Here is a 135,610-nt window from a genome sequence, read left to right on the forward strand (position 1 = left end):
CACCCCTGACTGATCATTGTGTAATATCTTTGACCCTCTCTCCAGGCGGAAATGAGACTAACATAAGTCCCATATGGAAATTTAACAATACCCTATTGGAAGATACAGAGTTTTGTAATGAAGTTAAACAACTGATTAAAGAAGTAGGTGAACTTGAAATGTCTTTTTTGAGCAAATGGGAATGGTTCAAATTCAAAGTTAAACAATTAGCAATTAAGACAAGCAAGCAAGCATCCAAACTTAAAAAGATAAGACAAAGGGTCATCATTAGCGACATTAACAAGTTGTGTTGTAAAGCTGATCTGTCACTGGAAGAGCAAAATGAACTAAACAACCTTCAGTGCCAACTTGACAATATATATTTGGAAAAAGCCAAGGGAGCATTTATTCGTTCAAGGGCTCGTTGGATGGAAGAAGGGGGAAAAAACTCTTATTTCTTTAGTCTGGAAAAACAAAGACAGACAAAAAAGAAAATTAGGAAGCTTAATATTAATGACACTATTATTGAAAATCAAGACGAAGTGAATGAGAAAATCAAAGCTTTTTATAGCAATTTATATAAATCCAATTTTTCTAAGGCAGATTGCTGTTTTTTCTTTGATAAAATCCAGGGCTTTAAAAAGACATTGGATGATCATTTTGAACAACTTATGGAAGATGAGCAAAGAACTGAGGAGTTAGACATAGCAGTTCAACAGATATCTAAGGGGAAGTTACCTGAAACAGATGGGATAACCATAGAATCTTTTTCTTTCTTCTGGAGCGTTATCAGGAACTGCTCTATACGCTTCTTAGACTGTATTTCAAACGGAAGTCTTTCTCCTACTATGAAACATGGTCTCATCACTAATTCCCAAGCCTAATAAAGATAATCTTGTATTAGATAATAGGAGACCGATTACTTTATTATGTAACGACTATAAATTGCTGGCACTTGTTTGTGCTAATCATCTGAATGAGGGATTATCACATATCATTGATGAGTGTCGATCAGCTTTCATAAAGGGCAGAAGTATACATAATCACATCAGGTTGTTACTAGACATGCTTGATTATCGAGACCTTATTGATACTGATGCTTTTATTTTATTTCTTGATTTTTAAAAGGCATTTGATACCGTTGAACATGCCTTTTTATTTGAAGTGCTACAATTTTTAGGTTTTGGAAATAACTTTTGTAAAATAATTAAGATGTTATATACTGACATATTGTAACGTATGCTGGCTGCTGACAATGATGGCAATGACGAAGACGTGAAGATGAAGAACCCAAGTGCAGTTTACTTACAAAGTGATCTAACAAAAACAGACTAGACTTGACTATGACTACAAAACAACATTCTCATTCATCACATTCAATACTAGACAACTAGACAATGCAAACATGAGGGCTTAAATACAAGACATGGGAGAACATAAACCAATGAACAAACAGAACTCATAACAAGCAAATTAAACAATAAACCAATGAAAACATGACACATGAACATGGAGGGAAAACAGAAATCACATGACTAGGGAACAGGAACTAAACTTTTCAAAATAAAAGACGCGAATCAACAAAATACACCTGACATATCCCCCCCACTAAGGGGTGGCTCCTGACACCCCAACACATAAACAAAACACGTAAAACATGACATAAATTCAAAGTTCTGTAGGGAGCGGGGGGGGGGGAGGGGGGGTGTCTTGAGGCGTGGGGCGTGGCGTGGCGAGAAAGGGCGAGGGGCATGGGACCAGGGCAAAGTCCGTGGGGGGTGAAGCCATGAGAGGCTCGAGGGGCGGAGCCATGGAAGGTGGAGCCGTGAGAGGCTCGAGGGGTGGAGCCATGGAACTTGGTGCCCGGAGAGTAGCCGAAGACTCAAAGGGCCAGGGTGGAGCCGATGGCAGGGAGGACCAAGGCGATGCTGGAGGCTCGGAGGAGCAAGGCGGAGCTGAGGGATCGGAAGACTGAGGTGGAGCCGGTGGGACTGAGGACCAAGGTGGAGCCGTAGGGAAGGAGGTCCCCAGTGAAGCTGACAGATCAGAGGGACGAGGCGCAGCCAGAGGATCGGAGAGCCAAAGCAGAGCCAGGTGACCAACATACCAAGGAGGAGCCGGAGGGACGAGGGACCCCGGCACAGCCGACAGGCTGAAGGACCGTAGTGGAGCCGAGGGAACGCCGAGCTGAGGCAATGTCGAGGGACCGACAGGCCAAGGCGAAGTCCAGGGCTCAGAGGGTCCAGGCGGGATCGGAGGGCCGAAAGTTCCCCTTGCCTGCTCAGGAGAACTAAGGGTGGGTATAAGGGTGGGAACCATCTCCAGGTCCCACTGCTCAGGTGTGGCTGTGACATGGCATGGAGCAGGCTGAGGTGTTGCGGTGACGTGGCATGGAGCAGGCCGAGGCGTTGCGGTGACGTGGCATGGAGCAGGCCGAGGCGTTGCGGTGACGTGGCATGGAGCAGGCCGAGGCGTTGCGGTGACGTGGACCTCTGGCTCGGCGGCGGCCATGTCGTGGACCTCTGGCTCGGCGGCGGCCATGTCGTGGACCTCTGGCTTGGCGGCGGCCATGACGTGGACCTCTGGCTCGGCATCCGCCTCCCCCACAGTGAACGGGGAACCAATGAACCCTAGGGCGAGGTCGATATATTGAGCCAGGCTGAGGGAACTGCGACCGCCAGGCATCAAAAAAGAAATGGACTCATTCAGTCCAAATCTAAAACAGTCTTTGAGGGCAACCTCATTAAAGTCCACCTGGCAGGCTAGACTGCAGAAGTCCTCAACATAGTCCTCCAGGGGACGATTCCCCTGACGTAGGCGCAAGAAGCCGAACTGCTGGGTTCATGGTGGGTCTAGTATTCTGTAACGTATGCTAGCTGCTGACAATGATGGCAATGACGAAGACGTGAAGATGAAGAACCCAAGTGCAGTTTATTTACAAAGTACGTGAAATCCAAAAACCCTAACCATAAACGTGATCTAACAAAAACATAGACTTGACTATGACTATGACTATGACTACAAAAAACATTCTCATTCATCACATTCAATACTAGACAACTAGACAATGCAAACATGAGGGCTTAAATACAAGACATGGGAGAACATAAACCAATGAACAAACAGAACTCATAACAAGCTAATTAAACAATAAACCAATGAAAACATGACACATGAACATGGAGGGAAAACAGAAATCACATGACAAGGGAACAGGAACTAAACTTTTCAAAATAAAAGACATAAATCAACAAAATACACCTGACACATATATAGTTCTGTGTCCCTAAATCCTGGTATAACCCCAAGATTTTAGGTATTAGACAAGGATTTCTCCAAAAAAAATTATTTTAGCCACCCAGTCATTTATGCTCATAAATAACAACCCAGTTTTGAATGATATCTCAATCTTCGATAAGGAATTTAAAATTAGTCAATTTGCCGATTTAAAGAATACATTTATGGTGGATGTTGCCCTTAGTACAATCTCAATTTTCTCTAAAGCATCTGGATTATCCCTTAATATTCAAAAATGTGAGTTACTTCCTATTCATTCATCTAATGATTCCAGTATAGCTTTAATCAAGGTTAAATCTGAAGTGAAGTATCTAGGAATAGTTTTATCTAAAAATGCTATCAGAAGGGAAGATATCAATTTTTCTAACCGTTTAATAGATATGAAAAAATCTTTTAGTCGCTGGCTAACCAGAGACCTCACCATATTTGGTAGAGTTACGCTATCTAAAACAGAAGGTATTTCCAAAGTAATATATCCATGTCACTCCCTCTATGTCTCCGCTAATATTGTTAAAAAACAACTCAATTATTTTCCAGTTCCTTTGGAAAAATAAAACCCATTATATTAGGAAATCACAGCTTGTTAAAGAGTATGATAAGGGTGGTGTCAAAGCTTTGGACTTTGAATCAATGTTTGGGGATTAAATGGTTGAAATCATACTTATCACAACCTTACTCTATGTGGTTTCACATACCTAGATCTCTATTTAATAAAATAGGTGGGCTTGAATTTCTTTTAAAATGTGATTTTGAGGTAAATAAGATTCCTATTAAATGATCAAACTTCCACAAACAACTTCTCCAATACTGGAAAATTATATTTACCCACAACTTTTCTCCCCATGGATCCACCCTATGGAATAACAGGGTCATTACAATTAATAGGAAATAGCTGTTTAAAAGTGATTGGTATGAGAAGGGTATTGTGTTTGTGAATGTTATATTAGATGATAATGATAACTTCTTGGAATATACTGCCTTCTTGCTCAAGTATAATCTTAACTGCACTCATAGAGAATATAATAAGATGTGTAAAGCAATACCGTTACCATTATTACAGTCAATCTAAAACACATTGATATATGCAAGAATAAGACTTTCACCAACCTTACCAAATCTAGTAATTAATGAATGTAATTTGTATGACAGTAAATGCAATAACAAATGTATTAATGTTTTTTTTTTTCAAATCTAGAATGTTTTTGGATTATAATAGAGGATTGTGTGTACAAGTTCCAAATATGAATGCCTTGTCCATAGATAAACCACATTTCAAATTCATCAAATGGCCCATCTCCCCAAAAGTCAAAGAGACTCACTTTAAAATAATTTATAAAATATATCCAGTTGTTGACTTTCTTAGAAAAAGTTTCAAATTTGAAGTAGATCCCTGTGTATTTTGTGAGGCAGCTGATGAGACTCTGGAACGTTCTTTTTATGTCCAATGGCCAAAAGCTTCTGGTCTGATTTACATAATTGGCTGTCATTTAAGATTGATGACATCCCGACGTTTGACTTATCACACTTTCTCTTTTATATGGATAATGTAGATTCATCCCTATCTGATTTGGTTAATATGATTGTTCTCATGGGTAAATATCATATTCACTGTAGTAAGTGGAGATATTCTAAGCCTTCTTTTCATGGTTTATAAATGATTTAAAATAGTTTTTTCTTCACTGGAAAGAGTAAAATCTAGTAAAATTGCAAAGAAGATGTGTAGTGATATATCCAGACAATTGTTGTTTTGATAAATATCCCCTTGTATGATACACCTAAAGGATGTTTTTTGTTTTCCTTCTCTCTAGCCTTTTGCTCTCGACTTGTCTTAGGTGTTTCCGGTGTTTGGCCCGTATGCAAGTAGACGTGAAGACGTGAAAACCGTGAGTGTGTGGATGACTTAAATATGTTGGTGCAGGTTATGACAGCTGTTTCTGTCTTTTCACTGAAAACTGATTGTTTTTGGTAGTGGTGATTGTTATAGCCTACTTAAAATAATAAATAACTGAAAATTTTACCCATCTTTTCATTTATTAATACACTACTGGTTTTTGGAAGTGTATTGTGCTGTAGAAAATAAGTAAAAAATGTGTAATGTTTTTATTGTGTGAAAATAATTGTAAAAGTGAATTATTTTTACTCATTTTGATTTTCAATACTTTGCACATTAAAAAAAATGATTAACTGTAAAATTGCGTCATCCATAACTGCTGTAAAATATGAAATATAAGCAATTTCTTTCTATGTTGTTTCTCAATGCACTGCATAAAACTTAAAACTGTAACTATAAACCTGTGTGATCCATTAATAGCTAATAATACAAACCATATAAATAATATGCTTTGGTTTGTCATTTATATAAGACGACCACAGACTGTTTTACACAACTTATTAGTATGTGGTTTCATACAACAAATAAAAAGCATTAAAACTTATATTTTAAATACATAAAGATGAGAAAGAATCTGTGGTAGTAGTTGATCCATTTTTAATTTACTAGACAGCATACTGAATGCCACACCGGCTGATAAATGACCAAAATCACCAGTATTAGGCAAGAACAAAAAAAATTAAGGTGATTACTGGGCGAGAACAATAAAAAAGAGGTATATAAATATACGCATAAATAATATTTTGTAATAACGATGCTGAAATTAGGCATTTATTATAACATTTATATATTTAAAAATGTATAATATTTTTATACATTTGAAATGTGTAAATCTTTAAAAAATTATAGATATATTAAAAAAAAAAACAAATGTAGACGCTTGTTTCACCCCTCACATGGCCTGATCTGTGTTTTGTTTTTGTATTTTCTGATTTGTTTTTTTTTTTTAGCATTGAAGCATCAGCTTTACAGGTCAAGTACAGAGGTTGCACTACAAATATCAGAGGAAGGGGTTGTAAAATTTTCATCATGTGATTTTCATCATATCTGTCCTATTAGTTTACTGGCTGGCTGAGGAGCCCAGCGATGTCGGGGGTGTCATCAATCTTGTGGTACTGGAACAATTCATCACCAAACTACCGAAAGGAACTATGAAGTGGGACCAGTGCCACGACCAGCGTCGCTGGATGAAGCAGTGCAGTAGGCGGAGGACCATTTAAAGGCGTACCCGGGTCCAGCAAGCCTCTCTCTCTCTCCCTGTCGTCCCTCCCCCTCCCCTCCTACTTTCCGACCTATCCCAAGTGTGCTAACACTCCTGTCTCTCTCTCCCCTGGCTCTACCCATTCTTCCTCTCAGATGGGGGAAGCTGCCACCACTGGTGTGGGCATGAGGTTTGGGCCGGTCTGTTGGAGTTGTGGGTGGTGATCCGGGTCCCCGACGCTCCACAGGCTGCCCCCGATCGAGCTGGGATGTACCAAATACCCGTGAGTATTGGGAGGGTACATACCAAGCCTTGGAGGAATCAGGTTGTAACCAAACCTCTATTCATCACAACTTGGTTCAAAATGGGGCACTGGATTCAAATAATCGGGTGAAGGTGAGGTGTGTTCACGGGAATATTTACAATTATCCTGCAGTGACTGTCACTATTCTATTTCGGGGTCAAAAATATAACATTGAGGCCAGGGTTATTTCCCGCCTCACCCATCCACTAATTCTGGGTACTAATTGACCAGCTTTTCCCGAATTGTTAAAGGGGCTGTGTGTGAATGGGTCACATAATACAGTGGGATGGTGTGGAGTGTGCAATGAGCTGACGGGGAAGGCGGAGCCGGGGCCGGGAGCTGGGGCCGTTTATGTCAGCTCCGCGTCAGGATGATGTAAGGGAGGGGGAAGCCTCAGCTTCCCCAGCCCTTAAGGGAATTCCCACTGGGGATTTTCCTCTGGAGCAGACACCAGGTGAGACTCATAAGCACGTGTTTGACCAGTTGAAAGTAATTGATGGTCACATATCCGTATTTCTCAATTATAAACGATTGGTTGTATTGAGTGATGCAGGATGCTCAGACAAAAGAAGATACAATCCAGTTGTTAGTATCAAGGAGCCGTCGGGAAATGTTGTTCCAGGCAGCTCATCATAGTCTGATGGCAGATCACTTGGGACGGGGAAAACACTAAGCCGTCTCATGGCCCATTTCTATTGGCCAGGCATTTGCGGGGATGTTAGCCGGTGGTGTGCGACATGCCGCAAATGTCAGCTGGTGAATCCTCCGTCCACTCCAAAAGCACCATTGCACCCTCTTCCACTGATAGAGGTTCCCTTTGACAGAGTTGGTATGGACCTCGTTGGGCCATTAGAATGGACAGCACGCAGGCATCGCTTTGTGTTGTTTCTGGTGGACTATGCAACACGTTACCTGGAAGCAGTGCCTCTTCGCAACATCTCAGCAAGTAGTGTTGCGGAGGCACTCTTCAGAATAATCTCCCGAGTGGGGATTCCGAAAGAAATCCTTACTGACCAGGGCACTACTTTCATGTCACGTACACAAATTATTAGGTATTAAATCAATTCGGACAAGCGTGTACCATCCACAAACAGACGGCTTGGTCAAACAATTTAATAAGACCTTAAAAAAAATATAATTCGTTAGTTTGTGCATGAAGATGCTCAGAATTGGGATGGGCGGCTCGAACCCCTGATATTTGCAGTACGAGAATTCCCGCAAGCCTCAACAGGGTTTTCCCCATTTTAATTATTATATGGGCATAAGACCCGTGGCGTGTTAGACGTCATGAAGGAAAATTGGGAGGAGGGAACAACGTTGCCGTCACAGCGTACTGAGGTTGCCAGGTTGCAAAATAATTTCTCTGACGTGTTCTTGCATCTCCCCGGCCGCACTAATCTCATAAAACACCACATCGAGACAAACCCAGGGGTAGTGGTAAGTAGTCGTCCCTACCGCTTACCCGAACACAAGAAACAAGTAGTATGGGAAGAATTAAAGGCCATGCTCGATATGGGCTTAATAGAAGAATCCCACAGTGATTTAGACCCGGTGGTTCTGGTACCTAAGATCGATGGCTCTGTCCGGTTCTGTGTGGATTATAGAATGTTCAACGTGGTGTCTAAATTTGACGCGTATCCAATGCCTCGTATTGATGAACTGCTCGACTGGTTGAGCTTGGCTCGCTTTTATTCGACACTGGATTTGACAAAGGGATACTGGCAGATCCTCTTAATGCTGATGTCTCGTGAAAAAACAGCCTGCTCCACACCCTTCCGTTCGGTTGGTTTGGGGCCCCAGCTGCATTTCAGCGTCTTATGGACAGAGTCCTCAGACCGCATGCTGCGTATGCATCTAGGGGTGGTTTTGAGGTCGCTGCGACGAGCGGGGCTCACAGCAAACCCAAAGAAGTGCGCAAATGGATGGGTGGAGGTACGGTATCTGGGGTTCCACTTGGGTCACGGGCAGGTGTGACCTCAAATTGATAAAACTGCAGTGATCGAAGCACAGCACCATAGAGGAGGAACGTTTGGCCATTTTGGCCTATTTGTTGAGACGAGCATTCACCCTCTGTTCGGACCACACCCTGCTCCAATGGCTACACCGCATGAAGGATGCCAACGCCTGGATCACCCATTGGTATCTGGCACTCCAGCCATTTAAGTTCGAGGTGGTCCACAGAAAGGGGGCACAGATGGCTATTGCGGACTTCCTCTCCAGGAAAGGGGGGGGGGGGTTCAGTTCGGAAGGTTCCCCCGGCCTGAGTCGGGCAGTGGGGTTATGTGGAGGTGAGGGCATGGTTTAGGGCCCGTCTGGGATAAAAAAAAGCGGTAAAGACATCCACCTGAGATGATTTGTGACTAATTACCATCTCTATGTTCACAGTGAGAGTCAGGGGAGATAAAAAGATGGCCAGTTCACAGAAAGAGGAGAGAGATAGACAGACCAGAGTCTTCGTGTCTGACTCCTGAGAGAGTCTTGTGTTGTGTGAAGCTGAAAAGCCGTCTTATGTTTTAAGTGAATCTGTACAGCAATTGCTGGTTATTTGTGAATAAAACGGACTCACGTGAACTGTGGAAACTGGTTCCTCCTTTATCTGCCCAACCTAAACCTTTGTAACAATGAACAATTTCAATCAGGATTTAGGCCACACCACAGTACAGAGGCTTCACTTATCAGAGTTAAAAATGACTTGCTCTTATCATCTTATTATCTTTTAGATCTTTGTGCTGCCTTCGACACGACATTATCTTGAATAATCTGTAGAATTATGTTGGCATTTGTGGACTACAACTTTGTATGTGTAAACGAAGAATTGTCAAATCAAACAAAAGTTAAGTATGGAGTGCCACAGGGATCAGTTTTAGGGCCTCTGCTTTTCTCCTTGTATATGCTTCCCCTGGTAGATATTATTAGGAATCATGGAATAAGTTTCCACTGTTATGCCAACAATACCCAACTTTATATTTCTTCTAAACCCGACGAAATTTCACAGAAGTTTAGCAGAGTGTATCAATGAAATCAAAACAAAAGTACTAATTATTAGACTAAAAACCTCTAAAAATAAGCTGCTAAAATATCATTTGACTCTCAATGGATGTACATTTATGTCATATTCTACAGCGAAAAACTTAGGTGTTATATTTGATACCAATCTGCCCTTTGAAAATAAAATTTCTAATGTTTGCAGAACAGCATTCTCTTAGAAATATTGCTAAGTTAAGACACATGCTCTCTGTTGCTGATGCTGAAAAACGAATTCATGCATTCATGACCTCAAGACTAGATTATTTTAATGCGTTACTGGGAGGATGTCCTGCAACTTCAATACATAAACTTCGAGCGAGCGAGCGAGACCGACCGACCGACCGACCGACCGAACCAGCGTCTCCGGCTCCCCCTTTATCTCGCTCTCCCACTGATCAGTTGATTCAGCGCCGGCCGTGCTCCATCATCACGGCACGGCTACGCCTTCCTCCTCCTCACACATATAACAAAAAACTATAAATCCATCTCCGAAGGACAATTAGAAGGGCTAACGATCGTGGCCGCCATTTTGAAGGGTCATTCCAAACCGAAGGGCACTTCAAAAGGGGTGTTTCCGTAGAGTTCAACTGATGGACACTTCGCTGCCAAGCGGACCGGAACCGGACCATACGTCATAAATCTGCAGGTTTGTTGTAAATCCAGCTGCCCCACTATACACACTCTGGTTCTATAAACAAAATCTGTGATTTATAAAAGGCTTTTAACTATTATAATGAACATAATATATATATATATATATATATATATATATATATATATATATATATATATATATATATATATATACATATCTGGCTTTCTGTTTTTTGCTTGTGTTATTTTCCTGTAAATTTACTGATTTCTTTATTCTAATAAAGGAGTTTATTAATTTTATTTATACACAGTGGCATTTTATTTATTTATTAATCATATACTGTACTTGTATACTAGTTATTTTTTTGGGTTATTTTTTTAAATAAAACATTTAAACCTGAAGCTTAAATTTCTTCATAGTCTTTTTCGTATTTAGTTTCGGGTTGCATTCTGAAAATAGTTAATAGTAAGGTAAAAATCATGTGTAAATATTTCTGATTAGGTGCAGGTGAAGTTCATTAGCATCAGCCTTTGTGCGACGGCAGCGGCTCCTTTGGATTGCATAGATGACGCTGAAGGGCATTCCGAATGACTGATATTTTTGAGCCCTACACCCTCCAACACTCTGAAGGGCAAACCCTCTGAAGGGATTAGGGCATAGGGATGAGCCCTTCAGAATGGAACACACCCGATGTTTGATTAAACATGGTTTACCTATGTTAAGACAAAGATGTGTAATATTAGTGGTGTGATGGGAGCTCAAATGACAACACCAGGTATATCAAATACATTTTATTGGTCTGTAACCAAATATAGCACGAACCAGATCACAAGTGAACCCACATCATCACAACAAACTGTCAAACATGGAACAATAAAATGTGCAGAGAGACATAACAACCTAATGTAAACATTATAACGAGCAGTCATTTAACTTTCACACAGTCACGCATGAACTTGTAGGAACGCCCTGAGCTGTGTGACCCATATTCAGCAGTGTATGTAAGGCAACAGAATGCTGCCGTTATTCAGCATCTTCTGCACAAAGGCCATTTTAAATGAGATGAGAGTAGGGCTGGGTTTTGTTAAATCAGCCCACTTTATAACACAGGAACGTGAATGTTTGTGCATGGGTCAACTGCACTTTGTAAGAAAATGTGGAAAATTCCAAAGCATTAAAACAATTTGTTTGCCTCACAAATCCCTTCTGAATGAGACAAAATGTTTTTTAGGCTAAACACATGGAAATTCACAGATGTTGCACTTTAAACATTTAATAGCGAAATACAAAATTTATTTAAATGAAAATATGTGTTGGACTAATGCACACATATACAGACAATTACCTTTAGTGGTTATTTTACATTATTAAAACATATTTAATCTTGCACATCCCACCACAGTTAATCAGAATAAATTTATGAACCAGTATGTAATCATTGCTTTAGACATGCAATATTCTTTGACCAGTTTCAGCAAGTATTTGTCATATCTGATCTGGTCTGTTTTTACAGTGTAACCCTCTAAAGACATTTGGATACAAGAAGAAAAAGAAAAAACCCAACAGTGAAAGATCACATACACTTTGGTACTCTGGACATAATCCTAAAATTTCAGAAAATGAAACATGACAAAATTAGCTCCAATTTTCTAAGCCAAAATAAGTGACATGACGCCTGAGCAATGAAAAACAAGAAAACAAATATATTCATGAAAAATCATTCACTTTCTACAACAATTCCTGTGGCTACAGTAAATCATGATTAATTGAGAAAAACACAATGATGGACAAAGATTGTGGTTTGCTACAATAATTACACAAAGTTCTGTTACACAGGACTGTAAGAGACACAAAATACATTCTTTGCTTTGTCAAGAAAATGATGGAATGTGAAATCATAGAATTTAACTCAAAAGAGCTCAATAAAGATGGCGACATTCAGTTAAGCAATATAATAAAACATGCGGCTTTTCAGTTTATTTGGTAGAGGTAAAACAATCCTGGGTCAGGGGTTTCTGCTCCGATTCTGCTGACTGGATGAGAGCATCTCTCTGCATCTGTTTTGCTTTGTTATAAAGCAGAACGCCCGCAAACACCATGACCGTCCCCACCGTAGACACGACCGTGATGGAGTTACTGAACACAATGATGCTCAGCCAGATGGACAGAGCGTGTTTCACTGTGCTCGCAACACTAGCCACAGAAGAGAAAATCAGTTCTCATCATTCATTCATAGTACAATAAAGAACAATATGTTCATTTTTGGTAAGTTTAATCTCAAGAGACCTACCAAGAACATGTCCGTGTCATGTTTCACCCTAAGATTTTTAAATAACGTTTTGCAGAATGAAAGTGGAAGTGGATTATTTTTTGTATTGTGACAATATTTTCATTATTATTCATATATTCATTAACATAATGCAAAACAATATTGTCACATTATTTAAATCAAGTATTTAAACATCATGGTAGTATTTGTAGTACTGTCTTTAATTTATGCAAATTTGAATTAGAGCTGTCAACGACATTTTTTTAATCAAATTAATTATATCACACGCCTATTGATTAATCAAATGAATTGCAATTAACAGCATATCAGTATTTGCTGCAATAGCTGTTATGTTATTGATAATATAACATCTAATAAAGATAATAATTGTGATAATTAAAATACATTACATTATTGTGGCAGACTGTTAAACCATTGATAATACAATACAAAAAGTGTCTTTAGAAGTCAGTACATTGTTTATTCCCATATCACTGAACATAAGCATACAGTCCACAATGATCCATTTTGCAATTAAGTTCGTCAATCTGTTCTGTTCTCACAGGACATGTTCTTGCATTCTGTCTGCACTATTTTTAATTACATTGTCTGTCAATGGACATATGAGTCAGACGGGCGCTGCCCACTGCTGACATGGCTCGTAAAAACACAAGGTTACATATATTTCAAGTGGGAATTGCTCTGATGGTAGGAAAATAGGTACTTTTATTACGGAATATATGTACGGGTTATGAGGCATGTTTAATTGTGTTTTTTAGATAATAAATCACACTAAGTGTGTTGAAACAACTGCCATAATATAAAATTCTGTCCAGAGAGGATGATCTCCATTGCTGTTTTACAGTAAAGAGAATCATCATTGACAATAATGAGAATTACAACCAAACTTGAATTACAGTTAATGGCTTTATTTACTTAATGTAAAACATAAGGTTTTCTGACCCAGGGACCCCATCTATATAAAAGAATGCTATAGTTTATGCCAACACTATATACTAACTTTCATAATATAATAACAAACCATATATTTATGAAGCTATACAACACATTAACCAATATAAAGTATTGTGTTATATTTTTACAGAATTTTCAATTTATTTATGACCAAGGTCCCCTTGCAGAAAGTTCATGGACCCCCGTTTGAAAATGTTGGTAATCGGGATGAAGTTCTCACCTGAAAGTGACCGGGGAGATGCGGCCCATGAGTGCATATGCAGTGACGCTCTGTAAGTGGAACAGGGTGCCATCAAACAACAGTAGCAACACAACATCCTGAGACATCCTGAAGTTTTGCTCACTCTTCCTAAGCCCAGGAATGTCCTATAAAACAGTGACATCAACACTCAGGGTGACTTCATCAGCATTCACTGACATCATCAGTATGGCTGCACATTCAGTTCATTCAGATTACAATTACAGCTGCCTCAATTAATCAAACATAAAAATTGTCATTTACACACTCAAAAAAATGAAAAATGTTTAATGAAAATTGAGGAAAACTTTTCCACTCAATTCAATTACATTTGTCCAAGTCATCATATTAATTATGTTGAGCTGACTACATTTGTACAGTTTTTGACTTTTTGCCAAACATTTCATATTGCAAGAGTAACAGTCTTTTGTGCTTGCAGTCTCTGCAATAGGAGATTATTTCTTGTAGATAAGTTTTAAAGGTAGCATTTCAACCAGGCATGCGGAGTCCTTAAAATCCAAAACACAAACCACAGTGACAATTATCAATGCTTTATTCTGCAGCTATAATGCAATGTATTTTATTTGGGGGCCTCTCTCCGCAAATACTGATATATGCTATTAATTGCGGTTATACCATTGCTTATTTGATTACTCGATTCTGATTGGCTGGAATGCGTGCGTTAAAACTGTTTAATGCACAGGTAGTTCCAGTCAGTTTTAATCACCATTCTACATTAATGCGTCTACTCTACTGTCCTCCATAATGAGACATTGTGAGAGTTTTATGCCTCTGTTCAAACTACCTCCGAACGAGAATATAGTCTCAGATCTGGGATTAACACATCACAAAACAACATCAAGTCATGCAGTGCCGTCTTTAAATCAACTGTAAAGCACAACAGGAAACACAGAAGAGACACCAGTGTTCATCAGCCCTGTATTACGGAGAACGACCTGGGGATAATTAGGAATGCACCTGCACTTTCTTCTTACACACCCATAAGACTTGTAAGGAAAGTATGGTTTGACATTCAGCTGTTTTACACTGAGGGGAGAGAAGGAAACCAGGACCTTCAAAATGTGTCAGTGGTATGAATCTTCACTGGCCTCACGATTCGAATACAATTCAAAGGGTAACGATTCGATTATAAAACGATTCTTGATGCATCACGATGCATCTTGTCCTTTTGTCCTTGTCCTATTTTGTTTTGTTTAAAGTGTTGTTAATCATTTGATAGTATTTAATTTTTTTTTTTTTAAAGTTGCTGGTCCAGAAAGAGAGAAATATCTGCCTCTATGAGAGTGCAGTTGTCAGCTTGTCCTCTCCTCACCTGCACAGGTCAAAGTAAAGCGATTTAAATAGCACGGTTGTTGCTTCAGAAATGTATCAAGCATCTCGTATGCACTGTTCCAGCTGTTTGCTCTGAGAGCAGAAGATTGCACGACCCCGTCGCAAATGCTATGATGGATTTCAAACCCTTATTATCAGGTGTGTGAACTGCCAAGTGAGTGACCGTCAATAAGCACAATGCAATGGAATGGAGTGCACAAGATGAGAGAAAGGCATTGGGAAAAAGAAAAAGAAATGAAAACATCATCCACGTCACCCGAAACGCTGCCTCATCATTATATTCTGCTGTTCACGATGCATCACTGAATCGATTTCCCACCTCACCCCTAGTGATAAACATCATCTAATATTGCTGCGCTGCTCAGCACACATGCGCTAGAGGCCACTGCTTGATCATGCATCGCTGACTGAAGCGCTGAATGAACACTGTTTTATATAATGCAGCCTTTTGCAGTTTAGTAATCACACAAGGCCACATTGTGATTTCATTCTTCATTTAATTAATAGTGCAGCCTTAATGGATGGAAGTCTGCAGGTTTAGTGTGGTTTGGATGGTTTTCCCCTCATCATGTATAGTAACACTTTTACAACGGTCATGTCAGCGACGCCAGTTTTTCCTCAGTGTGACAATGACAAAGAATATGAATTAAATATGACATGTTCTTAGAGGTACCAACCCTTCTACATTATGTGACTTATTTCTGGAGTGTGTGGACCTAAAAATACTCATGTCCATTTTTCTAATTATTCATACAGATTTTTATTTAATTATTTCAAATAAATGTAAATTTATCGCACTATATCTGTGTCTGATTTAGAATGGGCAGAACTCTAGATCTAAAGACCAGTAGATATAAAGTTAACCGTTACTGTTATTCTTCCAGACGTAATTTGCACAGCAAAAATCAATGACAGGTGTATCTAATTAATGCTGGCATGTGACCATGGTATAAGTGTTCAAATGTTAATCCACTTCGTGTCAGGTGGTTTAAAATCTTTTGGATTATAAATTTTAATCTATTTACAGCCCTAATATTTACAGTATGTGAAAAGATGCACTAACATGACACATAACTCAAAGGAGCAACAAACAACATCATCAGTGCATTTACAGTTTTTACTCGTGCAGCTTGCAAGTTGGAAACCTGATATCACATGTACATCTGGTTCCAATAAATAAAGTCAATAAATCTGAACAACTAACCTCGCACACCTGTGAAGTAATTGATAGGTGCATCGAACACAAGCTTTAGCAAAGTTAATGAAATTTGCCTGACAAAGGTCGAGTGGCCGAAACATTGCTTAATACATTTTGATACTCTTTGCAAGCCAGGATAGTGTGCAGGATTTTTTCCATTTCAAGTAACAAAATTTAACAGAGCAAAGACTATATATATATCTATAGATATATAACTTCCTTTAAAAGTGAAGAGTGTAATGAAAGGTTATGAAGAAACTTTTTAAGAAAAGCAAATCAGGCACTTGAGGCCGTGCTTATTATTAATACAGTGAATATACGGCACAGTGTACATATGAAATCTCAGACATTGTGCTCAAGTGGATTTGTTTGTAAATGTAAAATGTGATGCAGTGACTGACCATGGGGAAGACCCAGGTGGGAATGAGCATGACGACAGCAGCAGCACTGGTGTAGAACTGAAGCTCTGGAGGACTAAAACACATGCAGGACTGTGATATCCCTGTGACATGCCCATTTATACATTACAGATTATTTGAATTTAAAATACACCAACTTGTAATACTTCTAAAAGAATGTCTCGTGTTCAATACATGTTAAAGTGATAGTTCACCCAAAAATAAAAATTCTGCCATCATTTACTTCCAAAGCTGCACAACTTCCTTTTCTTCCGTGGAACACAAAAAGAGATATTCGGTAGACTGAACTATACCTTTAAGGTCTATAGACAGTGTGGTTTGAGTGATCTGATCACAAACTTTAAGTGTTCATGCCATGGTTCAGGACAATATTGTAACACTTGTTCAATGTGTCACTGATATCACAAGAGCTCTTTTAGTCTCACCAAGTGCTTTTTCTTTGTCTTCTGCTCTCACTATGTGAAAAAGACAATTGTCATCCGGTAACACGATCGATTTTGAAACGTTCTCCCCTTTTCTTTATTTCTTATCCCTATTAACATCCTTTAATCTGGGAAAGTTTCAAATGTACGGAAACATACTAGATCAAATGTACAGCACTCACCTGAATTTATATTTGTCCCCACTCAACAGTTTCTTAGAAAACACATTCTGTAAGCTAAAACATAAGGTTATTGTTTCTTTTGAAGTAATCATTGTAAAAAAAGCTCTACGAATGATGTTTATTATTGAGGTTTATTATTGAGGTGTAAAAGCATTACCAGTCCATAATGTTGGTGGAGAGGGCTGCGGAGAAGCCCAGCATGTTGAAACTGATTTCAGTGGCTGTACAGAGAGCCAGACCTGCCATTACAGGAAGCAGAGACAAATTCACCCAGAAACCTGCAACACAACACACACCATTAATAGAAAAGCACTTATACTAATCTCAAAGGCAAAATAGTACATATAGACTCAGGTCTCTTCTTCAATTTTTTGCTCCTTTTATTGTCTGTCAGGTGAAAATGTTAAGTCTGAGTGCTTAGAAAAGTAATAGCACACCTCTCCTCAAAAAACTGTATGATTTGAAGTTTCATTCATGTCTCTGGCTACAGTGTTGTGGAGTAGTTATCTGAAAGAAGTGATTAGATATTTAGATATTTTCACAATAGTGTTGTATTTTTAGTAAAAAGCTTCATTTTCCGGCGAGTAGCACTGTAGCGTCGCAAAACGCTTCATTTGTCACATTGTATTGTGAACGCAGTAATAGAGTCGAGGAAGAAATCAAACACACTAGTGCCCGACCAATATATCGGTATCGGCGTATATTTTACCGATATGAAAACTTTTTTTCAGAACATATAATGCAGAAAACAATGCTTTAGAATTGGTGTCATAGCGGAGTTTTTCCAGCAGAGTGCGATCCAACTCCATTGTTTACAGAGCTGAGCTGACTGGTGGCTCTGCAGACAGGGCGGAGTTAAATGGTGCGGATTTGAGGAGATCTCTTCTCGTTAAATTGCTAACTAGTTTGTGAAATACATACTGGAAAGTTAATAAAAAATGACCCCATCATTTTATATAACTAATATAACGTTAACCCTGTCCCTGTCAGCCATGTCTGTTTGCTGTTAACCAGCTATAGTTTGTCAGTGCAGTCAGTAATGTAGCAGATTGAAAGGTAAAAATCAGAGCATCTTTTTGCAGCTCAGCACACAACGGTGTGGTGGTGGATTGTGTCTGTTGAGTGTTGATTTCACGCTACGCTGTTGCCTAGTTGGTGAGACACAATGCTGGAGTAAATAAAGTCCATCTTTTACTCTCCGTGACAACGAGCTTATAGCTAACCACATAGCTACTTTCATACCTTGTCAGCGTGTAAACATGTATTCATCAAACTGTTTTGTTCAGGATTCAGTTTGGTACCCCCTTCAACCGAACAATTCCAGTCGTTGCATTTATAAAATGTAATATTTAAAAGTCTGTTTTTCCAGACATTAAAATAGGATACATATTAAAAGTAGATTTAATAAATAGTATATTTGCCCTGTGTAAACAATAATATATAGGAATTGTGTCTAAAATAAATGAGGGGTGATAAATAAATACTAATACAACAGGCTGGAAAAACAGACATTTATTCATTTTAATATCCTTTGTATATATATTATGAATGTGTTGAAACTTGACACTGGGCGACGCACCTTGAAAACTGCACCGTTAGATCGGTTTCATACTGAAGAGCCGCTTAAAAGTAAGTTTTTTTCTCTCTCTCGTAAATGTAAATGAGTGTAAATGTCAACATCCTACTGTATGTTGAAAGGATTGAAGCCGGTCAACCAAAACATGAGCTCATTGATGTCATTAAATATCAGTCTGCTTTTTTATTCCATCAGTTACTCCTGGTCGGAGGCTTCTGTGAATATTTAGTTTATACGTAGGGTTACGTTCTACCTAAGTTTGATGGTGCAACGGTCAAATATTTAGTAGTGCATAAATTTTGACTTAGTGCCCATTTATGCCACAACTAGACTAAGTTCGTATAGCTGGTGCAACCGGCCCCTGATGTTTATTTAGTTATTTTATTTATTCTTTATTTAAATGGTCAGCCATTGACTGATACTAAACAGTACTGGTGTTTATTTAGCTATTTATTGTATTTTTATTTATTCTTTATTTAAATGGTCAGCATTTGACTGGTACTAAACATACAGTACTGATGTTTACTAAGCTATTTATTTTATTTTTATTTATTCTTTTATTTTAATAGTCAGCATTTGACTGATAGTAAACAGTACTAATGTTTATTTAACTATTTATTGTATTTTTATTTATTCTTTATTTTAATGGTCAGCATTTGACTGATAGTAAACTGTACTGAAGTTAATTTAACTATTTATTTTATTTTTATTTATTCTTTATTTTAATGGTCTGCATTTGACTGATACTAAACATACAGTTTTGATGTTTATTAAGCTATTTATTTTTATTTATTCTTTATTTTAATGGTCAGCATCTGACTGATAGTAAACAGTACGGATGTTTATTTAACTATTTATTGGATTTGTATTTATTCTTTCTTTTAATGGTCAGCATTTGACTGATAGTAAACAGTACTGATGTTTATTTAGCTCTTTATTTTATTTTTATTTATTCTTTATTTTAATGGTCAGCATTTGACTGATAATAAACAGTACTGATGTTTATGTAGCTATTTATTTTAATTTATTCTTTATTTTAATGGTCAGCATTTGACTGATACTAAACATACAGTACTGATGTTTATTTAGCTATTTATTGTATTTTATTTATTCTTCATTTTAATGGTCAGCATTTGACTGATACTAAACATGCAGTACTGATGTTTATTAAGCTATTTATTTTATTTTTATTTATTCTTTATTTTAATGGTCAGCATTTGACTGATAGTAAACAGTACTGATGTTTATTTAACTATTTATTTTATTTTTATTTATTCTTTATTTTAATGGTCAGCATTTGACTGATACTAAACATACAGTACTGATGTTTATGAAGCTATTTTTTCATTTTATTTTTATTTATTCTTTATTTTAATGGTCAGCAATTGACTGATACTAAACATACAGTACTGATGTTTATTTAGCTATTTATTGTATTTATTCTTCATTTTAATGGTCAGCATTTGACTGATACTAAACATGCAGTACTGATGTTTATTAAGCTATTTATTTTATTTTTATTTATTCTTTATTTTAATGGTCAACATTTGACTGATACTAAACATACAGTACTGATGTTTATTAAGCTATTTATTTCATTTTATTTTTATTTATTCTTTATTTTAATGGTCAGCATTTGACTGATAGTAAACAGTACTGATGTTTATTTAACTATTTATTTTATTTTTATTTATTCTTTATTTTAATGGTCAGCATTTGACTGATACTAAACATACAGTACTGATGTTTATGAAGCTATTTTTTTCATTTTATTTTTATTTATTCTTTATTTTAATGGTCAGCAATTGACTGATACTAAACATACAGCACTGATGTTTATTTAGCTACTTATTTTATTTGAATTTATTCTTTATTTAAAAGGTCAGCATTTGACTGATACTAAACATACAGTACTGATGTTTATTAAGCTATTTATTTTATTTATTTATTCTTTATTTTAATGGTCAGCATTTGACTGATACTAAACAGTACTGATGTTTATTTAACTATTTATTGTATTTTTTTATTCTTTATTTTAATGGTCAGCATTTGACATACTGAACATACAGTACTAATGTTTATTAAGCTATTTATTTTATTTTAATTTATTCTTTATTTTAATGGTCAGCATTTGACTGATAGTAAACAGTACTGATGTTTATTAAGCTATTTATTTTATTCTTCATTTTAATGGTCAGCATTTGACTGATACTAAACATACAGACTGATGTTTATTAAGCCATTTATATTATTTTTATTTATTCTTTATTTTAATGGTCAGCATTTGACTGATACTAAACATACAGTTCTGATGTTAAGCTATTTTATTTTAATTTATTCTTTATTTAATGGTCAGCATTTGACTGATAGTAAACAATACTGATGTTTATAAAGCTATTTATTTTATTTGTATTTATTCTTTATTTTAATGGTCAGCATTTGACTGATACTAAACATACAGTACTGATGTTTATTAAGCTATTTATTTTATTTTTATTTATTCTTTATTTAAATGGTCAGCATTTGACTGATAGTAAACAGTACTGATGTTTAAGCTATTTATTTTATTCTTCATTTTACTGGTCAGCATTTGACTGATACTAAACAGTACTGATGTTTATTTAGCTATTTATTTTATTTTTATTTATTCTTTATTTTACTGGTCAGCATTTGACTGATACTAAACAAACAGTACTGATGTTTATTAAGCTATTTATTTTATTTTATTTTTATTTATTCTTTATTTTAATGGTCAGCATTTGACTGATAGTAAACAGTACTGATGTTTATTAAGCTATTTATAGTATTTTTATTTATTCTTTATTTTCTTAGTATTCATTTCTAGAATTTGTTGACAATGTATAATAATAATGTCAAATATTCTTTATAAAAATATTTGTTTAAGAAAGCAGCCTTCTGAGTACCTTTGCATAGTCTTATCGGTGCAAAATCAGTGAACAATCCACATAGAAAGGTCTGTTTTCATTCCAGCTCAAAAATTCGCTATATCAGTCACCATATCGGTAATCTGTGAATTTTCCCACTCTAAAATCGGTATCGGTCTCAAAAATCCCATATCGGTCGGGCTCTAAAACACACTCAACTAAACCATCCTCTATCATGTAGCACTGAGAAGATGGAATCATTTAAGTGAGTCGGTTCTTTCGGACGGTTCATGTAAATGAACTAAATAATATAATTGATTCACTGATTTACTTAAACCCCGCACAGCCTTTTTTTCTCTCCCCTTTTTCTCCCCAATTTGGAATGCCCAATTCCCAGTGCACTCTAAGTCCTCGTGGTGGCGTAGTGACTTACCTCAATCGGGTGGTGGAGGACGAATCTCAGTTGCCTCCGCATCTGAGACAGTCAATCCGCACATCTTATCACGTGGCTTGTTGAGCGCGTTACCATGGAGACGTAGCGCGTGTGGAGGCTTCACGCTATTCTCCGCGGCATCCACGCGCAACTTACCATGCGCCCCACCGAGAGTGAGAACAACATTATAGCAACCACGAGGAGGTTACCCCATGAGACTCTACCCTCCCTAGCAACCGGGCCAATTTGGTTGCTTTGGAGACCTGGCTGGAGTCACTCAGCATACCCTGGATTCGAACTCGCAACTCCAGGTGTGGTAGTCAGCGTCAATACTTGCTGAGCTACCCAAACCCCCCCCCAACCCCGCACAGCCTTAAAGGGACTTTGTCTTCTTTTCTGAAGCAAAATATTTACTGTATTGCTGCCGTTTATCACTACATTTAAATTCAGTTATATAAAATAGGGTGTTTTCTAGTTTATTAGTGTATATTAAGTATAGATTTATGTTCAATTTAATGTTGTCACACTATTTTTGTAACCCTTTACAAACACCACTACAAAGAATAAACATTGTGAATGTGCACCTGTATATTCTCCCAGTATGAGTCGTGACATGATTACAGTGAAGATGGGCGCAGAACTCTTCACCGTCTCAGCGAAAGATACTGCTATATTCTTCAGGCTGACTAAACCCAACACCACAGTCGTAAACCTGACAATAAACACAACAAACAGTCAAATAAAGCTGCCATGCCCTATTCCAGTCAGTTAAGCTGCTTTGTTGGCTCTAGTTTAGAAGAGTAAGCAAATACAAAGTTGTTTTAGTTCCTGTTGTTGTTGTACTTACTTTCCCTTCTAGTAATAGGTGAATCTGGGTCATATTTCACCCCAAAATCAAAAGAAACAATGGGGGCCTGGGTAGCTCAGCGAGTATTGACGCTGACTACCACCCCTGGAGTCACAAGTTTGAATCCAGGGTGTGCTGAGTGACTCCAGCCAGGTCTCCTAAGCAACCAAATTGGCCCGGTTGCTAGGGAGGGTAGAGTCACATGGGGTAACCTCCTCGTGGTTACGATTAGTGGTTCTCGCTCTCAATGGGGCATGTGGTAAGTTGTGCGTGTATCGCGGAGAGTAGCATGAGCCTCCACATGCTGTGAGTCTCCGCGGAGTCATGCACAACGAGTCACATGATAAGATGTGTGGACTGACTGTCTCAGAAGCGGAGGCAACTGAGACTTGTCCTCCGCCACTCGGATTGAGGCGAGTAACCACACCACCACGAGGACCTACTACGTAGTGGGAATTGGGCATTCCAAATTGGGATAAAAGGGCATAAAAAAAAGAAAAGAAAAAGAAACATTGAAAAAAAACAACAACAACAAAAAACACTTTATTCTGCTAGAAGGTACACTCAATAATAATATTATTTTTATTAATATAAAATAATAGAAATAAATGTGCATTCACATCACCTTCTCATTACTGTAGTGTGAAAAAAAACACTATTTAGATTGTGTAGAAATGACTGAAAACTATTTTTACTGTATTACAGTAAAAATAGCTATTACAGTAATGAAAATCTCATGAGAATCAATGTTGAAAAGGAACTCAAAAGCAAAGTGAGATGCACTCACATCTTATTACTCTTCAATTATTAAAACATGGGATATCACACCATTTCATTTAGAGAAATCTTTTTTTCCTACACTAAATGCCCATCTGAACAAATAATGCATCAATGCAAACACACCTCATCAGTCCCACGAACAGCATGATCATAAGGAAGTTGGGGGGATATTCAGCACGGGATTTGTGCTGGAACAGCGGGCAAGGCACACACATTTTAACAGAGCCGATGACAGTAGTGGTCAGCATCTGAATGGCACCTGCGTGAGAGAATTGAATGAGTTAATGTCCACAGAATATTTGCAAACAAACATGTGAATTTTAAAGGCACAATGTGGTTCTAAAAAAGGGCAAAAAATGATACTTTATCCAGATGCCAACCTGGTAAATTCCACAAAAAACATGTCCAGCTCACATTTCACCCCAAAATAATATATATATATATACGTACATCTTTTTTAAATCTTATAGTATACAATATATTATATATACAAATGGTATATTAAAGTACATTTTCCAATAAGACAAAGAAGCCTATTTTCAGGCATTTTATACACTGCCTGGCCAAAAAAAAAAAAATCACATACTCTTTGATTACGGCGCGTATTCATCGTATCATTGTTTGGACAACCTTACGCAACATCACAACATTTATTTCCGTCCAGAGTTGCATTAATTTTTGGCTGAGGATGGGAGAGCTGAACCTTATCCAGCACATCCCAAAGACTTTCAATGGGTTTAAGGTCAGGACTCTGTGGTGACCAATTCATGTGTGAAAATGATTCCTCATGCTCCCTGAACCACTCTTTCACAATTTGAGCCTGACGAATCTTGGCATTGTCATCCTGGAATATGCCCATGCCATCAGGGAAGAAAAAATCCATTGATGGGATAACCTGGTCATTCAGTACATTCAGGTAGTCAGCTGACTTCATTTTATTGCCTCATAACGTTGCTGAGCCTAGACCTGACCAATTGAAGCAACCCCAGATCATAACACTGCCTCCAGAGGCTTGTACAGTGGGCACTACGCATGACGGGTGCATCGCTTCATGTGCTTCCCTTTAGAGGTCTTCACGGGTCAAAATATTTGTGCCCGAACACAAAGAGACCCGAAAATGTACTACCCGAAGCTGAACCGGACCCTTCTATTATTTGAAAGCTTGGACCCATACCCATGCAGAACCGAGAAATGTCAAACCCGGACCCGAACCAGACCCGTCTATTATTTAAAAGCTGGGACCCGGACCTGGCCGGGAGACACAGACTCGATCGACACCGATTTCACAGCTGATTGCTATTAATAAGTTAATTTAAAAGTTGTGATAACAAAACTTTGTGTCTTACCTAATGTAACGTTAGTATCCTTCTCCCCTGTGCCTGGCTGTGATGCATATAATCCATCCTCCTTGCCAAGAAAGTTGGTCAAATACATCCAGATTTTCTGTGATTCCTCTCTTGCTGATTGAAACAGCATAGCTAATCCACTTATTATTTCAGCTTCAAAAGTCCACTTGCCGTCACAGTGACTGATGACAAACGCGAATTGTTTAGAATCAGCTTTGCAGTTTTTTTGTATCTCGCATAATACGATAATTTTGACTGTTTGCCCTTTTGAACTATAATAACGATTGCTTGTTCATTGCCATGGCTGCTAACGTTAGCATTGCTATTTTGCTATCGTGTGCCTTAACTCCGCTCTGCCTCTGATGTCACTCAGCTCATTGTGGCTCCTCTCCGTTTTTCACCTTTTTTCCCGCCCGCACTTTCTCATCCTAATTTTACAACGTTGCAACTTAATTACAACACACACACACACAGCACCATCATCATCAGCGCTGTCTGATCACGGCTGGGTGTTCTCGGATCGACTCGGGTATTACACAATTTTAAACAGACCCGGGACCCGCAGCAACAGAATGGGACCTGACCCAGACGACCGTATAAAACATGGATCCGAACCCGTAAGGGTCCCGGGTCAGGTCTCGGGTCTTCGGGTTAGGGTGGACCCGTGAAGACCTCTACTTCCCTTCTTACCCTGAACTCGCCCATCGCTTTGGAATAGGGTAAATCTGGACTCATCAGACCACATGAACTTTTTCCATTGCTCCACAGTCCAATCTTTATGCTCAAGCAAATTGAAGTTGTTTTTAGCCACACTAACAAGTGCCTTTCTCGTGGCCACACAGCTGTTTAGTCCCAGTCCTGTAAGTTCTCGCTGCATTATGCGTGTGGAAATGCTCTTACTTTCACTATTAAAGAGCACCTATTATGGTTTCTCAAATATTACCTTTCATGTAGTTATATAGCTGTTTGTGAATGTAAAAAAAGTCTGCAAAGTTTCAAAAATCAAAGTGCACGAAATATGGAGACTCCCAAAAGAAAGAACCGATTCTGAACACCTGAAACGAGTCGTTAGTAATTCCAGACTTACTTCCTGTACTAACCTATGTAATTTGTTTTAAAAAAAAAAAAAAAAACCCGCCTCTGGTCTGTTTACATGTACAGCCAGTGTACGCTGTTAGCCTGTTTGATGTTAGCTTCTGCTAACCAGCTAACTCACATTATTGTCAAACTACATATAAACTTACCACAGAGAAATGTCCTGTTCTCGTCGCGATGGTGGTTCGGGTTTATCTTCCGATGCATCATTGTCAGACTTGGGCTCAAATCGGTAAGGTAAAACAGACATTTTTTCAGACGGAGCTGAAACTCGGATATGGTAGTGGGCGTTTCCTTTAAGCGGTAGACCAATCACAACAGACTGGGACATCTGACCAATCAGAGTAGGCTCTCTGAAAGAAGGAGTTTAGAATGAATCCTTTAGAACGGATCATTGAAGGAGTCGTTTTTGACACTGAAAAAAAAGGTAATGCTTTAATTTAAATTATGAGCAAATTAAAGTGTTTTTTGACCTTGGATGCATGTAAATCTATTGTATGAGACCTTTAAAACAAAATTAGGCACATTTAAAAACCATAAAAGGTGCACTTTAAACATAGCCGTGAGCTCTACTGTCGTTTTTACGATGTGACTTCAAGCATTTCAGTTATCTCCGATCACGATCATTTAAGATTTTTTTCCGACCACATTCACCACTATACTTTTAGGATTGAATAATGCGTTGGACAGTTCTTAACTCATTCCAGTGATTTCAGAAATCTCCTTATTTGTTTTCTTTGCTTGATGCAGGCCAATAATTTTCCCCTTCTGAAACACAATAACATCTTTTCCACAGGATACTTCTTCCGACATGGTTGTTTAAGAATTGAGAAGCTACACACTGTATCAGTTAGGGTTCAAAGAATTGTTGCCAGCTGAAACATATTAATCACTGCAATAATGATCCAATCATAGGCTCTTACAGTTGAAGTCAGAAGTTATACGCGTGCACTTAGCCAAATACATTTAAACAGTTTTTCACAATTCCTGACATTTAATCATAGAAAACATTCCCTGTCTTAGGTCAGTTAGATTCACTATTTTATTTTAAGAATGTGAAATGTCAGAATAATAGTAGAAAGAATTATTTATTTCAGCTTTTATTTCTTTCATCACATTCCCAGTGGGTCAGAAGTTTACATATACTTTGTTAGTATTTGGTAGCATTGCCTTTATATTGTTTAACTTGGGTCAAACTTTTTGGGTAGCCTTCCACAAGCTTCTCACAATATGTTTTGGCCCATTCCTCCAGACAGAACTGGTGTAACTGAGTCAGGTGTGTAGGCCTCCTTGCTCGCACACACTTTTTCAGTTCTGCCCACAAATTATCTATCAGATTGAGGTCAGAGCTTTGTGATGGCCCCTCCAATACCTTGACTTTGTTTTCCTTAAGCCATTTTGCCACAACTTTGGAGGTATGCCTGGGGTCATTGTCCATTTGGAAGACCCATTTTCGACTGAGCTTTAACTTCCTGGCTGATGTCTTGAGATGTTGCTTCAATATATCCACATAATTTTGCTTCCTCATGATGCCATCTATTTTGTGAAGTGCACCAGTCCCTCCTGCAGCAAAGCACCCCCACAACATGATGCTGCCACCCCCATGCTTCATGGTTGGGATGGTGATCTTCGGCTTTCAAGCCTTACCCTTTTTCCTCCAAACATAACTATGGTCATTATGGCCAAAAAGTTCAATTTTTGTTTCATTAGACCAGAGGACATTTCTCCAAAAAGTAAGATCTTTGTCCCCATGTGCATTTGCAAACTGTAGTCTGGCTTTTTTATGGTGGTTTTGGAGCAGTTGCTTCTTCCTTGCTAAGCAGCCTTTCCGGTTATGTCGATATAGGACTCGTTTTACTGTGGATATAGATACTTGTCTACCTGTTTCCTTCAACATCTTCACAAGGTCCTATGCTGTTGTTCTGTGATTGATTTGCACTTTTCACACCAAACTATGTTCATCTATAAGAGACAGAATGCATCTCCTTCCTGAGTGGTATGATGGCTGTGTGATCCCATGGTGTTTATACATGCCTACTATTGTTTGTACTGATGAACGTGGTACCTTCAGGCGTTTGGAAATTGCTCCCAAGGATGAACCAGACTTGTGGAGGTCCACAATTTTTTTTCTGAGGTCTTGGCTGATTTCTTTATTTTCCAATGATGTCAAGCAAAGAGGCACTGAGTTTGAAGGTAGATCTTAAAATACATCCACAGGTACACCTCCAATTCAGTACACCTCCTATCAGAAGCTAACTGGCTAACTGTCTAAAGGCTTGATATCATTTTCTGGAATTTTCCCAAGCTGCTTAAAGGCACAGTTAACTTAGTGCTTGTAAACTTCTGACCCACTGGAACTGTGATATAGTCAATTAAAAGTGAAACAATCTGTCTGTAAACAACTGTTGGAAAAATTACTCATGTCATGCACAAAGTAGATGTCCTAAACAATTTGCCAAAACTATAGTTTGCTAATATTAAATCTGTGGAGTGGTTAAAAAAAGTTGATGACTTCACCCTAAGTGTATGTAAACTTCTGACTTCAACTAAGTATCTGTTATTTAAATCCAAACAGCGATTTTTTTATTTTTTTCCAGGCAGTGTATATTCCTCAACACTGAAAAAAATGCAAGGCTCCCAAAGTCACAGAAAACATGGAAATATCAGGGAATTTGAAAATTGCGATTTCCTGGACAACTACAAAACTTAAAAAGTCTGACATTTCTATAATGACTTCACATTTTTCTAGTTGTGCTCAGCTCAACAATGAGAACTAAATTGTATCCAGTCCAAATCACAAACAACTAGAAAAGTAATCGAAATTCTAAATATCATGTTGTCTTTCTTTTGATTTTATGGGTGAAATATAACCCGCACATGTTCTTGGCATGTTTTGACAGATTCACCGTAATACTTAGATAAAGTGGAGGCCAAATACATAAATGTGTTTGCCAAGTCATTTATATTATTGTATTGCCCTGAATTTGTTTGATCAACACTGTTAACAATGATCTGATTAAATGAGAGTGACACTCCTCAGAAACATACCGAGCATGCTCGGCTCCCCCTCCAGCAGAGAGAGGATGTATTTGTTCAGGAAGAGCGTACAGAAACTGAAGAAGTACCACAGCACCAGGTACACCAGAGCCCGGGAGCTCCACACACCCGAGTCATCTTCGATCACCGTCGTCTCTGTGATGGTGATCTTCAGGACGGGCTCACCGGGCATACTCTCGCTCCGAGAAAACGTCACTCGCTCCTGCCGTGTCCAGAAGCTGGGAAAAGGCCAGAACGGATTGGATTTCCCTGAGCGACTGTTGACGGTCATGGTGCAGGAAGGGGGTGGCACCTCCAACCATCCAGTGGGGCAAACTCCAGGGGTAATAAACCAGTGAATGACTTGAGAGTTCACTCCATACTACAGTACACTGCAGGCCCACATGGTAAAAGACGTTCAGTTAGTTCAGACTGAAGCACATCTGTAAATAAAAGACAATATGTTTTGTGATGAATAGAAGAAAATAAAAATCCCATGTCAGATAATCAATTCTGAGGTGCCAGTCAAAAGCAGTCAACAGTGTGCAAAGCAGTCAACAGTGTGCAAAGCTGTCATCAAATATAAGATAGTTTCAAGTTTTTAACATGTATATTTGCATACTGATATTTTTGTTATTTCATAGTTTTTAAGTCATACTTTTATTCTATAGTGTGGAAAATAGTAATAATGAAGAATGTGTCAAAACTTGGTGTACCTTAACGGTTGTTTAAATGTTATTAAACATAATATTAGAATACAAAATTGTGAGGATAGATTATACTCCTACATACCTGTATAGACAAAAAATATATTTAATACATTATTTTATCCAACTGATGTCAAGGTGAAATATATATATATATATATATATATATATATATATATTATACATTGGACACGTGAAGAACAGATTATAGAAATAAACATCAAAACAGAGAAAAACGAGATTTTTTACACTTCATACTGATGCATGCAAGATATCTGAATGTACAAACAAGAGATAAACTGGCTACCATACATTCTAACACCTGCTCATGGCAACAGTATCATAGCTATTATTGTATACATTAAAGTATGAAAATAAAGCAATAGTACTCAACCAAGTGTTCATGTTCACTGCGACGGAATAAACAGGCACACTTTCACGTGCTTTCACGGGGCTTGAGTGACATCAGGCTGAAGTCACACATGTAGAATATGACTGAATCGCACGAGTTGTTGACGTCTTCGGTGTAGTACATAAACAATAAACGCGTGCACTGACGTTCCTTTAAGCTCTTTGTTTCTTTTCCTGGTGTTTAAGCAGTTTCATCTTAAGCATACGCTGCGTAACTGTGTGCCGTATAATAAAGTTTCTTTATATGTATATGAAATAATGTTCAGTTCAGAGACGTACTACAAATGTGCTTGCGCCCGTGCAACTAAATCAAAACGGAAATAGCGGAAGTTTGAACAATCGACTACAGCGACCGCCCTTTTTTTTTTTTTTTTTTTTTAGCCGTCATCTCTGATTGGTCTGTTCAGCCATGACGTCAATTTGTAGGTGAACCCGGAAGTCTAATTCGCCATGAGCTCCCTCTGGATTTTCCTAAGGGTTTTTATAATGGGATTTTTGAACTTATGAGTAAAATAAGTTCTTTGTTAAACATTATTTGACGATACGTGAATATGTTGTTCTACAACATTAATTACACACAGGCATACCTCCAACGTGAATTTTGAAGTCGTACTGAATTACACACTTTTTAAAAACAATCAAAAACAAACAAGCGCATCAAAATTCACTTTTGAGCTATGAAAGTGTGCCATTTATGTTGTAGAACAAAATTACACTATAAAGATTCAGAAAGGAAGATTCAAGGATTATAAAAAATCCACACTCTTTTTGGCTTCACTGTTTGTTCACCATTTTCCTTAAAGGTGCACTCAGCAATTTTTTCCTCATTAAAAAAAATTTAACTCAATGAATTGTAATTTTAAATCAGAATCAGCTTTATTGCCAAGTATGCTTACACATACAAGGAATTTGTCTTGGTGACAGGAGCTTCCAGTGTACAACAATACAAAAACAATACAAAAACAGCAGCAAGACAGATAATAATACAAAATAATTACACATATGTACATACACACACAGAGACACACACATACATACATACACATACGTAGTGCAATCTAATACAAATCTGTTATCTGTTATGTACAGTGCAAATACAAATCTGTTATGTACAGTGCAAATGTTTCTTTTTTTTTCTTTTTTTTTTCTCTTTTTAATCAGAGGAATGAAATGGCAGAAGAGGTTGGATGTGTTGGTTAAATATAAAATTGCACATAGTCATTGCTCAATGGGGCAATTTAACTGTTCATGAGATGGATAGCCTGAGGAAAAAAAACTGCTCCTGTGCCTGGCGGTTCTGGTGCTCAGACCTCTGAAGCATCGGCCAGAAAGCAACAGTTCAAAAAGGTAGTGGGCAGGGTGAGTGGGGTCCAGAGTGATTTTTCCAGCCTTTTTCCTCCCTCTGGAAGTGTACAGTTCTTGAAAGGAGGGCAGGGGACAACCAATAATCCTCTCAGCAGTCCGAACTGTCCTTTGTAGTCTTCTAATGACTGATTGCGTAGCTGAACCAAACCAGACAGTTATTGAAGTGCAGAGGACAGACTCAATGACCGCTGAGTAGAACTGTATCAGCAGCGCCTGTGGCAGGTTGAACTTCCTCAGCTGGCGAAGGAAGTACAACCTCTGCTGAGCCTTTTTCACAATGGAGTCAATGTGTGTCTCCCACTTCAGGTCCTGTGAGACGGTAGTGCACAGGAACCTAAATGACTCCACTGCTGCCACAATGCTGTTTAGAATGATGAGGGGGGTCAGTGTTGGATTGTTCCTCCTAAAGTCCACAATCATCTCCACCATTTTGAGCATGTTCAGCTCAAGGTTGTTTTGACTGGAGGGAAAATGGACGCCATGCAAGGAGCAGACGTGTGAGCGACGAGCTCTGCGCACTTTGCTGAATTTTTGATTATTCTCATGTTATAATCTGGTGAAATTTGATACACCCAGTTACACATTTGTCCTTTGTTGCAAAACATGGCAAAGAAGTAAAAATCCTCGGGCTCTGGAGATATTAAAAGACACTTACTTGTTCAGGATGAAAGCCCCGACAGGCCTACAGACCGGGGACTCGATTTGGATTGCGTGGCAAGAGAGGAGATCCAGTGTCAGTTGTCCAACATGTCGATGATGTTGACGAAGATTCTTGCTGACTTGGAGGATCTCGCTGTAATACGTCGATCGATCACGGCGATGGAAATAAAATTCTCTGAGTTAGGTACAAGAGTGTCTGATGTTGAAAAACAAATCGATTTTCTGGAATCTTCGGAGAGGGAATCATCCGCTAATCCGCCCGCGACCAAAGTTGATTAGGAACATCTCCTTGAAAAGCTTGAAGATCTTGAAAATAGAAACCGCAGGAATAACATTCGAATTGTTGGAATTCCTGAGCATGAGGATGGCAGAGATATGGTGAAATTCCTGGACGAGCTCTTCCCGAGTCTGCTCGACATAACAGGCCACAAGCTGGAAATCGAGCGAGCTCACAGAGTCCCAGCTCACAGATCTGCTGAGGGAGATAGGCCCAGATCGATTCTGGCCAGATTTCTGAGATCATCCAATAAAGATCTTGTGTTGCGCCAGGCAAGGAGCAAAGGGAAGCTTTCTTGGAAGAACCATAATGTTTTCTTGTTCCCAGACTTTGCGAGTTCGACAAGAGAGAAACGCGATCGGTTCAAGGAATGTAAGAAACTCTTACATCAGAAAAAGATCTCGTTTGCTCTGATGTTTCCTGCCAAACTGAGAATAGAAACAAAAAACAGTCGCAAAGTATTCACATGTCCAAATCTGGCAATGTCTTTTATAGAATCAATGGCTGTGTAAACCATTGGATGTTTCTCATGTGAGTGGGCCTGACTCGCTGTACCTATCTCTTGAGGAAGCTGGGTGAAATTTTGGGTTTTTTGCGTTGGCTCCGCCGTGCGGCTGGAGCTTGTTTTATGAATAACACTTTTCCTTAAAGAAACTTTTGCATTGATGGAAGATTACATTTGCATTGAAGTTCCCGGCCAGTTTGAGAGTGGACACTACGGATGAACGCAAAATATTTACATGCTCACACAAAGGATGTCTTTTATAAAGCTGACGGATTATGTAAGTCATGGTATATACTTTTATGCAACCTCCGAGAGAATTGACTCGACCATCCGGGGAAACGGGATGCCGGTTTTGTTTCTTTTTGTATTGGTTCCGCCTAGCGGCTGGAGCATGTTCTGTTGAATAACACTCCTTTGGAACAGCTTTGGATTAATCTGTTCATTCTTCGTGCTTATTCCTCCTGCTGGCTGTAGTTTGTTTTGAGTTTTTTTTTTTTTTTTTTTTTACGGGACATTTGAATGATTACGTCATCCGCTGAACTCATAACAGCCGGCTCACGGAACATTCGTTTGTCTGTCCAAGGAATCTGAACGGTTTTATATCAGCTGGAATTTGTTTTGTGGAAGATCACATCCTTGAGACAGTTCTGTGAATGAATCTACACATTTTATGTGCTCATTCTTCCTATTAACTGGGTTTATTTCACAAAGTATTTTCTGTTATGTAATTTTGCCTCACAAATTTGTGAGGCAAAATTGAGCAATCCGATGGCAAAGTTGTCGTGGGGACTCGTGGGCGTTCATGGACCTTTTGAGTTTAGAGGGATTGTCGCTGGTTGGCGCTGTTGTGCGCGGGGTTAATGCGCACGTTTTTCTTTTTTCTGTTTGTTTTGTTTGGGGGGATGTTCGGGGGTTGATTGTTTCACTAATGGGGAATGTGGTCTTCATAATTTTGTTTTTCACACACAATTTTTTATTTTTATTATATCAATATGTCAAATGTTAATATGAATAAGTTGTCTCTCTCCACATGGAATGTGAATGGGTTGGGGCACCCCATAAAAAGAAGGAAGGTTATTACTTTTCTTAAACGTAAGAAATATGATATAGTGTTTCTTCAAGAAACACATCTCTCCCCGCAGGAAGCCGAAAAATTTGGGAAGATATGGGGTGGACATGTTTTCTTTAGTGTTGGCTCAAGTAAGAGCAAGGGAGTCATTATATTGGTAAATAAACATCTACAGTTCAATTTCTCAAACAGATTAAAGATAAATTAGGAAGAGTAATTATTGTTTTAGCTGAAATTCAAGGGCAAAGTCTGATTTTGGCTAATATTTACGCACCTAACGCTGATGATCAGGGCTTTTTTATAGATCTTGAAGGGATGTTGCAAACCGCTGGCACCCCTCATGATATAATATTGGGAGGAGACTTTAATCTTTTGATGGACTCAGTCCTTGATCACAGTGAAGCAAAAGTGTGTAAGCCCCCTAGAGCAACATTGACGCTGCACAGGATGTGTAAAAATCTTGGTCTTTCGGATATTTGGAGACTTTTGAACCCATCTGGTAGGGACTATACATTTTTTTCATCAGTCCATAAGATTTATTCTAGAATAGATTTTTTTTTGATATCCAAATCCCTCATTTCATCTGTTGTTGATTGCTCAACTGGAAACATTTTAGTCTCAGATCACGCCCTGGTGAGTTTAGAGGTGTTGCCACATATAGAGAAAAAGAAATCATATAGTTGGCGCCTTAATGTATCCCTTTTACAAAATCCTGATTTCCAACAAATGTTAAAGACTGAAATCAGTGTTTATATGGAGACCAACTGGTCCTCAGTATCCTCTGTGGGTGTGGCTTGGGAGGCACTTAAGGTGGTTCTTAGGGGCCGGATCATACAGTATGCCTCATTCATCAAGAAATCCAAAGCACAAGAACTTGTGGAGTTGGAAGGAAATATTAAAAGTGCAGAGGCAGAGCTGAAGTGCCGAATGTCATCTGGTGGCCTCAGAGAATTAATCCGATTGAAATATAGATATAATACTGTATTGTCACGGAAAGTGGAGTTTTGGTTATTCAGGGCAAGACAATCATACTTTGAGTCGGGGGACAAAGCAGGGAAGCTTTTGGCTAGATATATAAAGCAGAGAGAGTCTTTTTCTACCATTCCCTCAGTGAAATCTGTTGGTGGTGAAATATTTACCTCAGCCATTGATATTAATAATGCCTTTAAAGAATTCTATATTGATCTGTATAGTTCCACGTCTTCATCTACTGATGAAGATATTAGAAACTTTGTGGAACCATTAGATCTTCCTAAACTGACGACTGAGCAAAGAAACTCTCTTGATTCTGAGATAACCTTGGAGGAGCTTGACGAGGTAATTAAGTCCCTACCTACTGGCAAGGCTCTGGGTCCAGATGGTTTTGCTGCAGAATTTTTTAGATCCTATGCTACAGAATTGGCCCCACTTTTGTTAGAAGTTTATACAGAAGCATTAAAGAAGGGAAAACTTCCTCCAACCATGACACAAGCCCGGATTAGTCTGATTCTTAAAAAGGACAAAGATCCAAGCGAGTGTAAAAGTTACCGTCCAATCTCCCTGATCCAACTAGATGTTAAAATATTGTCAAAAATTTTGGCTAACCGATTAAGTAAGGTTATGACATCTCTTATACATATAGATCAGGTGGGATTTATTCGGGGCCGCAGCTCTTCTGATAACATCAGGCGTCTCATCAATATCACGTGGTCAGTGGCGAATGAACAATCTCCGGTCGCTGCCATCTCACTTGTCGCCGAAAAGGCGTTTGATATGGTAGAATGGGATTATCTTTTTAAGATTTTGGAAATGTATGGGTTCGGGAGTACATTTATTGGTTGGATTAAGTTACTTATAAACACCCTGTAGCAGCGGTACGAACAAATGGATTAATTTCAGATTATTTTACTCTAGATAGGGGCACTCGACAGGGTTGCCCTCTTTGCCCGTTATTGTTCTGTCTTGCCCTGGAACCATTAGCAGCTGCGATAAGAAAGGAGGATGATTTTCCAGGGGTGACAGCGGGAGGTGTGGCGCATAAGCTTCTGCTTTACGCAGATGATAATTTATTATTTGTCTCTGAACCTACTAGATCTATGCCTTGCCTCCACAGAATTATTAATTCCTTTTCCAAGTTCTCAGGATACAAAGTCAGTTGGTCTAAATCCGAAGCTTTGTCGCTGACAGCATACAACCCAGAAACGGCTTTCCAGCCGGGCGCCTTCCAGTGGCCCAAACAGGGCATTAAGTATTTGGGGATTTTATTCCCAGCAAATTTGTCTGATTTAGTTAGAGTTAATTTTGACCCTTTAATAAAAAGTTTTTCGAGCGATGTCAGCAGGTGGGCTTCATTACATTTATCGATGATTGGGAAGGTTAATGTTATTAAAATGAATTGTATTCCAAAATTCAACTACCTGCTTCAGTCTCTCCCTGTAAATGTCCCCCTGTCTTATTTCAAGCAATTTGATAGCATAGCGAAGTCCTTTATTTGGAATGGTAAGCGCCCCAGGTTAAATTTCAATAAGTTACATAGGCCAATTGACAGAGGAGGGCTAGGCTTACCCAAGATTTTGTTTTATTATTATGCGTTCGGTCTTAGACATTTGGCTCATTGGTCGCTTCCACCTGAGAGGGCCCCTCCCTGGTTTTGTATTGAAAAGGAAGTTCTTGCCCCTATCTCGCCACTGCATAGCCTTTCGATTAAACTAGCCGGAGAGGTTAAGTCGCATCCCATTATTTTGCATTTGCACTCGATATGGACAAAAGTGTCCAGAGTGTTTAATTCTGATATTTATTTAAATGTTGCCTCGAGCATATGGCAGAACCCCAAACTATGTATTAATAAGTCCCCTTTTTGTTTGTCAGACTGGATTGTGAGGGGGGTTAATGCACTTGGTGACCTATATGAGGGTGGAGTATTGAGATCTTTTGAAAATTTGGTTCAACATTTTGGCATTCCCAGATCTCAGTTTTATAAGTATTTACAGCTTCGCCACCTACTCTGCACTATTTTGGGGAGTGGCACGCACCCCCCTAAGGCGGCAGGTGCTTTGGGAGAGGTGATTGCTGCTTTTGGAAAAGGCCATGAAGCATCAGTGTATTACTCCCTACTAATTCAGAGTCTGGGGGATGGAGCCTTGACTTCTCTCAAGAGAATATGGGAAAAAGATTTGAATTTGGTATTGGAGGATGGAGTGTGGATTAAGATTCTTAAAAATGTCAAGTCTGTATCTAGAGATGCAAGGGTTCGCCTTATGCAATTTAAGATTTTACATAGATTTTATTGGACCCCCTCTAGATTATATAGGCTTGGTCTTAAAGACACACCCACTTGCTGGCGATGCCAGTCAGAAGTTGGAGACACCACCCATGTCTTTTGGGGGTGTGTTAAGATCCAGGAGTTTTGGTTGAGGGTTCAGAGGTATTTGTGCGACATTTTGAACACTCAGGTTTTGTTTTGTCCTAGACTCTGTATTTTGGGTGATGGAGTGGTCATGCATTTAGGGGACAATCATAAAGAAACTGGGTTATGACCAGTCTCATGATCGGCAGGCAAGTAATTTTAAGGGGTTGGAAGTCAAATGGAGCACCCTCTTTTTCGGAGTGGTGTGTGGAAATGGGGAGGGTAGCTGCATTTGAAGAGGCGGTAAGTAGAAGGCTGGGGTTGAGGGACTTATTTTCTAAAAAATGGGGCAAATATTTAGTTTTTTTTGGGGGAATCTCGGGGAGGGGATAGGTGGAGAGTGTAGTTTAATCATGTATGTTTATTATTTTATTTATTTATTTATTTATTTACCTGTTTGCTCAATAAGCAAATTGAAGGGGATCTAAAAAGGGTCCAGTGATGTCCTTCAGGTGGGACAACACCAGTCTCTCAAATGTTTTCATGACCACAGATGTCAGGGCAACAGGTCTGTAGTCATTAATTCCTGTGATTTTTGGTTTCTTTGGGACAGGAATAATGATTGAGCATTTGAAGCAGCATGGGACTTCACACTGCTCCAGTGATCTATTGAAGATCTGTGTGAAGATAGGGGCCAGCTGGTTAACACAGGATCGAAGACACGCTGGTGAGACGGCATCTTGGCCTGAAGCTTTCCACGTCTTTTGTTTCCAAAAGATGCAGCTCACATCATTTTCACAGATCTTAAGTGCAGGTTGAGTAGAAGGAGGGGGGAGGAGAAGGGATGCAGGAGGCATTGGTGTTTCTGTAAAGTGAAGGTCAGAGTGGGTGTGGGGTGTGAGATTGGGCCTTTCAAATCTGCAGTGGAACACATTCAGGTCATCAGCCAGTTGTTGGTCCACCACAGGGTTGGGGTAGGAGTCCTGTAATTTGTGAGTTGTTTCATGCCACTTTACACTGATGCAGGGTCGTTAGCTGAAAACTTGTTTTTCAGCTTCTCAGAGTATCTTCTTTTAGCCACTCTGATTTCCTTGTTCAGTGTGTTCCTGGCTTGACTGTACAAGACTTTAACCCCACCCCTGTAAGCATCCTCTTTGGCCTGACGAAGCTGCCTGAGCTCTGCTGTAAACCACAGTTTGTCATTGTTGAACTTTAAATAAGGCCTAGTAGGAATGCACATATCCTCACAGAAACTGATATATGATGTCACAGTATCTGTGAGCTCGTCTGTGGTCTGTGGCTGCAGCCTCAAAAACACTCCAATCCATGCAATCGAAGCAGGCTTGTAGTTCTCGCTCTGCTTCATTGGTCCATCTCTTTACAGTCCTTCCTACTGGTTTGGTTGATTTTAATTTCTGCCTGTAGGTTGGAAGATGATGAACCAGACAGTGACCAAAGAGTCCCAAATCTGCTCTAGGAACAGAGCGATATGCATCCTTTATTGTTGTGTAACAATGATCCAGTATGTTCCTGTCTCTGGTGGGGCATGTAATGTGCTGTTTGTATTTGGGCAGTTCATGTGTGAGATTTGCTTTGTTAAAATCCCCAAGAATAATAATAACTGAGTCTGGGTTTTGTTGTTCCATGTCTGTGATTTGATCATCCAGCTGTTGCAGCGCTGCATTCAAACACACGTTTGGCGCGTCATACACACTCACCAGAATAAACGAGGAAAATTCCCGCGGTCAGTAGAAAGGCTTACAGTTAATAAAGAGCGCTTCCAAATTAGGACAGCACATCCTCTTTAAAGTTATTACATCTGTACACCAACTTTCATTGATGTAAAAGCATGTTCCACCACCTCTTGTTTTCCCCGTTAACTCCGTGACGCGATCCGCTCTGAACAGCTGGAAGCCCGGCAGATGTAACGCGTTGTCCGGAATGGCTTCACTCAGCCAGGTTTCTGTGAAGCACAAGGCAGCAGAGGTTGAAAAGTCCTTGTTTGTGTGGGTGAGGAGATGTAGTTTGTCCGTTTTGCGATTTGCGGAGATTCGCAAGATGAATGCTCGGAAGCTTTGTTCGAAAGCTCCGCCGACGGAGTTTGACCAGTGCACCGGCTCGTCTTCCTTGCCTGCGTCTCTTGAACAACAAAGCCGCGCCTCCAACTAAAATGTCTAGCAAAACGTCTGAATATTCAAAAACCAGGAAAAGACTGTCTGGTATAAGCTGTCGAATGTTCCGTAGTTCATCTCTGGTAAAACTGACTGGAAATGTAATTTCCAGACTGACTAGTCATATCAGTAACCTTATAAAAGCTGCTTTATTCTACATGGAGAGGGCCTCCTCAAGGGGGCAGCCATGCTAGAATCATGACCAGTCGAATACTACTCACTTAATCTTGCTAAAACCATCCTGTTATTGGACACTTTCACTCATTGATTAAAGTAATCATGGCTGACTGTGAATAATATATTTCTACAATGGCATCTGAAACTGAAAAATATTGATCTGAAATGATGCTGCATCCAAGCCGCTAGGTGTCCAAGATGACACAAAGACAAAAGTTACTGAGTGCACCTTTAAATGTATATCAATACTAGTATTCACCCTAACTATTCCAAATCACACCAGAACAGTTTTGTAAAGATACAGTCAAAGAAAAGGTGTACAATGCTGTGACGGCCTGGCCGCACAATAAGATGTAATATTTTTTTAATTATTTCTTTTATTGCTTGAGTGAAAATACAAAGGAGCCACAGTAAATGTAAAACTTAATATATTCCGTCAAAACTAAATAGCAGCACAAACAAAAAATAAGCATAATAAACAGAGGAAAATAGCCAAGGATTAACAGAAAAAAAATAAAAATAATAATAATTATTATTATTAAATTAAAAAAAAAATTAGACCAAAAGAATATTGTACAAGGGGGTTAATCATTAAAGTATATCTCCAAAAGTTTATGCAATTTAAGGGCTTTTTTTATTATGCATACATTAAGGATTTGAGGAAGATCGCCAATTCCTTCTGGAAATGCAAGAGGATGGGAGGATTCTTTAAAAATCTAGATTTATGTATAAAGTAATTGGCCAAAACCACAATATTATTAATCAAAAATTCAACATCACCACTGTGAAAAAAGACACCATATTTTATAGATTTAAAGTCAAAGTCAGGTATTACATATTTCAAACTTAACCAAACATCCCAGAATTTTTTTGAAAATTTGCACAAGTAAAATAAATGTTCCAATGACTCTATGTCTGCTTCACAAAAGGTGCACTGATTGCAGTCCATATTAAATCTATGTCTGAGAACTCATTACAAGGATAGATGTCATTAATCGTTTTAAACTGAACTTCTTTAGCCTACGGTAGAAGAGGGAAAGAAAGAAACATTGTTCCAATTTGAACCACTTTCACAAACAATGGGTCTCTTTCTGACATGTAAAGGGAAAGTCTGTGCATTTACAAATGTTCTTAAAACCTTATTATTACAACTCTCCTCGATAAAATTGAAACCAGAAATGATTAAAGTACTCAGTCTTGGTATCACAGGTGAATAACACAATGCACCTTTAACCACCTGAGCCAGAATAGCTTTTAACAAAGACATATACAATCTCCGAGTACACGAGACATTGTGCTTTCCACAAAAATCATCATAACTGAGAAAATTCCCCATCCATAATGTGTACAATAGACCAGACACCTTTATCCATCCAATCACGAAAAAAACACAGACTTTCTATTAATGAGGATACACCTATTATTCCACAAACAGCAACTATGTGGGGAAAAATTGTGTTTGTATAACATCTTCCAATATAATAATACCTGACTATGAAAAGACGATAGTTTGCATTTTAATTTTGAAGGCTCAAAATCACACCTCAAAAGGAAATCAAGGCCCCCAAAAAAGCAGCATCCTCTTCAGTAGAGTGAGTCTCTTGCAAAAAAAAACAGTGTGACTTCTGCCCTTTACAAAACATAAATATACCTTATGTTTTACTATGTCCTTTAGTCCCCTTGCATTTAACGAACAAAAAGATAAACAAGACTTTAAAGAGAACATACACTCACAGAACTCACAGTGAACAAATGACTTATGCCATTACAAAAAAGTCGAGATCAGATGAATGAAACTGCAACAGTTACAAAAAAAGTCCTTCAAAAATCAACACAATTCCCAATTTTCCAAATTCCACCATCAGCCCAAAATCTGCTTCCCCTTGATGAAAGCAAATGGCCCATGAAAGAACGTCACTTTTCCTTCAGCACGTGCTTGTTTAATGTGAGGCCAAAGCGCTTCTCTAGATTCTCTGTCCTCTTGAAGTCCTCCGCGAAAGGAATGCCTGCCTCCTTACACATGGCTGATCCCTTTGACAACACCCAAACTTGATCTCTGTAGATTCTCTTTGAAAACTGAATGATGATTTGCCGCATGCGATTTCCTTTCTTTCTGCCAATTCAATGAACTGTGTCAACTGCCTCTTCCATTTCCCAGGGCACTCCAGGAGCAATCTTTGAAAGCAGCGAAATCACTTCTTCTCTGATGTTCTCGTTCTGTTTCTCTGGCGAGCCTTTGATGTGTAAGTTCCAACCCCTTTTGTAGTGATCCAGTTCTCCTACCCTCACCGTCAGCTCTTTATTTTCCTGTTTGAGAACAGAAAGATCCAGATCCATTTCAGCTGCTTTCTGCTTGTGAGCTTTCAGCTCTCCCTTAACCTCAGAGATGACACTACAGTTCTCTTCCATTTTCTTTGACAACTCCTCCAACTTTAATTCCTGCAGGTCAAACCTCCTTCCGAGAGAGTGAATAGCCTCGAGGGTATCTCTTCCTCCTGCTCAGGATGCACTTTCTTCATGACGTGCACTTTGCTGGGAGTAACAGGTAGATTCTCAGCACCAGTTTCCTCCAAAAGACGCTTGTTTGCAGCAACAGCTACCTCCATCACTTCGGCATAATCATGCTCGTTTCTGTTACTACTCACTATCTTATCTTCAGATTGTTTTGCTCTGCCTGCCATCTTTAGATGATGAGAAATATATTACATTGAAAAACTAGTTGGAAAAAGTCTGAAAACATGAAAATAAACTTTAGGACTTCGCTAGTTGTTAACTATGCTGCCATCTAGTACACCATCTTGGATCCAATCAATAAGACGTAATGTAGCTGCATAACACGCACACTCAGTTGAAGGTGCGCATGCACGCACGCACACACACACAGACACACACAGACAGACAGACACACACAGACAAACAAACACACACACACACACACACACACACACACACACAGACAGACAGACACACACAGACAGACAGACACAGACAGACAGACACACACAGACACACACACACTGCTCTCAATCTTCCTTATCTCTCTCTCTCTCTTCATATCCTAGTAATTTAGTTTGATTAGATATTTTAAATGCATAGTTAACATTTTCATTTAATATTGTTTTATAATAACGATGCAAGGCAAACTGGTTTCTATTTCAATTCTTTATTTACATTTTAGTACATCCTTAACTGGTTTGGAGTGCATACATACTAGTTGCGTTGTATTATTATTTTGCGTTGTTTTTTATATTTATTTCTGTTGAGTTTAAGTTACCGGTGAGGTGGAGAGATGAATGGTGTTGATCCGCGGTCATGGCCATCGGAAGCGGCGCCCTAGAGAGTGACAAAGAATGGGGTCCGGGCAGAAACCACGAATTTCACTCCTGATGATTCCGCCCGAGCAAACCAAATGATGAAACATCACGGGGAGAGGAAAATAGATTTTGACAATCTTTTGTTAAATATATTTATATATAATTTATAGTTATGAAATGTTAGTGAATTATTTCTTTTGTTATTCTTTTCTTTGTTTGTCTGGATGTAATCCAGATGTATAAATGTTATATGTTAAATGTCATGTTAATGTTTAATCCCTATTGTGTTTAAGTGGGCCCACCGTCTTCCTTATAAGCTTGGTTGTTGTCTCAGTAAGGAGGTCAGTTTTGTTCTATTCAGTTCTCTTCAGTTGAGCAATAGTTTGAGTTTTGTTCTGTTCAGTTGATCTCAGTATTTCAGTCTAATTTAATTATGGTTGTAAAGGAGGAGGCGAGAAGCAGCTTTCCTTGTTTAGGTAAGGGTTTATTTTTCCTCTTCGCAGCACAATTTACAGTCTCTCTTTAAACACTAAGTTAAACCAGTATCTCACACCGCTTCACAAAATAAACTCTCATTAAAATCTTTGCTCTGGTTCGGCTCTGTTTTGACCAGTCTCTTTCTCTCTCTCCCTCTTCTACTTGCGGTGTGTCTATTTATGCCGCTCTCCCCGTGCTCACTGAAATTAGAGACAGGTGTTAGACATGATTTCGCTCAGGTGTAAGCGCCCTTATCGCTTTCTCTCTCTCCGGAGAGATGCTTGACCACGCCCCCGCTGCCACATATCCTCACCGCCCGACTCAGGCCGGGGCGGCATCCGGTCTGCCTACCACTCCCCCCCGATTCCTGGAAAGGAAGTCGGCGACAGCCGTCTGCACCCCCGGTCTGTGGACCACCTTGAACTTAAACGGCTGAACAGCCAGATACCAACGGGTGATCCGGGCATTAGTATCTTTCATGCGGTGGAGCCACTGGAGTGGGGGGGTTGATCCGAGCAGAAGGTGAAGGCCCACCCCAGCAGGTAGTATTGGAGAGTGAGGACCGCCCACTTGATGGTGAGACACTCCTTTTCCACGGTGCTGTACTTAGTTTCTCTTAACGAAAGCTTACAGCTAATGTACAGCACCGGGCACTCCTCCCCCTCCACCACCTGCGAGAGTACGGCCCCCAGCCCTCTGTCTGAAGCATCTGTCTGTAAAACAAAAGGGAGAGAGAAGTCAGGTGAATGTAAAAGCGGCCCCCCGCAAAGTGCAGCTTTAACTTGCGTGAATGCCCGCTGACACTGCTCCGTCCACTGGACTGGATCTGGAGCTCCCTTTTTAGTGAGATCAGTCAGCGGGCTGGTGACATCCGAATAATTAGGTATGAACCTTCTATAATAGCCAGCCAGCCCCAGGAACTGTCTCACCCCCTTTTTGGTCTTGGGTCTCGGGCAGGTCACAATCGCCGCTGTCTTGTCAATTTGGGGACGCACCTGCCCGTGGCCCAAGTGGAACCCCAGATACCGTACCTCCACCCATCCAATTGCGCACTTCTTCGGGTTCGCTGTGAGTCCCGCTCGGCGCAGCGATCTCAGAACCGCCCACAGATATTGCATATGCCGCTGCCAATCATTGCTAAAAATGATGATGTCATCTAAATAGGCAGTGGCGTAAGCTGAATGCAGTCTGAGGATTCGGTCCATGAGATGCTGAAACGTAGCCGGGTCTCCAAACAAACCGAACGGAAGTGTCACAAATTGGTGTAATCCAAACGGTGTGGAGAAGGCGGTTTTCTCACGGGAAATTGGTGTCAAGGGGATCTGCCAATAACCCTTCGTCAAATCCAATGTCGAAAAAAAATGAGCAGTGCCCAACCGATCGAGCAACTCATCAACGCGAGGCATTGGATATGCATCAAATTTAGACACCGCGTTGACTTTTCTATAATCCACACAGAATCGTACAGACCCGTCGCTCTTAGGCACTAGAACAACTGGGCTGGACCAGTCACTGTGGGATTCTTCTATTACCCCCATATCAAGCACTGCATCTAATTCTTCCCGAATGATTTTTTTCTTGTGTTCGGGTAATCGATAGGGGCGGCTACATACCACAGCCCCCGGCTCGGTCTCGATGTGGTGGTGAATGAGTTTTGTACGTCCCGGTAGAGGGAGAACACATCTGCAAACTCCTGTTGCAACCTAGCAACCTCCGCGAGTTGGCTCGGTGAGAGGTGGTCTCCGCAATTTACTGGGGTGAACTGTTTATGTTTTGAACTCACCGCCGGTCCGAGCTCCGCCTTCTCGGGAACTACCGTAGCCAATGTCACGGGAACCGCCTCCCTCCACAGTTTCAGGAGATTGAGGTGGTATATTTGACGTGCGTCCCCTCTATCGGTTCGTTTAACCTCATAATCGAGATCTCCCACTCGTTGTGTGACTTCAAAGGGTCCTTGCCACTTGGCGAGTAATTTAGAGCTCGATGTGGGAAGCAATACAAGCACTTTATCTCCCGGTGCAAATTCCCTTAGCTGAGTTCCCCTGTCATACAGTCGGCGCTGTCGTTCTTGAGCTTGGAGCAAATTCTCCTGTGTTAGTTGTCCCAAAGTGTGGAGTTTTGCTCTAAGATCAAGAACGTACTGAATTTCATTTTTACTGTTTGAAGGTCCTTCCTCCCAGGCTTCTCGCAATACATCAAGCACGCCGCGTGGGCGTCGCCCATACAGCAGTTCGAATGGAGAGAAGCCAGTGGAGGCTTGTGGGACCTCTCGTACTGCAAATAACAGGGGGTCGAGCCATTTATCCCAATTTCTAGCATCGTCGTGTACGAACTTACGAATCATGTTTTTGAGGGTTTTATTAAATCGTTCCACCAGGCCATCCGTTTGAGGATGGTATACACTGGTGCGAATCGATTTAATATTTAACAACTCGTACAGTTCGCGTAGTGTCCGTGACATAAACGTTGTGCCCTGATCGGTGAGGATTTCTTTCGGAATCCCCACCCGGGAGATTATTTTGAAGAGTGCCTCCGCAACACTGCGTGCTGAGATGTTGCGAAGAGGCACTGCTTCTGGATATCGTGTTGCATAGTGCACTAGGACCAATACAAAGCGATGTCCGCATGCTGACCGTTCTAATGGCCCGACGAGGTCCATTCCAATTCTCTCAAAGGGGACCTCGATCAAAGGGAGAGGGCGCAATGGCACTTTTGGGGTGGCCGGTGGGTTAACCAGTTGGCATTCGTGGCATGCCGCACACCACCTGCGGACATCGCTGCCAATGCCCGGCCAATAAAAACGGACTATTAGACGGTTCAGTGTTTTCCTTTCTCCTAGGTGACCCGCCATGGGATTATAATGAGCCACCTGGAATACCATTTCCCGACGGCTCCTTGGAATCAAGAGTTGGGTTGTATCCTCTTTGGTCTGAGTGTCCTGTGTCACTCTATACAACTGCTCATTTATAATGGCAAAATAGGGGTATGAAAGGGCGTTGTCCGGCTGGAGTCGTTGACCATCGATGACTCTCACTTGGACAAAGGCGTGTTTGAGGGTTTCGTCTCGCGACTGCTCCAAAGGGAAATCCCTGTCAGGGAATTCCCTGAGAAAGGTAAGGGTTTATTTTTCCTCTTCGCAGCACAATTTACAGTCTCTCTTTAAACACTAAGTTAAACCAGTATCTCACACCGCTTCACAAAATAAACTCTCATTAAAATCTTTGCTCTGGTTCGGCTCTGTCTTGACCAGTCTCTTTCTCTCTCTCCTTATTCTACTTGTGGTGTGTCTATTTATGCCGCTCTCCCCGTGCTCACTGAAATTAGAGACAGGTGTTAGACATAATTTCGCTCAGGTGTAAGCGCCCTTATCACTTTCTCTCTCTCCGGAGAGATGCTTGACCACGCCCCCGCTGCCACAATGGTATTTGACTGAGTTTATTCATTTTGTATTTTTTATGATTATTTGTTTGAAAGATTGTAGGTTAAAATAAAGACCCATTTTTTTTGTTGAAAAGTGAGAGAATGTAATTCTCTTTCATTTAGCTGCTGCCTCTTGTTGTTTTGAGCACAAACACATCATGGACTCATTCTTTCACCCATCTACGCTATTTTTAATTGTTGGTGTATATAAACATAGAACGGTGTAAGGGGGTTTAGTGGAAAGGAGGAGGCGAGAACCGGCTTGACAACTTAAATAATAATTTAATAAACAATTTAAACAAAACACACAACCAAAAACACACAGTACAGCTGCCTGTAATTCTCTCTCTCTCGAACTGTCATCCCTGGCCGCCTTTATCCCTCGCGTGCCCCATCAGGCTGATTGGGGACCGGGTGTGTCTCATTCCAGTCCAGCCCCGCCCTCCTTCTCTCTACACTCCTCCCGGCGTTGCCTCAGGCCGGGGAGCCCCCGGTATGACGTACATCCCCCCCCACCCTTCCTCTCATTCCACCCTTATGCTCCGACTGCCGGCGTGTCCTCCCCGCCTTCCTCGACCTGGGAGGGGAAAAAACAACAACAACACAAAATGGCGAGGGAAAGGCCAACACGGAGCGACAGAGAGAGAGAGAGAGGAGAGAGAGAAAAAAGAAACTCACCAGTTCTCTGATGCGCCATCGCATGGTCCCCGATCACTACTCCACCCTCTCAGGCGGACTGCAGCCGCTCCTCCCCAGGCGGACCGGAGTCAGACCTCCGACCCCCAGCGGACAGAACGCCCCTCCGCATTCCTGGCGTCCCGTGGGGACTCTCCTCCACCCCTGGCAGCGGCCCTACCATTCCAGGCAGTCGGGGAGTCGCTTCCCTCCTCCCCCCGCGGACGGCGGTCTTCTCTCAACCCTCCGCGTTCCCGGGGGATGGCAGGGCACTCCTCCGCTCCAGGCGGTCGGGGAGTCCCGTCCCCACTCGCCTCGTGGACGGTGGCCGTTCCCCGCGTCCGGGTGGTCGGGCTACTCCGTCCCCTGTCGGACGGCAGCGGCGCTCCCCTGGGTGTCGAGGACTTTGCAACAGGAATCCCTCCTCCTTCCCGGGTTTCGGCACCAGTGTAAGGGGGTTTAGTGGAAAGGAGGAGGCGAGAACCGGCTTAATAATATAAATAATAATTTAATAAACAATTTAAACAAAACACACAACCAAAAACACACAGTACAGCTGCCTGCAATTCTCTCTCTCTCGAACTGTCGTCCCCGGCCGCCTTTATCCCTCGTGCGCCCCATCAGGCTGATTGGGGACCGGGTGTGTCTCATTCCAGCCCGGCCCCGCCCTCCTCAGCTCTACAAACGTCTTTGACCGTTTCTGTATGTTTCCAGTGATATCCACCTCAGTGCGCCTTCAGTATGTGTGTGTGTGTAATTTCACCGTTCTTTGGACTATGATGTGTTCATTTTTTTTCCGGCTCATGTCAGCGTGTAAACCAGTCATAATGCGATTCAAGCTTTGCAAAGGAACTGTTATTGAAGGATGGGGCAGTTAAAAACACTTCAAAAACATAAGTAAACCATTTCATTCAAGAATATTTCAAATGTCATGACTGTTTGATAGTTTATGGTGCTGTGTGTTAGCTGTTAGGCTTGAGATGTACAGTTTAATATATTCAGATGCAATGTGTTGGATGTGTGTTATGTGTAAACCCTGCAATTTTGTTTTGTAATGTGAGGTTTCTATTCCGATTGAGTTTGCTGAATTTGAGGGGCTGCACGATGTTAGCCAATCATAACAGTGGGCATTTCAGGAGGTGCTTAGTCCAAAACTGAGTGTTTCAGACAAAGGCCCAAAAGCAGGGTGGAAAATGATCATATTGTCACAGTCTGGGCTGGACAGTCCCTTTTGTCTGTCTTGTGTTGGTGTGTGTGTCTGTGTTTCCCTTTCTCTCTCCCTCTTGTGCTTTGCAGGTGCCATGTGGAGAACGTCAGCTCTGTTGCCAGGACGACTGATTGTTTCTACACCCAGCTCGTCACCAGCGGCACCTGCCTCCAATTACCAGCTCCTATATATTCTCACCTTTGTTGTTCTGTCTTGGTTGGATTGTTTTGCTGTGTTGCAACACTGTCAGTGTGTTCTGGTCTGTTTCCAGTTTCAGTCGTTCTAGATTCTGTTTTGTTTTCAGTTGTTTATTCTTCACTGTCATGAGAGTTTTGATTTGTATTTTATTTATTTAAATAAAAGCCCTATTCTGCCTTCCTGCATTTGGGTCCTTCTCTCAGCAACATGTACCTTGACCCATATATTTTTAAATTGTGACTGTGCAAAAAAACTTTTATAACATTATCATTGGACCTCAGGGAAGATAATACAATTATAAAAATAGCACTTTATGACCCTTTTAACCTGTTGATGTGCATGCCCCCCCCGCCCCCCAGAAATGTTGTCACTTTAATTAAATGAGTTCACATTTACTATATAGTCTAGTCAAAAAAAGAGTTACTAATGTTGACAAATTATAAAGATGTATAATTTGTCAACATTATGAACAATTTTGAACAGCACACTATATAGTAAATGTGAACTCATTTAAGCAAAGTAAAGTCAAACCCATGGGTGGGGTCAATGAGCATCAACAGGTTAAGTGGGAGTCCAGGAGGGAGTGGAAGGACAGGATATGGTGAAATTCCTGGATGGGTTCTTTCAGAATCTGCTTGACATAACGGGCCATAAGATGGAAATCGAGCGAGCTCACAGCGATCTGCTGAGGGAGACAGGCCCCAATCAATTCTGGCCAAATTTCTGAGATCATCCGATAAAGATCTTGTGTTGCGTGGGTTGAGTAAAGGAAGGCTTTCTTGAAAGAACCACATTTTCTTGTTCCCAGACTTTGCAAACTCTTCAAGAGAGAAACGGAATCAATTCAAGGAATGCAAGAAACTTTTACATCAACGGAAGGTTGTTTTTGCACTGATATTCCCGGACAAATTGAGAATAAATGCTAAGGTTGGCCGTAAAACATTTACATGCCCACAGCAAGCGATATCCTTCATAAGGTCAATAGAGTGAGTGAGTTGTGTTGTACTCACGTTGCCGCCCAGTGGACCAACTCTCTGAACATTCACTTGACTGTTTGAAGATTCTGTGTGAGCCGTTGGCACCCCTCATGATAGGAGGAGATTTTAATCTTTTGATGGACTCAGTCCTTGATCACAGTGAAGCAAAAGTGTGCAAGCCCCCTAGAGCAACAGTGACACTTCACAGGATGTGTAAGAATCTTGGTCTTACAGATATTTGGAGACTTTTGAACCCATCTGGTAGGGACTACACATTTTTTTCATCAGTCCATAAGATTTACTCTAGAATAGATTTAAAAAATATATATTTATATACATATATATATAAAAGTCCCTGATTTCATCGGTTATTGATTGCTCAATTGGGAACATTTTAGTCTCAGATCATGCCCTGGTGTGTTTAGAGGTGTTGCCACATACGGAGAAAAAGAAATCATATAGTTGGCGCTTTAATGTATCCCTTTTGCAAAATCCTGAATTCCAACAAATGCTAAAGGCTGAAATCATTGTCTATATGGAGACCTACTGGTCCTCAGAATCCTCTGTGGCCGTGGCTTGGGAGGCACTTAAGGTGGTTCTTAGGGGCCTCATTCACCAAAAAATCCAAAACACAAGAACTTGTGGAATTGAAAGGGAATATTAAAAGTGCAGAGGCAGAGCTGAAGCGCTGAATGTCATCTAATGGCCTCAGAGAATTGACCCAATTGAAATACAGATATAATACTATTTTGTCACAGAAGGTGGAGTTTTGGCTATTAAGGGCAAGACAGTTATACTTTGAGTCGGGGGACAAAGCAATATTTACCTTGACCATTGATATTAATAATTCTTTTAGGGGCCTGGGTAGTTCAGCGAGTAAAGACACTGACTACCACCCCTGGAGTCACGAGTTCGAATCCAGGGCATGCTGAGTGACTCCAGCCAGGTCTCCTAAGGCGTTTGATATGGTAGAATGGGATTATCTTTTTAAGATTTTGGAAATATACGGGAATACTTTTATTGGATGGATTAAGTTACTTTATAGACACCCAGTAGCGGCGGTACAAAAAATGCATTAACTTTAGATTATTTTACTCTGGATAGGGGCACCCGGCAGGTTTGCCCTCTTTCCCCATTATTGTTCTGTCTTGCCCTGGAACCATTAGCAGCCGTGATAAGAAAGGAGGATGATTTTCCAGGGGTGATGGTGGTTAACGCAGATGATATTTTATTATTCATCTCCGACCCTACTAGATATATGCCTTGCCTCCACAGAATTATTACTTCCTTTTCTAAATTCACAGGATACAGAGTCAGTTGGTCTAAATCCGAAGCTTTGGCTCTGACAGCGTACTGCCCAGTAATGGCTTTTCAGCTGGGCGCCTTCCAGTGGCCCAAACAGGGCATTAAGTATTTGGGCATTTTTTTCCCAGCAAATTTGTATGATTTATTTAGTGTCAGTTTTGACCCTTTAATAAAAAGTTTTTCGAGTGATGTGGACAGGTGGGCTTCATTAAATTTATCTATGATTGGGAAGGTTAATGTTATTAAAATGAACTGTATTCCAAAATTCAACTACCTGCTACAATCTCTCCCTGTAGATGTCCCCCTCTCTTATTTCAAGCAATCTGATAGCATAGCGAAGTCCTTCATTTGGAATGGTAAACATCCCAGATTACATTTCAGTAAGTTGCATAGGCTGATTGACAAAGGTGGACTAGGTTGCTTCCACCTGAGAGAGCCCCTGCCTGGTTTTGTATTGAATAGGAAGTTCTTGCCCCTATTTCGCCATTGCAAAGCCTTTCTAACATTATCTTGCATTTGCACTCAGTGAGGACAAAAGTGTCCAGAGTGTTTAATTCGGACATTTATTTAAATGTTGCCTCGAGCATATGGCTGGACACAAAATTATGTATTTATAAGTCCCCTTTCTGCTGGTCAGAGTGGATTGTGAGGGAGGTTTATACACTCAGTGACCTATATGAGAGGGGAGTGTTGAGATCCTTTGAAAATTTGGTTCAACATTTTGGGATTCCCAGATCTCAGTTCTTTAGGTATTTACAGCTGCGCCACCTGCTCTGTACTATTTTGGGAGTAGCATACACCCCCCTAAAGCAGCAGATACTCTGGGAGTGGTGATTATTGCTTTTGGAAAAGGCAATGAGGCATCAGTGTATTACTCCCTGTTGATTCAGAGTCTGGGGGACTTCTATCAAGAAATTATTGGAGAAAGATTTAAACTTGGTATTGGAGGAGGGCGTGTGGGCTAGGATTCTAAAAAATGTCAAGTCTGCATCTAGAGATGCAAGGGTGCACCTTATGCAATTCAAGATTTTACATCGATTCTATTGGACCCCCTCTAGATTGTATAGGCTTGGTCTTAAAGGCACACCCACCTGCTGGTGATGCCAATCAGAAGATGGAGACACAACCCATGTTTTTTGGTGGTGTGTTAAGATCCAAGAATTTTGGTTGAAGTTTCAGAGTTTTATGTGTGATGTATTGGGCACTGAAATTTAATTTAGCCCCAGACTCTGTATTTTAGGAGATGGGGCAGTCATCAATATAGGAGATAAACACATAAACAATTGGGTTCTAACTTAAGGGGATGGAAGTCGGCTGGAGTACCCTCATTTCAAGAATTGTGCACGGAGATGGGGAGGGTGGCAGATTTGTTGGGATTAATTTGATGGGAAATGGGGCAGCTATTTGGCATTTTTGGAGGGCTCTCGGGAAGGGGCAGTGGAGAGAGAAGTTTTGTTTTAAATGTGTGTGATTATTATTTTTTTTTTCTGTGTGCCTATAATCATGTGTGACCACAGGGATGTGTGACCCTTTTTCTCCCAATTTGGAATGCCCAATTCCAAATGCGCTCTAAGTCCTCGTGGTCGCATAGTGATTCACCTCAGTTCGGGTGGCGGAGGACGAATCCCAGTTGCCTCCGCGTCTGAGACAGTCAACCCACGCATCTTATCATGTGGCTTGTTGAGCGCGCTGCCACGGAGACATAGCGTGTGTGGAGGCTTCACGCCATCCACCGCGGCAACCACACTCAATTCACCATGCGCCCCCACCGAGAACAAACCACATTATAGTGACCACGAGGAGGTTACCCCATGTGACTGTACCCTCCCTAGCAACCGGGCCAATTTGGTTGCTTAGGAGACCTGGCTGGAGTCACTCAGCACGCCCTGGGATTCGAACTAGCGAACTAGCGAACTCCAGGAGTGGTAGCCAGCGTATTTTAACACTGAGCTACCCAGGCCCCATGACCACAGGTATGTTGTTGAGGGTCAGGGTGGAGTTGGGGATTGGGAAAGGGAGGGGTAATAGTGGGGGTTAAATGTTGATTATGTGTATATATGTTTTGCTTTTCTTTGTTTTTTTATGATTATCATTTTTTATTTGAACATAGAAAAGCAAACCATAAATACACAAAATCAACATTTAACTTCCACTATTACACTCTGAACCCTCAACCAAAACCCCTGGATCTTAACACACACCCAAAAACGTCTCCATCCTCCGACTGGCATCGCCAGTATGTGGGTGTGTCTTTAAGACCAAGCCTATACAATCTAGAGGGGCTCCAATAGAACCTATGTAAAATCTTGAATTGCATCTCTACATACAGACTTGACATTTTTTAGAATCCTAGCCCACAATCCTTCCTCCAATACCAAGTTTCTCTTGACAGAAGTTAGAGTTCTGTCCCCCAGACTCTGAATTAACAGGGAGAAATACACCGATACCTCATGACCTTTTCCAAAAGCAGTAATCACCACTCCAAGAGTATCTGCCGCTTTAGGGGGATGTATGCTACTCCCAAAAACAATACAGAGCAGGTGGCGCAGCTGTAAATATCTATAGAACTGAGATCTGGGAATCCCAAAATGTTGAACCAAATTTTCAAAAAATCTCAGCACTCTCATATAGGTCACCGAGTGTAGAAACCCCCCTCACAATCGACTCTGACCAGCAGAAAGGGGACTTATCAATACATAATTTTGGGTTCAGCCATATGCTTGAGGCAATATTTAAATAAATGTCTGAATTAATCACTCTGGACACTTTTGTTCATATGGAGTGCAAATGTGAGATAACGGGGTGTAACTTAACTTCTACGATTAGGGGCAAGAACTTCTTGTTCAGTACTAACCAGGGAGGTTAGTCTCTCTCAGGTGGAAGTGACCAATGAGCCAAATGTCTGAAGCCCACCTGCCCACATCGCTCGAAAACTTTTTATTAAGGGATCAAAATGAACTTGAACTAAATCAGACAAATTTGCTTGGAATAAAATGCCCAAATACTTAATGCCCTGCTTGGGCCACTGGAAGGCGCCCCTCTGGAAAGCCGTTACTGGGCAATACACTGTCAGAGCCAAAGCTTCAGATTTAGACCAACTGACTCTGTATCCTGTGAACTTAGAAAAGGAATTAATCATTCTGTGGAGGCAAGGCATAGATCTAGTGGGGTCGGAGACGAATAATAAAATATAATCTGCGTAAAGCAAAAGCTTATGCGCCACACCTCCCGCCACCACCCCTGGAAAATTCTCTTCCCTTCTGATCATGGCTGCTAATGGTTCCAGGGCAAGACAGAACAGTAATGAGGAAAGAGGGCAACCTTGCCGGGTGCCCCTATCCAGAGTAAAATAATCTGAAGTTAATGCATTTTTTGTACCGCCACTACTGGGTGTCTATAAAGTAACTTAATCCATCCAATAAAAGTATTCCCGAACCCGTATATTTCCAAAATCTTAAAAAGATAATCCCATTCTACCATATCAAACGCCTTTTCAGCATCAAGTGAGATGGCCACGACCGAAGTCTGATCATTCGCCACTGACCACATTATATTGATGAGACACCTAATGTTATCAGAAGAGCCGTGGCTCTAAATAAACCCCACCTGATCTATATGTATAAGAGATGTCATAACTTAATCGGTTAGCCAAAATTTTTAACAATATTTTAACTTCTAGGTGGATCAGGGAAATTGGACAATAACTCCTACACTCACTTAGATCTTTGTCTTTTTTAAGAATCAGACTGATCTGGGCTTGCCTCATGGTTGGTGGAAGCTTTCCAATCTTTAATAATTCCGTATAAATTTCTAACAAAAGTGGAGCCAGTTCTGTAGCATAAGATAAAAAAAAACTCAGTGGCAAAGCCATCTGACCTGGAGCCTTGCCTGTAGGCAAGACCTTAATTACCTTGCCAAGCTCCTCCAAGGTTATCTCAGAATCAAGAGAATTGTTTTGCTCAATCGTCAGTTTAGGGAGTTCTAATGGTTCCACAAAATTCCTAATATCTTCATCCATAGACAAAGACGTGGAACTATAGTGATCAAGATAAAATTCTTTAAAAGCATTATTAATATCAATGGCAGAGGTAAAAATTTCACCACCAGCAGATTTCACTGAGGGAATGGTAGAAAAAGACTCTCTCTGCTTTATATATCTAGCCAAAAGCTTCCCTGTTTTGTCCTCCGACTCAAAGTATGTCCGTCTTGCCCTAAATAACCAAAACTCCACCTTCAATGACAAAATAGTTCACTGAGGCCATTAGGCGACATTAGGCGCTTCAGCTCTGTCTCTGTACTTTTAATATTCCCTTCCAACTCCACGAGTTCTCGTGCTTTGAATTTTTTGATGAATGAGGCATACCGTATGATCCGACCACTAAGAAATGCCTTGAATGCCTCCCAAGCCACGCCCACAGAAGATATTGAAGACCAGTTGGTCTCCATATAAACATTGATTTTAGCCTTTAACATTTGTTGGAAATCAGGATTTTGCAAAAGGAATACATTAAAGCACCAACTATATGATTTCTTTTTCTCCATATGTGGCAACACCTCTAAACTCACCAGGGCGTGATCTGAGACTAAGATGTTTCCAACTGAGCAACCAACAACAGATGAAATGAGGGACTTAGATATATATATATAAAAAAATCTATTCTAGAATAAATCTTATGGACTGATGAAAATTTTTTTAGTCCCTACCAGATGGGTTTAAAAGTCTCCAAATATCTGTAAGACCAAGATTTTTACACATCCTGTGAAGCATCAATGTTGCTCTAGGGGGCTTACACACTTTTGCATCACTATGATCAATGACTGAATCCATCAATAGATTAAAGTCTCCTCCCAATATTACATCATGTGGTTGCCAGCGGCTTACAACATCCCTTCAAGATCTATAAAAAAGCCCTGATCATCAGCGTTAGGTGCGTAAATATTAGCCAAAATCAACCTTTGCCCCTGAATTTCTGCTAAAACTATAATGACTCTTCCTAATTTATCTTTAATATGTTTGAGACATTTGAATTGTAGATATTTACTTATCAATGTAATGACTCCCCTGCTCTTATTGGAGCCAGCACTAAAGAAAATATTTCCACCCCATATCTTCCCAAATGTTTCAGCTTCCTACAGAGAAAGATGCGTTTCTTCAAGAAACACTATATCATATTTCCTTTGTATAAGAAAAGAAATAACCTTCCTTCTTTTTATGGGGTGTCCCAACCCATTCACATTCCACGTTGAGAGGGATAATCCACTTAAATTAATAATTGACATTTTGACATATGAAAAAAATAGATTGTGTGTCAAAAAAACAATTATAAAGACCACATTCCAACATTAGTGCAACAGTCAAACCCCGAATGTACCCCTAAACCAAACAAACAGAAAAAAGAAAAACGTGCGCATTAACCCCATGCATGACAGCGCCAACTGGCGTCTAACCCTCTAAACTCAAACAGTCCATTTACACCTACGAGAGTCCCCGTGACAACTTTGCCATCAGATTGCTCAAGTCCAGTGCTTCTGTACAAATTTTGTGAGACAAAATTACATAACAGAAGAAAATCTATAATACAAACTCCAGCCAATAGGCAGAATAAACACAAAGAACATGTAGATTCCTCCGCATAACTGTCCCGAAGGTGCGAGTGTCCACAAAACAAACTCCAGCCTGTAGTGGAACCAGCACAAAAAAACAAAAAAACAAAAACAAAGGGCCGTTCAGTTTCCTTAGACAGTCAAATGAATGTTCAGTGAGCCGGCTGTTCTTGAGTGCAGTAGATGACCTAATCCTTTCAATGTCCTGCAAAAAATACTCCAGAAAACAAACTCCAGCCAATAGGAGGCATAAACACAAAGAACATGCAGATTCACCCGCACACTGTCCCGAAGGAGTGCCACCCCACAAAACAAACTCCAGCCACCAGGCGGAACCAGCACAAAAAGAAACAAAACAGGCGCCCAGTTTCCTCGGACGTCAAGTAAATGTTCAGTGAGTCATGTCCACTAGACTGCAAAGCAAGCACCACATTCCATTCCATTAGGCTTTATGAAGGACATTGCTTGTTGGGGACAAGTAAATACTTTGCGGCCATCCTTAGCATCTATTCTCAACCTGGCCTGGAACTTCAGTGCAAAGCGACCCTCCATCGATGCAAAAGTTTCTTGAAGGAGTGTTATTCCACAAAACAAACTCAAGCTGCTAGGTGGAACCAAAACAAAAAGAAACAAAAAGGCGCCTAGCTTCCTCAAACAGTCAAATGAATGTTCAGTGAGTCAGTTCCACTAGGCAGCAACATGAAAATCACCAAATGGCTTACTCACTCCATTGTCTCTATGAAAGTCAATGCTTGCTGTGGGCATGTAAATATTTTGCAGCCATCCTTAGTATCTATTCTCAATTTGGCCAGAAACATCAGTCCAAAAGCGACTTTCCATTGATGAAAGAGTTCCTTGCATTTCTTGAATCGATCACGTTTCTTCGCAAATTCTGGGAACAAGAAAATATTGTGGTTCTTCCAAGAAAGCCTTTCTTTACTCCTCGCCGAGCGTAACACGAGATCTTTATCGGATGATCTTAGAAATTTGGCCAGAAATGATCAGGGATTGTCTCCTTCCGTGGATCTCCGAGCTGGGACTCTGTGAGCTTGCTCAATTTCCAGCTTATGACCTGTTATGTCAAGCAGACTCGGAAAGAGTTTGTCTAGGAATTTTACCATATCTCGGCCTTTCCTCAGGAATTCCAACAATTTGGACATTGTTTCACCAATTACGATTCTCAAGGTCTTCCAGCTTTTCCCAGACACGTTCCAAATCTACTTTGGTCGCTAGCGGATTAGCAGCTAATTCCCTCTCCGATGACTCCAATAATCGATCCGTTTCCATTACCAACTCAGAGAATTTCGTCTCCATCGCAGTGATCGATCGACGTATTACCAAGATCCTCCAAGTCTGCCACGACCTTCACCAGCATTACAGACATGCTCGACAGTTGACGTTGAATATCTCTCGCCACACTGTCCCTGGGCTGCGGCCCTGTCTGGGGTACCAGCTTGAGCACGTAAGTGTATTTTAATATCTCCAGAGCCCGAGGATTTTGAAATCTTTGACATTTTGACTTCATAGAATAGTTATGTAGCAGGGTGTTTCGAATCTCACCAGTTTAAGACACAAAAAGAATTAAAAACTAGCAAAGTGCACAGAGCTCACCGTTCACACGTCCGACCCCCGCATGGCGCCATGCAATTTCCTGCTTTTTTTTGTTATCTATATGAATCAATAAAAAAAAGTTAATCAGAAAATGGCTAAAGACAACTTTTCCGTGAGAACTCTACACTCTTTTGGATAAAAGCGTCTGCTAAATGAATACATTTAAATATAAATGTAAAAGTCTCTTCCCTTTGTCTGAAGGAACTGTGAAATTTTGACAGTTTCCTAAGATAGCTATTATTAATTGTTTTATCTGTAATGCTTATGTCTTTCAATTTAATAATGAAATAAAAATTTGGTCTTGAATCAATATTTAACAACTTTTGAATAATTCAATACGTTCTAAGTGTACATCAACCACCATCACAAAATCTTTGATAGATAATGGGATCACCTGTTCATACAATTTGGACACGCCATATTAAATTAATGGGTAAGACAATGACACAGAGCATTCTTACTGAAGAGGACATTCAGCCTCACAAGTCTATACAAACCTGTCTACACATTCCAAACAAACCACACAAGTTTAAGTCTGAGTCTGTTCCCTGTGTGACAAAGTTTATGCTAGAATCATGATGTATGTTGTTTGAAAAAAATGACTAATTACTCTGTCTTTTTTTTTTGTAACACTGTCAGATTTTCCTGTGGCAGCATGGTCAGGTTTGACAAATAATTGTTTTTATAATGTCTAAATATATATCCAGATATTGTGATAATATCTAGAAATTAAGTCACACTGCATGTGTGTGTGTTTGTTTATGTTTGTTTTATGTTGAATTTTGCATTAAAACTTTATGTTAATTGTTCAGCCAGTTCCTGCCTCCTCCTTGCCCACCTTCACCTGTTACAGTGATGCCGAATCCCGGGAGGGAGGAGTGATGCGCTGTCGTGAAGTCCTAGCTGCGGCCATCTGCCTGGGGACGGAGGGGTTGCTGCCAGCTGGCAAGAGCTGGAGGAACCGTTGCCATCTGCTGAGAAGGGGAGGAGTGGTTCCATCTGCAAGGGGTCCGAGGGCTCGCTGCCATCCGCCGGGGGAGGTGCAAGCTTTTGTCCATCAGAGGGCGGAGGAGCGGTTGAGGACCAGGCGACAGCATTTCCGGGAACCGCCGAGCAATTTTTCCTCTCTCTCTCCTCTCTCTCTCACTGTGTGTTTCCCGCTTGCCCTTTTCCTCTCCCCACGCCTCCCCTCGTCTCTCCCCCAGGTTCCCAGGAGGTGGGATGGACCACCGGCTGACAGAACAGCCAGAAGGGCAGCGTCTTCCCTCCAGTGATGGGGGGAGTAAGTCAGTCCAGTGGCGCCCTGGCCTGAATCAGGAGGGGGAGGAGTGTGACGAGGAGGAGGGCATGGCTGGGCCGTGAGGGTGCACTGAATCAGATGATCAGCGGGAGAGCGGTATGAAGGGGGGCCGGAGATGCCAGTTCGAGAGAGAGACACATGCGGCTGCCCTGCATGTGTGTGTGTTTGTATGTTTGTTTTATGTTTGTTTAAACACATCAGCTTTCATAAGCATGTAGTTACTTAAACACATCAGCTTCACAAATACAACAGAACGAACGTAACAGCTTCAGGAGCACCGTGGCCTTCCTTGTGCCAAACTCTCTCTGTCCTCTGCTGGTGGTGTGGCTGCTTATATGCCGCTCTCCCCATGCTCACTGGAATTAGAGACAGGTGTTACACATAATCTAGCTCAGGTGCAAGCACCCTTACCGCTTTCTCTCTCTCCGGACGAACGCTTGACCACGCCCCCGCTGCCACATTTACTTTGACTGTTCAGCCGGTTCCCGCCTCCTCCTTGCCCATCCTTTACCTGTTACACTGTGCATAATTGTTTCCTTGCTCCTCCATCCTTTTTCCATGTTTGCAGTGTTTCTATATTGCACTCACAAAAGAGCACATTTGAAGCAAACTAAACGAGTCTGCTTGCTGAAACATGTCTTTTTAAAGACGGCCAATGTTTCACAAGTGTTTTCTACCTTGTGAGCAATAAATTGCCATGTCCGATGGGCACAAGCACTATCTTTTATGCTTGGGCTTAGCTCACGTTGAAGCAGCACTCGTGTGGTCTGATTGTGTTCATTGTGAATGCATGAAACTCAGGACGCTGCGCTCGCGGCTTGATTTCATTAAGAAAGTGGAAGCCGGTCCCTCTGCCTCCCGCTTTGCTCCTTCTTTATCTCTCCAGGGACCACTCGAAGGGGCAAGGGCAGGATACAGAGCATGGAGATTTTGTGGAGGATTTGTCACTGGCACAAGTCTTGCACAATTGCAATGCCCTGTATATGACGCTATGTCTTCTCCAGTACGGTTCACCCAAGATGACTTACACCTCGTGATCGTTGCACATTGTTCAGTCACGGTTGCTGGTGCAGACGAATGCTATATTTCTGGAGGTCTTTCAACCTATCGTATCGCACCTGTATTCCCCTCAAGCAGTAGAAAACAGTGCATGTCTCCTTTTGAGACTGAGTTGAACAAGGGTCTCAGCTGGGCAGTTGTGAGGATTCAGCTCAAATGACCTATACCTGATGTGCCCAAGCACTCTTGAAAAGCCAGCATAATCATGTATTGCTCCACCTGAGACTGTTCTTTTTCCAAGCTGCATGACCAGCTGGACATGGTGCTTGCCATAGTCAGCGAGAACTTGTGTCTCCGGTGCAGTGATCTTCACATCCTTGGACAACGCCAAGCTTAGAGGATATTCACAATTTCCGCAGAGGAAAAGGCAGTACATCTATGCCCCCCTCTTCCACACTGGCAGTGAAAACTAAGCTGGTGCATCCATCCAAGCCATGTAGGCTCACATCCATGCTGTTGGGTAAGCACTACACTTCAGTGGGTTAGGCTGGTGTGGCTCTGCACATAACGGCGGTGTTGCATGATCTGCAGAAGTACTTGGATGAGAATGGTCTAGATGCTTTTTGATGTTTTTTTTTTTTTTTTTTTTAAAGATTTCAATCTGCTAAGAAGCTGTCGCTGGCTTACAGACACATCCTGCCAAGGCGCAGTAGTTCTTTAACCCAGACTGTTTGCTCACACTCTAATTCATGACAGCGTGCAGCCAAACAGAGTGTTACCATCGGTAACCCTGTTCTTTCCCACAGAATTGTGTCTGAGCCGTCGGCAAGCAAGCAAGCCCTGAAGCCTGCACCCAAGCAGAAAGTGGCACTTCCTGGACCTCGCCCCAATGGTAAAGTTACTTCTGGGTGGCCCAAGTGTTCTTGATGGTTTGGCATCAACAAAGTGGGGTCGATTGCACACAGACCAGTCTGCTCAGGCTCCGAAGAAGGTCCGGACCACTTTGCAGTGTCCCCACAGTATACATCTTGCTCTCCCCGTGGTTCTTAATGGGTATGTTTTTATTGGCTCCATGCCCAATGTGTGTCAAGTCCAAATAAAGTCTTCCAACCTCGCTGCAGTTCCTTGTGGCACAAACAGCTTCACAAAAATGGGCAAATTTCCAGCTTTAACTAACCCGGTTATTCTGAACGACTGCCCTCCGAGGGCAGGTGACACTCAGACCCCACTGGTTATAGACCAGCCTCTGTGTCCTCCGATTCACTACCTGGATGCATGGCGGATTCTTGCAGGAATTTTCAGCAGGGTACTGAGCACAATCCAGACGGGATATGTGCTTCAGTTCAAAAAGCCACCGCTATACTTCAATGGTGTTCTCTCCTCCACAGTACTGGTGCAGGACATATCAATTCTACTCTGAGGTACAGGTACATCCCAATGATGTGATAGAAAGCGTACCGACAGTTGAAGAATAGAGCCATGGGTTGCTGCCCATACTGGACCTGAGAGCCTTGAATCAAGACGGTGACCCAGAGAAGTGTCGACCCTCTGGACTGGTTTGTATCTACCAACCTGAAAGATGCATACTGCCATGTGCAGATGCCCTTTGTTCACAGGCAGATTTTGAGATTTGCCTTCTAGGGGACTGCATAGCAGTTCAAGGTCCTACCCTTCAGGTTGTCCCTGGCTCTCGCACATTCACAAAATGTGTCGATTGCAAAACTGGCTCCGCTGAAGCTGAGCAGCAAACGCATATTGAATTACCTCAATGATTGGCTTTTACTAGCTCAAAATGGCCAAGAGAACAGTTCAAGGAAATCTTTTGACTTTCTTTAAAAAGAAGAAAATGGAAGGTAAGTAATTGCTATGATAAGTGTTTAGGACATTTCAAGTAACTTTTGTGTGTAGAACTACTTTCCTATGCCACTATTTAAGCATCCTCCATAGAAGCAGTCTCCATTATGAGTTTGGTTATTAGAGTAGAAAACATTGTGTGTGACTGTGAGCAAGAGAGAGAGAGAGAGAGAGAGAAACCTTTATCATGATCTTAAGTTGATTCTTTTCACAAAATGCATCATAAAATTAAATAACAGAGGGTAACAGGTGCATATTATAGCTACATATAGAATTTAGCTTTGTATTATTGCCATGTATGCACACTGTAAACATGACAAATTACACATCATCAACTGCATATAAAATTAAACGTCCCTTTTTCAGGACACTGTATTTTAAAGATAATTTTGTAAAAATCCAAATAACTTTACATATCTTTATTGTAAAGGGTTTAAACAATGTTTTCCATGCTTGTTCAATGAACCATAAACAATTAATGAACATGCACCTGTAGAACGGTCGTTAAGACACTAACAGCTTACAGATGGTAGGCAATTAAGGTCACAGTTATAAAAACGTATGACACTAAAGAGACCTGTCTACTGACTCTGAAAAACACCAGAAGAAAGATGCCCAGGGTCCCTGATCATCTGTGTAAATGTGCCTTAGGCATGTTGCATGGAGGCATAAGAACTGCAGATGTGGCCAGGGCAGTAAATTGCAACGTCCGTACTGTGAGACGCCTAAGACAGCACTACAGAGAGACAGAAAGGACAGCTGATCCTCCTCGCAGTGGTAGACCACATGTAACAACACCTGCACAGGATCGGTACATCCGAATATCACACCTGCGTGACAGGTACAGGATGGCAACAACAACAGCCCGAGTTACACCAGGAATGCACAATCCCTCCATCAGTGCTCAGACTGTCTGCAATAGGCTGAGAGAGGCTGGACTGAGGGCTTGTAGGCCTGTTGTAAGGCAGGTCCTTTCCAGACATCACCAGCAACAACATTGCCTATGGGCACAAACCCACCTTCGCTGGACCAGAAAGGACTGGCAAAAAGTGCTCTTCACTGACGAGTTGCGGTTTTGTCTCACCAGGGGTGATGGTCGGACGCGTGTTTATCGTCGAAGGAATGAGCGTTACACCAAGGCCTGTACTCTGGAGCGGGATTGATTTGAAGGTGGAGGGTCTGTCATGGTCTGGGGCGGTGTGTCACAGCATCATCGGACTGAGCTTCTTGTCATTGCAGGCAATCTTAACGCTGTGCATTACAGGGAAGACATCCTCCTCCCTCATGTGGTACCCTTCCTGCAGGCTCATCCTGACATGACCCTCCAGCATGACAATGCCACCAGATATACTGTTCATTCTGTGCGTGATTTCCAGCAAGACAGGAATGTCAACGTTCTGCCATCGCCAGCGAAGAGCCCAGATCTCAATCCCATTGAGCACGTCTGAGACCTGTTGGATTGGAGGGTGAGGGCTATGGCCATTCCCCCCAGAAATGTCCGGGAACTTGCAAGTGCCTTGGTGGAAGAGTGGGGTAACATTTCACAGCAAGAACTGGCAAATCTGGTGCAGTCCATGAGGAGGAGATGCACTGCAGTACTTAATGCAGCTGGTGGCCACACCAGATACTGACTGTTACTTTTGATTTTATGTCTTAGTTGTTGAATCTTTTTATGTTCATACAAATATGTATAAATTTGCTGAAAATAAAAGCAGTTGAAAGTGAGAGGATGTTTCTTTTTTTGCTGAGTTTATATCTATAATTTAATATGTCTTTCATTCTGTTCATTCTGACCATATTTACATACACTTAAGAAAACTACTTACTCAGTGGTTTTGCAGAAAGCGACATTCAGAAACATTATGTAAACATGAATGCAGCTGTTAAGGGATTAAAGGCTGTTGAGAGAAAGTGATTAAACACAAACAGTTTTGTAGAACAATGTTATTTCAAACCCTGGGCGCTCATAAAAAATGCTCGTAGAAAATGCTCTTAACAGCTAAGATCAATAGTTATTGGGAAACGAGGCCCAGAACGCCATGAATGTGCATGTCTAGTAGAAGCGCTTTCATTGCACTCGTGAACAGAAGAGCTCACTCTCACTGCGCACACAAATCAAATCAGTTGCACATTGGCGGCTTTTCTTTCATCTGTTCTTCAAAATATAATTACACATGTGTCATCAAATGCACATCTTTTTGTTTAATTTCTTGTCATATATCACTCCGAGAAGTGGGTCGCCCCCACAGTGACTGGTACATCAGCAAAATACTCCACATGAAAAATCCGCATTTAGCGGGTGTTCATTTCAGAACTTGTTCACAAGGAACAGGCTGTACGACAAATTCGGGAGAAAGGAAATCAAAGCAGTGTCATTGACTTCAAGCTTTGCAATCACACCCACACTTTCTGCAGGAAAATTATCTCTAGAAAGTTTTTAACGATAATGTGTTGGTGAATGGTGAGACACCCGGCAAGCCACTTGATTTTTAACAAAGAGCCACTTGTGGCTCGCGAGCCATAGGTTCCCGACCCCTGGTCTGCAAACACAAACTTGGGCTCATTTGAAAGTAGACACTTAGTAAAAATATATCATTGTAGTATAAAAAATTTGTTGGAGCTATACAAATATTTTGAATAGTGACCACAAATATTATTTATAAAATATATACATATATTTTAAATATGCAAGACTATGTGCAGTGCCCCAAAAACACATCTGATACAAAGCAACATGTCTGATGAAGGTCTGACACAATTTTGAAGTTGATATGACTAAAATTCTGTGTTCCATAATGCTTTATGTAAGTGTACTTCCAAGAAAAGGCCACTTGGAGGTGCCAATAGACCACTTGTAGTTACTCCATAAACAAATTATACATGTTATTCAAAACACACAATTTGTTTATATTTCAATGTAAAAAATACCACACAAACCAAAATATACATGAAGATATCATTTTTTATTATTATTTGGGAATATATTATAATGCATTCCATATATATTTATGCATTTTATAAACAATGTGAAAAGTACATTGCAGTTTGAAATGTTGCAATGGAAAAAAACTTTTACATACAATAAAGATGCTTCTGTTCAAAGAAAACTTTGATAGAGGGCTCATTTTGTTTGTAAGAGCCTCCCAAATATCATGTTTGGGTGTTTTGCTTCTGAAACACAACACAGAGTGCAAGATTTCACAGAGAATGGACATAAATGATAACTTGTGTTGAATAAATAAAACCTGAACAAAGGCAGATTGATCAATATTTCTTCATATTTGTACATTTTTGGACTAAAATCTCTAATGGAATTTATTTATTGGACTTGCAATGAAAAACGTACCGAAGTTTGGATGATTGTGATTGTCTGTGTTTGGCTGGAAGACAATAAAGTCTTCCGGTTTCATTTTCTGTGTTTTGATTTTCACTCCTGACATGTTTAATAGAATCTTATTGTTATAACTTTGCCTTCATCAAAATCTCTTTAATATATCAAATCTTGAGACCTAGATCTTTCTAAAGATATATTGGATGTCAATATTAGTTTTTTATTACAATTTCACAGTTTAAACATGCATTAAAAATAAATTAAATGTAAATAAATACTCAAGTGGGTTATTTTTTGACCCACCCGTCATTAAGAGGTTAATCCTTAAATAATTATTTCCCCCCCTATTGTCAGATGGGGCTGGAACTTTGTACACATAAGCTTTAAAGGTTCCTCTACAACAGAGGCACTTAACTTCAGAGCATTTAAACCACAAAATAGGCAAAGGACCACATATTATTAAGTATTATGGTAACACTTTATAATAATGGTCTGTCGTTAATAGGTAATTATGCAGGAATTAATGCAGGACAAATGAGTAGTTCAACATTATCACTTTAGTTACTACTATTAACTAATATGGAAACATGACTAACCAGTCAGTAAGTAATAGTGAACTGATGACTGAGGTTAAGGTTACACTGTTAGGTAATCAGTAATTACTGAACTTGATTTGCCTTATTGAGAACTATCAACTAACTATGGCTAATTTAAAATAACTACTAATTAATTACTAATCAAAACATTAACATGTGTCTAAAATGTGAATGATTATGTTTTTATTGAAAACATGATCATGAAATGCGCTTCAGAGAAACATGCGCCTCATGTGTGTTCTTTGCTGGTATTAATTTATGAACATAACAGCTCTCTAAATCATGGCTACAGTGTCTGGTAGAGTATCATAGTCAGCTTAAATATGTATGTGCCCAACATGTGTATTCTTTGGGATATCTCTTCTGTTCATTACAAATGATTAAATTTGGCAGGTTTGATATTGCTGGATGTCTTTTTAAAATAATTTTGGTAACCCATAAGTAATTAGTAGTTATTTTAAAAGACACTTATGTGCTCAAGCTGACACCCCCGAGAAGGCCCTGAGCAAGGGAGTCGATTTGGCCTGAGAAATGAGGGAAATTCGGCGAGAGATGTTGAGCATGTCGGCAATGCTGACAAAGGTCGTTGCTGACTTGGAGGATCTTGCTGTAATATGTCGATTGATCACTGCCATAGAGACGAAATTCTCTGAGGTGGTTGCAGGAGTGGGGGATGTCGAGAAGCGGATCGATTATCTGGAGTCTTCGGAGAGGGAATTATATGCTAATCCGCTAGCGACCAAGGTGGATTTGCAGCGTGGAGAACCATGGCCAGCGGAATAATGTCCGTATTGTCAGAATTCCTGAGGATGAAGATGGTCAGGATATGGTGAAATTCCTGGACGGGCTCTTTCTGAATCTGCTTGACATAACAGGCCATAAGCTGGAAATCGAGCAAGCTCACAGGGTTCCTTCTCGGCGAGCTTTGGAGGGAGGCAGGCCCCGATCAATTCTGGGCAAATTTCTGAGATCATCTGATAAAGATCTTGTGTCACGCGAGGTGAGGAGTAAAGGAAGGCATTCTTGGAAAAACCACAGCATTTTCTTGATCCCAGACTTTGCGAGTTCGACGAGAGAAACAAAATCGATTCAAGGAATGCAAGAAACTTTTACATAAACGGAAGGTCACTTTTGCACTGAAATTCCCGGCCAAATTGAAAATAGATGCTAAGTATGACCGTAAAACATTCACATGCCCACAGCAAGCAATGTCCTTCATAAAGTCAATGGAGTGAGTAAGTTGTCTTGTGGTACTCACGTTGCAGCCGAGTGGACCGTCTCACTAAACATTTACTTGACTGTTCGAGGAAACTAAGCACCTATTTTGTTTCTTTTTGTGCTGGTTCCTTCTAGCGGCTGGAGTTTGTTTTTTGGAGTAATACTCCGTCGGGACAGTTTTGTGTATAAATCTGTATGGTCTTTGTGCTTATGCCTCCTACTGGCTGGAGTTTGTTTTGTGGAGTATTTCTTGCAAGACATTGGAGTGATTAGGTCATTTGTTGCACTCATGTAGCAGCCAAGTGGGCCGGCTCACTGGACATTCGTTTGACTGTTCAAGGAAACTGAGCGCCTTTTTTTTCCCTTTTTGTTCTGGTTCCGCCTAGTGGCTGGAGTTTGTTTTGTGGAGTAACACACCATCGGGACAGTTCTATGGATGTATCTACACGCTCTTTGGGTTTATTCCACCTATTGGCTAGTGTTTGTTTTAAAGATAATCTTTTGTTGTGTAATTCTGTCTCAAAAAATTTGTATAGAAACACCGGACTTGAGCAATCTGATGGCAAAGTTGTCGTGGGGGCTCTTGTAGGCATGCATGGACTGTTTGAGTTTGGAGGGATGGACGCCAGTTGGCGATGTTGTACGTAGGGAATGTGAATGGGTTGGGGCACCCCATAAAAGAAGGAAGGTTATTTCTCTTCTTAAGCATAAGAAATATGATATAGTGTTTCTTCAAGAAACACATTTTCCCCGCATTAAGCTGAAAAATTTGGGAAGATATGAGATGACATGTTTTCTTTAGTGCTGGCTTGGGTGGGAGCAGGGGAATCATTGCACTTATGGGTAGACTTTTGAAATTCAAGTGTCTCAGATTGGGGATGAATTGGGAAGAGTCATTATTGTTTTGGCAGAAGTTCAGGGGCAGGGTCTTTTTTGGCTGGTATTTGCATGCCTAACCTTGATGATCGGGGCTTTTTTTGTGGATGTTGAGGGGATGTTGCAAGCTGCTGGCACCCCTCATGATGTGGTATTGGGAGGAGATTGATCTTTTGATGGACTCTGGCCTTGATCGTGGTGGGGCGGAGGTGTGCAGGCTCCCTGGAGCAGCACTGACACTTCACGGGATGTGTGGGAATCTTGGTCTTACAGATATTTGGAGACTTTTGAGCCCATCTGTTAGGGACTGTACGTTTTTTACAGATTTACTCTAGAATAGATTTTTTTTAATTATATCTAAGTCCCTTATTTCTGTTGTTGATTGTTCAATTGGAAATATTTTAGTCTCAGATCATGCCCTGGTGTGTTTGGAGGTGTTGCCACATATGGGGGGGGGGGGAGTCATGTGGTTGGCATTTTGGTGTATCCCTTTTGAAAAATCCTAAATTCCAGCAAGTGTTAAGGGCTGAAATCAATGTTTATGTGGAGACCAACTGGTCCTCGGTATCCTCTGTGGGCTTGGGGGGCACTTGGGGTGGTTCTTGGAGGCCGGATCGTGTAGTGTGCCTCATTTACCAGGGGATCCAGAGCACGGGAACTCGTGGAATTAGAGGGGAAAGTTAGGGGTGCCAAGGCAGAGCTGAAGTGCTGAATATTGTCTAATGGCCTCAGAGTATTGACCTGATTGAAATACAGATATAATACTATTTTGTCGCGGAGGGTGGATTTTTGGCTGTTCAGGGCAAGACAGTCGTACTTTGAGTCGGGGGACAAAGCAGGGAAGCTTTTGGCTTGATATATAAAACAGAGAGTGTCTTTTTTTCTACCATTCCCTCATTGAAATCTGCTGGTGGTGAAATATTTACCTCAGCCATTGATATTAATAATGCTTTTAAAGAATTCTATCTTGATCTCCATAGTTCCACATCTTTGTCTACTGATGAGGATATTAGAAACTTTGTGGAACCATTAGAACTTCCTAAACTGACGGCTGAGCAAAAAAATTCTCTTGATTCTAAGATAACCTTGGAGGAGCTATAGTTATATGCATTTTTTTATATTAAAATGCAATAAATTATAGAAAAGAACTAACATAGAATGCCTGGACTGTGTGTGACCTAGGAAAGGGCATTTTAGGACACTGAAAGTGTTGATGTTGCAAGAATGCTCTGTGCACTCAGCTGTAAGCGCAGAACAATGGTACTGTGTCATGAAAGTACCCAAAAGTTAAAAAGACTGACGCAACCAATAATCAAAGTACCTATATATGCTCAGATTATGACGTATTATTCATTAAAAATGTATACTGTCATAATAAAATAATTTAAAAGGTTATTTTTTTAAAAAAAGGAACTAACAGCCAGGTTTCCACCATTAAAATGAAGTCAAAGGCTCTGTGAAATAATGGTGGTGAGCTGAATCCATTTTATACAAAAAATATTAAGAAGGTGTAGGCTAGAAGTAATGCTAGATAACAAACTGTATAAGATAGGAGGGTTTTGACCGAGCAAGTCAGGTCTTAGCTGACATCTTGGGTTTGTTGTTTTGCTCAATAAACTCTAATTTTGACACCTGGAACTCCTGACTTTGAGAGTTTTCTTACAGAGGGGGGAAGAAACGTTTTCCAGGCTCCACAACATAAAATTGGTGACCACGAAGGGACTGGCACCGGGCCAAGGGGAACTACTGTGGGCTTCCTTGCACTGACTCACTGGTGCCAAAAAACCTGAGGTAAGCATTTTGCTTAAATGGTGTTTCTCTGCAGTCTGTTGCAAGGTTTGACCCAGGTGGTAACTCTAACCAAGGCCTTTCCATTCTTGAACTGAGTTAAATGACTAATTGGATGAAATAGAGAACTGGGTTCCAGGTTTCAAAAACTATGCATGCAAACGTAAATATGTCTTGTAAATAAGTTGAAGTGCACACACTTTGCAGATACTGCTCTCAGTGAAGCACCAGCGGTGAAGGGGAGCCTGCAGAGACTGGTAGAGAAGCATTGAGCCCACTTTGATGGTTGGCACTGCTTGTCAAGATAGCAATATTGAGAGGGCTGAATAGGCAAGTTTGAAAAAACCTACCGATACCGCGTCCCAGGAGTCTGGAGGTGGGCTGAATTGGCAGTGTTAGAAAACCTGCGGATACCGCAAGGTGCAGCGACACCAGTAAATGATAAGGAGCCCACACAGATGGTTGGCCTTTGACCTGGCTGAGTCACAGGGAGCCCACATTGGATGGTTGGCCTTGTTCTCAAAATAACGCTGCATTTTGGGCTGCATTGGCAGGCACGCAAGAGGTGTGGTCACCCAAGAGGGGCATAGTGATAGTTAAGATATTTGGATATTTCAAATTATGTGCTGAAGATTATAAACATGTTTGTGATGAATAAGTTGCTGTGAATACAGGTATTGTTTATGTTAAGTTGCGTACAAATCAATTATATTGATGTTGCATGTTGGCTGCGATTGCTGATGTGTTTATATTGACTGTATTGTGCTTATGCTGGCTGCACCGTGCTATGTTGTATGTGGATGAATGAGCTGATATGTGTCTGTGTCATTGTTTTTCTCCTGAGAAGCATGTTACAAAAGACACAGAGATATGAGGTCTAAATTAATAGCTATAAATGAATGATAAACAGTATGAATAATAATTAAAAAAGCATTGAAGCGGTAAAATACTTTGAGATATTGGTGTTAATTATCTGACACCAATCATTAAAGATTCAGATAAGAAACACATTTGTTGAAAAAAAAGGAATGAATTATAATAAGAAAAAGCATCTGTTTTTCTCTCTCTTTCTCTCTTATACAGTGGGAGCATTGTAAAAGGCTGCATTGTATTCAGTGGAGCTCAAGAGCAAAAAGGCGGGGGTTGAGTGAGGCAGATAGGACGAGTAAGAAAGGGGGGCAGTGAGCAAGCAAACAGAAACACACAGAGACACAGACAAGGTTTTTTCTCTGTGTTTCCCCTACACAGCAACCAAATGTGGCAGCAAACTATTACTGATTCTGAATTACAAAGCTTAATGAAACAGACCATTAATAATTTTGCATTAAGAAGCGACCTAATGTGGATGCAGACCCTTTCTGACTTTGACAAACAAAAACAGCTCAAAGAAAAAAGAAAAGAACTAGAATTAGGAAGACTACTAATAGAAACACTGGGAATTAGTACTCATTTTTGGAGAGAATCTGAATACATAGATTGTGCAGGAATAGATAAATGGGATATCACAGAAAAAAAGACTACAATCACTAATTTGCAGGAAATAGAAAGGGAGTGGCCATCAGTAGATTGGAGTGCCATAGTGGATAGACATTTGACCTTTGAACCATTGTTTCACCACCTCACTGGACTTGAGTCCTATGTTGAGTCTTTCTCAATTGGGGCAATTACGTGCAGAAGTAAAAATACCAATTGACCCAGTATATGTGCCTTACATCAAAAAGGACTTAAATAGCCCATGGCCAAAAGGGATACAAAGAGTGACCATCTTAAGCGGTGGCTTCCTTTGGACGAGCACTGACATACGTCCAGTGCAGTGGAAGAGCAAGGTGTTGTTTCATAGCAACAGCAATGGAAAATTTACACCACTTTACACAACAAATGGAACTGTGGGAAAAGTGAACATAACAATTGTTGTAGGCAGAGATCCAGAGCGTAGCCAACAGCTGTGAGTGGAAGTATATGGGTGTTAAAACAAAAAGAAATAACAGCAAGTAATCATTGTAAATAATGAGTGATTTATATAGACACAGACGAGGGAAAGGGAGAAAGAGAGGAAGAAGAGGAAGGGGACTTTTATACAAAGTGGAAAGGGAAGACCTGATTGACTTCCTTGAACCTTTTCATTTAGAATATTGTGATAGAAGTGAATTAAATGATTCTGTAACTGTACTGGGAGGGTGTCAAGTAGAATTAACCCCATCTCTCACTTTTATGCATTGGGTAGGAGGTGTATCTGCTACAGGTCGCTGGTTTGCTGCAGATGGACTTTGGAGTTTTTACATAATTAGCCTAGGAGGAGACATTATCTGAATGCAGAATAATTCACATTGACCAATGTTAGATGAAGAGGAGGAAACACCTGTAAAACCATTGAATAGACAACAAATAAATGCTATTCTGAAATACTTAGTATTAAGTGCTAATACGTTAGCAATTAAAACAAGTCCTCCACCCAGCAAAAGCCCAGGGGAAGTCAGGGTATGGATACTTTTATTGATCCTCGTCTGACCAGCCTGGTGAAGACTAGTTAAGGGTAAACATGAGCTGGGGTTAGAGAGGTACATTAAAAATACAAGATACACTGTCATAATAAAAGTAAGCAACAATGACATCAACACCAGTAGAACAGATGTGCTCAATGTATCCAATATGTAAAGACATCATAAGGGTAACTGTCTAGCAAATGGGAAAAAAGAACAAAGGGCTTAAACACAAAATGGCCAGCAGAGGGAACATTTGATGTGGCTATGTGTAGAGAAATGGAAGCATTGATTAAAAATCACAAAGCAAAAAATAAGAATAAAAAAGAGAAGATAAGAGAGAAAAAGAACAGGATGTGTTGCAATTGTTTAAAAATCATGGGATAAAATTAATAAAAGCTGAAAGACAGACCAGCAGATGATAAAAGTGAAAAAAATAGAGAGACCACCTCCCTATGCACCACCTCTTGACCAATCTGTGAAACAAATCCCTGCTATATCAGGAACTGTAGAAATAAAAGGGAATATAGACATCAAAGATGACAGTTCTAATAGGGACAGTGAAGGGGCAAGCCTGAGGGAAGACATAGGCCACATAGCTTCAGAAGGTATGGAGACCCTCAACACCTATCAACATGTGACCTCAGCCTTAGCTGAAATGCAAGAAAGACTAAAAGAAGAACAGCGAATGTCACAAAGACAAGCAGACCTGTGTTCTGAACAAGGAACAGAAGAGGAGGAGAGGCCAAGGGCTAGAAGTACACCTAAGAGCGACTTAACAAAAAAGTTACAGGCACTGGAGCAAGAGGTATTAGAGGAGCAACTAGCTAAGGAGCAGCAAAATAGAAGAGAAGAAAGCCGTAGAGCACGCTCAACCAGCCCTAAGAGAGAATATAAATATGTCACAGGCAAGCTGGTCCTTGAAGATGTTCCAAAAGAAAAGCCAAGTTGGACAAGAGACCAACAAAGAAGATTGGTAAGAACAACTAACATGCATCTCCCAAGTGCATACCCAAGCAATGTGAATCTGTCCAAAGAATGGTTAGACAGACTGAGACTGCCCAATGACCAGCCAAGAGGCAGGGATATGTTTGATGAAAAGCAGGACTATGAACAGCAATTCAGAAGATATCCAAGTGACATGCAACCACACAGTGAAGAACAGCAACAATATCTTATGGATCCAGACACCCCCAGTAAATATACCATACAAACACAGTTGCCAATTTTAATTAAAGGCACACAAGGGCAGTATGTGCCATGGGCCAATCAGGACCTTGATGGACTGATAGCTCGCCTTCCAGACATCCATGAGGGGGCTAGAAAATGGATTCAAGTTGTAGAAGAAGAAACAACAGGGAAGCTCCTAGCGATTGGTGACATCAAAGCATTATTGGCCAAATGTTTAGGGGGATCCAAGATGAATGAGATCCTTAAAAAGGTGAATCTAAGAGGAGCAACTGATGATACGAAGATGGATGGATTTGCCTTTGACAGATATCGTGCTGACATGTGGGGGAATTGAGGAAGGAATATCCAACACGAATGGATCCAAGATCTCTGAAAGGCGAACCAATAGGTGAAACTGAAAATCCTACAGCATATATTTAAAGACAGCTAAGAAGATGGAAACAAGAGCTGGGGAAAAACCCAGAAACAGACCCAGTCATGACTACATTATTCAGAACAGCTATAGTGGATGCTATGCCAAACCCAGTGAAGGAAAAACTGGAAGATGTAGTTGGACTGAACTCCAAATCACACAGAGAGTTCTGTGAACATGTGACTCATGCTGTAGAACAATATAGGAGAAATGAGTTAAGATTGAAGCATCAAGAAAGAGAACTACAGAGAAAACTAACACAACTGCAGCTTGAAGAATTAACTGGGAAAAAGAAGAAGATCCAAGCCACAGTCAAAGAGAAAAAAGAACAATCAGTGGTAATGGCTCCTGTGAATGTGCCTGTCTCTGCTGCCCAGTATTCCCTGGTATCACCTGTACCTGTTATGCAGAATACAATGTCACCTGTACCTGTTGTCCAGAACACAATGTCACCAGCAGGACAAGCATCACAGCCACCAGCACCACTTGTAATCTATGTGCAACAGGAACAACCAGGAAACTGGAACAGACTACAACAGGGAGGAAGAGGAAGAGGTAGATAGAACAGTGGCCCTAGAACTAATGGCCCACCAATAATATGTTGGGGCACAACAGAAGAAATGTCCCTATAATCCATGGCAAAGCAGTCAAGCCCCCTAGTCCAAGCAATGCCCCATGGCAGCGAGAATACCAAGCTCCAGCAGCAGGTCCACTCAATCCATGGCGTGGACCACAGCAGGGCTACTGAGGCTGCCCAGAGGATCCTACGGGTAAGGGTCAGCTTCCAATGATATCATCTGATGCTGATCAAGAACCTATGCTGCAGGTTAAAATAGAGGGCAATAAAATACCAGTCTTGCTAGATACTGGACCTACGTTTACATGTATAAATCCAAATTATGCCTCTCACCTCCCCAAGTCTGGAAAATATGTAAAGACAGTAGGATTCTACAGTAGCCAATGACAGCTCCAGTTAGCATAAAAGTAAATGATGCAGAGATCAAAATTCCCATTCTAATATCAGAACAAACACCTGTCAACTTGTTAGGGAGAGATGCTATATGTAAAATTAATTTACAGATTTGGTGCACTCCAGAAGGCATTTATATAGACAACAGGGGCATCAAACAAATGACTGTCACAAAGTTTCAAGAACCTCAAGAGCCACAAGCAAACATATTGGTTAGGAGATGTAGGAAAGGATGTAGAAAAAACAATAAACAAATGGGGAAAATACATTAAAGAACAGCTCTGTGAACCAAGCATGCCAAAAACTGAGTTTCATTGTACCATGATATATGATTCAGAAAGGGACCCAGAGCTTGCAAAGAAATGGTTAAATGACACCAAAGGACAAGAAGTGCCTTTGAGTTCACAGTATATAATTGTAGGGCCAGAAGTTGCAGCACTACAAATTGAGAAATGCAACTTTATTGAACAATGGTTTCAAGTACCAAATTCAGTTCCACATGTTACCTTATATGTAAGTAGTGGACACTCGTGCAATGTAAGCAGTGACATACATCCGAGTCCATGAGACGGCGTGAAGTTTGTGAGGGAAGGGGATAAAAATTTGAAATGGAATGCAGCCTAGCAGTCACAGACAGTGCTCACCCTTTCAGTCCTAGTGCTTGTTCAAAGAGGGAGCAGTGCTTTCCTGAGGTAATGACAGAAGAACAGCATCTGGAGTTATTCACACTAAGTAATGACAAACCTAGACATGACATGTATTATAATGGGCTTGTTTAATTTTTACAGGTTTATTTAAATTCAGAGTTGTTAAAACATTGATAATGATCTTTAATCCACGTTAATAAATGATACCTTTATGAAAATTTACCATGGATTTACTGTAGTAATATTGTGGTATTTATAGTAACTTGGTTTTAATAATAGTAACCATACAATAATATCTATGGTTAATTTTGAGGTTTTATATGTGGCTTATACTAACTAATGTTTAAATGGTAAACAAAGCAGCCTAATAATTTTCTGTTTAGGCCCATAAATATATAAAAAATGTACAATAAAGTTACTAATTTTATCCAAAGACTTTGTACAAATTCAATTTAATAGAGGTATCGGTATTTTTATCGATATCGGCGATATTGGCCTAAAAGTACTTGGTATCGGATTGAAAAGAAAGTAAGTGGTATCACCCATCCCTAATCTACTCCCCCAGGTTATTGTTATAAATATGAGCCTCATCTGAAGGATTGAGGAGGAGGTGTTGCTACAACTTACAGTGAAGTTTTTGGTATTACTCAAAGGACAGGATATAGGTTTATGTATTTTGAACTAATAATGCTTAATATGACACCGTCAGATATAAGTAAAAAGTCTCTGTCGTCTTTTGCCCTTGCTACAATGTATAGATCACCCGGGATGTACTCTGGTTTCCTTGATGAATTTGCACATTTTCTATCAGACCTAGTAGTTAATGTAGATGGAGCTTTAATTGTTGGTGAATTCAACATTCACATAGATAATGAAAAGGTCACATTGGGATTAGCATTTATCGATATTCTCAACTCTCTTGGAGTCAGACAAAATGTGACAGGACCAACTCATCGCCATCATCATATGCTAGATTTAATTCTGTCATATGGAGTTAATGTTGATACAATAGAAATTCTACCGCAGAGCGATGACATCTCAGATCATTACCTTGTACCTTGTTTGTTGCAATCAGCTAATGTTACTCAATCTACACAATGCTATCGTTCAGGTAGAACTATTCTTTCAACCACTAAAGATAGCTTCACTAATAATCTTCCAGAATTGTTTCACATACTCAGTAAGCCAAAAAGTCTAGAATAACTTGATGTAATAACAGAAAGTATAAATACAGTCTTCTCTAGCACTCTTGATAGTGTCGTCCCCATTTGATTAAAGAAAATTAAAGAAAAAAGCCTCACACTGTGGTACAATGATCACATTCATGCTCTCAAGAGAGCAGCTTGGAAAATGTAGCGCAAGTGGAAGAATACAAAATTACAGGTTTTTCGCATACATGGAAGGATAGTGTACAGTACACTACAGACAGGCACTAAAAGCTGCCAGGTCAGTATATTTTAGCAAACTCATAGAAAATAACCACAACAATCCTAGGTGTTTATTCAGTACTGTGGCTAAATTGGTTAGGAATAAAGCATCGACAGAAACAGATATTCTGTCGCAGCACAATTGTAATGACTTCATGAATTTCTTTACTGATAAAATTGAAATAATCAGAAATAAAATTGGAACTATGCAATCAACTGTCACAGCACCTCAGAAAACAGTGTCTCATAATTTTCCTCACGAGCAACTTCAATAGGTCATGAAGAGCTAACAAAACTTATCAAAAAATCAAAAGCCTCAACATGTATGTTAGATCCAGTACCAACTAAGCTCTTAAAAGAGGTATTCCTAGTAATCTCAGAACCTCTTCTTAATATTATTAACTGCTCTCTATCCTTAGGACATGTCTCAAGGAACTTTAAAATGGCAGTTATCAAACCGCTTATTAGGACGCCACAGCTTGATCCTAGAGAATTGGCTAATTACAGACAGGTTTAAAATCTACCATTTATGTCGAAAATACTAGAAAAGGTAGTGTCCTCCAAACTATGTTAATTTTTACAGAGGAATGGAATATAGGAACAATTTCAGTTAGGATTTAGGCCCCATCACAGTATAGAGACTGCATTTATCAGAGTTACAAATTACTTGCTCTTATCATCTGATTGCGGCTGCATTTCTCTTCTAGTGCTTTTAGATCTTAGTGCTGCCTTCAACACGATAGATCACGACATTCTCTTGAATAGGCTGGACAAATATGTTGGCATTAGTGGACTTGCATTAGCATGGTTTAGGTCCTATTTATCAGACCGCTACCACTTTGTATGTGTAAACAAGGTATTGTCAAATCAAACAAAAGTTAAGTATGGAGTGCCACAGGGATCAGTTTTAGGGCCTCTGCTTTTCACATTATATATGCTTCCCCTGGGAGATATTATCAAGAATCATGGAATAAGTTTCCACTGTTATGCCGACGACACCCAACTTTATATTATTCTAAACCCAACAAAAATTCACAATTCTCCAAATTAGCAGTGTGTATCAATTAATTCAAAGATTGGATGGCCAGAAATTTCCTTCTACTCAACTCAGACAAAACAGAGGTACGAATTATTGGACCAAAAACAAGCCGCTAAAATATAATTTGACTCTCGATGGATGTACTGTTACATCATCTTCAACAGCGAAAAACTTAGGTGTTATATTTGATATCTGACAATCTGTCCTTTGAAAATCAAATTTCTAATGTTTGCAGAACAGCATTCTTCCACCTGAGAAATATTGCTAAATTACGACACTGTAACGTTGGTGTCTTGGAGTGGAAGAGGAAGAGAGGAGACGCAGGAGTAAAAACTTTAAATCCTTTAATCACAATTGTTGGAGTAGAGCAAACACTGGAGTGGAAACAAACACAAGGCTCAACAATAGTAATCGCTGGAGTGGAACAAATACAAAATCTAAACATCAAAGCTTAACTCAACGAAACAATTCACAATGTAACACTTCATATCCTCAATGTAACACTTCAAGGACTGACAAAGGATGAACAGAACTAGAGGGTATTTATACAAACAATGACTAATGATGGAATGGAGGACAGGTGAGGAGGATTGGAAACAGGCGGGAGTGATGAGGGCAGTGTACTATGGGAAATTAAGTCCGGGGAAAACTTCAAAATAAGAGTCCTTGAAGAAAATGAGGGAGACAGACTGTGACATTACCCCCCTTTAAAGGGCGACTCCTGGCACCCAACGACAGATGAGGAGGGTAAGATGACTCAGAAGATGAAGGATTCGAGGAGGATGAACAGGAGGCCTAGGGGTTGGCTTCAGGGCTGGGAAAGGATCCGGGGGCTTGGGGGACGGCATCAAGGGCTGGGAATGGATCAGGGAGCCTGGGGGGCAGCTTCAGGCCTGGTAATGGATCAGGAGGCATGGGAGGCAGCCACAGGGCAGGAACTGGGTCTGGAGGCCTGGGAGGCGGCCACAGGGCAAGGACTGGGTCAGGAGGCCTGGGAGGCAGCCACAGGGCAGGAACTGGGTCTGGAGGCCTGGGAGGCGGCCACAGGGCAAGGACTGGGTCAGGAGGCCTGGGAGGCAGCCACAGGGCAAGGACTGGGTCAGGAGGCCTGGGAGGCAGCCACAGGGCAAGGACTGGGTCAGGAGGCGGAACCGCTGGAGGAGGAGACGGGAAGCGGGCAGAGCCGAGGAAGAGTCTGAGGACGTAATCTCGTTGGTAAGGTCATGTGGAGGAGGAGTCAGGAAGCACATCATTGTTTACATTTTTTTTATTATTATTTGGAAATTATTTTTTATTTTATATTGTTTTGAAATTGTTTTGGACTGTTTTGGTTGTGAACGGAGCTTGGTCTGTGCTCTGTGCAAGTTTCTATTGTAAACAATGACGCGCTTCCTGCCTCCTCCTCCACGTGACACGTGACCTTACCAACGAGCTTACATCATCCCTCTCATGAGCGCATGTCACAGAGATGTACGGAAGTGAACATTTGTAGTTAAAAAGTATATAAGTATTGTTTTGTTTCTCAAAATAATCAATAGTTTGCATTCGGAAGAACTTTATTTGTCAACTGGAGTCATGTGGATTATTTTGATGCACCCTAAATATGCATTTTGGACCGTGAGTACATTCACTTGCCTTGTTTAGATGAGGAGGCCTGAAATTAAATCCTAAAAATCATAAATTCTGTTTTGATGAAGAAAGAAACTCAGACACATCTTGGCTGGCCTGAGGGTGAGTAAATTATCAGCAAATTTTCATTTTTGGGTGAACTATTCCTTTAAGTGACCTTCTGACACCCTATATTCTGTCACATTCATTACGATCACAAAATTCTGGCTTGTTAGTAATTCCAAGAATATCACAATCCACAAAAGGAGGTAGATATTTGTTAGATATTTGGCTCCTAAACTATGGAATAGTCTCCCTAACACTGTTTGGGATGCAGACACACTCAGTTTAAGTCTAGACTAAAGACTTATCTATTTGGCCAGGCATACACCTAATTTATCCTTCAAATCACAAATAGGCTGCTTTAATTAGGTCTACCGGAACCAGAAACACTGATCATGGTCTATAACTCTGCAAAAAAATTTTTTTTATGGAATCTATGCTAATATTATTCTATTTGTATCCCTGTCCCAACCTTTGGACTCCTATCCCAGAGGTTACCAGAACCGGCCGGATCCAGCTCCATTCCTGCTTCGTGCTGGACTCCACTGCTACGTGTCTCTGAGTGATGATGACTAAATGCAGCCGGTGTCAGCCAGACATCACTTCAGTCTACTACGATGGACTTCAGAGGATGAACTGATGCTAACTCCAACCATAAGACATGGGATACATCATATGCTATTGCCTGAACCTTGAATTTAGGATGGAACCCACTGAACCTCACCGAAATTACCGGCCGGTTGAACTGCGAAGCACCTCACTGATCTCGGCCTGCATCAACCTTGGTCTAATGATAGACTATCAATTAATTTTCAACAAAAGCCTTCAACAGCCGACTAACAAAGAACAATGCATCTATGAGAATTTCTGCAGTTAATACAGGATGGACTTCAAAGACATTAGTCATTAATCTTACAGTTCTTACAACATTTTTGTTAAAACACTGGCCTTTAACACTTAGTTTAATAATTTTAAACCATGACTTGCACTATACATAATTAAGTAATATTGGCATTATATTCATGCTGTTAGCCAGTGGGGAACTGGCCCTCACAGTGAGCCTGGTTTCTCCCAAGGTTATTTTTCTCCATTAACCAACATCTTATGGAGTTTTGTGTCCCTTGCCACAGTCACCTTTGGCTTGCTCACGGGGTTTCTAAATACTTATTTTTATACACAATTCACAATCGCATTTAATCAAACTTCACAATGATGACTCTAAGACTTTATAGATATTACAGTTTCATTTTCTGTTAATGCATGATTTTCTGTAAAGCTGCTTTGAAACAATGTGTGTTGTGAAAAGCGCTATACAAATAAAAATGACTTGATGGTATTGGAGTGGCCATCACAAAGCCCTGACCTCAATCTGATAGAAAATTTGTGGGCAGAACTGAAAAAGCCTGTGTGAGAAAGGAGACCTACAACCCTGACTCAGTTACACCAGTTCTGTCTGGAGGAATGGGTCAAAATACCAGCAGCTTATTGTGAGAAGCTTGTGGAAGGCTACCCAAAAAGTTTGACCCAAGTTAAACAATTTAAAGGCAATGCTACCAAATATTAACAAAATGTATGTAAACTTCTGATCCACTGGGAATGTGATGAAAGAAATAAAAGCTGAAATAAACCATTCTCTTTACTATTATTCTGACATTTCACATTCTTAAAATATAGTGATCCTAAATATCAGGAATTGTAAAAAACTGAGTATAAATGTACATGTCTAAGGTGTATGTAAACTTCTGACTTCAACTGTATGTTTCATTGTGTTCTTTTCACATCACCAAACAACACTAATCGAAGCATAGCCAAGCGTATCTACATAGGCGGCAGCCAAAGAGAGCAAGGATTTGCTTCATCGATGTTTAATAAAACACATTGAAGCGGGTGACCCGCACCATGTATAATAAAAACACTTTATAGAAAACTATTGTGAGTATGCACCGTTCAGATCACACAATTAAAAAACACAATACATTCTTTAATGTGTAAAACCTTTTAAATTAGCTCCATGTAATGAAGGCTGCTACTGCTGGCAATGGCAATGATGAAGACGATGACGATGATGTGAAGATGAAGAACCCAAGTGCAGTTTATTTACAAAGTGCAGTAATCCAAAAACCCTAACTAAAAACTTTCGAGCCTCATGTATTCAGATAGAAGACAAAGACAGGCCTAATACAGTCGTAAAAACCTAACTCAAGCCCCTACTTTCCAAGTCGTAAATTTCAAACCAAAATCAAACAAAGGGAGTCCAAAACAGACCAAATCCATGAAGCCTTGCTCACTAAAGGATCGAACTCTCAACTCCTATTGGATGAGGCACACAACAGAACACCCCTCAAACATGACATCATCAAGTTGAAATACCTCTGAAATGCTTCTGGGATTTGCTTCCAGGGACTTTGTTCACCGAGTATGGACGCATCTCTTTGCTGCTCGTGGCACAAGGAAGTAACGTCCGACTTGAAACTGTGGCCATACAATCTCCATCTCGCTGGAACTCAGCAACTGAGTTCATCCATTAAAGAATCAAATAACGCGGGACTGTTTACGAGCCGTCCACCGCGTCTCTGAGTGATAAACTGACAGCTGTTTTCTCTCCCACTATCGCGAAATCGGCTTTAGGGCTGTCACCTCTCTCTCTCTCTCTCTCTCTCTCTCTCTCTCTCTCTCTCTCTCTCTCTCTCTCTCTCTCTCTCTCTCTCTCTCTCTCTCTCTCTCTCTCTCTCTCTCTCTCTCTCTCTCTCTCTCTCTCTCTCTCTCTCTCTCTCTCTCTCTCTCTCTCACTAACCACACACACACACACACACACACACACCTTATATATACACTGGTAGACGCCATTGACTGGTTTCTCGCCGCCCCCATTCGCGGTCATATTCCCTGGCTGGAAGTCTCGCGTGACATACTCTCCACGAGAGTCACATCCGCCATTTTGTGCGTGTCCCTCCTTACACACACACACACACCTAATGTGTTATAGGATTATTTTTATTTCCATATCTAATCATATCACTGTTTAGTTTGTAGTTGTAAGTCAGAAGTTTATTGACTGCATTGTATTAATTATTAATTGATATTACTGCATAAATAAACTTTTGTTTATATTACAAAGAGAAGTGTTTTGGTTTGTTTTGCATACGCCTGTGTCATGCTGACGGGATGTCAGTGCTCGGATTCAAACCTTCATTCATTGTTTTTTTTCCCGAAAATCGATATTCTTCAGATGCTGATTTTCCTAAGAAAACAGTCTAATATTGAGACTGTTTTACTATTTGGTTATTAGTCCCTGATTTCAGGGTGGTGCCCCGTCAATGTTAATCCTTATTAATATTCTATTGATTTTTGATAATTGATAATAATCTTTGATGATTGAATTTGAATGATCAATAAGCTAGTATTAATTGTAATTAATGTTTCATTGATGTTAACAATTAACAATTATCTTTGATAACTGTTGATTTAAAGGATTTAAAAAAAGCTAACATTGATTCTCATCAATGTTCTATTGATTTTAATAATTAATAACTATCTTTGATAATTATTGCTAATAACCAAACTTGCTCCTAAACGTAGCACGCTACATTTACTGGAGCCCCATATGAGGTTTTAATGAGTTAGATTCAATTGATTAATCTAAATATTAATTAATAATTACAGAAATAATTATTAATTATTTTTGATAGTAACACTGATCTAAACAACCTGTAAAGCCCTACAAAACCGTGAACAAAACATGGACTTGACATAACATGACTTGACTATAAGCAAGGCTTAACTTGAACCAAACTTACATCAACATTTACATTCAATACTTAGCAATTAGACAAAACAAACATGAGGGCTTAAATACAAAACATGGGAGAACATAAACCAATGAACAAACAGAACTCTAACAAGATAATTAAACAATAAACCAATGAAAACATGACACATGAACATGGAGGAAAAACATGAAATCACATGACAAGGGAAACAGGAACTAAACATTTCAAAATAAAAGACATGAATCAACAAAATACACATGACACTCCAAATGAGTGCACCTTTAAAAAAACCTTATTTAGGATGTTTTTATAGATACTTATTTTTATTTTTATCTTTTCTGGAAGCAAAACAAAGAGAGTGATTAAGAAAAATATATCCAGACAGCCGACCACCAGTCTTTGCAATGATCATTCGATTCCTTCTGCATGATGCCACGGGAAAGTCTTCCAAAAGCAGAGAATCCAATCTCTCCATTTTACAACTTATATTTAAATGCATTTTCAATTAAATTATGTGATATTTATATTGCCTAATTTTGTCTAGATAAGGATAACTTCACTGAGTACTTTTTTATTCTAAATGCGATGTATAAATGTAAAGAAGAGTATAAAATCAATCTGTTCAATTCATTACTATCCATTTGGAGTCGCCAATTCACAGAAAGCAGTAAAAGAGTACATACACACAGTCAAGACTGTGTGGACGGTTTAAGTTTATTTTTTTACAAATCACATAAAGTGTGTATGGGAAATTGTGTATGCACATTTAAATCTTGTCCATGTGCAACGTTTAGAAATGAGGCCCCAGATCTGCAAAAACAAGCTCAAAATAAGCAATTAAATTTTTTCCCATATGGGAAATTATCAACATAAGCATAGTATACAGTGGCCTATTGACCTGTTTCAGTGATGTGATGGCAGCTGCCATATTTGTCACCATCAGTGGGAAAAAGCAATACAATTTTCCGGTAAATAGGAAAAAAAACACTCATGAGTATCAAGATATCAAGAAAAGCATCAAGAAATATCTTTTGATCCATGCCAAGTCCCATGAAAAGTGTACAATACAGTTTCCACACAGACTCAGTTGGTATACTTTGACAGGAACCATGCTGTGCAAGAACGTTTCTTTGAATTCATCCCTATCTTGGATGCAACAGCCGAATTGATTGCCAGTGTGATTTTGGAGAGACTGAACAGTCATTTCACTGATGATGACAAAGGTAAACTCATCGCGCAACCATATGACGGGGCCAGTGTGATGAGTGAAGAGCAGGCTTTTTTTTAACCGGTCGCCCAAACGCACTACTATTCTCAACCAGACTGTTGCATGAAGGCTGCCAAGAGCCTCGTCCACAAGATGGAACTTCAATTTCAGAATCGTGAACACTGTCTACAAGAACCTAGATGACCTGATAGTGGTTTAGATCTATTGTGGCAGCCAGCTCATTTGATAGCACCACAGTAAGGGAGGTATCTGGCTTCCTGAGGATACTGCAGGATGATGACTTCTAGTTTTTCCTGCAGCTGTTTCATCAAATCATGCCTCACATTGACATGATGTACCAGCAGCTGCAGAAGAAGGACATTGACACAGTCTTCATCAAACAAGCCCTCCAGAGGGCAGTGTGCATCCCATAAGTTAAGATCAAATAATATTGTTCATACCTTTTCAATATAGAACCTTGTCATATCAAAATGTATGCATAATATAAGCTTATATGGTAACAAGATTTAGACACTCAAAAGTGAGAAACTAATTTAGTCATCTGCATCTTTGGAAATTGTAATTACCCTTTGTGTAACAAAGTTAAGCCCAGCCAGTAATTTTGATATTTTCCCAGCCATTCTCAGAAATGATATCTAAAACAGACTATTTGTATTACTTCTGTTTTTCTAAAACATGAATTGTAGGTGTTGTCAATGACATACTGTCTCATTCATATACTAACAAACACTGTTGGTCTGTCTACCTTCAAGGACAAAAGCTCATTTCAAGAGCAGCAGCAAGTAGCAACACGAACCACAAGATCAAGGCCTTGGGAGAAGAAGAAAAGCAGAGGCTGTCTAAAGAGGTATAGGCATTTATTAATGATCATTTAAGTAGGTCTACTCAAGTGTTGGAAAATCACCCACTCTGTTTTTATAGAGTTACATTCAGGAATGGATGGTAGCAGTCTTTTTTACTCATAGTATTGTACTTTCAAAGTGTGAGACACTCATTTACTTGAGTGTTGAGTATTTCCATATCCCAAAGGAAATTTGGTAGTTTTCCACTATATCTATCTGGACCCATCATACTCTCAAGGATACAGTAAAAGTCTGCATAATTAAATCACAAACTTAGGGACTTTGAGACAACTTTTCCTTAAGAGACTGAGTACATAATGGTCACATTCATGTTTATTGCATGCCAACACCAGTAGAATTGTTTCACAAGTTTGTTTGCCCATATAATCTTTAATCTATTAAGGTTAAACTTATTTGGCTTGCTGTCCATGGTGGAGGGGCTCAAGGAAGCAGCTTCAACTTGAGCTCCGAATTGCAGTTTGCGATGGGTATATATTTATGGAGCTATGCTCCTAGACTTTATAAGAGGAAACATGGTTGCGGTGTTATGGGAGATTTAGTGGCATGGCCTGAAAGGTTCCACAGTTGCGGCACCTGGACAACACATTTGCGCTGCTTTGCAGTGTCGTGGGAGTTTGTCGCATGGCAGAGGTTTAGACGCACGGCCTAAAAGACACCGCAGTTGCGGCACCTGGAGAGCACGTGTGCTGCTTTGCAGTGTCGTGGGAGTTTGTCGCATGGTCCGAAAGATGCCACAGTTGCGGCACCTGTACAGCACATTTGCGCTGCTTTGTGGTGTCATGGGAGGTTGTTGCATGGTCTGAAAGATGCCGTAGTTGTGGCATGTGGACAGCACATTTGTGCTGCTTAGGGATGTTTTGAGCCAATGGCAGGGGCACTGCAGTTGTGCTTTCTTAACAACTAAAATGTTTGCCATCTTTGGCTCCACGGTAGGTAATGGTGAAGTCTTGGAAAGACACCTAGGTAGAGAAAGCGAGAGGTAAACCTGCGTACAATCCAGTGACAGGAATTTAAATGGGCTCTCGCAGGGATCTGCTGGAAGTAATATTGGTGAAACCCCTGCGGAAGCCACAATACAGGTGTTGCTGTAGAAAAGACAAAATGGTCATATTTAGGTGAAATTTATATTAGGGAGACATTTCACACCCCTGTGAATAAGAAATAATCTGTGAAGAGTTAGATCCATGGCCACTGGAGAGTGGGCTGCACTTGCGCTGGTAGATGGAAAACTTCTGCTAATGCTTATTTGAGGGGAAAGCATGCAGTCGACGTTTCAGGGACATAAGTCTAGAGAGAAGGGAGCGAGAGAGAGCAAGAGACCGCTGAAGTGCCGTTAAGAGGAAACACCTGTGCGCTAGAATGAGATTTAAACAGTCAAGCATGTGGGAATAAAATGTAGACAGTTGAGATGAAAGGACCAGTGCACGGCCATATGAAGCGGTAGCACTGGTATATGGAGAAGCAGTGGCCGGTTTTGCGGAGGCAGCCTCAATGCAATATGGTCTGCTTCGGCGAGTAATGATTAAAAAAGGAAGAAAGGCAGGGTAGAAAACCACAGTTAATAATTATCACGGTGTATGCAAATAGTGAGCTGCTGCGGCAGCTTTAGTTGAATAACATAATGATTTTGATAAAATAGCTTATCTGATAATGAGGACGAATGCTTCATTCGGAGTAATAGGACATCACATGGATCTATTGCGGGTGGGCAGGGCCAAATGCTGGAAACAGCTGAGACCGAAGAGAGGTAAGCAGCTGCTTATATACTCTGGCTGTTAATTGAAAGATTAGATGGGCTTGCTCCTCCCGAACTTACGTTTAGGAACTTAATTTATGGCTGTTTCCTCAGTCATGCCTGAGATGCCAGTAACACACACATATACTAATGGAATTTAAAAATGCACCACTCCTATTATTTAGGAAAATTGTAAAAAATAAACTTATTCCATAACAAAACAATATTTGTTTTATCAGAATTTTATGTAGTACAATATTCATATTCACTACTTCTGTTAAAACATCTTGGATACTGATGTAACCTCTGTTCCCTGATGGAGGGAACGAGACATGGTGTCGATGTAGTGACACTAGGGGTTCGATCTTGAGAGCCCCAATCACCTTTGCTTAAAATAGAAAAGGCCAATGAAAATTGGCGAGTGGAATTTGCATGCCACTCTCCACCCCGGACATACGGGTATAAAAGGAGATGGCATGCATCACTCATTCAGATTTACGCTGAGGAGCCGATAGAGAGTCCCGGCCATGTCAGCGGCCGGTTCAGTGCTGCGGCAGGAGGGACACAACATCTCGTTCCCTCCATCAGGGAACAGATGTTACATCAGTAACCAAGACGTTCCCTGTCTGTCACTCACTCGACGTTGTGTCAATGTAGTGACACTAGGGGTTCCTATAGGAAACGTCACAGGCGCTGAACCATGTCACAAGGCACAGAAGTGTGGACATGGGCAAGCGAGTGCTCAAACATGTCATGACCTTCCAGCGAGTTAGGTAAGGTGTCTCACTAGTTCCGTTAAGGGGGGAGAGGGCACTTACCCAAGTAGGCTACCGGCGGTGCCTTTCTTAATTTGCTGTTAAGCAATCTCCTGCCAAGCACTTTCTAGAATAGCTGGGAAGTGCTCTTCCCTCTCCAGGAAGGAGAGCTCTACAGAGAACACATCCTGCCGGAGGGAGGTTAACATGTGGAGCATACCTCACATGGACTTACCAACGGGGAAGTACACATATGGAATGATACCACAAGAGGACCCTATCTTCAGAAAGGGTACGCAGCACAGTGGCGGAGACAGAAAAAGCACTGACGAGGGGAAACACAGGTTTCACCTAAGGTGGAAACCGAACAGTGGAAACTCAACAAATGGGATTACCAAAAGGGAATCACCATGCATGGAGCACTGAGCTCAAGCACACGAGCTCACCTGAAAAGGGGAATACCACAAGTACTGGGCCTGGTGGCATTACTCCTCCGCTGAGTTTGTAACCGGACAGTGCCAAAGAATTAAAGAGGCATCCGGAGTTCACCGGTACGGCCACCAAGAGGGCCATCTTCAGAGACAGAGTGCTGAGCTTGGCCTGCTCCAGGGGCTCAAACGTGGCTCTCTCTAGGGCAGGTAGGACCACAGAGAGATCCCAAGAGGAGATCAAGCGCGGTCTAGGAGGATTCAATCTCCTCACACCTTTGAAAAACCTGTTGAACACAGACCCGACGGCGCATCTCTGTGGGTCTTCCCCACGGGAAGAACACCAGTTAGCAAAAAAGACGCCACTTCAAGGCATACAGCCACTTGGTAGAGGGGGCCCTGGCCTGAGTGATCGTGTCCAGGAGCCAGACGTGGAGATTCCAGAGGTCCGGCCATGGGTGCTGGAGCGTGCCTTGCCCTTATATGAAGGTCCTGCCTCAGGGGAATGCGCCAGGGTGGTGCTACTGTCAGGAGCATCAGATCCGAGAACTAAGTCTGGTTGGGCCAGTACAGCGCAACGAACAGGACTTGCTGCTTGTCCTCCCTGACTTTGCACAGAGTCTGTGCAATGAGGCTCACAGGAGGAAACGCATGCTTGCGTAGCCCCCGAGGCCAGCTGTGTGCCAAGGCATCCGTGCCGAGGGGGGCCTCGGACAGGGAGTACCACAGGGGACAGTGAGAGGAGTCTTGGGAGGCAAACAGGTCTAGCTATACCTCCCCGAATCTCTCCCAAATCAGCTGGACTACATGGGGGTGGAGTCTCCACTCTTCACGGAGTGTTACCTGCCGTGAGAGCGTGTCCACTGCATGGTTGAGGGCACCCGGAAGGTGAGTGGCTCGCAGAGACATCAAGGTCTGCTGACTCCAAAGGAGGAGGCGGCGGGCGAGTTGCGACATGCGACGTGAGCGTACGCCGCCTTGGCGGTTTATGTATGCTACGGTCGCGGTGTTGTTGGTTCGGACCAACACATGCTTGCCCTGAATCAACGGTCGGAGCCTCCTCAGGGCCAGCGATACTGCCAGCAACTCTAAGCAGTTGATGTGCCATTGAAGTCGGGGCCCCGTCCAGAGCCCCAACACTGCCTGCCCGTTGCACACGGTGCCCCAGCCCGAGTTCGAGGCATCTGTCGTGACCATCTGTATGCGCCTTGAGACCTGCTCTAGGGGAACACCTGCCTGTAGAAATGCCAGGTCCGACTAAGGGCTGAAAGTCTGATGGCACTGTGGCATGATGGTCACACACCGGGTGCCGTGGCGCCATGCCCACCTCGGGACTCGAGTCTGTAGCCAGTGCTGAAGCGGGCTCATATGCATCAACCCGAGGGGGAGAACCGCCGCCGAGGATGCCATATGCCCCAGGAGCCTCTGAAATTGTTTCACTGGTGCCACTACCTTCTGCCTGAAGGTCTTCAGGCAGGTCAGCACTGACTGAGCATGTTTAGTCGTAAGACGTGCCCTGAGAGCGACCGAGTCCAACTCTATACCAAGAAAAGAGATACTCTGCACAGGGGAGAGCTTACTCTTCTCCCAGTTGACCTGAGCCGGAGTCGGTGGAGGTGCTGAAGCACAAGATCCCTGTGTACACACAATAGATCTCACGAGTGAGCTAGGATTAGCCAGTCGTCGAGATAATTGAGAATGCGTATGCCCTTCTTCCTTAGCGGGGCCAGGGCAGCCTCTGCGACCTTGGTAAAGACGCGAGGGGACAGGGACAGGCCGAAGGGGAGGACCTTTTACTGGTATGCTCTTCCCTCGAAAGCAAACCAAAGAAAGGGTCAGTGTCAAAGAAGGATCGATACGTGAAAGTACGCATCCTTCATGTCGATGGCCGCGAACCAATCCTGATGTTGTACTGATGCCAGGATGCGCTTCTGCGTTAACATCCTGAACGGAAGCCTGTGTAAGGCCTTGTTCAGGGTACACAGGTCCAAGATTGGGCACGACCCTCCCCTCTCTTGGGCACAATAAAATAAGGGCTGTAGAAGCCCTTGCGCAACTCGGCTACGGGGACGGGCTCTATTGCTCCCTTCGCCAGAAGGGTGGCAACTTCCGCCCGAAGGATGGAGGCACCCTCGCCCTGCACCGTAGTGGAGAGGACGCTATTGAACCGGGGCGGGTGTCTGGCGAACTGGATCATGTAGCCGAGGAAAATCGTCCTGATGAGCCACCGTGAGGGCTGGAGAGCTCTAACCAGGCCTCCAGTCTCTGTGACAGCGGCACCAGGGGAACAACTGGACTCACCGTGCTGGGCAGGGTAGTTTGCGGCAAGGCAGAGCAGGGGCTCCACCTGGAAGACAGCCCAGGGGGGACGTGTTGCTCCGCAAGCCCGCAACGGTGGCTGGTGACTGTGGTGGGCGAGCGGCCCCAGAGACCAGCACACTTATCTGTTCACCGGCTGTCTCTCGATGGAGAACGAGGGAACGGGAAGTTCTCTTGTTCACCTGATTGACCAGAAAGTTTTCCAGCGCCTGGCCGTTGCGAGTGCGCTGGCCCAGGGAATGAGGAAACTGCTCTTTTATATACCATGTGGGTGCCGAGGCCCAGAGAGCACTCAGCAATGTCATACTCACCACACGTTGGCCCAGGGGTGATGGTGGGGCTGGAGAGATGTCCCGGGCCAGACCGGTCAGGAGCGGTCACCTCATCACTGGTCGGGCCATGTCAGGACTGCCTCGAAGCCCTTCTGGGGTTCTTGGTGGCCGGCTGACGGGCAGGTGGAGCCAACTTCCCGTTGGAGGATCTTTTTCTCTGAGGCCGGTGTGCGGGCTCCGATGGTACAGGAGCTGGGCCAGCACCGCAGGGGAACGGCTCTGGCGATAAGCAGACGGGGTGCGGGATCTCGGTGGCCTGAAGGCGGCCGGGTCGTGCCACGGCAGGATGTGTTTTCTCACCGTCGAGAACTGATGGGTGAAATCCTCGACGGTGTCACCAAAAAGCCACCCTTGGGAGATGGGCGCATCAAGAAAGTGGACTTTCTCAGCATCACACATCTCCACAATGTTGAGCCACAGGACCACAAGCATGGACACTGTCCACCCCAGGGCGTGCACCGTGACCTTCGTCACATTTAAGGCGAGGTCGGTCACAGTGCGCAGTTCCTGCATCAGCCCTGGGTCGGTCCTACCCTTGTGCAAGTCTTTTAGCGCCTTGGCCTGGTGGACCTGCAGGATGGCCATGGCATGCAGGGTGGAAGTGGCCTGACCCATGGCCTTGTAAGCCTTCATCATTAAAGAGGAAGAGAACTTACAGGCCTTTTAAGGGAGCCGTGGTCAGTCATGCCAGGTGGCTGCGCCCTGCATCTTCACAAATTCTGTGGAATGATGTTAACAGAGATTGTTCGTCACAATTTACAGACTGGGTAACCGTCATTAATATTTTAAATACCCAAAGTATTCCTACTGCACATCGCAGACTTCAACCGCACCATAAATGAGGAGGAAATAAAGTTCAAGCTCCGACATTTGGTGTGCTTCACCCTGAATCTCGTCAGGTTGGTGAAGCTGTATATGTAGCCGATTGTTTCTTAATTTAACTGATATTTACAATGGAAACGTTAACTTCTTTACTTGTATATATATATTTTTTAAATCTGAATAAATCCTGACTCACACAGTGCCGTGAATGAAAAATTGGCAAATACAGCTGTATGTTTTTTAAACCCTGGTACACTGTGAAACTGGTGAATCTTTATTCTAAACACAAACTTTCTCCTTCGAATGATAAATACGTCATCACAACGACACACCATTCACAGTATCTAATCTGCTTTTGTTCACACAGACATGTTCTGGGATTGATCCTGGCAATGTTACTAGGGTCAAATTTTCTGGCATTCCGACTCCGGCTTGCGTTCACACAGAAGGCTCAATGGCATTGATTTCTGGGAATATCCGAGTATTTTGACATTATAGTGCTTTTTATTTATTTCAATGTGTTACAGTTATGACAATTATTTTTTACAAGATTAATAGAAACAATAATTGGGCAAACTTTTGCCACATAACAGAGCACCACACACATGGCAGCACGGTCATATGGTGACGTCAAATGAAACAGGTCAATATAAAATAGCATCTTTTCAATAAAAGTATTGTGCATGCACTGTGTGGGCGCATTTGGACTAAACGTCACCTTATGTGGGCCGAATTTATATTTTGTTTTTTTAAACGTTGGTGTACCCACAGAGAGCACATGCAGAGACCATGTTCCTCGGGAGCTAATAAAGTCCTGAATCAACGTTATACTGATTTAAAGCTGCACTATGTAAGATTTTTTGGTTAAAAATTAACAAATTGCCATTACTGATTGTGTACATAAACAATCAGTGTTCAAAACAATGTCCTTACCTTACCCCGATTCACTACGGTAAACCTATAAAATTATTTGTATTTTGAGCTGTCGGGTTCGATTTGGTGCAAAATCACTGGCTTATGATGTTCATCTTTGCATCATTACGTCATGTCCGCACATACAGGAAAGAAGTGCCAGCTGTCTCATGTTCCGGCTGAAGAAACTAACTACGCTGTTCAACACAGTTCAGTCACACTCACACAGTTCAGGACAACATCACAACAATCTGGATGGATATTTATCTGTTATCTGTTTGGCAAAGTTGTTTACCTGCTATAGTGCTTGGATATATTTTCTGGTAGGGTTGTTGAAGGTTATATTACATGTCATGCTTTTATGACTCGCGTGTTAACCGATTGCGATGTATCTATGTTGTCCGGTGAGGTTACTGTGATATGTTTAATATGTATGACTTCTGAAATTGACTTCTTGTAATTGTTATATTGCATATTTAAGCATATTATTTTTGCATTTAATAAAGTATATTTTATCCCCATCATTATTGAATCCTCGTTTTATGTTTTTAGTTTAAGGTGTTATTGTGTGCATTGCATAGACATGCTATATTAATAAGTAAAATAATAAATAGTTTATTATATAAGTGAAATCCAAAAACCCTAACCATAAACGTAATCTAACAAAAACATGAACTTGACATAAACTAGACTTGACTATGGCTTGACTTGACTAGACAACAAAACAACATTTGCATTCAATACTTGACAACTAGACAATGCAAACATGAGGGCTTAAATACAAGACATGGGAGAACATAAACCAATGAACAAACAGAACTCATAACAAGCTAATTAAACAATAAACCAATGAAAACATGACACATGAACATGGAGGGAAAACAGAAATCACATGACAAGGGAAACAGGAACACATGACATGAAACAGGAACTAGAATTTCAAAATAAAAGACATGAATCAACAGAATACACATGACATATCCCCCCCACTAAGGGGTGGCTCCTGACACCCCAACACATAAACAAAACACATAAAACATGACATAAATTCAAAGTTCTGTAGGGAGCGGAGGGGGGGGGTGTCTTAAGGTGTGGGGCGTGGCGAGAAAGGGCGAGGGGCATGGGACCAGGGCAAAGTCCGTGGGGGGTGAAGCCATGAGAGGCTTGAGGGGCGAAGCCACGGTAGGTGGAGCCGTGAGAGGCTCGAGGGGCGGAGCCATGGAACGTGGTGCCCGGAGAGTAGCCGAAGACTCGAAGGGCCAGGGTGGAGCCGATGGCGGGGAGGACTAAGGCGGTGCTGGAGGCTTGGAGGAGCAAGGCGGAGCTGAGGGATCGGAAGACTGAGGTGGAGCCGGTGGGACTGAGGACCAAGGTGGAGCCGTAGGGAAGGAGGTCCCGGTGAAGCTGACAGATCGGAGGGACGAGGCGCAGCCAGAGGATCGGAGAGCCAAAGCGGAGCCAGTTGACCGACAGACCAAGGAGGAGCCGGAGGGACGAGGGACCCCGGCACAGCCGACAGGCTGAAGGACCGTAGTGGAGCCAAGGGAACGCCGAGCTGAGGCAATGTCGAGGGACCGACAGGCCAAGGCAAAGTCCAGGGCTCGGAGGGTCCAGGCGGGATCGGAGGGCCTAAAGTTCCCCTTGCCTGCTCAGGAGAACTAAGGGTAGGTATAAGGGTGGGAACCATCTCCAGGTCCCACTGCTCAGGTGTGGCTGTGACGTGGCATGGAGCAGGCTGAGGCGTTGCTGTGACGTGGCATGGAGCAGGCTGAGGCGTTGCTGTGACGTGGCATGGAGCAGGCTGAGGCGTTGCTGTGACGTGGCATGGAGCAGGTGAGGCATTGCAGTGACGTGGCACTCTTGCTCGGCGGCGGCCGTGTCGTGGACCTCTGGCTCGGCGGCGGCCATGTCGTGGACCTCTGGCTCGGCGGCGGCCATGTCGTGGACCTCTGGCTCGGCGGCGGCCATGTCGTGGACCTCTGGCTCGGCGGCGGCCATGACGTGGACCTCTGGCTCGGCGGCGGCCATGACGTGGACCTCTGGCTCGGCGGCGGCCATGACGTGGACCTCTGGCTCGGCGGCGGCCATGTCGGGGAACTCTGGCTCGGCGGCGGCCATGTCGGGGAACTCTGGCTCGGCGGCGGCCATGTCGGGGAACTCTGGCTCGGCGGCGGCCATGTCGGGGAACTCTGGCTCAGAATCCGCCTCCCCCACAGTGAACGGGGAACCAATGAACCGTAGGGCGAGGTCGATATATTGAGCCAGGCTGAGGGAACTGCGACCGCCAGACATCAAAAAAAGAAATGGACTCATTCATTCCAAATCGGAAACAGTCCTTGAGTGCAACCTCGTTAAAGTCCACCTGGCAGGTTAGACTGCAGAAGTCCTCAACATAGTCCTCCAGAGGACGATTCCCCTGACATAGGCACAGAAGCCGAACTGCTGGGTTCATGGTTTGGTCAAGTATTCTGTAATGTTGTTGGCTGCTGACACTGGCAATGATGGCAATGACGAAGACGTGAAGATGAAGAACCCAAGTGCAGTTTATTATACAAGTGAAATCCAAAAACCCTAACCATAAACGTGATCTAACAAAAACATGAACTTGACATAAACTAGACTTGACTTGACTTGACTTGACTTGACTTGACTTGACTTGACAACAAAACAACATTTGCATTCAATACTTGACAACTAGACAATGCAAACATGAGGGCTTAAATACAAGACATGGGAGAACATAAACCAATGAACAAACAGAACTCATAACAAGCTAATTAAACAATAAACCAATGAAAACATGACACATGAACATGGAGGGAAAACAGAAATCACATGACAAGGGAAACAGGAACACATGACATGAAACAGGAACTAGAATTTCAAAATAAAAGACATGAATCAACAGAATACACATGACACCTCTGTTCTCTAATTAAAAGTGCTTTGAGTGTAGAGTCAGAAAAGAGATTTAAGTGTAAAATTCATTCAGATATTTAAATAAGAGTGTTGTTTATATTCATCAAACCAAGTAATGTTTCCATTTCAAATGTTTAATCGTATAACATAATTTCAACATGAAAATAGCACGTTATGACTCCAGCTCCAGTCATGATCACACACAGGCGATGTCCAAGTAAGCTCAAATCATGAGATTCATCCGCCAGAAGAGCAGTACCAGAACACGACTGATGTAAAGTGTTCCTCCGCAAATTGCTTGCAATTTTAAGTTTCAACCACAGATGTCGTTAGAGAGCACAACTTTATACAGTGCAGCTTTAATAACCAACATTGTGGTAAAACTGAATGGAGCATATACTCATTGCTCTTGGCTCTTTAGCTGTATGAAGCCGAACATAATTACAAAGTAAGGCGTAAATAAAAAAATAATATTTAAGATTAATTTAATTTTAATAACAGATGTGCTTCTCAGTCAAAATCCGGCAGCATCTAATCTGTATTTATGCATCATATCTAACAATTATACATTAAAGACTTAAAAACAACTGAGAAATGCACTTTTCAATGTTGTAACTTATATCTAGATTAACTGTGAATTTGTAGTAATTATATATAGTTGTTAAAAAGATTTTCAACATGTTACAGAAGGCTATATCCACAATGTGCTATGTGAAATGTGTGATGCAGCAATTTTCTTCAGAATCAAAGCTCATGCTTCAGTTCCACTAAAAAAAGAAAACACTTTTTTTTTTTTTGGGGGGCAACAGGAAGTGGGGTAATTCTTAAAAAAGAAAAAATGACTGTAATAAACCCTTTGGTCTTTTGTTTCTTGAAAAAATTATTGGAACAAAATTAACCAGTTATTAAACAGTTACCAGTTCTTTTTTATTATTTTTTTTATAATAAAGTTTTCACTCTGGAAAAAGTGAAAGGGACTTAGTTTCTATTTTCGCTTAAATACTGAAAAAAAATAAAAAAAAATAAAAATCGTTTTTTGTTCCTTGAACCATTTTAAGTCCCTGTTTGAGACTGCCCTAATAAGAAACTTTAACAACAAGCAGCTTTATGTATATTATCAGGACTAGTGTTATTATTGTTAACAAAAACTAAATAAAAAATTCAAAACTACAATAACCCTGATCTGGACTAACAGTTATTACAGTAAAGCATAACAGGTGAGTTAAAATAAAGTCTAACTCCATTTTTAATATACATTTTGTCACACTGCTCCAAGGTTCATTTGTTTTACAACATGATGATTATAGGCCTAGTGTGACCTATAGTGTAAAATAATATATCATGACTAATATATTGTAGTTATACATGCTAGTGCTTGTTAAATCTGACTGGCACTCAAACACAATATACAGTTGTGCTCAAAAGTTTGCATACCCTTGGAGAATTGGTAATATATGTACCATTTTTAAAGAAAACATGAGTGAGCAGACAAAACACATTTCTTTTATTTCTTATGGGATTCATATTCAACTGTAGGTTATAACAGAATGGCACAATCATAAAACTAAACATGGCAACAAAGAAAAAAATGAAATGACCCCTGTTCAAAAGTCTGCATACCCTTAGTTCTTAATACTGTGTATTGCCCCCTTTAGCATCAATGACAGCGTGCAGTCTTTTGTAATAGTTGTCTACGAGGCCCGAAATTCTTGAAGGTGGTATAGCTGCCCATTCGTCTTGGCAAAATGCCTCCAGGTCATGCAAAGTCTTTGGTTGTCTTGCATGAACCGCACGTTTGAGATCTCCCCAGAGTGGCTTGATGATATTAAGGTCAGGAGACTGTGATGGCCACTCCAGAACCTTCACCTTTTTCTGCTGTAACCACTGGAGGGTCAACTTGGCCTTGTGCTTAGGGTCATTGTTGTGCTGGAATGTCCAAGAGTGTCCCATGCGCAGCTTTCGTGCAGAAGAATGCAAATTGTCTGCCAGTATTTTCTGATAACATGCTGCATTCATCTTGCCATCAATTTTCACAAGATTCCCCGTGCCTTTAGAGCTCACACAACCCCAAAACATCAGTGAGCCACCACCATGCTTCACAGTGGGGATGGTATTCTTTTCACTATAGGCCTTGTTGACCCCTCTCCAAACATAGTGCTTATGGTTGTGACCATAAAGCTCTATTTTGGTCTCGTCACTCCAAATTACAGTGTGCCAGAAGCTGTGAGGCATGTCAAGGTGTTGTCGGGCATATTGTAACCGGGCTTTTTTTGTGGCATTGGTGCAGTAAAGGCTTCTTTCTGGCAACTCAACCATGCAGCTCATTTTTGTTCAAGTATTGTCATATTGTGCTCCTTGAAACAACCACACCGTCTTTTTCAGAGCAGCCTGTATTTCTCCTGAGGTTACCTGTGGGTTTTTCTTTGTATCCCGAACAATTCTTCTGGCAGTTGTGGCTGAAATCTTTCTTGGTCTACCTGACCTTGGCTTGGTATCAAGAGATCCCTGAATTTTCCACTTCTTAATAAGTGATTGAACATTACTGACTGGCATTTTCAAGGCTTTGGATATCTTTTAATATCCTTTTCCATCTTTATTAAGTTCCATTACCTTGTTATGCAGTTCTTTTGACAGTTCTTTTCTGCTCCCCATGGCTCAGTATCTAGCCTGCTCAGTGCATCCACGTGAGAGCTAACAAACTCATTGACTATTTATACACTAATTGCAATTTAAAAAGCAACAGGTGTGGGAAATTAACCTTTAATTGCCATTTAAACCTGTGTGTGTCACCTTGTGTGTCTGTAACAAGGCCATATATATTACAATATACAGTATATATAACATACAAGTGGATTTTGGTATAATGTGTGATGGTGTGGATTTTTGATATTGTGTGTGATGCTAAAGATGTTTGGTGGTAATGACACTGGAAGTGGAAGACTGGGACTTTATATTAGAAATTAGCTTGCAGTTAATGAACTCTAAGCATATAAAAATAAAATGATCATTCTCAAATACTGTCTGTTTTATGATCTTCTGTCCCTGTTACTTCTCATTTCCATGACAACTAAAAACAAGCCTTTTTGTTAAATAAAACAACAATTATTTTTTATTAAAAGAATGCAGCTTGAACACTTTAATACCAAATGTATTGAAAATAGGATTTAAAGAAGGGCTTGTGATAACATACAGGGTGGAATTTCCATGTTTTAACACTTTAATAAATGTATTACTGAAGAGAAATAAAAAGACTCTGTAGCGAACCAACACAAAATACAGACATTCTGGCATCAATTGCTTTCATCAAGCAATTTTAAATCTATTATAATCTGTCCTTAAACTAGAATGATTTATTAAACATTTTCCTTTCAAAACATTCAATTTCTCCTGAAGAACTGAAGAATCATGTACATTGCTGATGTAGAGTTATATCTCTCTGCCTCAGTGTTTGACGCATTGACGCAATTCTCTTTTAATCGTCAAAATGGCATCTGGTTACGTCATCATTCTGGTGGCTATAAAATCCGACGCTCACAGTGAACTTCAGTTATTAGGATCATTGTTCGATTTTGGATAGCATTGAATCCAAAGTGACACAGTGTGATATGTTCACAATTTAAATACATAAACAATTAAATGAATGAATAGAAATAAATAATTACTTCAAGAGTTTATCCTCTGTCGAGGGCTTGTAGGGTCAGAAAAACTCAGTTCATGACGCTAAAACCCCTGCAACCAGTTGTTGACACAGCTACATATATTGGTCACATTCTTTTGAAATATGGAAATAAATAAACGGACACAAGTATACTGTAATATTTATTAATATTAGGCCTGTCGCGATTATTAAATAATCGTCTGATCACGGTTATTATTGTGAACTCCAAATTCTAATCACATTTTACTGTCCAACTAATGTCATTTTAAGCGAATATATAATACTTTAATATAATATAATAGCTATTCATGTTGGCTGGCTTCCAAAAAACAACAGTATAAATGTAAAATGGACCAAGAATAAAGTTTACAATAAGTATTTGGAAACATTTGATTTTTAAAATTAAAATGTTCCTGTCATTCACAAGTTTTTAAAGCCTTTAATAAAATAGGGATTTGATTATTTTCTTTTATGATTCCAAGTTAAAATTACTTTAGGAGTAAGAAGCACACATACACCTTAAGAAGTATGACAGTTAATAGTGAAAGCCCTAAAAATGACAATTAATCGTCATAACCACAATTATTATTATTTTTGTTTACAATTAATCGTCAGCCAAATTTCATAAACATGACAGCCCTACAAAGCCAAAAAACTATATTATTTTGTTTTTGAAAATATAGAAAAATGGCTAAAATATGTTTATGTATTGTAGGAAAAGTATTTTATAATATGTTTTAAACATTTAAACAAACTGATTTGTTTGAAAAACATATTTCTTTCAGCCGTCCATGGTGTTTAAAACATATTTTTTCTATTAAAGTGATATTAAGGATAGGAACTTATGTCATTTGTCTCATTTGATCTTAGTCCAAAAACTAAATGACCCCAAAGTAACCTTTTAATAAAAAGCATTTAACTTAAATGAATGTTAGACTACTCCATATTAGCATGAAATGAATGTGATGCTCTGCAGATCTTAAAATTCAAGCATGGCCACCAACTGAGATGAGAAACAAGAACCCTCTCAGTGTCCCTAAAGACTTCAACATCTTTGTCGCCAGGAAACAGTTGAAACAGAAAAAGATGCAGGTAAGGAGTCTATAAGACTGTTAACGCATCAAAATGTGTCGTATTATTTTCACCCATCATTAGCCATAATTCTCCAGTTTTTAAATGAATTCATATTTTGACGTTATATTCCTATTATGTCAACAAAACTCCTCTCTTATTCAACATTTGCTTCCTTTGGTCTGTTCCAGAAGCGTCTTTATCAAAAGACCCTTCGTTTGGCTGAGAGAACCACCATCGCCAGAAGGGCAAAGTCCTGCAAGAGATCTGGTCTTTTTCCAAAGATCAAAGATGGTGGGATTTTGCAAAACCAAGAGTCCAGCATCAAAATGGACTTCATAGGTGAGATGGAGATTAAGTTATTTGTTGTCATATATTTGGAGACTGAGTGTGTTTTGACTCTTATACTGTAAGTCCGCTGTGTGTCTCTATCATTTGTGTCTCTTTAGATTTTAAACCAAAGGAGATGGCGAGGGACTATGTTGCCCATCATGTGGAGATGAGCCGCTTGGATGTAATGGACACATTATATTTTTATTATTCCACTTCAAATGAATGTGAAATTTTTTACCACAGTAATGCACATGTTGCCCACCTTTGTGAACTCTTCTACTCTAGATAAGAATCGCACAGCAGAAAGAGGAGATGCGCAGGCTTTCAGAAGAAGCCCGTAAAAAGGAAGAGAGGCTTTCTCAAGAGGAGAAAATCAATCAAGAGAAGGAAACAGAATTACTGAGGTCCCTCAAGGAGAATGAGAGAGATTATTTACAAGCCCGAAAAGAGTATGAATTTTGCCTTTTCACTGTTGTCAAACCATGAAGCCTTCCAACACTTCAGAGCAATTGTAAATAAAGCTTGTTTGTTTGGTTGTCAAAAGTCACATGACTCTTAACATGTTCGTTTTGATACAGGGCTCATGACGAGGTGGTAAAGAAACACCACACTGAAGACCGGCTCAAAAAGATGCAAAGAGAGCAGGCCAAGATTGAAAAGTAGGTAGACATGATAGTACTGTGTAAACACACGTGTCAATGTACACACTTTATTTACCATTACTGATACATTACAACCTGTTTGCAGTGACATCTATGAGCTTGAGGAGAATCTGAAGCAGTGCGATCTGATCAAAGAATTTCTCACCATCATGTCCCCTCCTGATTTGGAGTCTGAAGATGAGGTACATGTACTGTTGTTCCTCTTTGTGCCCAATTTGCATCGTGGAAAAAAAAAAAATTTTCTTCATGTGTCTGTGCATTAGTATGTGAATGACACTCACCTGTGTTTGTGTGTGTGATACCAAAGTATCATCAGATGTTTCTGGATCATCCCGAGAAAGTGACCGAGTTGTTGATGTTCGTGGAAAGGGATGTTGAAAGAGATGTCTGTAATGCTCAGAAGGACACCACAGAGGAGGAGCAGGAGCATATGAACAAAGAGGAAAAAGAAATGTGAGGTTTTTTTCTACATTGACAGAATGTATATGGACCCCTTTCACAGAATGCAATGATGTATTTCTGCCTTATTTAGCAGCATGTCAGAGCTAGGATTTGAACTTGGGTCTTTGGCGCAAGAGTCTTAATTTCCACCACTGAGCCACAGAAGGGAGTTGAACCTAATAGTCAGACGCGTTCTTAAATGAACTCAGAAGAGTTTATTAACAAAAATAGCAAAAAGGGTACAAAAAGCAATTTCTTACTGACAACCACAAAACAAAAATCTTTAGTCCAAAAAGGATCCAAAAGGAGGAAAATAATCTCCAAAAAACTCAGGAAAAAGACACCAAAAAACAGCAAAAATAAACACAGGGAAAAAACAATCCAAAAGGCTTTCAAAGTTTAATACTTAGAACTAGAGCAGACTTACGGCAGCAACTGGCTAGGAACATCAATAACCAAGCAAAGAAACAAAAGGAAGTGATCAGCTTAAATACACAGCCCAGAACGAGGCACATGTGAAAACAATGGCACTGATTATAAGAGGCACAAGATAGACATGAGTACCATAGGGACCTCTAGTGGCCAAAATATAACATTAAAGCAAAAACTCTGACAGGACCCCTCCCTCTAGGAACGGCTCCTGACGTTCCCTCCCGGACGACTGGACTTGCGAGCATGAAATTCTTGAATTAGTTTGGGGTCCAAGATGTCCTTGGCAGGAACCCAGGAGCGCTCCTCAGGGCCATAGCCTTCCCAGTCCACAAGATACTGCCGGGACCCACGTAGTTGATGGGCATCCAGTATTCTGTGGACTGTGTAAGCTGGCTGGCCACCAATGATACGAGGAGGGGGAGGTTTACCTGTCGCAAGAAAAGGAGAAGACAAAACAGGTTTTAACAGTGAGACATGAAAAGTGGGATTTATCTTCAAAGACTTAGGCAAGTATAAACGATAAGTAACTGGGTTTACTTTCCCGGCAATCTTGAAGGGGCCAATGAACCTCTGGGAAAGTTTATGGGATTCCACCCGCAAGGGAATGTTCTTAGTGGAGAGCCAGACTCTTTGGCCAGGGCGCAGAGTGGGGGCAGGTCTGCGTCTGCGATTGGCCTGGTGCTGATACTGCTGAGAGACATTCAAGAGCTTGAGTCGGGCTTTTTTCCATGTCTGGCGGCAACGTTTAACGAACTGTTGAGCAGAGGGAACTGCAACCTCCACTTCTTGCTCAGGGAATAGCGGAGGGGTGTATCCCAACTGGCACTCGAAAGGGGACATGCCTGTAGCAGAGGAGCGAAGGGTATTATGAGCGTATTCTGCCCACATGATGAAGGAAGACCAAGAGGATGGGTTGTTAGCTGCCATACACCTCAGTGTAGTCTCAAGATCTTGGTTAAGCCTCTCCATTTGCCCATTGGACTCCGGGTGGAACCCAGAAGATAGACTCACTGTAGCCCCCAGAGATTGACAAAATGCCCACCAGAATCGGGAGGAAAATTGGGGTCCTCGATCAGAGACGATGTCTTGTGGGATGTCAAAGACTCAGAAGATGTGGTTTATAACCAATTCAGCAGTTTCTTTAGCGGTGGGTAGTTTGGACAGAGGAATAAATCGGGCGGCCTTGGAGAATCTATCAACTATGACCATGATAGTGGTGTTGCCTTGTGATAGCGGAAGTCCAGTGATAAAATCCATGGAAAGATGAGACCAAGGTCTATGAGGTATGGAGAGAGGATGCAATAGCCCCCGAGGAGAACGGTGAGGGACCTTACTTTGGTTGCACGTGGGACATGCGTTTACAAATGTTGTCACATCCTACTTGATAGTTGGCCACCAAAATCGTCTTTGGAGGAACTCAAGAGTGCGAGAGGTACCAGGATGACAAGTGAGACGAGAGGAGTGTCCCCACTGGAGGATCTGGGAGCGGACAGCTTTAGGGACAAACAGGCAGTGGGTTGGCCCCCCTCCTGGGTAAGGTTCTCGGGCTTGGGCTTGTTTTACAGTATTTTCCAGATCCCACCTGATAGGAGCCATTATCCCCAGTTCCAAGATAATTGATGCAATAGAATCTTCCTGAGGAGTGTTTACATATACTCAGGACAAAGCATCAGGTTTTAGGTTCTTAGAGCCGGGGCGGTAGGATAAGATTAACTTGAATTGGTTGAAGAATAAGGACCAACGTGCCTGGCAGAGGTTGAGTCGCTTTGCCTACTGAATGTATTCCAGATTTTTGTGGTCTGTGAATACTTGGAATGGGTGTTTGGCCCCCTCAAGCCAATGCCTCCACTCTTCAAGCACTAGCTTAACTGCCAGTAACTCTCGATCCCCTACATGATAGTTCATCTCAGTCGGTGTAAGGCGGTGGGAAAGGAATGCACACGGATGCAACTTGTTGTACTCCCCCCTTTGGGACAGCACAGCTCCAACCCCTACGTCCGAAGCATCGACCTCCACGATGAAGGGTTTATCTGGGTTAGGGAGAATGAGAATAGGTGCAGAGGTAAAATGGCTTTTGAGTTTGCTGAAGGCCAACTCTGCTTCATGTCCCCAATTAAAGCTGGTTGTGTTCCCCTTGGTGAGGGCAGATAAAGGAGCCGCCACGGTACTGAAGTTCCGGATGAACTTGCGATAAAAATTGGCGAAGCCAAGGAAACACTGTACTTCCTTTACCGACGAGGGAGAGGGCCAATCCGCAACTGCTTGAACCTTTTGAGGGTCCATTTGTATCTGGCCAGGCTTGATAATGAACCCCAGGAACTGAACTTTGGTCACATGGAACTCACATTTCTCAGGTTTAACATAAAGATGATTATCAAGAAGACGTCTGAGAACCTTACTGACGTGTTTTACATGCTCTTGGAGGGAACTCGAGAAGATGAGGATATCGTCTAAGTAGACAAACACAAATTGGTTGAGCATGTCTCTGAGAACATCATTGATGAGAGCTTGAAATACTGCAGGAGCATTAGTGAGACCGAAGGGCATAACTAAATATTCATAGTGCCCAGTGGACGTGTTGAAGGCGGTCTTCCATTCATCTCCTTGTCTGATGCGCACGAGATGGTAGGCATTGCGCAAGTCAAGCTTAGTGAAGATGGAGGCTTCTTGCAGAATTTCGAAAGCAGTGGCCATTAGCGGCAAGGGATAGCGGTTTCAAATAGTGATCTTATTAAGGCCCCTGTAATCAATACATGGCCGGAGTCTGCCATCCTTCTTCCCAATGAAAAAAAAATCCAGCTCCAGCAGGGGAAGTGGATGGTTGGATGATACCTGCCGCAAGGGATTCGTTAATGTATTTGTCCATAGCAGTTCGTTCGGGGGGAGACAAAGAGAATATACGACCTCTGGGGGGACAGGTTCCTGGGAGCAGCTCAATGGTGCAATCATAGGGGCAATGAGGAGGTAAGGAGGTGGCCTTCCTTTTGCTGAACACTGCTTTGAGGTGGTGGTACTGAGCAGGGACTTGAGACAGATCTAGGGCTTCTTGGGACTCGAGAACAAGATCAGGGGAGTTCTGGGCCAAGCATGTAGTCTGACAGGTGGGACCCCAACTGAGAACAGCACCAGTGGACCAGTCAAAGTGTGGGTTATGCTGGAGGAGCCAGGGGTAGCCGAGGATAATAGGGAACTCTGGAGTCTGTATAAGGTGAAAGCACATTCTCTCCTGGTGCTGGTAAGTGACGAGACAAAGGAGAGAGGTGAGGTGGGTTATTTTCCCTGGAGCTAACGGTCTTCCATCCAAGGCTGTCGCAGTTAGGGGGGCAGGAAGGGAATTACTAGGAATCTGGAGACTTTTGGCAAAGGAAATATTCATGAAATTCCCAGCAGCACCAGAATCAATCAATGCCTGGAGTTGGTGTTTTTGATCTCCCCAAGTGTGTGTGATGGGAAGGAACAATCCAGAGTTGGAAGGTGAAGCTGTGTGTGTAACTCCCGTTACAGTTCTTCCTTGCCTGTACAAGGGACTGGGCGTTTCCCGAAAGCTCGGGGCAGGTGGAGCGAAAATGACCATACAATCCACAATATAGACAACAGTGCTCTCTCATGCGACGGTCTCGTTCTGATGGGGAAAGCCTAGTCCTTCCCAATTGCATGGGTTCCGAGGACTCGTGGGGCACTGGTAGCATTTGAGCAAGTGCTGGACTGGCAGACAATGTGGAAACAAATGGCCGGTTCAATCTTCTCTCCCTCAGGCGATTATCCAGCTGGATTGCTTGATCCATGAGGGTCTCGAGATCACGAGCAGGTTCTCTGGTAGCCATATCATCCTTGATTGCCTCAGACAGACCATTCAGGAAACACACCATGAGGGTCTCATCGTTCCAGCCGCTCCCTGCTGCAACTGTCCGAAACTGTATGGCATAATTAGCCGCACTGCCATTACCTTGTCAGAGGGTGAGAAGTCTCTTAGAGGCTTGCCGGCCACTGAGGGGGTGGTCAAAGACTTGCTTGAACTCCTTTTCAAACACAGAATAACTTGAACAGAAGGGTGCCTGTGCCTTCCAGACCGCTGTTGCCCAAGAAAGAGCCTTGCCAGAAAGGAGGGTGATAACATATGCGATCTTGGCCCGATCTGAGGGGAAGGAAGATGGTTGTAATTCAAATGTGAGAGCATTGAGTCAGGAACCCATCACATACACTGGGATCACCTGAGAAATGTTGTGGTGGAGGTAGGTGAGGTTCAATCAGAGGAGAGAGCACTCGAGAATCCGGAAGGGGTACCGAGGCAACAGTAGAAGCAGTACCTGAAGTAGAGGGCAGCCGGTCCAGGATCTGACGGACAGAAATCATGAGATCAGACAGCACTTGTGAGTGTTTAGCCATCACAGTCTCCTGCTGAACTAGTGCTGACTCATGGTGTTGGATTGTGGACTCCTGCTGAACAATTGTGGCCAGGAGTTCTTGAGCATTAGGCATCTCTGGGTTCATAATGTGGCTTGGTTATTCTGTCAGAGCCAGGATTTGAACTTGGGTCTCTGGCACAAGAGTCTTAATTTCCACTACTGAGCCACAGAAGGGAGTTGAACCCAATAGTCAGATGCATTCTTAAATGAACTCAGAAGAGTTTAACAAAAATAGTAAAAAGGGTACAAAAAGCAATTTCTTACTGACAACCACAAAACAGAAAAATCTTTAGTCCAAAAAGGATCCAAAAGGAGGAAAAATAATCTCCAAAGAACAAAGGAAAAAGACACCAAAAAACAGCAAAAATAAACACAGGGAAAAAACAATCCAAAAGGCTTTCAAAGTTTAGAACTTAGAACTAGAGCAGACTTACGGCAACAACTGGCTAGGAACATCAATAACCAAGCAAAGAAACAAAAGGAAGTGATCAGCTTAAATACACAGCCCAGAATGAGGGACATGTGAAAACAATGGCACTGATTACAAGAGGCACAAGATAGACATGAGTACCATAGGCACCTCTAGTGGCCAAAATATAACATTAAAGCAAAAACTCTGACAGCAGCATAAATGAAACATTTGTATTGTATGTTTTGTTCAGGCAAAAGGAGTTGAACAGGTTGATTCAACAGATCGGGATCACCACTCAGGAAGTCCAGACAGAGAAAAAACTAGTGGATGAGCTCAAAGTGAAAGTCCAATTATATAGCTCTGACAAGACTAAGAGCAGAGAGGTAAGTGCACAACCTAACTCGTCTGAAGCGTACACACCCTCACACACTTCCAAATGCAAGAGACGTTAAATTGATCTAATCTTTTGTTTTTTATCTGTAATATAACAGAAGAAGCAGGAAAGAATATATCAAAAGGTCAGGGAGGTGTTTGAGTGCTTCGGGACTGAGTTCTGTAATCTCCGCACACTCAAGCAGCTTGCTCACATTGATTCCTGAATGGACATTCATCAAAGCACAGAAGGCCTTCAAGAAAGAAAAGAGATTAAGGTTAGGAAATACAAACACATGTATCCTTATGAAGCTAATGTGAAGACTGATTATTACAGCATTAAGCAGCTCTCTCTCTATCTTGCTCTCTCTTTCACAGGCAGGAGAAAAAAGATTGATGGAGATCGAAAGGAAAAGGGAGGAGTGGTGCAAGAACATCCTGGAGCGAGCTCTGTCTGAGATAAAGAGACCTGTAAGTGTCACTCACAATCAGCACTACTTCTATTTTATTATTGTTTTTCTTGTGTCATTTTTCAAACACAAAGTACCACTCAGTTTTGCCATGCTAATTAAATAAGTTACATGGCTTCTTCATTCCAGACTGGTAAAAAGCAGATGACCCGCAGCTTCCTTCCACTGAGGAAGAAGAGAGCAGAGATTCCTGAACCTCTTTACAACATGAGGGTGGAAGAAATCAGGGATGGCATCTTCTTTTAAACATCCGCCACTTTACTGCAGACATCTTGTGCAACAAAAAGATGACCTGTGCATCAAAACAAAGACTGTGCAACAAAAATGAGCTGTGCAAAATAGAATGACACGTGGTGTACTCTTGTTTTGCTTGAGATGAAATGCTGAAGAAAGTGCTGGAGAGAACTTAACCTGACACCACTAGAGCTGTAATGGTTTGTACTGCTCATCTTTAGAGATAACAAATAGCATGCAGTCATCTATTCGGGACTCACTATAAATCGCACCAAAATCCCTTGTTGGTTTACACTCTAATGCTACCACATGAAAAGGAATACAGAAAAAAAAAACGGAATTGGTTGGTTCATTAAGTTTCCGTCGTGTGTTTTTTGAAGGAAAATTGCACTTTGGGTGAATTATAAGTAAACTAATATCCACATTTTAAACCAAGTCCATTTTATCGTCATCATACACTGACCTTATCACTGTGAGCTGTATTATTGAGGGGATTATATTGGACTCTTTTTCATAGAAACCAATATCTGCTGTGAATGCTTATTCTTTTTGCGTCTGTTGAAACACACTGCAGTCTTTGTTTCTCTCTTTTTTTCCTCATCAGATGTTTCTCAGACACCCCTCATTCTGTCTGCTTCTTGCCATTCATACACCTCTCATATGTATGTTCATGGTGTCATAATGTGCTCAAATTTGGGGGCATTAGGATCCCCCCATAAGAAGTCAAAAATAGGGGGGCCTGGGTAGCTCAGCAAGTAAAGACGCTGACTATCACACCTGGAGTCGTGAGCTGGAATCCAGAGCGTGCTGAGTGACTCCAGTCAGGTTTCCTAAGCAACCAATTGGCCCGGATGCTAGGGTGGGTAGAGTCACGTTGGGTTAACCTCCTCGTGGTAACCATAATGTGGTTCTCGCTCTCAGTGGGGTGCGTGGTGAGTTGTGTGTGGATCCCGCAGAGAATAGCATGAGCCTCCACATGTGCTAAGTCTCCAAGGTAACATGCTCAACAAGCCACGTGATAAGACGTGCTGCTTGCAAATGCAGAAAATTATTTGCCCGCATGGTGCGAGTAACAGCTGATCTAAGTTATGAACTTATTATTGCAGCCTACCATCAGAAGTAAAACTCCCTAATGTATCTTCCCTCATATACCTAAGACTTTTAAAAGAGGCGCGTTAGTTATTTTTGCATTAAAAGCGCTGTTTTTTTCACTCTCACGTGGCTGAGAGCACTGTCCTCTCCCTCCCTCTCTATCTTTCATGAGCACACAGAGACAGAGGGAGAGATATACCATGTGAAGATGGTTTAAGCGGAGTTTCTTGCTTGTTTTTTATGTGTCAAAATTATGGACAGCATTTTTAATAATGACGGATTAATCTCGTGCTCACACGCAAAATTCTGAGAAAAATAGCAAGTCAAATTAAAATGTATGAATCCATAATATGTGTGATAACAGTAAACAGCATGTCAGCGCCCTTATTTAACTAGACGTGATAAGCAAAATCTCAAATATAAAAAAATAAAGAAATAAAAATTATGAAATGTCACTACCAATAATAGCGTCTTTGCACAACTGCGTGAGGATGACGGGCACCAAATTTACAGTATTCTTCTTCTAACACAGGTGTTCTGGCTGTCGTGTGGACAAGTGTTTGTGGGTTTCTTTTTCTTGGATCTTCAATGGTCATGAAAATTGTATAACATCATAACCACGCACTGTATGCGTGGACTTATATATAAGTAGAGGGGGCTTCAAGGTAAAAAGGTTGGGAACTACTGGTCTGGCGCTTATTTTCATAGAAAAACAATTTAAAAAGAAACAGCATATACAGATGCAGAATTGCTTCTTTGAGGTAGTTTATGTCATATAAAATATATTAACATTGTATAACTTTCATGAATAACCCATTAAGCGTTATTGCATTATACAACGTTTAATAGACAGTTAAAACTGAAAATACATTCATGTAGCTATGAATGTCCTGAAAGTTTGATTTGAAAGATTTAAATGTTGATGAACTAGCTACTAATTTGTTAAGAATTAGACCTACCTACAGTATATGTTTGTTAATGGCAATGGAAATATAAAGTGTCATCAATATATTATTACTTTATTAGTGGCTTAAGGAGATCCGTCAGGACTGATGTAGTTTGGTTCTGCCTGTAAGGTTAATTTAAGAAATAATCATTTGAAAAAGGTTTGTCAAAGAAGACGTCCTTTGTCATGTATGAAGAATCTTTTGTTAACGAATTCTGTAGTAATTTTTAATGCATGCATGCTCTGTTGTGATACATTACCAGTTGTATTAACCTGAACACCGACTGTGTGCCTAAATACCGCTAAGCACAACAGCCCCCAAAACCCCCGGACAGGTGCACGCACACCTTTCCTGGTCTGGAACGCGTGGTCGGTGGCTTTTTCCAGCGGCTCGGCAACTCACGGGCCGGCATAAAGCCAGGGTCATGGTGGTGACTCAGTTTATTTCATTTCATTAAATGTATTTATTAATTTGTGCAAGTGATAGATTCAACGGGGCTAAAGGCACACCTTAAGGAAAATTAGCTTTTTTTCTGGTCACAAAATGTATCAAGATCGAAAACATTTATTTCTTTAATTAAATATTGATGGAGCAACATAATTTGTGTGAAAAGAAATAATAACGGAAGGTTGTTTTGATTAAAATGCAGTTTTTTTAAAAAGGTGGTGAGGGAGCTTGTTACCCCACACTCGTGGTAAAGGGCCCACAGGGGGGTTATAGTGATATAATATTTTGTAGATACCGGGGCAATAGTTATAGTGCACAGTTTGTCAAGTAATGCAAATAATTGTGAGACAGCAAGAAGCTTTTTATGATAATGAAAATTAAGACAACGCTTACTCAAAATAACCACTTCAGAAAAGGGTGCACAATTTCCTCTTAATTTCAAACACATTTAGCATTTATAACATCTCAAGTATTCTATAAACAAATGAATCTCTATTGTGATTGGATAAGTCAATGTGAGCACACTTTGAATATTCTTAACAACAAATCTATTTGCTCCACTTAAGAAAAACTGTGTTTTATGGGGGCCTGTAACAGAGGTGGCATTTGGTACCCCAAATTCCATCCTTTTAATTATTGGACAGTTATTAAATGGGTCATGAAATGGAGAATCAAATTATCCTTGATATTTAGACATATAAGAGGTAACTGTACTATAAAAACCTACTGTAAATTTCAGAACTCAAAACTTCCTCAGTCTAAAAAGAGCATTTATAGTTGTCACCCTGCTGAAACGTCTCGTCTGTTCGTGATGTCATGAAACATTGCTCATTTGTATTTACACATCCCACAACATACGTCATCGCTCCCTTGGCCCCCGCCCACTGGCGTGCAGTTCAAGTCAAGAGAGCAGGCCTTGTGTGGCTAAATATTCCTAACATAACACCAAAGGGGATGTTGATGTATGTAAACATAGGACGTCTTTGACAATGGGCGTCTTTGACCATTTCTGTGTTTCCGGCGATGTGCACCTCAGTGCGCCTTCAGTATTAATCTGTCTGTGTGTAAATTCACGGACAGTTGCCTCTGCTTCTGAGACCATCAATCCGCGCATCTTATCATGTGGCTTGTTGTGCATGACACCGCGGAGACTCACAACCTGTGGAGGCTTATGCTACACTTCACAATCCACGCGCAACTTACCACACGCCCCACTGAGAACGAGAACCACTAATCATGACCACAAGGAGGTTACCCCATGTGACTCTACCCTCCCTAGCAACCAGGTCAATTTGGTTGCTTAGGAGACCTGGCTGGAGTCACTCAGCACACCCTGGATTCGAACTCGCAATTCCAGGGGTGATAGTCAGCATCAGTACTCGCTGACCTACCCAGGCCCCCCATTTCACCATTCTTTGGACAATGGTGTGTTTCTTTTTTCGGCTCATGTCAGTATTGATTGTTTGTGAACCGTCATATTCAAGCATTGCAAAGGAACTGTTATTGAAGGATGGGGCATTTAAAAACACTTGGACTGTTTGATAGTTTATGGTGCTGAGTATTAACAGTTGTACTTGAGATTAACAGTTTAATATATTCAGATGCAATGTGTTGGATGTGCGTGAGGTTTCTTTTCTGATTGAGTTTGCTAAATTTGAGGGGCTGCATGATGTTAGCCAGTCATTACAATGGCCATTTATGTTTGAGTTTTAAGGAAGCGCTTATGCCAAAACTGAGCATTTCTGACAGAGGGCTAAAAACAGGGTGGAAAATTATCATATATTATGACTGTTTTGGTAAAAAAAAACAAAAAACAAAACAAAAAAAAAAACTTGTAGATCTACAGTATGTAAGACAGCACTGTAAGCACAGATGATACAGTAATTGTGGACATTACAGTTTTTTATGATCGCTATGACAATTTTTTCAATACTTTTAACAATTTTCCTAAACTTTTAACACACAAACACACCTACATCACACAATTGGCAAAACGGTTCATTTCATGCTCAAAATCACACATTGTAAACTAAACTCCAATACTAATTTTCAAAATACAATAATACACTAACAAAATACACTATGCCTACCAAAACACTGCAGACATGTCTCAAAATCAAATAATTATTCCAAAACACTAACACATGTTCTCATCCAACAGGAACATTTAGTTAATCATAGCACAATATCATAAAAACACTAACATCAGATGGAATTACAGAAATTGCATTATTTTATATGTGTCAGGTCTGCCCTTATACAATAGATGGTATATTGTATTGATCATATTGATGTTTGTGTTTTGCACTGCAGTTTCTTTTGAAGCCTCTCTACGTTTTTGTTTTGTTGGGTTTAGTAAATGCATGCATTTTGTTTCTTTTGCTGCAGAAATTCAATACAAAAAATGAATGACCCATCTCAGAATAGCTTTATAGAATGTACGGTTTATGAAAAAAAGAATACAGAATTGCTGCAGTCAAGGCTTTATTTGCAACAGGACATTACTGCAAGATAACAAAAATATGCAATATAGCTGCCATTTACAGTATTATGTGAAAATACAAAATATACAAACAGAAAAAGCCACAGAAGAATAAAAAAAAAAAAGAAAAAAAAAAGTCATCTTCTAATCTGCCCTGTCTTCTGCATTTGGCCACATATTCTCATCCACATCACACCTGATATATTCTCTGGCAAGGCATCTTGGGAAAAATCATTTGGCATGCCTTATCCACCCCTGGCAGTGTTCAGCTGTGATGTCTTGGCATGCAGCATCCATTGCATCCAGGAGGGACATTTGGTCCTGTGGACGATGGTCAAAAACCTTCCATCTCCAGGCTGAGAAAAACTCCTCAATGGGGTTGAGGAAAGGGGAGTAAGGGGCAAGGAAAAGGGACATCATCCTCGGATGGGTGTCAAACCAGGCTGTGACTGCACGGGAATGGTGGAATGCCACATTGTCCCATGTGATCACATATATTGGCAAGTGGTCTCCCACCTGTCCCCTTTCTAGCTCTGGCACCAGTCTTTCGTGCAGGTCTTCTAAAAACAGGAGAAGGCGGTCGGTGTTGTAGGGGCCAATCTCACATTTATGCAGGAGTGCACCGTTGTTGGAGATTGTGGTGCACATGGTGATGTTGGCTCCTCTCTGGCCTGGCACGGTAACTGTGGCCATTTTGCCAATTATGTTTCTTCTGCGCCGATGCCTTTTCACCAAACTGAAGCCAGCCTCGTCAACGTAGATCATTTCATGTGGGACTTGATTGGCCTCCAAATCCATGATTCTCTGAAAGTAATCAGACACAGTGTGTGTAAATGCTTTGCTGTATACCTACTGTATGTCCTACTGTACTCCAGGTTTATAGAGTAGTTTACTGCAAAACACACTATGTATAGGACAGTAATAACTGTATTGCATAACCTGGATGTATTGGTAACGGAGTTCTTTGATGCGCTCACTGTTCCTTTCAAAAGGAACTTTGTATAGTTGTTTCATTCGGACTCTGTGTTTAGCTAGAGTCCGAGAAATGGATGTTATGCTGATTGCTGCAATGTTCCCAAAAACAAGGTTGTCCTCTACAACTCTGGACTGAATGTCCTTCAGTTTTATTTCATTGTCAGCAATCACCATGTTGACAATAGCAAGTTCCTGTTCTTCATTTAGGAGCTTTCCTCTGCCCCCTGAAGGAGGTAGATGTTGAATCCTTAGAGAGATGTTGAATCCTTAGAGAGACAAAATACAGTTACATATTAGAGACTGGAGGCATACAGTCACTGTAATACATGGTAAAATTATTTACACTTTGCAGTAGGAGAAGCCCTTATACAATATCCTACCTGTTGGTTTCTCAAAAAACCCAGACAATGGATGGCACTGTGTCCCGGCTGAGATTTGGCTGTACTCGTTCACCAGCCTCTCTGTATGATAGCCCGTGGTTTATGACATGGTCTATGATAGTAGCTCTTATTTCATCAGTTACCCTAGCTCTGGCCCTTCTTTGAGCGCCACCATGCATTCTAACTCCTCTCCCTCTCCCTTGTCCTCGTCCAGGCATTTCTCTCCCTTGTCCTGGTACTTGTCTTCCTCTCCCTTGTCCTGGTACTTGTCTTCCTCTCCCTTGTCCTGGTACTTGTCTTACTCTCCCTTGTCCTGGTACTCGTCTTCCTCTCCCTCGTGCAGGCATTTTTCTTACTTTCTTTGTGTTGCTCTATATTGTTCCTTTTCCACACAAGATCAGCCCAAAGTATGGTATATATTACTGTATACCATATGGTCATGCGATTGAAAGAACCTCAACACCTGAGTGTGTTTCCTAGATGGGAATCAGCTGTGATTTATTTGCATAACTTCAATCAGCTATTTCTCAGTAGCAATGGAATAAAATACAGGGGGTATATTTGTGTTTCAATTCACAATATGAACAGCTGTTCACTTTGACTTTAGCCTATAAGTTAGGTTTAGAACATGATGTTATCTGTTCTGACATAAAGTGTGAAAGCATTTGTAAATTTGGCAGTAAAAATCCATTGTTTTGGTCTTGGTTGAGCTTGTGTGTAAAAGAAGTTCAAGCATTTTAAATTTGTGTTAACTATATGCATTTTGTGTCAAAGCAACAAGAAATGTGTTAATTGTATAGCCTACACAGACGGATGTTGTGCTAACTGTGTTAAGAGTTTAGGAAAATTGTTAAAAGTATTGAAAAAATGGTCATAGCGATCGTAAAAAAACTAATTGTGGCATGCAGACCAATGTCATTCCTCCCTTTTCTTCTATTTTTGTTGAGATGAAATCACTATAGATCTGCTCACATTAGACTGAACACTAGGGACTCTCAGATCATTTGAGCCTTTTCTTTGTCTTTACTCAACCGGTTTGAAAACCTGACAAGTGCATTTGAGAATTTGACTTTAATTTAGTTGTCTGTGCTAGCTGTTTTGAAGCATGAATCTTGGATCAGAGAAATTTGTGTGTAGTGTTTCGAGAAAATTATGAAAATGAAGAAAAATTTGCAATCTGTTAAGGACAGTTACAGTGTTCAGATAGCTTTGTTAATTGTTCTGAAAGCAGTGACCTGAGTTTGGAGAAATTTGTAAAATCGATTAAGAAAAACTGTAACAGCATCTGATGTTGATGTGTGTGTGAGTGTGTGTGTGTATGTGTGTATGTGAATTTTTGTGAGCGTGTATGTGTATGTGTGTGTGTGTGTGTGTGTGTGTGTGTGTGTGTGTGAATGTTTGTGTGTGTTTGTGTGCATGTTTGTGTGTGCATGTGTGTATGTTTGTGTGTGTGTGTGTGAATGTTTGTGTGTGTGTGTGCATGTTTGTGTATGTGTGTGTGTGAATGTTTGTGTATGTGTGTGTGAATGTTTGTGTGTGTGTGAATGTTTGTGTGTGTGTGTATGTTTGTGTGTGTGTGTGTGTGTGTGTGTGTGTGTGTGTGTGTGTGTGTGTGTGAATGTTTGTGTATGTGTGTGAATGTTTGTGTGTGTGTGTGTGTGTGTGAATGTTTGTGTGTGTGTGTGTGTGTGAATGTTTGTGTAGGTGTGTGAATGTTTGTGTGTGTTTGTGTGTGTGAATGTTTGTGTTTGTGTGTGTGTGTATGTTTATGTGTGAATGCTTGTGTGTGAATGTTTGTGTGTGTATGTGTGTGTGTGAATGTTTGTGTGTGTGTGTTTGTGTGTGTGAATGTTTGTGTGTGTATGTGTTTGTGTGTGAGAGAGAGAGAGAGAGAGAGTGTGTGTGTTTGTGTGTGTGTGTGTGGGCAGGTTTAAGTGGTTTACGATGACTTTTTTTTTTTAGGTAACAAACTGGTAATTTCAAGAGTCTTGTGCTATAAATGTGGTTTATGAGGACATTTCTAGTGTCCCCATAATTCAAATCGCTTAAAAAACATACTAAACAATGTTTTATTGAAAATGTAAAAATGCAGAAAGTTTTTTGTGAGGGTTAGGTTTAGGGGTAGGGTTAGGGTTAGGGTTAGGGGATAGAATCTATTGTTCATGCAGTATAAAAATCATTATGTCTATGGAGAGTCCTCATAATGATAGCTGCACCAACATGTGTGAGTGTGTATGCGTGTGAATGTTTGTGTGCATGTGAATGTTTGTGTGTGTGTGTGTGTATGTGTGGGCAGGTTTAAGTGGTTTACGAGGACTTTTTTTTAGGTTACAATCTGGTAATTACAAGGGTATTATGCTATAAATGTGGTTTATGAGGACATTTCTAGTGTCCCCATAAATCAAATCGCTTAAAAAACATCATAAACGATGTTTTATTGAAAATGTAAAAATGCAGAAAGTTTTCTGTGAGGGTTAGGTTTAGGGGTAGGGTTAGGGTTGATAGAATCTATAGTTTGTACAGTATAAAAAGCATTATGTCTATGGAGAGTCCTCATAATGATAGCTGCACCAACATGTGTGTGTGTGTGTGTGTGTGTGTTTGTGTGTGTGTGAATGTTTGTGTATGTGTGTGACTGAATTAAACACAAACAGAGACTCTGCTAAAGTTCTGCTGTGTTCTTGGAATAGTTCAGTTTTGTTTGTTCTTCAGATGTATTGGTCTGACTGCCATATAAGGAGAAGATGAGTGTGAATATTAGGTTAGCTGTGATGCACGAAACCCAAGTGTAGTATGTTTTATGGCCTGTCAGGTTTCCATGACTACAGACCTGCACTTTGTCTACATACATTATTCAGATAAACATGATCAATGTGTGTGTGTGTGTGTGTGTGTGTGTAGACACTTAAGGGTACATGTTTTAAGCAAACTCTCCTGTCATGAGTATATGTGTCTGATTGTGGCAATTTTGTTCTATAAACATGTTCAGACCATATTACCCATTTGAGAGCATAACTTTTTTTTAAATTTTCAATAATTTCTGTTATTCTTGATTCTCATTAGGAACTCATCACAGTAATACAGTAACAGTAACATTTTTTTATTTTTTATTATTTACATTTAAAATAATATCCCAGCATTTGTGGCATAATGTTGATTTAGCACAAAAATGAATCTCGACCCGTCCCTTCTCTTCTTCAAAAAAGCAAAAATCTGGGTTACAGTGAGACACTTACAATGGATGTGAATGGGACAGACATGTTCTTAAGGTTTGGTGAGATTAGCAATAAGAATTGCTCAAAACAATCAACAAAGAAAATAAAGGATCATTGAGAATGTATGGAATGTAGTCTAATCACCTCCTCCTTATAGTTTCAAACAGCATTAATCCATTGATCCATGTTGAGCTACTGTCCATCTGGGTCACTGTGGGGAGAGAAGCCCACCGCTGTGACATCATCAGTGTACTCCATCATACATGACTACACAATAGACTATTTTAAGTATGCTAAAATATTTTAACGGAAATCGGCTGTGAGGACGTGGGGACGATTTCCCTCCTCCTCTGTCCCTGACCGGTCCTATGGTGGGTATCCAGAGCCAGGTAAATGCTTTGATGTCCCCAGACTCAGCACGGCCATGAGTTTGGGGCCCGAGCCCCCTCAACGTGGCGCCTCAGGCTCTGCCCTGCCGCTAGGTTCGCCGCGATTACCCCCTTGGTCCCCCATGCCCGGAATTTGGAGGCGTGGCATGCGGCATCCGTTTCACCTCAGTGAAGGGCAAGAATGCTGTTGCCCTGCAAGTGGAGATCGCGACTCTTCTGCAGAAGGACGCGATAGAGCCTGTTCCTACAGCCGAGATGAAGAAGGGGTTCTACAGCCCCTACATTATCGTACCAAAGAAAGGTGGTGGGTTGCAGCTAATCTTGGACCTGCAGTGGTAGACACAATCACTCAGGCTAGGGCTCCCTCTACGAGGTGTCTGTATGTCTTTAAGTGGCGTCTGTTCGCTAAGTGGTGTTCTTTCCGACACGAAGACCCCCAGAGATGCGCAGTCGGGTCGGTGCTTTCCTTCCTGCAAGAGAGGCTGGAAGGGCGGTTGTCCCCCTCCACCTTGAAGGTGTACGTGGCTGCTATAGCGGTGCACCATGACGCAGTTTACGGTAAGTCTCTTGGGGAGCATGACATGATCATCAGGTTCCTTAAGGGCACGAGGAGGCTGAACCCTCCCAGACCGCACCTCATTCCCTCATGGGATCTCTCCGTGGTCCTACGGGGCCTGCGGGGAGCCCTGTTTGAACCCCTGGAGTCAGTTGTGCTAAAGGCACTCTCTTTGAAGACTGCCCTCCTGACTGCACTCACGTCCATCAAGAGGGTTGGGGTCCTGCAGGCGTTCTCTGTCAGCGACACGTGCCTGGAGTTCAGTCCAGAATACTCTCACGTGGTCCTGAGACCCCGACCGGGCTATGTTCCCAAGGTTCCCCCGACCCCGTTTTGGGATCAGGAGGTGACCATGCAAGCACTGCCCCAGGAGGAGGCAGACCCAGCCTTGTCGTTGCTGTGGCCGATTCATGCTTTGCGCATCTCTTTGGATCGCACACAGAGCTTTAGATGCTCTGAGCAGCTCTTTGTCTGCTTTGGGGGACAGCGGAAAGGGAGCGCTGTCTCCAAACAGAGGATCGCCCACTGATGCCATCGCCTTGGCATATCACACCCAGGACGTGCCGCCCCCCTTGGGGTTACGAGCACACTCTACCAGGAGTGTAGCGGTCTCCTGGGCCCTGACCAATGGCGCCTCTTTAGCATACATCTGTAGAGCAGTGGGCTGGGCAACACCCAATACCCACCCTTGGGAGTTGCACCCCCCGATGCAGACACTTATGTCAATCGATTTCCACTCTTTTTTGGGGAGAAAAAAGAAGAGAAGAGGCCACGGCTGGGGTAGCCTGTCCCCATTTTTTGGGTAGTCGACTTGTCCCCAAGGTGCAGGGGACCATACGACCCTCGTAGGAGCGTTGGGGGAGGTTACGTTACGGCCAGGTGCGCTGGCTACGAGGCATGCAATGGTCTGCCCGTCTCGCACCACCAGTCCACGTAACACAGTTCAACTATTTGTGGCGTTTCGTATAGGGACCCCTAGTGTCACTACATCGACACAACGTCGAGTGAGTGACAGATAGGGAATGTCCTGGTTACTTTCGTAACCGTTCCCTGATGGAGGGAATGAGATATTTTGTCCCTCCTGCCACAACACTGAACTACCCGCTGACCTTGTCTCGGTTCCTCAGCACAAAACCTGAATGAGTGGTTGCGAGCCAGCTCCTTTTATAACCGTATGTCCGGGGGAGTGGCATGCAATTTCCATTCGCCAATTCCCATTAGCCTTTTCTCAATGATCAGAGGTGTTTGGGGCTCCCAAGGGCGACCCCTAGTGTCACTACATCGACACAATGTCTCTAACCAGGACGTTTTCTGTTAGCAACCACATGATGATTCTAATTGCCTGTTCCCTGTCTGTCACTCACTCGACATTGTGTCGATGTAGTGACACTAGGGGTTCGACCTTGGGAGCCCCAATCACCTTTGTTTAAAATAGAAAAGGCCAATGAAAATTGGCGAGTGGAATTTGAATGCCACATTTTTTCCCCATTCTGATGGTTGATGTGAACATTAACTGAAGCTCCTGGCCCGTATCTGCATGATTTTATGCACTGCACTGCTGCCACATGATTTGCTGATTACATAATTGCATGTATGATTGTTGGTGTCAGATGTGTTGATTTAAGTATTTCTGTAACTGCTGATCTCCTGGGATTTTCACACACAACAGTCTTTAGAATTTACTCAGAATGGTGCCAAAAACAAAAACATCCAGTGAGCGGCAGTTCTGTGGATGGAAATGCCTTGTTGATGAGAGAGGTCAACAAAGAATGGCCATACTGCTTCGAACTGACAAAGTCTACTGTAACTCAGATAACCGCTCTGTACAATTGTGGTGAGAAGAATAGCATCTCAGAATGCTATTCTGAGATGCGGGTTGACGCTGTTTTGGTGGCACAAGGGGGACCTACATAATATTAGGCAAGTGGTTTTAATGTTGTGGCTGATCGGTGTATATCCCAGTTCAAAAATGTGTTGATGCGCATTGTGGAGAATTTTTTCATATTATTTTAACAACGTCTGTTCTATCCAATACCTGCATTGTCCTACGTCAACGTCACATGGGTGTTCATTGCTTCATTGCATACTAGCAGCAGCCAGCCAGGTGTTGTATAATGAGTTTGGCTGAAACCGATGTGTAAAAAGAGGATGCCCTATCCTCTTTAAAGTCAGATGAATGGCAACATTTTGGTTTCCCTGTTACTCGACTGCACGGCGAAAAGATTACAGACAAAACAGTAACATATGTAAATACTGTAAAAGAACTACAAACTACTCAAATTCTAACACCTCCAATATGACGCAGCATTTGCAACATCACCACAACAACAAACTCTGGGAACTGCATGTGAGAAGGAGAGTGCTCAAAGGCCAAACATCTCTAGAAAGTAGTTTTGCAGCCCTGTTTTCTCATTCATGTGCAAGAGCACAAGAAATAACCAGATGCATAGTCGTTTTCCTGGCAAAAGTCTTAAGGCCGTTTTCTGTGGTCATTAATGATGGATTTCGCTAACTGGTTAAGACACTGGAGCCCAAATACATTATTCAGTCACGTGAGAACTTTAGTCTGTCTGTAATACCAACATTGTACAGATCAGAATCTGCTGCCGCTGCTAGTTCAAAAGATGCGCCCAAGCCAATACTAATTAAAAAGGGTCACTTTAGAACTAGTAATGATGGCTTGGGCTGTTTCTAACAAGTTATTGGAGAAACAAGGATGCATGTGTATATGTATGTATGTGTGTGTCAGAGAAAGAGAGAGATATAGAGAGTGACTGCGCATGTGATTACCTCATAATCTGTAGTGATAGTAATGCGCTCCGATTGAGGAGTGATGCTGCCATACGTGCCTTTGTAATTATCCCATGAGTATTTCAATCACGTTTAAGTGTTTTGTTGTTGGAGAGAAAACATAAAGGATGCCAGTTTCATTCTTGTATATTACTTGTTTTGAAACAGACACAGAAACCATCCTCTCATGTTGAATGTTTTTGTCTCCTCACAACTTGGGATCTTGTATCAGGTAGGCGCCCTGAGCATCCATCCGCTCACATCAGCTCAACTCGCTCACAGTGTACACAAGACAGTATTTTGTCCACACCTGTTGGCTCAAATCTTTAATGTTACAGGGATGAAGGAAAATTCACAAATTTAGCTGCTCTTATACTTTAGTTTGGAACGTAACAATCAAAGTGGACAAAGTGGAGAGATTCAAACAATGAAGCATTGCAGTGCAGATGAGACTCCTTTATTGGCACTCTTGGAACTCTTGGAACTCTTCTAGTCAGATTCGAGGACGGGAACTAACTGTTGTATAAAAGTATTTTAAGAAAAGAACAATAGATGTATTAAGAAGAATGAAGTGCAAAGACGAACAATTAATTATATTTCAGTCATGACAGCGCTCTGAAAGATTTAGCATGTTAATGTAGGAATGGCATCAGTATGGTATTATGCCTACAGCATTTCCCCCTGCAGCTCTTGCCTGGTTACCCACTGAAGCTAAGCAGGGTTGAGCCTGGTCAGTACCCGGATGGAAGACCTCTTGAGGAAAACTATGGTTGCTGTTGGAAGAGGTGTTATTGAGGCCAGCAGGGGGGACACCATATTGTAAAAAGCATTGTCTTTCAGATGAGACATTAAACTGAGTTCCTGACTCTCTGTGGTCATTAAAAATTCCAGGGCACTCCTCATAAAGGGCTGTAACCCCAGTGTCCTGGCCAAATCTGCTCACTGGTCTCTATCTATCATTGTGTGCTAATAATCCCCTATAGGAATTGGCTACATCACTGTACTCTCTTCTCCACCAACAGCTGATGTGTTGCATCATCCAGGTGGTTGCTGCACACTAGTTGTGGTTGAGAAGATTACCCCTATACTATGCAGAGTGTTTTGAGTGTCTAGAAAATAATTATTATATTGGTCTTAGCAGATCTGCTACGCTGCTGCTGCACAGCAAGAACAAAGACCTGTTACTGCTATAAAATAGACATACTGAGTTAAGTATGTATGACATGCTGAAGCACAATTAGACATTACAAACAATCACATTACAAAGCAGGGAAGCTACAAAAAATGCATAACACAAAACACAAATGAATACAGCATGTCATAACTTCCCAGAGACTGCTGCCCTAAAACTGCTGGCTCTGTGGCTTTGAAGTTGGATACTATAGTTTGTTTGGGTGACCTGATTTTCCAATTATTTGAGTAGTATTCCCTGTGTGAAATCTGTGTCTGTTAGTCTAACAGCCTCTGATTGGCAGACTGGCCTCACAAGATGGCGCCAGTATGTATTCCGGCAAGCCGTCACCTCATGTCTGGATTACCTATTCTGTGTGTAGTCATTTTGCTTGTGTGTTTGTCAGCGCTAAGAGTTACCTCTGCATTTGCCTATGATCCCCAATCTTTCCTCAACATCCGTGCCTCCATTGGCGATGCATGTGGCTGGAATTCTCAGGGTCAAAAGATCCCTGATCCTCCATTTCTGACTGCACTGCCACCGGATCTCTGTCGCCTATTGGATTGTGTTCATCATAGGAAGAAACGCTACAGAAAACAGGGCAAACGCACCGGTTTTGGTGCGGGTGAGGAGATATATGCACGTATCGGCAAGATTCCCGAGCCCTCCAGCTTCGGGATTCCCCGCTTCCATCTGTAGACATGGCCGCTTCTTTGAACAGAGTTACTCCAACCTTGTTCCAGTTTTACCAGAGCCTTCACGATCGGCGTTAATATCCGTCTGTGCTTCCCCAAGGCTGTATGCCCGTAAAGGAGGTTCTAACCATTGAAATCTTTATTTACTAGACTTTACTCCATTGCCGAAATCGCAGCATGTTATTTCAACATTGCACCGTCAATCAACGAATTGTGCAATGGATTATTCTGATGTGAAGATGGCTTTAATAAACGTAAAATCAATCTAAAAAAAAAACTTTCATAATCAATGAGTTATTTTCATCTTGTGGAATGGACTTTCTTTTTATAACTGAGACGTGGCTCAGTGCTGGTGAACTGTGCCCACTTTCTGTGCCGCTTCTCCCAAAAACTGTAGTTTTGTGAGTACTCCAAGGGCTGGTAGGGGTGATGTAGCCACTTTTTTAAAAAACTGTTTTAAATGTCGCTCCCAATCGGCAGAAACCTTCTCTAGTTTTGAACTGCAGTTACTAAAGTTGGACATTTGCAATCTTGTTCTCTGTGCAGTCATCTATAGACCCTATGGCCATAACAAAGTTTTTATACAGGAATTCTCAGACATTTTATCCTCTACTGTACCTAATGTTGATAGGCTTCTTATTTTGGGTGATTTTAATATTCATGTATGCTGTCCTTCAACACCTGTGGCCAAGGAGTTTTTAAAACTCATTGATGCTTTTAACCTCACACTGTCTGTTTTAGGTTGTACACACAAGCATGGTCACACTTGATTTGATTATTTCTTTAGGCCTCTCTGATTGTAATATAGATATTGAAGATAATTGTCTGTCTGACCATAAGACTGTAATTTTTAAAACAGCCTTGATTAGGCCAGTTTCAAGCCCTGTATCAGTAGGCTGGCGTGTTCGCTTGTTTAACTCAGCCACATCCAGGCTTATCTCTGATGCATACAGTATCTCTCCACTTGCCTATACTATTTCATCCCCTCCTACTAGTCTGAGCTCAAATGAGTTGATTTGTATGTTTAATGCTGTCTGTGGAGTCTCTTGCACCTGTTAAAATGATAAAACCCCAAACTAGAGTACAGCCCTGGCTCAACAATGAAACTCGGGCTCTTAGACAGGAGTGGAGAAAGGCAGAGAGGAAGTGAAAGAGAGATAAACTTCAAGTTTTTTATGAAATTATGAGGGACTGCATGTTTAATTATCAGTATGCTATTAAGGCTGCTAAAGCAAAATATTTTTCTGTTCTTATTTTAAAACATGCTCATAGTCCTAAAGTCTTATTCAGCACCATAAACAGTGTACTTAACCCTGCAGTTTCTGAATCTCTTGATCCATTTCCTGTAACCTGTGAGAATTTTTTGAAATATTTTGTAAGTAAGGTTGATGTTGTAAGATCTAGCATTCCATCCTCTTTATTTCAAAATTCAGAGGTAACTTCATGCACATCTCGTCTTACTAAATTTGACCCTGTATCACTACCTCATTTAATAGACATTGCTCGGAACATGAAGCCCACTCTCTGCTCTTTGGATATTGTTCCACCTCGAATTTTAGTAGAGGAGCTGGACATTATTGGTCCCAGCATTTTGTCTATAGTAAATAGTTGTCTGATCAGTGGGGCAGTCCCATCCTGCTTTAAACATGCTGTGGTACAACCCTTGCTAAAAAGGGCTAATCTTGACTCAGCATTGTTAAATAACTATCGGCCTATCTTGAAGCAACCTTTTCTCTCTAAAATCTTAGAGAAGGTTGTTTTTTTATCAGCTTTCCTCTTTTTTGAAGGAAATATTTTATTTTGATAAATATCAATCTGGTTTCAGATCGCAACACAGTATGGAGTCTGCTCTTTTAAAAGTGTCTAATGACCTATTACTTACTGTTGACTCTGGGAAGTATGCTGTCCTTATTTTATGAGTGCCGCATTCGATACGATTGACCACACTATCCTCCTGAAGTGCCTACAACAGTCAGTTGGGATTCAGGGGAGTGTGCTTAATTGGTTTGCCTCTTACTTAAAAGAGAGGACTTTTTCAGTGGAGATCGGTAGTTACTCCTCATCTTCTGCACCATTCTGCTTCATTCTGGGCCCTGTTCTGTTTTCTTTATATATGCTGCCTCTGTTTAGCATTTTTCAAAAGTACATTTAATATCTTTATTATGCAGATGACATGCAGCTTTATTTGCCTTTTCACTCTGATGATACCTCTGCATTACAGTCTTTTTTGACTGCTTGAATGATGTCAAAAGTTGGAAGGCAGACAACTTTCTCCAGCTCAATGAATCTAAGACAAAAGTCATTGATTTCGGCCCTCCTGGCTCTATAAAACAATATCCAGTAACCTGGGACTTTTATCTAGAAATCTGCAGACACATGTTAGAAATGTAGGTGTTATTTTTGACTCAGACCTAAATTTTAACAAACAAATTAATTCTGTGGTCAAAAGCAGTTTCTTTCAACTCAGGAGTATTGCCAAACTAAAGGCATCTCTGTCATTCAAAGATCTGGAGACTATAGTTCATACCTTTATTTCATCCAGTCTTGATTACTGTAATGCACTCTATCTGGGAATTTCTCAGTCTTCATTGTCACGCCTACAGTTAGTCCAGAACGCTGCTGCTAGAATTTTATCTGGGACTAAAAAGAGGGATAGTATATCTCCAGTGTTGGCTTCTCTCTACTGGCTTCCTGTCAAATACAGAATCCAATTTAAAATCCTATTGTTTGTCTATAAGGGTCTGTATGGTTTGGCTCCTCATTATATTGCGGATCTCCTCTCTCACCATCACACCTTTAGACCTCTTCGGTCATCAAATATTCTGCAGCTGACTGTTCCCAGGTCACGCCAAAACTGAAGGGTGACCGCGCCTTCTCGATTGCAGCCCCACGACTCTGGAATAATTTACCTCCCCATATAAGGACTTCCCCAACTTCTGATGCTTTTAAATCTCTTCTTAAAACTCATTTGTTTTCTGTAGCTTATGGAAATATGCAGGTTTAGATGTACTCTTTTATTGACATTGTGTCTTTCATGTTGTCCTTGTGTTTTTCTATGAATTTTTGTAATTATTGATTTTGTACAGCACCAACTGTCGTTGTTTTTAAATGTGCTATATAAATAAAAGTGACTGACTCTGCAGAACAGATCAGTGCGGAAATAAATTATGAATTAAACAGCTGTACATCTGAGTGAAATATTTATGCTCTGTTTTTTGTTTGTTTGTTTTTGTTCCATTCCTCTGAGGTGCTGCTTTTGGTGTCAAATAACTACAAGAGATGTGTGTTATGAGTAGTGCTGTCAGTCAATTAAATGTTTTAATCGTGATTAATCGCATACTATTTTGTAGTTAGTCATGATTAATCACAGATTTTGAAAGTGCTTATATTTTACATTCTTTTCTTGTCCAAATTTATTTATTTCAGTCTTAGGAAAGGAAACAAAACAATATGTAGCAATATAATGATTTATTAACATTTTCCAAACAAAGCCATTAAATCCCTCAAACTGTCTTCCGCCACAAAATTATTCTGCCGGTAGACAGTGGCTATCTGCTTTCCTACAGCAATCGTGAAGCCGCATTCATGATTCGTTTCAGAGCGGCAACGCCAGCATCAAGTCGTCATTTTTATTTGTATAACGCTTTTCACAACACACATAATTTCAAAGCAGCTTTACAGAAAATCATGCTTTAACAGAAAATGAAACTGAATATCTATAAAGTCTTAGAGTGATCATTGTGTAGTTTGATTAAATATGATATTAATAATAATAATAATAATAATTGTATTTAGAACCCATGTGAGCAAGCTGAAGGCGACTGTGGCAAGGAACACAAAACTCCATAAGATGTTGGTTAATGGAGAAAAATAACCTTGGGAGAAACCAGGCTCACTTTGGGGGCCAGTTCCCCTCTGACTAAACAACATGAATATAATGCCAATATTACTTATTTATGTGCAGTGCAAGTCATGGTTTTAAATTAGTAAATTAAATAAGCATTAAGGTCCATTTAAAAAATACAAAATAAATAAAAACATTTTTTTTTAACTTTAAGATTAATGACTAATGTCTTTGAAGTCCATCCTGGATTAACTGCAGAAATTCACATCAATGCATTGTCCTTTGTTAGTTGGCTGATGAAGGCTTTGTTGGCAATTAAGTGTAGGGCTTTACTGGTTGTTTAGATCAGTGTTACTATCAGAAATAATTAATAATTATTTCTTTAGTTAGTAATTAATATTTAAATTAATTAATTGATTCTAACTCATTAAAACCTCATGTGGGGCTCCAGTAAATGTAGTGTGCTACATTTAGGAGCAAGTTTGGTTATTAGCAATAATTAATAATTATCAAAGATAATTATTAATTATTAAAATCAATAGAACATTGATGGGAATCAATGTTAGCTTTTTTAATCCTTTAAATCAACAATTATCAAAGATAATCGTTAATTGTTAACGCCGATGAAACATTAATTACAATTAACACTAGCTTATTGATCATTCAAATTCAACAATCATCAAAGATAATTATCAATTATCAAAAATCAATAGAATATTAATAAGGATTAACATTGACGGGGCACCACCCTGGAATCAGGGACTAATAACCAGATAGTAAAACAGTCTCAATATTAGATTGTTTTCTTAGGAAAATCGACATCCGAAGAATATCGATTTTCGGGAAAAAAAACAATGAATGAAGGTTTGAATCCGAGCACTGACATCCCGTCAGCATGACACAGGTGTATGCAAAACAAACCAAAACACTTCTCTTTGTAATATAAACAAAGTTTATTTATGCAGTAATATAAATTCATAATTAATACAATGCAGTCAATAAACTTCTGACTTACAACTACAAACTAAACAGTGATATGATTAGATATGGAAATAAAAATAATCCTATAACACATAAGGTGTGTGTGTGACAGTGTGTGTGTGTGTGTGTAAAGAGGGATGCGCACAAAATGGTGGACGTGACTCTTGTGGAGAGTATGTCACGCGAGACTTCCAGCCAGGGAATATGACCGCGAATGGGGGCGGCGAGAAACCAGTCAATGGCGTCTACCAGTTACCGGGACAAAGCTGGGCTTTAGCATTAAGCTATCTAGGAGCCAAAAATGTGTGCCAGAATGTTTGTGAGGGGTCGCGTGAGTGTGTGTGTGTGTGTGTGGTTAGTACGAGAGAGAGAGAGAAGTGACGGCCCTAAAGCCGATTTCGCGATCGTGGGAGAGAAAGCAGCTGTTAGTTCATCGCTCAGAGACGCGGTGGACGGCTCGTAAACAGTCCCGTGTACTTTGGCTCTTTAATGGATGAACTCAGTTTACCTGTCTCACCCGCGATGGCGAAATTGCACAACAGTCCAATTTGGTTGGACCACAATACAGCAAAACAAATTCATGATAATTAATACCCTGAGTATTAATAATGAGCGGACATGGCGGTCCTTAAACTGTACAAGCAAAAACCTTGAAACACAAGAATAACACACTATAACATTCTAGCTCTGCCCAGACGTAAACCTCTTACTTGAATCGCATGAGGACACAGGTAGAATGTGTTTTCCTCCATCCTTTAACTCTGACCCGGTTCCTTGAGGCTCGGGTGATGACGGGAGGCCGTTTCCTCACTCTGTCGGCGGGCGGTACGGCTGTTGATTCTCAGCGGGCTGGCGGAGAACTCAGAAATGTCGACTTGATTGAAGATGGAAGAGAAATCTTTAATCTCTTCACTTCTGCAGGCAAACGGATGAAGATCTGAATTGCTCAGCGGTTTCCTTCGGATCCGTTAGAGTGTTTGGTTGAACACAGAGTAATCTCAACTCGTCCAGCGAGATGGAGATTGTATGGCCACAGTTTCAAGTCGGACGTTACTTCCTTGTGCCACGAGGTTGCACCTGAGAGCAGTGATGAGCTGCGTCTCTACAGGATGAACAAAGTTGCTGGAAGCAAATCCCAGAAGCATTTCAAAGGTATTTCAACTCCTGATGATGTCATGCTTGAGGGACGTTATGTTGTGTGCCTCATCCAATAGGAGTTGAGAGTTCGATCCTTTAGTGAGCAAGGCTTCATGGGATTTGTAGTCTGTTTTGGACTCTCTTTGTTTGATTTTGGCATGATTTTTATCAGTATAATTTATGACTTGGAATGTGGAGGCTTGAGTTAGTTATAGTCTACAAAGTTATAGTCTATGTCTTCCATTTCAAGAGTGTAGTCCATCAATAGACAAAGGTGATGGCAGATATTAATGATGTGCATCGCAGTTCAACCTACAGGTCATTGCAGTGAGGTTCGGTGAGGTCCATCCTAAGTCCAAGGTTCAGGCAGCGGCATATGAAGTCTCCCATGTCGTACAGTTGCAGTTGGCATCAGTTCATCCTCTGAAGTCCATCGTAATAGACTGAAGTGATGTCTGCCTGGCACCGTAGTTTGTCATCATCTTTCAGCAACATATAGCAGTGGAGTCCGACACCCAGCAGGAACGAAGCTGAATCTGGTAACCTCGGGATATGAATCCCAAGGTTGAGACATGGAAACTAAAAAAATTATATTACACAGATGCCATTCAATTATATAGATCATGATGGATATTTCTGGTTCTGGCAGACCTAACTAAAGCAGCCTAAATGTGAGTTGAAGGATAAATTAGGTGTATGCCTGGCTAAATAGATGAGTCTTTAGTCTAGACTTAAACTGAGTGAGTGTGTCTGCATCCCAAACAGTGTTAGGGAGACTATTCCATAGTTTAGGAGCCAAGTATGAAATGGATCTACCTCCTTTTGTGAATTTTGATATTCTTGGAATTATTTAGAAGCCAGAAATTTGTATAATAAACGTGACGGAATGTCAGAAGGTCACTTAAGTACTGTGGAGCTAGATCATTCAAAGCTTTGTATGTAGTTAACAGAATTTTTAAATTAATACGAAATTTAACAGTAAGTCAATGTAACCGATAGAGTGGGGCTAATATGATCATATTTCTTGGTTCTAGTCAGCACACTGGCAGCTGCATTTTTAACCAATTGAAGTTTACTTATTGAACTTGCTGGACATCCTCCCAGTAATGCATTACAATAATCTAGTCTTGAGGTCATGAAAGCATGAGTTAGTTTTTAGGCATTAGCAACAGAAAGCATGCATCATAATTTAGCAATATTTCTCAGGTGGAAGAATGCTGTTCTACAAAAATTGGAAATGTTATTTTCAAAGGACAGATTGGTTTCAAATATAACATGCCATACATAACTTTTGTTTGATTTGACAATTCCTCGTTTACACATACAAAGTGGTAGCGGTCTGATAAATAGGACCTAAACCATGCTAATGCAAGTCCACTAATGCCAACATAATTGTCCAGCCTATTCAAGAGAATGTTGTGATCTATCGTGTCGAAGGCAGCACTAAGATCTAAAAGCACTAGAAGAGAAATGCAACTGCGATCAGATGATAAGAGCAAGTCATTTGTAACTCTGATAATGGGATATGGGGCCTAAATCCTTACTGAAATTCTTCATATATTCCATTTCTCTGTAGAAAAGAACATAGTTGGGAGGACACTACCTTTTCTAGTATTATCGACATAAATGGTAGATTTGAAATCAGTCTGTAATTAGCCAATTCTCTAGGATCAAGCTGTGGCTTCTTAATAAGTGGTTCGATAACTGCCATTTTAAAGTTTCTTGGGACATGTCCTAAGGATAGCGAGAAGTTAATAATATTAAGAAGAGGTTCTGAGATTACTGGGAATACCTCTTTTAAGAGTTTAGTTGGTACTGGATCTAACATACATGTTGAGGCTTTTGATTTTTTGATAAGTTTTGTTAGCTCTTCATGACCTATTGAAGTTGCTCGTGAGGAAAATTATGAGGTTTTCTGAGGTGCTGTGACAGTTGATTGCATAGTTCCAATTTTATTTCTGATTATTTCAATTTTATCAGTAAAGAAATTCAGGAAGTCATTACTGTTGTGCTGTGACGGTATATCTGGTTCAGTCTATGCTTTATTACTGACCAATTTAGCCATAGAACTGAATAAACACCTAGGATTGTTGTGGTTATTTTCTACGAGTTTGCTAAAATATGCTGACCTGGCAGCTTTTAGTGCCTGTCTGTAGCTACAGACACTATCCTTCCATGCACCGCAAAATACCTCTAATATTGTATTCTTCCACTTGCGCTCCATTTTCCAAGATGAGTGTGATCATTGTACCACGGTGTGAGGCTTTTTTCTTTAATTTTCTTTAATCTAAGGGGGGCGACACTATCAAGAGTGCTAGAGAAGACTGTATTTATACTTTCTGTTATTACATCAAGTTCTTCTAGACTTTTTGGCTTACTGAGTATGTGAGACAATTCTGGAAGACTATTAGCGAAGCTGTCTTTAGTGGTCAAAAGAATAGTTCTACCTGAACAATAGCGTGGTGTAGATTGAGTGACATTAGTTGATCACAACAAACAAGAGACGAGATAATGATCTGAGATGTCATCACTCTGCAGTAGAATTTCTATAGTATCAACATCAACTCTATATGAATTAAATCTAGCGTATGATTATGGTGATGAGTTGGTCCTCTCAGATTTTGTCTGACTTCTAGAGAGTTGGGAATATCGATAAATCCTAATCCCAATGTGTCATTTTCATTATCACTGTGAATGCTGATCACCAACAATTAAAGCTCTATCTACATTAACTACTAGATCTGATAGAAAATTTGCAAATTCACCAAGGAAACCAGAGTAAGGCTCTGGTGATCTATATACTGTAGCAAGGGCAAAAGATGACAGAGAGTTTTTATTTATATCTGACGGTGTCATATTAAGCATTATTAGTTCAAAAGACTTAAACTTATACCCTGTCCTTTGAGTAACACCAAAAACTTCACTATAAATTGAACACATCCTCCTTGACCCTTCAAACGAGGCTCATGTTTATAATAATAACCAGGGGTAGTAGTTTCATTTAAAATAATATATTCATCTGGTTTAAGCCAGGTTTCAGTCAAACAGAGTGCATCCAAACTATGATCTGTAATCATTTCATTTACAATTAGTGCTCTGGTAGAAAGAGATCTAATGTTTAGTAGCCCTACCTTTATATGATGTTTATCTTCAAAAAAAATTTCCAAGTCTGACCTTAAATTTTTTCTAAATGATTCAGTGAGAGTTTTGTGTTCCCTATCTGTCACTCACTCGACATTGTGTCGATGTAGTGACACTAGGGGTCACTCTTGGGAGCCCCAAACACCTCTAATTTTGAAAAAAGGCCAGTGGGAATTGGCGAGTGGAATTTGCATGCCACTCCCCCCGGACATACGGGTACAAAAGGAGCTGGCTCGCAACCACTCATTCAGATTTTCTCTTCGGAGCCGAGCAGCTGTGTTCAGTGCACTGAATCCAATTTCGCTACTTTCACCTTAATCTGCTGGATCTTAAGGCGCATTTCAGTGGCTTCTCTCCCTCTGCACCTGTGGAGTGCAGAAAACGCCCTTGGGCGTTTTGGCAGAACAAAAGAGTATATTTTCTAACTAAAAGAGTGGCACTCACGGAACGTCTTTATAAAGATGCCTTTACGTTCGTGTATTATTCCTGGCTGCGGTCGTTATCTCTTCGCTTCTGATGGCCATGATCGCTGTCTTACGTGTCTGGGCGCTGCCCACGTGGAGACATCGTTTGTGGATGGGTCATGTCCTCATTACAAGAACATGACTATGGCAACGTTGCGGTCACAGCTTTCCTTCGTAAGAGGGCAAGCCACCCCAGCGGCTCCCCACCTCAGTCCTTCTACCTACGGGTATGAGACCACGTCGGTTAGCACTGGGGGTGATTTGGGGACTTCAATGGGAGCACCTCCGCCGGATAACCCCCAACGGACCTCCCATTCCTCAGTATGCTCACTTGCCCCAATCGGGCTCTCGGATGAGACCGCCAGCCTGTCTCAGGGCAAGTTCGACCTCTTATTCAGAGCCCGGGAAGACGATGAGCCCTCGATCTCAGTATCGGAGAGCGAGTTCGTCCACTCTGATGCGGAGGCTTCTGCTGGGCTTCCTCCTTCGGGTGTGGCCACCCAGTCTCAGGCCGAAGCGGAGCTGATGGACATGCTTTCCCGGGTGGCCGCGAGCATCGGGCTAGAGTGGAACCCTCCACTCTCCCCTGAACCCTCGCAGCTCGATGATTGGTTCCTGGGCCCAGAGGGCTGCTCACAGCCACGCCCCGCCCCGGTTTCTTTCTTCCCGGAGGTGCATGAGGAGCTTATCCCGGTATTTCAGCTCCCCCACTCTCACTACCCTTGATGGTGGGTCAGCCAGGGGGTATTCTGTGATCCCCCAGGTGGATAAGGCCGAAGCTCCTGTCCAGGGCCTGTAGGTTTATGTCGTCTCTGACGACTAAGGCCTACGGTGCCGCTGGACAAGCCGCCTCCGCCTTGCACGCCATGGCTCTCCTGCAGGTACACCAAACCAAGGCACTAAAAGAGCTGCACGAGGGTAGTTCTGACCCAGGATTGATGCAGGAACTACGCTCGGCGACCAACCTCGCTCTCCGGGTGATGAAGGTCATGGTGCGGTCTCTCGGGCAGGCGATGTCCACCCTGGTGGTCCAGGAGGGCCACCTTTGGCTCAACCTGGTCAAGATGAGAGAGGCTGACAAGGCGCGGTTCCTTGACGCCCCCATCCCCCAGTTGGCCTCTTTGGCAACACCGTCGAGGACTTTGCCCAGCAGTTCTTGGCGGTTAAGCAGCAGATGGAGTCTATTCAACACATCCTGCCCCGACGCGGCTCAAGACCCCGCACCCCATCTGCTCGTCGCCAAGGGCATCCTCCTACAGCAACAACACCGGCTCTGCCGCAGCCCGCCGTCATGGCTCGGCCCTGGCGTGGAGCCCCACAGGAAGCAGACACCACCTGTCTCACGGCCGGCCGCCAAGAACCCGAGGAAGGCTTCGAAGCGCCCCTGAGACGGGCGACCCAGGGACGAGGAGACCCGCTACTCTGGAGCTAGTGGCAGACCACTCCATCCCCCGGTGAAGGGCCGGGAGGAGAACCTTTTGTTTCATTTTATTTCGCCGCATGCCCAGGAGGCTGCGGTACCCAAAAGTTCAACAAAAGAGCGGTTTTCTTGTTCCCTGGGTGACATATCCGGTGCGCATGGCCGTCGTCACGACCACCGTCCACCATCCCATTTTGGCAGGTTCGGCGCTCCAGCGGCAGGCCCCCCGCCCCTGTGCACCCAGCTGTGGCACGAACACGCCCACACCGGGTTGGCATTTCTACAGGCAGGGGTTCCCCTAGAGCAGG

General features: G+C 41.3%; 1 protein-coding gene across 4 annotated transcripts; it reads right to left on the bottom strand.

Moving 5' to 3' along the window:
- Positions 1 to 11,072: 11,072 nt before the first annotated feature.
- Positions 11,073 to 83,257, bottom strand: LOC127414602 (solute carrier family 35 member E2A-like). 4 transcript variants are annotated; one of them, XM_051652748.1, is made up of 9 exons: positions 82,973 to 83,257; positions 29,361 to 29,791; positions 23,995 to 24,130; positions 22,829 to 22,956; positions 17,508 to 17,628; positions 17,351 to 17,404; positions 16,729 to 16,801; positions 13,759 to 13,904; positions 11,073 to 12,487 (listed from the first exon to the last, which is right to left on the bottom strand). In XM_051652748.1, exons 2-9 carry the CDS (start codon positions 29,638 to 29,640, stop codon positions 12,271 to 12,273), a joined length of 1,155 nt encoding a protein of 384 aa, XP_051508708.1. In that variant the 5' UTR covers positions 29,641 to 29,791; positions 82,973 to 83,257; the 3' UTR covers positions 11,073 to 12,270. The 4 variants fall into 4 exon arrangements, with proteins under 4 accessions (XP_051508708.1, XP_051508710.1, XP_051508707.1 ...); XM_051652750.1 differs by lacking the exon at positions 82,973 to 83,257 and adding an exon at positions 47,905 to 49,454; XM_051652747.1 differs by lacking the exon at positions 82,973 to 83,257 and adding an exon at positions 30,450 to 30,769.
- Positions 83,258 to 135,610: the final 52,353 nt, after the last annotated feature.

This window comes from Myxocyprinus asiaticus, chromosome 24 (genome assembly GCF_019703515.2).
Source record: "Myxocyprinus asiaticus isolate MX2 ecotype Aquarium Trade chromosome 24, UBuf_Myxa_2, whole genome shotgun sequence".
Classification (NCBI taxonomy): Eukaryota; Metazoa; Chordata; class Actinopteri; order Cypriniformes; family Catostomidae; genus Myxocyprinus; species Myxocyprinus asiaticus.

Excerpts from the sequence above, each read along its gene's own strand:
- LOC127414602 (XM_051652748.1), bottom strand. The coding sequence starts at position 29,640 with ATGACCGTCAACAGTCGCTCAGGGAAATCCAATCCGTTCTGGCCTTTT. Across the intron at positions 17,629-22,828 it reads CATACTGGGAGAATATACAG|GTTTCTGGGTGAATTTGTCT; the intron begins GTGCACATTCAC and ends GTTGTGTTGCAG. Across the intron at positions 12,488-13,758 it reads ATCTCCCCGGTCACTTTCAG|TGTTGCGAGCACAGTGAAAC; the intron begins GTGAGAACTTCA and ends TTCTGTGGCTAG.